At 45.0% G+C, this 144,179-nt stretch overlaps 5 protein-coding genes across 7 annotated transcripts in view; 2 read left to right on the top strand and 3 right to left on the bottom strand.

The window, feature by feature from the left end:
• Positions 1-5,185: 5,185 nt before the first annotated feature.
• june (JunE proto-oncogene, AP-1 transcription factor subunit) lies at positions 5,186-10,339 on the bottom strand. Its single transcript, XM_062484245.1, has 2 exons — positions 9,726-10,339; positions 5,186-9,393 (listed from the first exon to the last, which is right to left on the bottom strand). Exon 2 carries the CDS (start codon positions 9,260-9,262, stop codon positions 8,216-8,218), a length of 1,047 nt encoding a protein of 348 aa, XP_062340229.1. The 5' UTR covers positions 9,263-9,393; positions 9,726-10,339; the 3' UTR covers positions 5,186-8,215.
• Positions 10,340-48,531: 38,192 nt separating this feature from the next.
• Positions 48,532-52,631, bottom strand: rnf170 (ring finger protein 170). 2 transcript variants are annotated; one of them, XM_062484360.1, is made up of 7 exons: positions 52,370-52,631; positions 51,743-51,906; positions 51,533-51,608; positions 50,991-51,099; positions 50,597-50,670; positions 50,317-50,448; positions 48,532-49,909 (listed from the first exon to the last, which is right to left on the bottom strand). In XM_062484360.1, exons 2-7 carry the CDS (start codon positions 51,880-51,882, stop codon positions 49,640-49,642), a joined length of 801 nt encoding a protein of 266 aa, XP_062340344.1. In that variant the 5' UTR covers positions 51,883-51,906; positions 52,370-52,631; the 3' UTR covers positions 48,532-49,639. The 2 variants fall into 2 exon arrangements, with proteins under 2 accessions (XP_062340344.1, XP_062340342.1); XM_062484358.1 differs by having other exon boundaries at positions 52,349-52,631.
• Positions 52,632-53,054: 423 nt separating this feature from the next.
• On the top strand, positions 53,055-72,444 carry hook3 (hook microtubule-tethering protein 3). 2 transcript variants are annotated; one of them, XM_062483906.1, is made up of 24 exons: positions 53,055-53,438; positions 58,394-58,479; positions 58,695-58,767; positions 58,888-58,938; positions 59,063-59,195; positions 59,390-59,457; positions 59,598-59,660; positions 59,818-59,901; positions 60,174-60,236; positions 61,526-61,689; positions 62,820-62,960; positions 63,424-63,625; positions 63,720-63,830; positions 64,199-64,283; positions 64,568-64,637; positions 65,897-66,037; positions 66,347-66,434; positions 67,767-67,801; positions 67,920-68,002; positions 68,087-68,187; positions 68,305-68,409; positions 68,618-68,689; positions 69,006-69,142; positions 70,613-72,444. In XM_062483906.1, the coding sequence occupies exons 1-24, from the start codon at positions 53,382-53,384 to the stop codon at positions 70,626-70,628; spliced, it is 2,229 nt and encodes a 742-aa protein (XP_062339890.1). In that variant the 5' UTR covers positions 53,055-53,381; the 3' UTR covers positions 70,629-72,444. The 2 variants fall into 2 exon arrangements, with proteins under 2 accessions (XP_062339890.1, XP_062339891.1); XM_062483907.1 differs by lacking the exon at positions 60,174-60,236 and having other exon boundaries at positions 53,056-53,438.
• A 5,127-nt stretch (positions 72,445-77,571) lies between these two features.
• trabd2a (TraB domain containing 2A) lies at positions 77,572-111,877 on the bottom strand. The gene is made up of 7 exons (XM_062484540.1): positions 111,080-111,877; positions 109,916-110,476; positions 98,176-98,322; positions 97,813-97,987; positions 83,895-83,985; positions 80,879-81,148; positions 77,572-78,348 (listed from the first exon to the last, which is right to left on the bottom strand). Exons 1-7 carry the CDS (start codon positions 111,182-111,184, stop codon positions 78,153-78,155), a joined length of 1,545 nt encoding a protein of 514 aa, XP_062340524.1. The 5' UTR covers positions 111,185-111,877; the 3' UTR covers positions 77,572-78,152.
• Positions 111,878-141,740: 29,863 nt separating this feature from the next.
• Positions 141,741-144,179, top strand: part of dcc (DCC netrin 1 receptor) — a 132,568-nt gene continuing 130,129 nt past the window's right edge. Inside the window, exon 1 of the mRNA XM_062484829.1 lies at positions 141,741-142,114. Coding sequence (XP_062340813.1) covers positions 142,027-142,114 — 88 coding nt within the window. The 5' untranslated portion in view covers positions 141,741-142,026. The remainder of the gene's footprint in view (positions 142,115-144,179) is intronic.

Consider the following 144,179-nt stretch of genomic DNA (forward strand, 5'->3'; position numbering starts at 1 on the left):
TACTGATAGCTGATGGCATTTCTCCCTGCTTATTATGTACACTGTGTGATTGTTGACCATGTGCCCTTCCCACACAACTGCTGCTAAGTATGCAGCTGTTGTGAGCAACCAGTGATCCAAGTTGATGCTTCGCAAAGGCTGTTTATCCATCCATTGGATGGATCCTAGTAGGTGGTGACAGTATGACAGCAGGAAATTACTAATTGTGGTTGTACAAAATGACCTAGTTTGGATAACTATCAAGCAGACTCCACCTGATAAAATGGTAAACACAGTACAGTAGCATGAGAACTTGTTGAGAAAGCACACTGGGTTTTCTGGGTCTGTGGTACAATGCTGACAGCTTTATTATCCTTAAGGAGGGGTATGCTAGACTGATAATCATTGTTTTTTTTATCTACCATGGGATTTACCTTGGGAGTTAGGTTTGTAATTGTTGGATACAAGTTGTAATTATGGTGGTAGATGTTTGTTGAAGGATTGTTGAAGCACTTACAAGGTTATAATTTGCAGACCTGACCAGTGTTGACCAGTGCATTTTTCATCCTAAAGACCATGTTTGTGAATTACATATAGTTGCTAGTCTTTGTGATAAATCACAACAAATGTCTCATAAAAACTGGTGCAATGTCCATACCAGTTTAAATGGTCAATTTGTCAGTCATTTGGGTATGAACATTACAAGCCAATGCTGTACTCCTGATTATTTTATTTTTTTAAAGTGCCTGAAAACATCCATTGCATTTACTGCAGCTTACATGTGGTGCTTTTACAGCGAAACCGTCTGTTAATGTATAATTAAAAGAGACATGTGGTGGCAGGACCAAAGTAAATTAGGTCATTAACAACACTCCCTTCACGAGGGAATATAGAGGTGTGCTTTGGCTGGTTCTCCTGAAGCTGCATGGAGGAGATATTTCTCCCCCCCATCCCCCAGCAGGGGACATCGAGGCATGAGAACGTGTGGCTCCAGTCTGTGATCAGTCATTTGCTCACAGGCTGGACTGAGACCATGAGCTCAGAAGAGCCCTGGCCAAGGGAAGCTGATGTCATAGCAGCTGATAACAGCTTTCAGATGTGTTTTTGCCTGCTGTGGCCAGCGCAAGGACGACTTATTCCATTACACATTGCAGAGGCATTGGCGGAGCAAGCTGCCTTCTCGCCAAATAATCTCCCAGTGATGTCACAATTGATGTGTGGGTGTAGGGGGACGTGCTGGAACAACACAGGGGCCGAGCCAAGAAGTCATTTGAATGGTTGTAGTGTTGAAAACCACAACAGAGAATAGTCAATAGTAATGTAAACACAAAAAGTCAAAGACAATGTCTGAATGTTTTCATGACTTGAGTATTACAGGATTTAGTTAAAAAAAAGTCCTCCTGGTTACTTAATATATTGACGTCAAATTTCAGGACAATGGCCATGAATTGTTGGTGTTTTGGAGTTAATTGTTGAAGTTGTACCAGAAAGTCACCCAAGCCCAGAGCTCAGTGTAGTGCTCTATCATGTCAAGGTTCCCCTTGGAAACCGGGAAAATATTTGGCTGAACTTTTTACAGGCCTAAGCTAGCATTGAAACCAGCTTGCCCATCATTAAAAGAAAACTGACGCTCCTGTGACACAGCTGGTCCAGTCCTAATTTAATTACTTCTGTTAAAACAAATAAGAATCGTCACTGAACTCGTGAAGACAGCGAAGTCTCTCCAAACTTTATATAATTTAGGTTTAAACCTTAAACATACAGTTTGAGGCTGCTATTTCTTTAGTAATGTGTTTAGATTGAATCGGACCAAGACCTCATTACTAGAACAATGGATGGACAGTATTTTTATGAAGTTTCCTTGACTTTTTAACAAAGCTATTTATTTGCCTTTATTTAATGATGTATTGTCCCTGTAAAAACATTCATACTTTACTCTCTTTGCTACATATTCATTCTACAGTTCATCTTTGAGTTCTAAGTGTATCAGACCAATTTCTAGTGGTAGACGAAGAGGTGCTTGGGATAATGGGATTATTACATCAGTGATAAGATAGACTTTACTCATGTTATTAAGTAAGTAATTAAGTAGTTCACCTTCTATGTTGTTTCAATGAAATTAAACAAATGGCATTTCTTATTCCATCAGTTAGCATGTTAGCTGCATGACATAGGCTATTTCTAAGGTTTATGGTTATAGCCTGGCTCTTTCCATTTCAGAACAGCTTACATGAACCATGCATGAAGCTATCGCTTTCAAAATCAATAAAGAAACTAAAGTGCAAAGAGCTGAACTCTACTTTACAGCTCATTTTCACCATATGAAAATCATTTATTCACAATTACAAAGGTTTTGAGGTTTAAGTGTCAAGGGGTCCCTAGAGAAAATACCGACGTATCTTTTACTATCCCGTTTCCCCTCCAGCGACCCCTGACCTCACGTCATGTTCTGATGCTGTGAAATATTGAACATTGAATGCCGTATATGAAACCATGTATTTATGAATAACATCAAGCCAGGATAAGATGCAGCCTTTAAGATGAACAATGTTGCTTTTCATTGTAGTCTGTAAAAAGAAATATACAAATTGACCATCATCTTTACTATTAGTGCCTTCTCAAGGACATTACATTAAAAAATATGACTGGCAAAACGTAGCCATTCTCTTTCCAGTGCTTTCACCCTCTATTTATTTAAGAGAAGACATGCTTGCATGTGTCTCTATGTAACAGCTATGGAAACCTAACAAGGTGTCAAGTAAAATGTGTAATAATTGGCAGTGACATCCACAGTTTGACATTGTGAATGATCACTGTCTGAACAAACTCATCATGTCAGCTACTTCTGAGCTCCCAGAATGCATTGCTCTGTTCACATTAGATCATGAGTCTCTATGGCTCTGTCCCAAAGTGAATGTGTGGGGGAACTGTTCTGGGTTTTCTGTGACTCGCAATGCCACTACTATTTCAGCACCCGGGGCAAAGTGGGTGGAACGTAAAGTAGGGTGTCAGTATACAGAGTTCTTAAAGCTGCACATGGCACAACTGTTGGAAAGGAATATACACGAGCCATAGTTCAAGATACTTTTAGTTACAAGTGTCAAATCTCCTAGGAGAGCACAATTATTATGCAAAATGACAAACAATGCAACTTGCAAAACGTATCTCAGATTTCAGTATATTTGTGCACATCATTATGCACACAAAACAAATCAACTATTGTTTAAATGATTTTGTTACCAGTTGTTCCAATTACCAATAATACCAATTATTAATGCGTGTTATTCTCTCGTGGATCATGTGGGTTAAAAAGATTGTTGGTGCTCCACCTATAGAGTTACTATTAAATGTGTGCTGCAACCTTTAAAGCACACTCTATCCCGCCCAAAGCAAACACACATTATTGATCTATTTCTCTCTCTCTCTCTCTCTCTCTCTCTCTCTCTCTCTCTCTCTCTCTCTCTCTCTCTCTCTCTCTCTCTCTCTCTCTCTCTCTCTCCCCCAATCTCTCTTTCTCTTGCTTTCCTTTTCAAGGGAGCATAATAACAAGTCACTGTAAAAACCAAGGAAAACCCAACGTGTCACACTTCCTGTATAGCCTAAAGAAAAGGTGCCCCCTATTTTACTGATTAATTATGAAGCGATACCACTGCAGATGACTCATGGTTAAGAGGGGGAATGTGATGCAAGGCTAAATGAATTACCATGCTAATGTGAACCTGGGTTTAAGAATACTTAACTAATACTGGGTAAATAACAGCAGTTTCTAAAGGCCTGTGTGGTAAAAAAAAAAAAGAAGTAGTACACTGATTTTGTACTGTCTCCATTTCCCCAGTCCTGGGCGGAAAAGACAAGATGGAGGGCCATCTTCGACCAGCAAATCCAGTCTTCCATGACTGTGTGGGAAGTGAATGTGGGTGGAGGCAGGGAATTACTCACAGCCTCATAAGGGCGAGCCACTACACTTCTGAGAAGTAGACTAGAGCAGATCACCCCAAGCAGGCAATGTAGACAACCACCCCCCCCCCCCCCCCAACACATCCACAGATACTAAACTCTATCCATACACAGCTGGTTATGTGCAAGAAAATACAAGCAAACAATGATCATTCTGAGGATTATGATCTGCTCATATGATCTGATCTAATATTCTACTGTTCAACAGTAGAATATTAGACAGGTGTATCGGTTTCATTTACACTGACAGACAAGGGCATTTTTCGAAATGTCTTGTTATTCTACTTCTTCAAAGACAGCTTGGTTTGAGTCATTGTATGCATACTGTACTCTCTCACACAGTGGATTTCTCCTTGGTACCCCTGTCTAGGGATAGAAACAATAGATAGTGATGTTTTGTTTCAGAATGACCCAAGGCCATTCCATGTGTTTTACTAGAAACCAGGGGCCGTTTTATAGGAAACCCTTTCAGACACGGCTGCAGGCTGTAGAGGGCAGTGTGGAGCATAGTGAAATGGGGACATCAAATGTTTTATTTCAGCATAACAAAATACCCATATTACATAAGAATAGCCAAATGTATATTATGAAAGGTTAGCCTTGCCTTAAAGTGGCATTCGTCTGGTGTAAAACAGGTGGTTTGGAACAACACTTGATATGAAGAAGCCTGGCCTCTTGAGAATTGTAAGCCTTCATGAAGCCCTTAGAACAAAACAGTGTCCACACCAGTCTCCTGTTAGGAGACTGGTGTGGGGTGAGACTGGCTTTCTCTATTATTTATCTCTCTACTGTAAAGGGATAAGATGTTTGGCATGCATGCTACCATGCATCACCCTGGTGCAAAAGCAGTTTCAGTTCCCCCTTATACGTGTTTTCTTTACCAGTAAGGAGCTCTGATAAAACATACAGTATGAGACGTCTTTGAATGTTACATACTCCTGGCTCTTGTTACAGTTACAGATGACATCAAGGATGGCTTTGTGCAGTTTACCTTTGTGCAATTATTTTTGCCTGTACACTTCTCACATAACAACTTCAAACTATACACTAACACCCTCCACATGTAATGGGGATTCACAGATGACCTCACCCTCATTCCAAGAAGACGACATGCTAATCTGCTAATCTTAGTAATTGTATTACTCTAATGTTTAACAAAATTAAGATAACAGCAAATACATCAGTTGGTTAACTTTGCGTTATAATGCAGACCTCTTTAATAGATTTTAAGATGTCACTGAAACCCCTTGATGACACAAGTTAAAACATGTTTTCAGAAACCTTTTATTTTAGATTAAAAAAACATTCAAGGAAACGATGAACACTTACAGCATATTGTAAACCCGAACAATCAGTGAAAACAGTTATATAAACCAAGGCAAGTCGCCCTGTTGGTCATTTTCTTCCGCGCACACACTATGTGGCTGTGTTCTTACAGAAGCAGATATGAAATCGTTGATTGGATGAAATTTGACAAGAGCTATGCAGGTTATCCTGGAGACCTCACCATTAACAACTCATTAATAGGTAATGAATGGATATTCACAGAACTGTAAATATGTCAATTCTTCAACATGCCCCCATCTACTGCAGAGAGGGTGCTTCAAGTCCAATGACATACACACTACTATACCTATATACCTAGTCTATAGGTATCAATAACTATCCTTTATCTTTGGCATGATCTACAGGGCTGAATGTTTAGAGATTAAGGGGACCTCTCACATGTTGGAAAGAATACAAGTTAAAGGGGTTACATTTTCAAACAGGCTCTGTGTGCCAAGCCCACTATAAAATGTTCAACTGATGCCAACAGTGGCTCAAAGACAGTGCTTGTTTGCTAGACATTCCTTCAAAACCATGTAAAAACACTTCAAGATTAGGTATTGAAATGAATGCAGTCTTAGAGGCAAACGCCAATGTTTCCAGAAGGAGAGTGCAGTTTGTCGGGAATCAAAGAGTCATACACTGTTTTTCAATTTAGATGTAACTTTGTGGTAGATTTTTTTATATCTGACATTGAAATGGGAGAAAGAAATAGCCTTAAACTCTCAAATACAATTTCACTGAAACTGACACAAATAACTTTATCCATCAAAGAGTAGTGTCGCCAAGTAAACACACTTTTGCACAAAAAGATAACGAACAGCTCCTCATCATCGACCGTAATAAATAAACTGGAAATATAGAAATAACATGAACAAGTTATTTTCGCCTATTCAAATTCATCCTTGTACTTACGAACTTTGAATACATTTTATACAAAAATATAATTAGTGACATCAAAAGCCTTATTCAAGTTCAAAAATAAATATTTCATTGACACTCCAAAACAACTATTTGACAGCTTTGAATGTCTGTCTGTTGTCCTTTTTTATTTGTTCCCAAATTGATGTGAATAAAGTTGTACATACAGTATACCGCCATTTAGACACTGTCTTTTTAGTAAAATAAATTCAGTGCACCAAAAATGTAATATAACTTACAGTATAGATTTGATGAATGTTTAAGCATCAATTAACACAATAGGTATATTTCAATGGTCTTGTTTGGTCAACGTTATCACACTTCTTGTCAAGGTAAGTAAACTAAAAGTATAGCAAATAATGGGTGGACAGTCATATTCTATTTGCTTGCACTATTTAGGAATAAAAAAAGAAAAAGATAAAGTATCAAATAGTTTTCAGAAACATTACACTGTACACAGTCCATGTCAAAACCACAGATAAATATTAGACATGATTTAATGTTATTACTTATGTGCAATATCATATTTCCCAAAAGTGTCAACAAGACACTAAAAACATCCTGTGCATTTTCATTACACAGGCAACATAAATATCAAAGAAATATTTTGCATAAATAAATTGCTCCAGAAATTTAGTAAGACTAATTCCTCTTTTACTGATCAAAAGCCCTTAACGTCTTCAGTCTAGCTTTACTGAGCTGCGTCCCTTTTGTTATACCAAAGGTCCTTAAATTCAGCAACTTAAACACCAATTTCTCTCAAAGTATCTTTCTGACACAGTGTTGTCCAAGGTTAACACAGTATCATTGCTTAAGATTAACACATGGCATATGTTCTTGATCCGTCAAAACTGATCCTCCAAGTACTAGATGCAAATACAGTGCAAAAGGTCTTTGCTTTGAATGAAAGATAATTTTAACAATGCACTGGCTTTAAATAACATCCAATAGTAATCTATTACTATCATGTATGATATTGTACAAAGGTATGGTCTCTTTAAACTAGTCTATCACCAGGAACTGCAGTCTCACATTAACACAGTCATTTAGTACACATTTAGAGTTGAAATACTCTTTAAGCTTTATCATCAAAAAGTAGATTTTCTTTTACCCCATACACACATTGTACAATACTAAACAAACATAATTATGCTATCATTGACACAAGATGATTCAAACAAATGGGAAAACTACACTGTTATCACACACCAAATTACAACCAATATCGTTGTTAATCAACATTGGGTTATTTCAACAAATCTTTTGAAAATCCAAAGAAATTCCATTTGCCGTAACTTTGATGCACGTGTATACACAGTATACTTCACGTAAAACTGTGCATCCTTTGCTCGGTTTGGTACAGCCGATAATAAAGATAAGGTAATCTCATACTCCACTGACCAAAAAAAAAGGAATCGCGGACAGCAGTTCAAAGGTCACCCCAGATGCAACATCCATCGTCTGCTGAACTATATGCAATATCTTCAATGAAAGGGTGATCAAAAAAAGAGGCTCCCCATTCTACGATGAAGCATACATCGCAGATTCATCCTAAATGTTTAATACCCTTGTAGTATTGGTGTCTTTGACTTCCTGTAAAACAGGAAGCAGCCCAAGTCCCACTCCTTTTGCCCTGCGCTCATTCGTTCTACCTGATTCGGTACTACGGAGGGCGCATTCTTGTTTTCCCCTTTCCCCGTTTACCACTTCTTACCACGTTTCCCTTTTGATTTACCTTCTGGATGAGCATGAATATAGCTGTGTTGGGTGAAATCCCATTTTTAAAAGCACACTGTAGCAGAAATAGGTGTCAAGTGAAGGTGGGTGTGTATAGTCAAACGCAACTATTTTACTGTGTTGCGAGAATTTCTACCAGAGACGAGACACGACGGTGGGGTAGTCCCCATCTCTACCTAGGCATATTTCGCTTACTATCCGAACGCTCGTTCCCCACACCGTGGTTCCTTTGCAAACACGGACTCAGAGCAGATCAGATTTTGTAAAAAAAAAAAACAGTTGTCACCAGAGTTGCTCAGCAGCTGGTGCTGTCCCCTCTCTTGGCCATAGTGGCTGAGCTCACTGTAATCTGGCAACCATTGGTGACATGATTCATAACTTTCTGTTTGAGCTGTGCCACCTGCTCGCGCAGGATGCCGGCGGTGGAAGCCAGGTCGGAGTTCTGGGTCTTCAGCACCTTGACTTTCTCCTCCAGTCGCGAGATCCTCTCCAGCTTCCTCTTACGGCACTTGGAGGCGGCGATGCGGTTCCGTAGCTTCTTCCTCTCGGCTTTGATCCGCTCCTGGGTCTCCAGGTCGATGGGGGAGAGGGAGGGTGGTGAGCTGGTGGGGTCCCCCGGAGGGTGGGGTACCTCTGGGACAGTCTGGGGGGCATCCAGACCCCTATTGTGAGGATGGGCACCCTGCCCCAGTCCACTGTGCCCAGAGCCATGGCCTGCAGTGGGATAGGGCATCTGGCTCCCAGGGTACGATGAGGACACTGTGATCTGACCAGGGTTGTAGCTGCCCAAGTTTGTATAGATGGGCATCTCTCCGCTCGACATGATGTTTCTCTGGTAAGGAGACTGGATGGAGGAGGAAGGCGACATGGGTCCTCCAACAAGCTGGTTCTGTTTATGGAGGTCAGCCAGGGCCTTGACAAATCCATCAGCAAAGCCCTCCTGTTCGTTGGTCGCCTGGTTCCTGTACATGAAAGGGTTGGTGCTGGAGTTGGGCACCGGGCTGGTTGTTACCAGACCCTGGTTAGACTGTATGATCAGGTGCTCAAGGTCAGGTGACGCCAGCTTCAGTAGGTTCATATCTGTCGAGGGCATTAGCGAGTTGTTTGTGTTACTGTTAATCCCAAGATTATTGGGATTGATATTGCCATTGCTACCATGCTGGCCATGTAAGAGTTTTAGACCAGAGGGGGGCCCGACGACACCTGAGAAATGATGTGCCGCCATGTTTTTCTTACTCAGCATCTTGTGTCCCTGGTAGCGTTCATACTCTGGAATATGTCCAAAGTTTTGAACACTTTGAGTGTCATCGTGATAAAAAGGGGTTTCCATTTTACCCGTCATTGAAACAGTAAAACTGAATCTTCATAATCTGATTATCAGGTGTAAGTCTCTTGTACGTTTCCCACAGAGACGTCAACTTTAAGGCCGTTGAGAGTTTTTGCGGGGCGATGTTCCTTTTTGATATTTATCACCTGTTTAAACGATAAACAAAAACAAACTTATTATATAATTGATAAATACGTGGTATTGTCGTTAGCTCGTTGGTCAGAGCAACAAGCTGTTGTTAGATAGGCTTCTGAATTTTAAAGTAGCTTACCAACACATCCAGCTTGGTACTTGGAGGAGGAAACAACTTATTCCATAATACAAAGTCAATAACATAAAACGCGCTGATAGGTCTACAAATGATCTTAATGTTTGGACTCCGTTAAACGGTGTAAGCTATCCGTATCTCAGAAATATTAATTGTATTTTATTTTAACCTAAGCCTATTTAATTCCATTCATAATGAAAAACAACTTACAAATAGCGAAGAGTCTTATGATCCGTGGATGACAGGAAAGCCCAGCAAGTCAATGACAAGTTTACATTAACCTACTAACGTTTGAGAAATAATCTTCCCATGAAAAAATCCAATGACTCAACGGTCCCCGGTGAGTCGGATTAGTCAGACCGCCGAATTGTGACATAAAATACCATCCATCGTAGACACGTTACCCACGCAGGCTGGAAGCCGGTCGACTGTCTTCCTCTGTCCACAGATGATTTCGCTACGATATCCGCGTGTCCAAATACAAATTCTGTTTACAGACGTCAATGGAAAATTAAAGTAATCCAGCTGATTCTGTGTGATATTTCACTGTCTTTAAATATAAAACTGACATGACAGTAATGCTAAGAAATACTCTCGTCCTTGCCTCTGGTTGCGTTTCCTCATACACTGAGCTCAATTCGCTAGCTGCTGTCAGTTCCACTGTGGGACTTTCTGTTTGGCCGATTACTAATAGGCTACCATACGCCCTTTCTCTACAGTTCCTGAAACTGCTCTGCATAGATGTCACACATTTACTGACGCCTCCTCCGCTCCGTTCAAAGGTTTCCTTTTATTGGTCATTTTGACGGCGCGTTTTTAACAATATATAATGTGATTTTAATGAGTAATAGCCTACAAATGTAGCCTATAGGTTAGAACTTCTATGAATATGAAGTGCTCCAAATGCGCTATACGCGAAACGTCTGAAGTCTTGGCTACTGTAAGGTTTTCCTGTTCTTGCATCGACAAGTAGGCCTTTTGAAATATGTAGATCCAATACAAAATCCATAAATATTTTGAAGCTCAAAAAATGTGCATGCGAAGACAAATGAAGCCTTGCCAACCCATTTTTCGTTTGAGAAAAATAGGCGCAGGTGCTTTCCACACATTGCTATAATTCCCGTTACGCTCTCACTTACCACAAATCTTGATATATCCAACCTAAGGTATAATCTTTGAATATGCTTTATTTCTCATTGAGAATGACTGGATTGACTGCATGGAAAGGACTCTCCGCCCTCAATCAGGAAGGGGCAGTGTTTTCGGCAGCTGCCAGGAAGAGCCTATTATAATGTGCTGTGGATGGTTGAGGACAGTGTCAATGCCGAGTGCCATGGCACATTCCCTATACTCACGGCTGCAGAGCTGGCCGGGGGAGGCCAGGCTTGTTGTTCTAGTCCATATTAGTTGGAGAGTCTGAAGGTGATTCGCTCTAGGTTGTTATTCAACCCCGAGGTGAGAAGCATTTTTAATGATCATTATAGTCTCCTTCAAGGTCAATCAAAGATGACAAAAGAGTTGTCATGCACTACTTATTATTTACTGCTGTTGCTACTTAGACATACTATTATTGCAGCTCACCTGCAATAATAGTATGTCTAAGTAGCAACATAATAGACCCCACAAAGATGGGGTCTATTATATCGAACAGAAGTGCAAGAGTCAGGGGGTTTCAGCAATGTTGGCCCTGAAATACATAACAAAAATATGTATGCTTGCTACTGTATTTTTGGTATGTTTACATTTAATCAGTTCCAATTAAACATAATTTGACAGCACCCAAAACAAGAATGAAAGAAGAGAAATGGAAGCAAGCTACTTAGACAAACGAAATGTGATCCTTTATGAATAGTCTATGATATGATTACTGGGTTTGTGTGTATATTGTGTATATGATCAAATTGGACATAACTTTCATATAGAATGCCAGTCCATGTTCTATATTAATTCACACAACTTCAAGAAGCAAGAAATACACTGCCCAGTTGTCACTTCTAAACGTCAAGAGCTAAAAAAAAAAAGCTCAATAATAATGTACAGAAAACCCCAGCTGTTTTCTCCAAACAGCCAGAGTTCTGTTTATTTACCAGTAGGCTGGCAACAAATATTTGTGGAATAAATTACTATATTCGGGACAAGGGCTTTGAACAGCTCATGAGGTAGTGTCTGAGAATGTAGAATAAACATTTATTTGCGAAGCTATTTGAGGGTAGCCAGGATTCTAGCCTGTAACTCATAGCAGAGCAAAGGCCCCGCCTGATTACAGTGAGTAGGCGCTCTCTCTGTCTCTCTAGCTCTGTCTCTTTCTTACTCTCTGTCTCTTTGTCTGTCTCTGTCTCTCTCTTTGTGTCTCTGTCTCTCTCTCCTACTCTCTCCCTCTCTCCCTCACTCTCTGTCTCTTTCTGTCTCTCTCTCTCTTCCTACTCTTGTAGATATTTTTTTATAACATATGTGCTTATGTGAATCACAATCAGTAGATCAGCTATTACTATCTAATCTTATGTCTTATTATCCATTCATATATACGTGTTCCTACGGTAACCTACTTTGTTCTGATGACAGTCACAGTTCTATGATGTAGTGTCCTGCCTGCCTATAATAACAAACACCTATTGGCTGTATATTATCTTTATTTTTCTGTATTCACTATAAACACCGTCCTCTGGCCTTCATGCCCCAGAGCGACTTTGCTAGTACCGCTGTGTATCAACTGATCATTTTATGTTGAAGTGTTTGTTAAACTCTTTCTCCAATCTTTAGATACAGATTTATAAATACTTCATGAACCCAGAACTCAACTGAACTCAGTCATTCGGTTAATGAAGAGATGGACAGAACACTTTCTTCATCACTCTCTCCCTCCCTCTCTCTGTCTCTCTCTCTCTCTCTCTCTCTCTCTCTCTCTCTCTCTCTCTCTCTCTCTCACACACACACACACGCACACACACACACACATATTCTCTCTCTCTCTCTTTGTCTCTCTGTCTCTCACTCTACTGCTCTTTCTTAATCTCTCTCTTTCTCTCTCTCTCTCTCTCTCTCTCTCTCTCTCTCTCTCTCTCTCTCTCTCTCTCTCTCTCTCTCTCTCTCTCTCTCACACACACTCACTCACTTTACTCACTCTCTCTCAATCTCTCTCTTTGCATGTGACTAATATGAGCAGTGCATAGTATTACAGCAATGCTAGTTACAACTCAGATGCTTGACTGTTACAACACAGCACAATCAAGACAACTGACCTGACCTGAAATGTCTGCATATGTTTGTTTCTGACTAATGTGGATTTCTCTCCTTTAGTTACGTAAACTGTTTGATTTAAGGGAATTCCAGAATGTGAGAAAGTAAACAGAACCCCGGTCAGTCTTGTTTAAAGACAACATGCCCAACAGCCCAGTGACTTCACACAACTGCCTTGGACTAACCAACAATCCTTCTGGAACTAAATTAGCTAAATGAATCCAAGATTTGTTATTTTTAGATGCAATTAGTGTTTAAGTGACTGTTCTTTATATCAACCCTGTATTTACATAAGTAAATCAATGGAATTCTATGAAGCAAATGATGGAGCTAATTGATTCATTGGGAAAATGGTGGGGTAGTGGATTCAGTTATTTAACATGTTTTATTGTGTATTATCCATAACTCATTCACAACAGATCCCTTAGAGTGAATGGGAGATCTACAAAGTCAAATTTGAGCTTTAAAAGTCCCTATTTGAAAGAGAAACATGGATCCTGGGCTTGAGCCCAAACAGGATTTACTCAGCCTCGAAAAAACACAACCTTCAATGAGGTATTTCAACAAACCAATAATCTATCTAATTGGGCAGGTATAATGAAAACCAGAGGTCCCTGTGCCCTGAGGACCAGAGTTGCTCAACATGGCTTAATTTATTGTGGAACTCAACAACAGCCTGCCATCATGACATAAGGCACACTTCACATTTTCTTCTGCCAGTTGGTTTATTTCCATCAACTGTCCCTAGGCAACCATTGATAATAAAATGCAGAAAACCTTGCAATGGACAGGACAGAGAAATAAGTCAGTCAGAGTGTTGGTTGACATTCTTTTAGTTTTAGCTGATATTTGTTTTGCCAATCTGCACAATAACTTGATGTGAAGTGATGATAAGATTGAGTATTTAGCCTGGTCACGGTTTTATGGATTTACTGCTTCAAGCTACACACGCACTCACGCTCTCACGCGCACATACGCACACACAAACACACACACACACACACAAACACACACACACCTAACAGCTGACAACATGAAACCCAATGGCCATCATGTTACATTAATGCAATCCATAAAACCAAACGTAATTGTCAAACTTTTGTGGGTGCACATGTTATGAGTCACCTCACGAAAAAGGTTTGGGATTTAAGTTGTATTTGTGACGGTTAATTCATTTTGACAGTTGGAAATGTTAAATCCTTGAGGGCTTAGCACTCAGTCATGGCTAAGTAGGTTAAATAAAATGGAAGCTGCTGTGATCAATTTCAGACAGATATCTCCATGTTGTGTTAACTGTTATTTCAACAGCCATTTAATGACCAGACTAACAGTTAGGTTTCTTTGGAATCAATGACATGAGGTAGGCAAACATTCAAAGTCAAATCAAACGTGTCAGTATAGTGAATTGTCAAAAGTCAAATCATGAATAAAGTTTTCATAAGAAAGCCATGACACAATAAAAATAGTAACTATACTTCATAAGTGTTCCCGAGAGACATGATTCACCTCAGGTTTCACAGGGGCCAAACGTAGAAGGAATATTTACATATCAGAGCCAGTTTCCAGATGTCAATAACTCAAGTCTGGGGACTGAAAGAAATCCCATTAATGAAAGTATGCATTTGACACACCAAAAAATTCTGAAAATCAAGAACTCCAAAACTTTGTCCTTTAAACAGAGCAATATTGTTGTTTTCTGCCTTGTTAAATGTGAAACAAAGCATGAAGTAATCAAATGTGATTTGCAGCATCTGAATTCTGGGCATTACTGGAAAGGCGCGGGGGTGCTCATGCAGCCATAAAGTAATTGCATACTGAACTGAAGTTAATCTAAAAATAGGCATGTATATTTCTTAAAATTTAGTAGTAAAAGGTCATGGTTTCCTTTTCATGCTTTTATACTTAAGTAGCTGACCCAAATTATAATACTCTCCACAGAAGAGTAAATGGGGAGAATTCATCAAATGAGATTGTTTCCCCACATCTGTGTTATGCTTCTTTCGAGTGACAGATGAAGAGAACCCTGCGTCATCATGACAAAGACGCGTGGACGCTAAGATCCTTCTGACTTGAAATGTTTTTATTCATCAGAATGTTTTCCAACAGCGACGATTACATTGAAACAAAGACTTGGGTGTTTTTGTTTTGACTAAGGAAGGGGTTAGAGAATAAATATGTGTTTATTCCTAGAGGCTAAGAGAATGAGCAGGCCACCACATCCAGAAGCCTGAGGTGAATGTCGACTGCTGGGAACCAATTGCTTAGTCAACATTTAAAATGCAATTTTTAAAATGACACATCGGCATAAACATCTTGGGGGACGGTGGGGGGGGGGCAAGGGGACATCAATCAAATGAGCCAAGTGACCAGTAATATTATACTGTGGAGAAGATTTATAATTATCAGCACAAGCGTTTACATCCAGACCCTGAGCTACAGTCTTTACAGACTCAGAGTGGAAGGAGACACAACGAGATTTTGGAGCAAGCAGACCATTTACTGTAAAACCCCAACTGATGCATCATCTTACTGGGTCATAAGGATCTTCTGGGTAGTGGAGTTGTATTCAGTTGTAAAAAGCCATATGATAGAGCCTGATGACGTGTCATTTCTCACATTTAGCTCAAACCTACAGCCAACATAGTGTGTGCTTAAAGAGTCTGTGGTGAACGTCTAATGTGATTACCCTGAAATTCCTGCCACCCACGTCACAGCGAGCAAGAGAGAGAGAGAAGAGAGAGAGAGAGAGAGAGAGAGAGAGAGAGAGAGAGAGAGAGAGAGAGAGAGAGAGAGAGAGAGAGAGAGAGAGAGAGAGAGAGAGAGAGAGAGAAAGAACAAAGAGCAAGAGAGAGGGAGAGATAAAAGAGCGAGAGGGAAAGAGCAAAGAGAGAAAAAGACAGAAAAATTGTCCATATCTTGAGGTACTTAACGCACTGACGCACTAGCGTCAGTGCTGGGGGCCTGCTTGAGAAGCAGAACCAGTTGGCAGTCAGCTTTACTATGCAGATCCCTGAAAACGTTGCTTTCAGTAGAGTCATGTCTGAGACTGGTGTACTCCATGGGGTTAGAATGCGATCTGTGGGGATGACTTTCATCACGTGACACTGGCCAGAGAGGTCTGCCACTGTGTCAAATGAAAGGGGATCACTTGTATGCCGGTGGCTTAACCTGTCACTAGCTGCTGTTGCTGATGCCACCTTGGTGGCACAGACAGCATGCCAGACAGAGACGAAACACTCATCGTGAACTCACTGTCACTGTGTCACCCAGTGACTCCCGTGCGTAGGCGTTTCATGACCTGAACCATGACATCATGCAATCTGTGACACGTTCGTCTTTTACCGCCTGTCCTTTACAATGACAGCGTTAAATCCGATTATAACTTTTTGCAAGCAGGACGTAAAAATGTATGAGCAATGGGTGATTTACTGGATTAATGATATGCTGTAGTAGCAATGTCAGTGTGGACGAATACTCAGTGATGATTGTGTCTGAGGCAAGTTGCAAATGGTCCACACTGCCACGCGAAGCACCTTTAAATACCCGATGTTTGTTTCTGAAGGTAGCCGCTACACTCCACATGACAATGCGTTTCCATGACAGCCTCGAACGTACCTCGTGGAGTTTGATTTGTTACATTTACATTTAGCAGACGCTCTTATCCAGAGCGACTTACAGTAAGTACAGGGACAGTCCCCCCGAGGCAAGTAGGGTGAAGTGCCTTGCCCAAGGACACAACGTCATGTGCACCGGACGGGAATCGAACTGGCAACCTTCAGATTACTAGCCCGATGCTCTATCCGCTCAGCCACCTGACTCATTTGTTTCAGCTTGTACGTTGTGAAAAGAAGCCGTTTGTGAATGACCGTTCCACTGTTGACATACATGGCATATAATTTACTTGTCAGACATTGCATGAGGTTACATGCAGTCACTCACTCACTGGGGATGTATTTATATAACTGAGGGTTTATGCTTTGAATGTCAAATATATATGTACAGTTGACTGTACTTACCTGTGTTCACAAGGGCCCTGAAAGCCCTGGATGACACGATGACACGTGTCTCACCTCCACACTAGCTAATGTCTGCTGGCAAGACCAACATAGGAACATGTTTCTACTTAGAAGCGTTGAGGGCTTGTTTGAACGTTTGTGGTTGCTGTCAAATCGTTCTTCTCATTCTCATTCATGAACCACTTTGATGTTGAGGGCCAAAAATGTGTAAAATGAATTTGCTTTTCGATTCAAATTTCTTTTCGCAATCAGCTTCAGTTTAGATGCTCTGCAAGTTTGCCTTCTCGGCAGATTGTGAATATCAAGCCTAAAACTTCAAACAGTTCTAAAGTACAAAATAATGAAATGTGTATGATAGTGATTATAGGACCCGAATTTACAGTAGGACCTAAACTATGTATTGAATCTCAATGACCAATGTCTATCACACACACACACTTAGACACACATACACACACACACATACTAAGACACACATACACACACATAGTACCCACTCCATCGACCCATTCTGAATCATTTAGAGACAAAACAAAATACATATTTTGAGCCAAAGTGGTGTGGAGCAGGTTGTTAGAGTCGGACACATGGCCTGGCCACCTGTGGGCAGGCTTCCCTCAGACACTCTCCTGCTCTGTCAGAATACAGGAGGCCGTGCTGTGGTAGAGACTCACGGACGTCACAGAGGAAGACTTCAGTCAGGTGGTAGCGTCCAGATGAAATGAACACCATTTTGTTATGTTCGGAGGGTAACGAAAGGGACGAGGCTAGCAGGTTGACTCAGAAGTTTAAGGTTTAGCGGCCCTTGACTAAGACGTCTGCGTGGGAGACAGCGCTGGTTGCACTTCCTTCTGATTTGAGGAACAAACAGTAGGCGTGTGGGGCCATGCAAGCTATGCTACGCTTTCGTTTGAAATAGTTGACAACGTCACAAACATATTCTATATAATGTGAGTTGTAGTGAGTAGTATTATTGCTTGATTTTGTGGGGTTTAAGCAGGAAGAAAAAAGAGTCTGTCTTGTCCTTCAAACTTGTCTGGTTTGACCATGGGAAATGGTGAATATTGTGGACATTTCGTAGACAGGTTTAATTAATTTGGCATGAATGCGTACTTTAGGGCAGGCCAATCGTGATTACACAACCTTTTCTATGAAATTGAGTTTGGTTGGAGAAGACAAAAATGCATTTCCTTTGCTTCCGTCTACAACCTGAATGTCTCTGAACGGGATCTGGTCAGAAAGGAGCTTGTCATCCCTGCAAGTCTAAATATCAGAATCCTAACGCTATAATTGTGTCTCCCCTGGCTCAGCTCGGAGAAGGGGAGAAGTAGCTTTAAAACCAGCTCACCGTGGATACTTACTGGGACTTCACAATAAGGAGGCTGGACAACCCAGCTGTTGTCCATGTGTGATTACCCTGCCCTGTACCAATGCTTGCTCCCTATGTCAGTCCTTGTTGGTCGTTATTGAAGGTCATGTGAGTATTCCTGTTGTGTTCCTGTTCTGCCAAGTAAAGTCCTTGCTGTTATCCTCCTGCCTCTTTGTACTTTTTTGGGTCCACCCCCTGCACTCATCCGTGACAGTAGGTAGTTGCTAGAAGGGGGTTTTAAGCCACTAGGTTTATTCCGTCTGCATTTTCTGGAAGCAGACATGTTGGATATCACGTAAGCTTGTCTGGTCACATGAGGTCATATCTTTTCTTACTCATGATTCAGCGTTGGTTAGACACTCAATGTTGACTTAGTACTGGAAATGTGTTTAACATTGAAACAGTTACTTTTAAGGGATCTATTTAGTTAGTTATTTATTTACACTCCACAAAACCATAATTTTGGTCTATATTCTGTATAGGAACATACAGTATTTAACACATTTACTGCATTCAACGTCTTAACTTTGTTCACTGAAAAGTTAGTGTTTAAATGTGGCTCCAAAATGCACATGGACTGGAAATCCATCCAGTCCACTCCTCCAAAGGCACCTCAGTGATGCCCTCCCCTCCTCGCCCCCACTCCAGGCCAGTAAATAGGAGGCAGATGAGCCCTAAGCCCAAGCTGCTAAGAGGTGATGCAGGGGAGGGAACAGTCCAACGCTCTGGGACCCCCCCACCCCACCCTTCCTCCCAGGAAGCGCAGGGGCAGCCTCTTGCTGGGGTGTGACTCGTGCTTTTAACCGGGCTCGATGAGCTCACCAGGCAACCCGCCCACCCGGGGGCTAGGGAGCCGGGCAGTGACGGGGGCCTGGGCTGCACCCTGTGGGACACAGCGGTGACATACGAGCCCCCTTTCAACTGGAGCAAAAGACGTCATCGGAAACGCCTCGGATGGGGTCACGCAGCACCTATCTGTATCTGTAACCTGGGAACGATTATTGTTCACCTCCAAGCCATCCTCTTCGTAGTGTTTGATCACTGGGGGATTGCCGGCCATCGAGTGGAGGAAAGAAGGTTTCAAGGACACCCGAAAGGGCCGGAGGCTTGTAGTGACGTCATCTTGTCTGAATTCAAATACTCTGTTTTCTATTTCCAGTGGGCCACATGCATTGTGTTCGGCAGCAGTGTCGAGTATCCAAACATCAAAGGTGAACATGACCTGTCAGTTACGTGTGCGCAGCATCTCCCCTGGATTTACCCAGTGCGGTTTTTAAAAAGCGACCACCGGAATCACTTCTCGGTGTTCAGATTCACAGAACACATCCACTGTTTGGTGTAATCAGCTAAACAGTTTTTTAAACCTCAGCTCCACACCCTGGCTGATAACTCATTAAGGCGAGTGGAATCGTTCGACGGCATAGGGCTGCTCTAGCCACTCTGACAGACAGGTCCAATTTGGTGGAGAGCACTGGAGTCATTAGAAGTTGTCATGCGGTAACTGCACAACGATTCATTTTTGTTTTCATCGCTTAGCAACGCTCCGTGTGTGTGTGTGTGCGTGAGTGGCTGTAATCCTTTTTTCCCCTGCCTCTGGTTTTATGCAGCCCTGGCGTACAATGAACGCTTCACTTTAATGGGCACCCTGCTTCACGTGTATCCTTTTAATTACCCTTATCCTTGCATCCATGTTCCTGTGGTAGGAGAGGAAAGCAGCTAGGATTAATGTTATTGAAATCTTATTAATGTGGCGTCCATGATGCCTATGAAATGCAGGATGGATTCCGTGTCGGCGACAGAGTGGAAGGAGAAGGGGGCTGAGCCGCACATCCTCGCCGCAATTTCCAGGACAACCGTCCTTAAACTCCTTCAGCCTCCCTCGTGTAATTGAGCGTACAGCAAGACGCTCACAGGGGGAGGATGGAGCTAATGAGGTCTTACATCGATGTTCAATTTAGACGACAAATGAACTCAGCCGTCTAATTTGCATAACAGGCCACTGACAGCTCAATAGTATCTGGTGCTGATCTGCTCTTCTTCATCTGACAGACCCGAGGGGGCCCGTGGGGGCTTTTCTCCCCTGTGAATATCGACGTTAGTGCATGTCCAACAGATAGATGTCTATGTTGCTGTCCCTCTCCAGTGTTGTTGCAGAGCCTGCAGACTGTAGTAAACGCAAGTCGGTGGGATTGGGGAGAGAGAGCCTCTGGCCTCCTTGTGGGAGGGAAAAAAAAGGTTCTTCCCAGAAATGCAAAGTATTCTCTAAATCGTGCACTGCCTTGTAGCAAAGTGACTTTTTATCGGCGGTTCTTGCAGGCGACTGCTTGGTGAATTCATCCGATTGATAACACACAGGTTGGTGGAGGTCTTGTCACTCGTGGTGGCTGTCATTAGGTAGGTGGCCCCTGGTGAAGTCTTCTGCTGGGGGTGACTGTAGCGTGTGCAGAGGGGGGTGAGTAAGAGTGTGTCAGACCCCCCCCCCCCCAGGCCTAGGGCCACATGGGCAGTTGTTTGGGGCCAGCTCACAAACACAGCAGTGTGGTCACCTCCATGTGAGACACACTTGCGCCACAAGGCTGAACGAGATTAGCCCAAAAATACGTTGGTTTTTTTCCATGTTTTCCTCCTCGGTCAAGTTTCCCTCGACATGAGCGATCGACTCATGGTCGATCTGAATGGCTACAATGATTTATCAAATACCCCAGGTTTCATCAAAAGATAGCAAGAGAAAGAGAGGAATGGGGAAAGAGGCGAGTGAGAGTGAGAGAGAGCCCTGATTCATGCCTTATGGTCTGGCTTGGTGGAAGACAAGCGTGGCAGTTGTGCAGTGGCTCCGGCGTGAATCACCAGCCACGAGTGAGTTCTCACACAAGCCAGGACACATGAGGCAGCGGCAAACCCACATCAAGCAGAGAAAAGGTAGAGCGAGCCGAGCGGGGTTCCTACGCTGAATCGTCTCGTTCTTCGGCACCTTTAACTATGGAAGGCCACCCCTGCACACCCACGCAAACGGACCCAAACAGGCACATACTCACACACACAAAGACCCACACAAAGACACACACACATAATGGAATGATGCAGATGGTTTCCACCCCACTTCTGACACCTGCTGATTCACCAGCAGCACACTCACCTTAGTCATTTAGTACAAATAAACACGACGCACTGTGTGAGAGAGGGTGTGTGCGAGTCCTGATTCCTTCTTCTCTCTGGTCTCTCTCTCTTTCTTTCGCCTGTTCCCTTTCTTTCTATTTGGGTTGTCTGCAAGTCCGCTCAGTCAGGGCAGGTGTGGGTTCAGGTCTGACAGGTAAAACACTTTTATCATTATCCATCATGGTTTATATTGACTCAAGCTGATTAGGTGAGGTTTTACTTCATATTGTGTGCCTACTGTTCACCGGAAAAGAGTTTCTTTTACAGTTGAAATATTAGGATTATATTTTAATTAGATGTTAGATTGTGTGCTGGTTTCCAGATTGTCTGTCCCAATTGAGTGATATGTGATTTATTTATATATTTACATATTTTGTTGGTTTGGTGTGATGTGTCACTAGCTTTGATAAGTTTTGTATAGATATTGGCATGTTGAGGTCAGGCACAGTTATACATTGAGATGTGAGTGCTTGCATTAATTTTGAGGATGTTTCTATGATTCTATGGTTTCTACTCCCAAAATTTTTTATTGCAAGTAAAATATAACATTTACAACATTTGCATGGACGACAAACTATGAGTACCTGAATCTGCTATACAGTCTACAACTTTGAGTTTCTGAAGGGAATTTGAAATGCATCAAATGGGTCTGTGGAAAAAAAATGATTTAGTCAGGGAAATGTCACAAGGACATGAAGGGTCTCGAGGCAGTTTTTGAACACACCTTCAATATTCAACCCCACGGTGATGTGTGCATCCCAGTGTGCCTTCTGGCACTGGCAGCAGACCCTGCCTAATATCCCATGTAATTTCAAATGTGGAATGAGGAATTTTTAAGTAAGCCCCACAGGTTGCTTAGCTGACAAAATCCATTTAAGCGTTCAGTAATAAGCATACGTTTTGGCATTCAGCGAACTGAAACAACATCGACACAAAGTGGACCAGACTGGAGTTCATGTGACGTTAGGAGAAGCTTTCAGAGGCGTCCTTTATACATTCACCTATGTGTGCCTGTGTGTGTGTGTGTGTGTGCCACAGACGTATTTCAATGCAAAATCAAAGGATTCTAAAAATTCACATCTCCAAAAAGACTGTGCATAAAATGTCGACATACTTTATCGGGAGGCATGCACTGAAATTACATCACAGTGTAGTGTGCAATCATCTAATCTCCTGTGATTTAAATAGAATCTCAAATTATGACATTTCTATAATACTAGAATTTTAAATAAGTAGGGTACACATTTTTGGGGTTGTGTGGCTAATTGTCAAACCAGGTTGTCAGATAATCAACACATGTTAGTTGTAAACCACCCTAAACGTTTTCTAAGTGAGTGTTGTCTGACTCAGTTAAAAGGGAAAATACACATTGGTTGTTGTGGAACATGATGATCTGTTAATAGCTTTTTCATATGATTTGATCATACTGATTCAACCCTGGAATCAGTCATCATGAGACGGCATGAAAGGATAAGGTCCTGAATACTGTCTTTCTCTAAGTACATGAATCAATTGTAATCCACTTTGATGCATTTGTTTCTGATGCTGATGAGGCAAGCCTGGAGCTTGCGATTGTGTTCATGCTACACGTATCACAGGAATTTCAGCTTTGTGGTTCATTCTGGGTTTCTCTAGGCTTTCTTCTCTTTATTTCCCTCTCTCTTTCTCTCTCTCTATTTCTGTCTCTCTCGGTCTACTTTGTGAACATGCAGATAGCGAGACACACACACAAAGAATTGGCCAAATGTGCGCGCATGCACGCACACACCCCAAACACACGAGCGCAGGGAAGTTTTCAGCTGTGTTTTTGTTTTGCCTCGCGCTTCCATGGCGATGTCCTTCTGAGAAGGGCAAGTCCTGTGAATGCTGTGCTTGGCACAGCTTAACACTATTGGGCTTTTTATAAGAAACGAAACATAACCATGGACATCTCCTTCACTGAAAACAGACCCTCTTTTCTGCTTTCACCCCGGCACTGTTGTCACATGCATGAGGGACATTCCGTCTTTATGTCTTTTCGTTCCAGTCTTGGAGCTGGTCCTCAGCTGCCTGGCTGAAGTGCACAGCCATCTGACCATGGGAGGGTGTAGCGGTGTTGCTCAGAGGGGAGATACTGGAGGTTGATTATTGGCATTGGTGGAGGTTTGTGATGACTCAGGTACTCCTCCCCCAGAGAGAGTGACTCACCGCGTATCGCGAAGTGATATTTGCTCATTAGAAAGTGTTCTGTATGTACTCTCTCTGATGAACCTGAGAAAGAACCAACTAGAATGTCACAACACCGGGTGCGAGGTGCCATCTTGTTTTTTTTTCAATCGCACACACCTTAAAGGTTACAACATGGGTGTGCTTGGAGCTGGAACTGGACCAGAGCATGTAGCTACCCTCAATTTGATTTCCTACCTTAAATCACAGAATCCCTGAAGAGGATAGGATCCTTTGTTGTCCATGTTTGTGAAGAAGTATGCGGTTGTTCATACACAGTCTTGTTGAAGGTAGATACTGTGGAAAAATACAAGTCAAGTGATAAGTTTGTATGTGTGTCTTCAAAAACCAAAGCAGCCTTGCTGCTCTTGTGAATAGCTAATATACACTTATATTGTAACTCATACCTTACGTAGAGAGCACATATGTTAAAGGTACAATAGGTGAGATTTTTTCAGTGAAAAAAATGTTTTTATCCCCTGTAAACATGTTGTGCAAGCTAATGAGGCCCATCTGAGAGTTGTTTACTGTTGTTTAGAGTTGTCTAAGTATTGGCAACACAAACAGCTCAGTGCCAGTGGAATATCAATTTCAGATGAGCTGTCCGTTACTTCCCAACCAATAGGGTTCCAGCAAAGCTGTTTCAGCCAACCCCTGTCAGCAAAGCTGTTTCAGCCAACACCTGTTAGAGAGGCAGGTCTCCTTGCTTAGGTTGTGTTGTGTAACCACTGTCAATCAAACTCAAGCTGGAGGAAAGGGATGCAGTTCAGTCAAGGGTTGTTTTTTTTTCTCAAATTAGAATGTATTTTAAGATATTATCTATTGCAGCTTTAAACACATCTATTATTTGTCTATGTATACTTTACGTGGCGAGGGTGATATTTTATATCTAGGACATAGTATGGGCCTCTAAAGGTTCTTTGCATTAAAAACAAGTGGTAAGATGCATTAGCCTCATACTGACCCTTCCTTCACACCAATGTTCTGCTCTCTGTGCAGTGGCCTACAGTCAGATAGCCTGGGCTAGCAGTAATTGAACTTTTAATGACTTGTTTACCATAAAAAATATCTTGCCTTAGTTAAGCATGCCTTGAGGGGGTTTGTGGCGGTTTAACGGTTCATCAAAACAAGCAAAACACTTCCAAGAGTGGGTGTGTACTGAACAGTGATGTGTGTGTGTGTGTGTGTGTGTGTGTGTGTGCACGTGTATCCATGTGCTTGCTTCTTTGTGAGAGCCGAGAAAGGAAATTGTAGGGTGTGCTTGCTTGCGTCGGTTGCACAGGGGTCCGTTTTTGAATGACATTTTTACAACTGATATTTCTGTATATTTTATATAAAAATGCATACTTATTATTTATAAAGATTACATAGATTTAAAAGCTTTTTTTTTTGCTGCTCATTTACAACTGAAAATACGAGTGAAGTGTAGAATGAAATAGATGTCTTCTCATTTCCCCTGCAAGAGGCAGCCTCATCGTTGAATCAAAACGAATACATTTGGCAGAGTGGTGTAAAAATTGACCTAATCTCTATGACTTAAACGTCCTTTTAAGTTTTTCCCTTCTCGTGATATTTTAAGGAATTTAGTCTACTCATATTGCATTCATTCATGAATAAAGAACCCCCTTTGAAGATTATTCTACGACGTTACCGGCAGTAGAAGATGGAATCGCGATTCAAACAGTACCATCTGCTAACTGAAAATATGCCACCAAAAACGTAAATAAGCTTGACATTTATCTAGTGGAAAATCGCTTTCATAAAAAGCTCAGTGGTAGCGATCATTGTCAGTAACAACGCCAAGTGCGATATAGCCCTGTGTGGAGAAGCTGCCCCGGTACTACGGTACAGTACTAGACTACTCCTGTGTTCGTTCGTCTTGGTAGCGATTGCGTTGGTTGAATTGGATTTAACGTTCCGTTGTACGGTTTAGGCTGAAATTAATTATTTTCATGAACAGATTGACAAAGTTTAGGCTGTGGCAATGAAGTTAATAAAGAACCCCCTTTGAAGATTATTCTACGACGTTACCCGGCAGTAGAAGATAGAATCGCGATTCAAACAGTACCATCTGCTAACTGAAAATATTCCCCCAAAACGTAAATAAGCTTGACATTTATTTAGTGGAAAATCGCTCATTTATAAAAAGCTCACTGGTAGCGATCATTGTCAGTAACAACGCAAAATGCGATATAGCCCTGTGTGGAGAAGCTGCCCCGGTAAATTGTACTACTACGGTACAGTACTAGACTACTGCTGTGTTCGTCTTGGTACTGTAGCGATTGCGTTGGTTGAATTGGATTTAACGTTCCGTTGTACGGTTTAAGCTGAAATTAATTATTTTCATGAACAGATTGACAACGTTTAGGCTGTGGCAATGAAGTTCAGGTTAGTAGTTAGATAGACTTTTGATTTAAGTAAGGGGAGTGCCGAACATGTTCTGTCGCCGTTTGACTTCCTAAACAGCTGTGTAAGTTAGATGTTTTTGTCGTCTGTCTCGCGTAAGCTACAGCGTTGCAGTGAGCTACACTGGTTTGAAACCACAGGTAATGGTAATTTCACCAACAAATCGTTTACTAATGTCAGAATAAATCCTACAACGAAAATGTATATGTGAGGAATGTTTATTTTAACGATTGAAAACAGATAACGCTACATCATAGACCACTGTAGTATGTGTTGCCCGGGCAACACAGGCTAATGTCATGATGCTAATACTTCAGTGAAATAGTAGACTACTGTTTCCGAAAGTAGATGTACTTCCTTAATAATATCAGCTTATACTGTACATTACACATCACAATTGTGTGTCATATCACAAAGTAAAATTAGTAAATAGTTATCACCCTGGCCTCTTTGCTTGTGGCGTTTCTGCAGCTGCCTTGCAGTAAAGCTATAGTTAGCCTAGCTATCCCCCAAGTTAACAGATGCGAAACGAATGTTCTGCTACAGGTAGTCACGCGTGTTTTCGTGACGTTAGTGACGTAGTGACGTTAGTAACGTCAGTGACTGTGGCTAGCAAATTAGCCACGTTAGCTTCACTTTTTGCCACAAAAACTTAACTTCAGCCTAAACCATGCAACAGAACGTAAATTACAATAGAAGCAACTCAATCGCTACCAAGACGAAACTTTTGACACCTACGTTGTCTATGTAGGCCAAATATTGACTGAGTTTTAGGGGGGCAAAAAGAAATAAAAATAATAATAATAATATATGTGAGAGAACAAAGGTTGTGCTCTCGCAGAAGGCTTGAGCACACCCAATAATATATATGTGAGAGAACAAAGGTTGTGCCCTTGCCGAAGGCAAAGCACACCCAATTACACCCAATCATCTGCTTTAGTCTTTTGCACTGCTACACATGACCATAAACAATTTCCCACACTTATAGTTATGAGTTCTCTGCCGAACACGGTAAAGTCAACTCTCCTGGTTTAAATAGGGAAGTATAAAACCCGTTTGACAGGATGTATCTGAAAGCTTCTCTTAGCCGTTGATCATACACGGGCTCAGAGCCAATGGGGAGCTGATCACGCAACTGATTCCGCCAATTCTTTCATCCCTCCCATTCCTTGTCAAGATGTATGTATTAACATCATCAGGCCACAACCTGCTTGAGGCAACATTTAAGATAGCAATTACATTTTAAGGAAATCGTCAGAACCTTTTTGTGGGCCTTTTTAATTTATAGCAGAAGCCATTCACCGTGTCATTATAAGAGAGAAACCTTCTCTGATGGCTCCAATATGACAACTCACTTAATTGGTTGCATAACAGGTTAGATTAGGGGGCAACGTTTCAGATTCCCCTTTTGGAGCACACAGTATGCACTCTCAGGTTATCAGCTTCTATTCTACAGTGTAAAATCATCTGTTTTTATTTGGGACAAAAGTTCCCTTCTTTAGACATTGTGCCCCAACTGTTAGTTCTCTTGTGGAATTGACTACCAAGTGAACTCGCTTTGTATTCCATTGTGTTTCATCTCAGACTCCCTCCATTAACCTCCACAGAACAGCTGAAAGTGTTTTGGCCCACGGTTACCTTGAATATATCAAGCTGGAAAATATTACACATAACTCACACGCCAACGTTGCATTTAGCTATATGGATAAACTAATTGTATTGTTTCCTTGTGGCTCAGTTGAATTCACATGCAAACCTTATGAAGTGACAAAAACGCAAAATACCATCGACGTCTTCCGTCGGATAAATCTTCAATGGCAAAAAGCCACGACGTAGAGTTGCTCTGAACTTTGGGAATGACAGAGGGAGGGGAAAAAGTGCTTCAACAACCAAATAATCAAATGCCCTGAGACAGCCAGCCACTGAGAAAGCCAGCCTGTCTCTTCAGTGTGTCCAAGAGTCTTCCCTCCTGATCGGTCTGGTCACATCAGGTCAAGGCTCGACATTATGACCTGACATGTCTTCTCCGAGCACCAAGCCCTCAGGTGAATGCTTATGAATACCTAATGCACTGGTAAATGTATGCCTACCCCCCCCCCCCCCCCCCCAAAAAAAGGACCAAAACGAACATTTATGAGGGTTTTGTAGATTTGCGGTTATATTTTTTTTATTTGAGGCTATTTATGTTGATCCGAAAAATAGTATTGGATTGATGTTGTTACATTTTATTAGGTGCATTATGTTGGAAGGTATTTTTCCGAAATTACAGCAGGTTCCAACTGTGGTTGACAGAGGGGTTTCTAAAGAAAGAGAAGAACAAAGTAAATGGATCAGTAGACTTTCCAAGGGAGCCCTTAAGCATGTTCTTAAATCCCAGACAATTCAATATTGGAGGCTCCACTCCAAAACTGGAACAGAAACGGCGGTACACGGTCTAGCAAATCAAGGCACTCCAAAGTTGCTGCTTAAGCTTCTTGTTCCAGAATCCAAATCTCTTGCCAGTGCTGTGCCCACAGGAGAAAAAAAAATAAGGTGGAATGGATTTCATTTGGAGGGCGTTGGATCAAAGTAACAAAACACAAAGTATTTTCCTCTCTGAATTCCCTCTGGTAAAAAGCTGAACAAACAGTAGTGACTAGATGGATAAATGAAGATGGAGGCACATCTATAAATATACATCTGTCTTCGTGATTACAGTTTCAATCCAGGATTTAATCCTCTCCTTCAAATCTTCTCGATTCAAGGATTATTCTCTCAAAGGCTATTTTAGACTCTCTGGAAGCACGATAATAGCAGTGGATGTGTTCCTTCATTAATTTATGGATTCATTTATTAAAGTATTAACTATGTTCAGTGACAACAACTCATGTTTACAGGTAAACTTACAATCAGATGAGTTTAATCGAAACCTGCTGTACATTTCATCCTCACAGATAGACTAGGAATGGTTGGAGATACAGTTTTAATACAGATTAGTCACAAGATTAGTCACAAGAGAATGCAGTGTACTTTGCTCATTCACATACACAGACACAGATGCACACAGAGAGAAACACCTACATTGAAAAAGATTTTCTGGCAATTCTGACCAAATTCATTAACATTTCACAGATATACACCGGCATGTAATACATTTCTAACTGTAAAATGTGTCTGGCCTGACACATTTAACAGATTACAAGAATTCAAAACAGGAATTTCATGATAATAATTGTACAATAATCATAATCCACAAGAATTGACATTTTAGGTAAAGCATGTAACATGATTTCCCCCAAAACGTTTGTTCTTTGCATAAAAAATGTATTTTACACATTATTATAAATCTGTATTCAAATCTTTCTGTGTCCATCTTTGTCCTTTTCTCTCTTTTTATCTTTCCTCCTCTATCTTTCTGTCTCTCAAACCCCTCTTCCTTTTTCTATCTTTCTCTGTCTCTTAGTTTGGTCCTAGTTGTCCTCTGGTTCTGATCCTGAAATGCAGGAACTATGAGTGGTGGTTTGGTTCTGAAAAGACAAACCTATTTCTTCCTCGTCTCCTGATGCCAGCTTTATTTTCAGCTTTCAGTTGGGACATTTGAATAAGCCTCACGCACACAAATCCAAAACGAGAATATTTTGATAAGCATGGATAGGATTAATTATAGAAAAATAAACCCCATTGCTAATGTCGAGTGTTAAAACCATTGCTAATGTAACTGACAGAGGCGTAATTCTGAGACCTATCCCTAGTAGAAAATAAAAACACTTCATGCTGACTTCAGTAGAGATGATTAAGGATTCCTCCCCAGGCTTTTCTCTTGGTCCCACTAAGGATGCCATCACAACTTCAAACTTTGTCTCAAGCTTTGGAAAAAATCTTTCTTATGAAACCCAATAGCACATCTTTGGTATTCCTATCATACAGTAGATGACTTGTATTCCCTATGGGATTACTACAGGCTGGTGTTACATCTGTTTGTTCGTCAATCAGAGAGTCTCTAACAAATGTAAAGATTTAAAAGAAACACAAAAGATTCAAAACAACTTGTATGTCCCTCCCTGCTCCACACAATCTCTGCTCTCATTATAATGGGGACCATAAACATGGACTATTCCACAATAGCTCCACCCTCAGTGTGGATAACTAGCATGTCATACCAAGGTGTGAGAGATAGGGCAATTCTTTTGCCATGTAATGTCAACCACAATTTAAAGATCCAGGTGTGACGGTTGCTAACATCATGTGAGCTGTCACTCAGTGTCGGGATTGGTGAGGGTGCAGTGCTGTGAACAGGATGCTGATTGGTCCAGAGTGCCGGCCGGGCTGCGGGCGTCCAACGTAGAGCCAGGGGAGACTGGAGCTGTCTGTCCGAGTTGCTGTGCGCTGCTCTGGAGAGCACAAATATGCAATCAACACTGCTGCCCTTGAACACAATGCTCGGAACACAACAGCATGTTCTCCATACAGGCTTTTGTGCAAAGGTGTATTGAGAGGGTCAATATGAAAGATAGCGTGCTGAACCTGGACTTTTGTGGAGCTGTGCTTGATGCCATTCTTGTTTCAAAATGTTTATTTGCAAAAATGCAAAATGTATTTGCAGAAGGAGCCATTTAACAAACTGATTTCAAAACATTAAATCAGGGATTTAATTTAAACACTCGATATTATTGCTCCATAATTTTAGCTAGTATTCACGTTATTTTATTGTCTTCGCCAGTTGCAAAAGATTATCAATAGAACATAGACTGGAACCTGGCCAAAATGTTTAACATCTTTGCAGTGATGGATTCAACAGAGCTCCAAATTCTTTGCATTCAAATACAATTCTGTATTTGGAGTTATTTGTATTGTCCAAAACCAATGCATAAGCTAAATATGATTTGACATGAAAGTGCTTTTTGACAGTGAAGGACTTTTCCCCCCGGCTGATGCGGAACCTCTTAAATGGTCATCATATGCCACCATATGCAACAAATTAGATGAGAATGATGGACAAGCAGTCATTGTTTTTCAGCACTGGATGGAAATTGATCTAATTCTTGGAGTAAAAAAATGGTGGGAATGCTATTACAGAAATGCATTGCTTGTTATTGACCTTTACTTCTGTAAACGGACTTAACTGAATTGATCCAAATGCAAATAAAAGGTTTCATTTGTTACTTTAGTATTGTTACAAAGTCTTTAATTACCGTATTACGAGATGTTATAATAAAGAAATACTCGTTTTGACAGATATCTAGCTGTTTTGTGGGCATTCAGCTGTGTATAACAAATGTCATCGTTGGAATGTTGTGAAGGCACACACCATACAAACAAAGACTCACTGTTCCAATACAGAGAGAGAGAGAGAGAGAGAGGGAGAGGGAGAGGGAGAGAGAGAGAGAGAGAGAGAGAGAGAGAGGGAGAGGGAGAGGGAGAGAGAGAGAGAGAGAGAGGGAATGACTTCACTCTGAGGGACCACGCCTGGACGGCAACACAAAGTTGTCTTGCTCCTTTTTTTGGGGGGGTCATTCCCCCCAAAACTTTTTCTTCCGTCTGTTTATCCTATTTCCTTACTTATTTCAGGACATCATGTGTATCTGTCCGTCTGCGAGGATGTTATATAATGTGCATATTTGCAGTCATTTGAAATGATGCTTTGATTCTCTCCCTCCCCGTGTGCCTGCATCAGGGGCTTGACAGGTGCAGGCAGACTATGTCAGACTATGTCAGACTATGTCAGAGCCCATTTGCCTGTGATGTGGTGACTTGTTTACGGAGAGCGAGCTCAGGGCTCGCCAGGGCTCCGCTTCTCCACAGAAGAGAGCATTCACCCTGGACCAATCAAAGGAGTTTCTTCCCACACACAAAGACAGGGGTCAATAAGTCGTGCATTTATATTTACCACAATTTTGGAGCACTGAGGGATACTGATGATTTATTTACCTGAACTTTTCCAAAAATTACTTACTTTTAGTTTAATGAAAATAGGTAGGTTTAAACATATATATATACTGATGTGCAAAAAAGGATAACATTCACAATGAAATCATTATAGTCACTCCATTACGTATCTACTAAGCATCTATCTATGTATCCATGTCCTGTATCTATCTTTGCATCCACCTATCTATTTATCCATCTATCTTATTATCTATCTATTAGCATGGCTATATTCCACCCTCATTTCTATTCGCCCCTCTAGTGCTGTGTAAAGCCTGCACTGATTCTATGCATGTTCTTCATTCAAATGGGTATCCCTTGAGTCCTGCCCCAAGGCAGCCTGGGAGGAGGACTCCTAGGGAGGATCTCTCTACACCAGGCGCCCCTCATGGAGCTGCTGTCAGGCTCTGTGGTGGGCAGTGGGAGCTTCACATCAAACATCCCAGTTGAATCTTTCGCTCCCAGACGTCAACATGTCTGCGCCGCGTCAATCTGTTTGGGAAGACTTCGGCGAAAACCTCGAAGTTTGACGGAACGGCACCTTGACTTTGGAAACTGCCCACTTCATCGACGTGTTTTTTCTAATTGGCCGTGGTGGTTCTGTAAGGTGGGGGCGACGGGGGGATTGATAATTACGCACTTTGTGTTGGTGACTGACTGGGTGACATGAAAACACAGCTGATGCCACCTACAGCACAGAGAGCTAACACTCCGCAACCTCTCCAACGATGAGAAAGTGTCTCTGCATGGCGACATGAGGTGTGAAGAAAAGTTCGGAGTCTTCTTCCATGAGCGTAGTGCACACTTGGTTGCATGGTGAAGGGAAACTTTCACTTCCTGGTGAGTACCATACTGAGGCCTTGTAGAGGAGGACAGGAGGGGTAAACTGGAGTGACTCGGGCATTCTGGTTCCTGAAGAAAGAAGAAGCAATATTTCTTGTAGATATTTCGAGGGTCTACAACCAAGAAAGTGAGTTCTTCTTATTCTTGCTAGGTTTTTCCAATCCTTGTCGTTGTTAACGAGCACCTCATGCTTCTCAGTTCCCATAAGGTCCCTGGAAGGACCTGACGGCGCTCTCATTATGTCTTGGTCCCTCGTATTAGCAACGGGATCTGCCCTGAGCCATACAGAAACCCAGTGTACATAGGGTGACCCCAATGTGTCGTTGATATATGTCTATTTTAGATCTGCTTACTGTAACACGCTCCACAACTTCAAATTCACGTTCAGAAAATCCTGAACATTGACGTGTCTGTTTTCATTTGTGTTTCTTGCCCGGACGTCTCTTACTCCAACAGCAGTGGAAGACAACATATTATCCAACCAGGTGTAATGGGACAGTGTAGAGAATGGTGTGTTGTGATTAGAGGAGATTCAAATTAGATAAAAATGGTGATATGGTACCATCTTGTCTTTTGTGCCACAAATCCAAAAAAGATCACCACCCGACACCATCTCCTAAGTACGTCAACTTGTCTTAGCAGATGTCACTGTTGCCCGGGAGACCAGTGTCACATCAGTACTAGTTGAATCAGTGATAAATATTGCTCATCGCGCCATTCCTCCTGAAGGGATGTGCGTTTCTATAATTACATCTCTGAACTTTTTGCTGATCAACTTTAGGGGTCATGGCATTTGCCATTCAGAGTTTATAGTTTCCTGATTTGTGGTAATTGCTGACTCATGTTGGAATATTGGATGTATTTAGTGGGATCATAATAGTTGCTTATCAATTATTTCAAGCGAAAATGAAAATATAAACCATTGTTTTTACCTGACTGTGTCTATTTAGTCTTATTTACACACTACAGCAGAATAGTATGCTGTTTGTTATGTTTTAAATGTAATTCAGTTTAATAAGATGAATATCTCTGCTGACCCGGATGAAACCTGCCTTAATTTCTGGAGCCTTCCATTCAAATTTCAGCTAAGCATATTGCCCACAGCTGTTTTTCCTTTTGATGTTTGATAGAGGATGTATTACCGTGTATATAAATATCCAATGATAAACAGGAGACAACATACATAGAGTTGTTTCCATAATCATTATCTCTCGTCCGGTTATCTAACATAAAAGGAAATATTTCAATATATTGTATTCAGGACTCCAGATATGAAAGAATTATCCTTTGATGTTTCCGATTTTTACAAAGATATCCAAACCTACAAAATATCTATCTAGTCTGACTTCGCTTTTTAAAAAGGCGAATACAAAGAACACGACGACATTGCAGTGAGTCATTTAATGTGATACACCTGTTCAGTGCAAATGTTTTTTTAACTTCCAATTGTTCATCCATTCATCCACCCATTCACACGTGAATCCATTCATTTATCCATTCATCCATCCATTCATCCAAGCCCTTCTCCATCCTTGGAGGGGTAGCCACCGTGCTAGTTACCACTACATATTTCCTCAGCCAGCAAGCCAGCCTGCCTGCCTGCCTGCTTGCCTGCCTGCCAGAGCTCCAATCCCTGGTCTCCGGACCAGAGACCCTGGTGACTGCAGCACCATGGACAGCAGCTCATCAGTTGGCACAGCCTCCCACTCCCAGCGGATTGCTAAAGGACTGTTCTCCGTGGCTCGGCACAGCATTGCGAGGCACTTAGATATAAATATAACCTTTGAAACTGGCCATGGATACTTCGCGAGGATCTTCACTGATCAACTGAAAACAGTGGTGAAGTGAAACCAGATCAATCTACTGCTGAGCTCAAAAACATTATTTTGCCACAGATTACTGGTACGGAATCAAAACAAAGTTTGCAAAGTTCTTCTCACACTGGTGTCAAATGTTGCTTGGTGTGATTGGTGCATCATGCCCATAGGAGACTGATAACAATGACAGACCCGCGCTCCCATTCTCTCTACCACAACACAGTTAATACTCAAGACCTTTAAATGATCTTATTATGAGCTTACAGTTGCCTACAGTGACGCAAACCATGCTCGGCTAATCCCCATTATGGTTATCAAGTGGAGATGGCCATCTGCAGTCACCTCTGGAGTGTCTGCCCTTGAGGACCTAAATGAGTTCACATGACGACGTTCACGTCTGATATACCTCATTCCGTGTCATCGTCACCGCTCGCCACGTTCCGATAGTAAGGTTCCCACAAAAGACACCAGAGAGTCCAGCGTTAGATGCTTGCGGATGTGACTGTCAGTCAGCGGGAGAAGCCGAAACACTTGGCGACAGCTGTAGGGTATGGATGTGAAGATGAAAGGTTGCATTTCATGACCGATGGAATTTAATCAGCTTTGTGAACCAGAGACTGGACTGCGTGCGTGTGCGGTGGCTGTGGCCTGCATTGCTTCCAATTTGACCCGAATGAATAACTAAGGACAGCGTGTGGCGGTCTGGGTGTTTTTCGAACCACCTCTCGAGCTGCAGTGTCCACAGGGGCAGCCCCTGACCCCTCACACACGTACCGTGGGATCAAGGTCTCTGGGGACCTCCAAGACTAACCAGTTGTTTCTGACTAATCAGAAACAAACACAGAAGTTGTTATGACTCAATCCTGCCAACCTCAGACAGAACAGAAGCCCACTGATTCCACAGTCTCTCCCACGGCGTGCCTGAGCTTGATAATGTATCCGAATACAAATGTTATTTCTGATGTACTGTCTCTGTTTTGACATATTCTTTCTTCCTCCAGAAATGTCTTATTGATGGACAGGTCTCTGGCACAGTGGAGCAATGTACAGGGAGAAAGAACACGGGTTAACATCCATTCAGCAACTGCTCAAACTCAGGCCACATGCTCCTCCTCCACTTGCTATCACAAAAAGCTTTTTCTTTGTGGGTAATTACCTTCTTAATAGAGAACGGGATTTTTCCATGCCTCATGTGAGGTTAAAGATCGTGTTGAATCTCTGGCTGCATATTTAGCTTTACCCTCCTCCAGGCGTGGCTATTGCCGGCGTGTGTCAGGATCATTAGGAAAGAAGAGAGCAGATCAGAGAGAGGTTCACTGGCTGCTTCTGGCTGGCTGCTTCTGGCTGGCTGCTGGGTGCCCTCTGTCTGTTTGGGCAGGCCTCCAGCTGTGGAGCAGAGCCGGGGCGGCTGTTTAAAAGAGGGATGCGAGATGCTTCAGGACATGCCTGAAATTACATTAAGTTCACGTTGCCCAGGCCCCTGGCTGTCCTCGCTGGCCCCATTAGAAAAATAAAGGCACTTCTCAAGATTGAACTACTAGCTCTGACAATGGGGGAGGCGAGAATGTGTGTGTGGGGGGGGGGGCTCACTCCAAATGTGAAGTTTGATGTCTCGACGAATCACGGTGAATGGAGACGCAGGTGTGGCCCTCGGTTGCCCCGGCCGCCCTTTTCGCACGTTAAAAAGGCTTTCTCTTTTAGTCACATCGGGAGTCTGAAAGATCATCTTTTCCCCAATGTCGGCGTTGTTGTTGTTGTGCTTGCGAACGTCAGCTCCGAAAAGGAAGTGTGCTTCTCAAAATGGATCGAGATGGGATGTTCTCGAATGAAGAGGAGGACAAATCAAATGGAAACGTTTCTTTTTGAGGTATTTCAAAGGGAACACAAAGCTAAAACACAAACCAGAATGCGCTCTTGAGCCTTTGTAATACATGCACGTGGGACACACAATGGGAAATAACTAGTTCTCCCACAGCCACACCTGAAATGTAGATGTATGAAACGACTGTGTCAACTGATAGTTGGAAGTGTCCGTCTGTTGACAATAAATGAATAAAGAAGACAATAAAGAACTCAGCAAACCTGATCTCGCCCCTGAAACAGTTCACAAGTTCGCGAGGATGGGCAGTGCAGGGTTCACCTCTGGCAGCTCCTGCTATGTTGTGCATATCTCGCAGTGGTTAAAACAATGAAAAATTGGATATTTCATCCCTCATGTCACCGTGTCAGTAATGTTATTCTAGAACAGAGGAGAACTAGGCCAGCTGTATGCACACTGGACTGTGTCTAATCCCTCTAAAACTGAGACAGGGAATCATTGAGGTGTGGAGGAGCACAGTGGAATTATAACTGAACACATAGTGTAAATGTGTCCACTACAACAAAGAAATAATCATTCTACACAAATATAGATATTCAACCTCTGGCAAAAATGGGTTGCACACACTTCAGTACATTTCCATATCTTGTTCTGTATTCATGCAGATATATGCTCCTGGAGTCAGCCCAGTCATGCATGTGGAAAGTGTGGGTGTCTAGGAGTTGATTGTCTGCGCTCTTTTTGATGGGAGAGAATGCATTCCACCAATGACGAACCAACCAGCCGTACCTAGCTACTGTTTGTGCATGCAGGGTTCGACTTGTGTCAAACGTGTGTGTTGAACTGACCCAAAGCCCTGTCATCCATACCATGGCAACATCTTTTTGGTTTTTCTTCCAATGTTTGGCTGAACCAAGCTTTGACGTAGGATCAATTTGAAAGGCAAAGAATCAATGGGAAAAGAATCTTTACTTCACCAACAGAAATGATCAAACATACAATATGCATAAAAGCCAAAATTGCCTGTCCTCTCTGTTATTTTGATCTTGGTCTACCAGCCAGCACAACAGTTTAGATTATAACATAACCTCGTCCTCTTGCTCTTGCTAATTGAATAAAAATGTCCCCTGGTACCATTTTTTCCAATCACAGTTTTGCAGTAATGTACCCTTTGGCATAGAACTAAAACAGGGCAGGGCTTGAAATCTGAAGCGAAAGGTTAATGCAAATAAGCATGGCTGCGAGGCTGATGAGGCTGCTCCTCATGCAGAGCACAGAGGAGACCTGGCACAGAGAGCTGGCCGCCAGGCTGCTTCCAGGCCTGAAAGGTGTAAGTGCGAGGAGGTGACCTTGGTAAAACACGGACGGATGCCTTCAGAACACACCAGCCTGTTCATCCGCCACCATTTACATTTTTAGTCATTAAGCAGACACTCTTATCCAGAGTGACTTACAGTAAGTACAGGGACATTCCCCCCCGAGGCGAGTAGGGTGAAATGCCTTGCCCACGGACACAACGTCATTTGACACAGCCGGAATCGAACCAACAACCTTCTGATTAATAGCCCGACTCCCTAACCGCTCAGCCATCTGACCCCCTATACATTAGCATAACATACCTTTTGTTCACATGAACCCGTTTTTTAAATTTTTTCTGGTGAAGACAAACGTATACCTGTGGAGTGCTCTCCTCCTTCCGGAACCTTCAGAGGGTGTCTGAGCTTTTTGGGATGTCACATGACATGATCCCTCTGTCGAGATTAAGGAGCCTTGACTGACGAGAGATTCATGTTGGATCCCAGCATCCGTTTGTAACAACACTACCAAAACGTGAATGTCATTGCTGGCCCAGGGGAAGCTGTGAGCTTGCGACCCAGATCACAAATGCTATCTTGCTTTTTTTCAGTCAGTCACATGAGCAAACCACCTGAGAGGGTCTACAGGAAGACATTATGTTGTAAAATACTCATTACTTTGGTGAAAATGGCATGGCACACTATTTCCTTCATCCTGAAATAAAAATGTTCCAAGCACATTAAAACCCTTGTGTTATCTTCTGTCATTCTGACCCATCAGTCATTGTGACCCACCGTCGTATTGCGACAACTTTACCGCATACAAAAACAAAGTGAAGCATTTTCTTTCAACCGTTGGGCTGTCTCAGACCCCCCACATTGCAAAGGTTAAAAGAAAATGATTTGTATTTGTTTTTGTATTGGGTAAAATTGGGTAAACACAACGATGGTTCGTTATGAACCTTTGGGTCATGTGACCCGAAGGCAGCACAAGGGTTAAGCTGTTAACAGTTGGACAATTGAAGTTATGTGTAACATTAAAAAGCTTGACTTTGAATATGCTGTTGTAGCGGGGTTTGCTCGTTTAAAGATAGAAATACTTAATTTATCATAAAGTCTCGGGGCACCACCCTAATATTGGTTTAGGACATTAGGGAATCCTATGTTTAATATGTAATAATCAGTCTCATCTTTAGGAATGAATTCGTTCTAAGTGTAGAGCCAATCGTAACATCAGTGAACACGCACATCAAAATATCTTTACAATGAATTTATTCATGTAAGGTAAACAGATCTTATGAACAAGTTGGATTATGGGTTTGATATGAGAGATTGGTTTCAATGAACAGAATGAAATGGTCTAACTTAAAGAAAGACAGAAATTGTACAGTCAATGATTACATCCTTACAAATCATAAACAGAGCTCACGCCAATGCCATGTCGAGGAGGAAAGAGCGTTAGCTATAGTTACGTTTGATCAGGGGTTGATCAATGATGTTGAGGGCGGTTTGCGCCAAAGGTCCATTTGAAGAATCTGAAGTCACAGCGCGGCTGCGCTGGGTCATGTGAGGGTCATGTGTCTGCGGGATCTCAGTGAAGTCGCATTTGGAATTGCGTTTTTGGTTCTTCTGTTGAAACGTCCAGATAGTGACGCGTTCACTATGAAGTTGAATCTCAGGAGAAGCTTGGCGACGTCCTTTGGAACGCCAATCCTGATGGCGTTCATGCCATGGTCGGTTTCGCTGGAGTCAGAGATTGATGGTCATCTTAGGGCTTTATACAGTTCGAGAGAGGACCCGTCTGGGGTCAGATGTGGATTGGGGGAAGCTGGGTTCTCAACTCCCCCCTCCTTCCTTCACACCTACCAAAGGTGTGATCTGATCTCTGGCTGGTTCATTCGATGGTTCAAATATTGTTCTGGACATCTTGGTACAGTTACAAAATATAGTTGAATGATTGTTTTATTATGATAGCTTCGTGTAGATACCAAGAATGACGTGGTTATTTCAGTGAACACAACATTAAAACAAAGTAACAAACATAACACAAATATCCCTCTCATAATTCTCCACCTTGTACTCTTGTGGTAAAGGTGAAGTCTCAAGAACTTTCCTCAAAAGTTCTGATCAAGGTATGTTCTTTGTTCAAATCGCCGCCGAAACGGATAGCAAATGGTCGCTGGAGACGTGTTGTCTAAATCAGGCCCATTGAAGCTTGCAAGCTAGCAGGAGGGCTGATTAGGTAGATTGGGGAGGTCCCCCCCCCATTCTATGGTTCCTTTGCATTGGCGTTTGGTGGGTAATCAGCATACTGAGGGTGTCACAAGGGCTGATTAGGTTTGTCTGATGTGATTGAATCACTCTTCAGGTGTGGCAAGATGTTGGCTCCGTGTGGTCTTGTGGACCTCACTACACTGTGTATACTGTACATGTTGTATTAATACAGATAGACACTGTAGATGGATGGATAGATGGATAGATGGATAGATAGATATTTAGATGGTTAACAGCTTCAGGATGTAGAGTGCTCATTTAAACTATTTCTGTCCCCATAGTAGCTTACAAGAGTTCAAATTGTACTTGAGAGCCAAGAGCTGAGCTTGACGCATACATAGAAATTATTTTGAGGGGTAGTTCCCTTGGAAACAGAGTGACGTACTTGTGCAGATGCCGATACATATGCAATGCAATTAAACAGGATGCAATGTGGTTTTGGTTTACTCGTTAAACTCGTGAGCAAGAACACGAAGGATTCTCAAAGATTTTCTTTCTGGCATGAGAGAGTCACAAGCAGGTTGAGGATCACACAGTGCCAACCGAACCAGGCCTTATCCAATCAGGCGTCGGTTTGGCTCATTATAGTCGAACCATAGGGAGCCTTCTCCACGGTGAAGTCCATTCAGGGAGAGCTCAATCAGCTCTCAGCTGCAGTGTCAAAGCTTCCCTGTCAAATTTCAGGGTAATTTCATTTTGTAAATTGAAGTCTTTCTATTCCCAAGGACTTATTCATTGTGAAGGCAGGTGGATGATTTAACATGGGAGGGGTTCTCCTGCGTTTGTTTGTCCCAGATAAGCATCTGGTCCAGGGTGCTACAACACTCATTAGACAAATTGTCAAAGTGGTGATTGGAGTGGAGCACTATGGTGTGTTCAGCACCGGTCATCCCACTGGTGACTCAGTGCCTGTCCTGCCCACCCAGGGTGAGTCAGGCTCCCACTCTCTGCCTGGGCTCGTCCAATCATGGCGAGGCTGCCCGGGAGCCTGCGTTGATGGAGGAGAGCGGAGCTGCCCTCACGCTGACACACAACCTGAAAAGGAGGGAGGAGGGAGGGTGGACAAGGAGGAAAGGGAGAGGAGGAGGGAAGAAGGAGGGAGGGAGGGAGGGAGGGAGGGATGGAGGGAGGGAGGGAGGGAGGGAGGGAGGGAGGGGGGAGGGAGGGAGGGAGGGAGGGAAAAGGAGGTGGGAGGGAGCTGGAGTAAAGCAAAAACTGGTCAATTGGATATATATGATGCATATATATATATAGAATACATAGGATAGGATATAGAAAACAGAGTAAGTTTAGTTTGGAAAAGCATGGAATTCTGTTTGGAATGGCGTGGAATTCTGATTAAACCCTGTTCATGTTTATGTTATAATAATGTTAACCTTAATGTATCCCATTTCTTTCCCATCAGGTTTTGTTCTTATACATGAAGATGTAAGACACGGCCAAGATGTGTAGACCAGTCCAAAGTCAGTTTTAATGGGTGACGGCGGTTCAAAGACTGTCTGTCGGCGAAAACACCACTGCCATACTACACACATCCAATTCACCAACATGGAACAGGAGGCTCTATTTAATTAGTGTTCAAAAGTGTAACTGTCACAAACATCGGACATGCTAAGGAAGGGCATTCCCTACTTCACAAGTGACTTTTCTTGGTGCTGTCTCCATCATCCCAGCCACCACCTTTGGGTCTGTCTTTACGGACGTGAGTGGTAAATATGATGTCACTCTCTCTGCCAATAATGTCAGGATGATAAGTCAGGATTTGGGGGCCAGAGAGCTGAACTATATCACCAGAGATGAAGTGTTCTTTTAGCTCAGTGAATATTTTCTGCCCATAAAATGACCAAATTATTTTCGGAGACGTGACTGAACCACGTCGTACCTTTCTGATGACAATAAACGGAATTGTTTTTTTGTTTTCGGCTAGTCGTAACATTTGGGTCTTTGCCTCACAGAGCTTCCCCCTTCATTTCGCGTGGCACAGTGAAGGGGTGTTTTCCGGAAACATTTAAATGAGGCCCCTCTCCTATCTGCAACATCTGCCGAGCCTTTGATCAGGCTCTGCACCACCTTACAGGTCATCTCCTGCTTGCAAGGGACCATAAGAAGCTTGAAACCCTGCGGTGAGTAAAGCGGCCTAAATAGAGATAGAACCTTCTTGAGTATGTGTCACAGTCACCAAAAAAGCCCTCCTTACTGGTGGTGCTGGAGTTAAAACCGTTGATCTCAGATTTGCGTGCGCTTCATTTAGCTGTTTGAGGAGGAGGCTAGGTTTCCAGTCAATAAGCAATTGACCTTCCAACCACTGTATGAACATATTTCATCACAATGAAAATCATTGTTGTGGATAATGAATTATTATGCAAAATTTAACTCGGTGAGGGAGGCACTGGGAGGAAGGTGGGGGGAGGGGAAGGGCGGAGGAGGCAACTCCAGTCAGAGTTTGGAGAGTGGATGGCGCCTGTGCAAACATTGGAATGGCTGTCCCCGACGGACGCTTGCTGACCACTCAACTCACTGGAGTAGTGATGTACTCGTGCAGAGTATTGTGGAACTTGCTGTACAGCTAAACAGATCGGCGATGCTTCCCTGTGCCCTTGGATTATTTCTAGAGATAGCGCTGTCGTGTTCCAAAGCATGTCCTTGAGTAGAGTCCTCACAACGCAAACTGCAAGCTCGCAAATGGTGCTTGACAATAAATAAGCCCACACTACACAGTAGTTCCCTAGCAAGACACAGTATGCTGTGATTTATACAGTCAAATATATATGTACTTATAAAGGGATGAGCCCTTCATATTTCTCTGCAGGGCTCTGAGGAATGCATGTCATTTGCAAGCAGAAATGATCCCCCTTGTTTATTTTACCAATTAGCCCAGCTAAAAGTTGAGTGATTTGCCACATGGGATGGATGAGAGAACAGAACGAGATGTTAAGTTGCGAAACAAGTGGAGATGATAACCACCTGCGGTGGGTCTGTTCTGCCTCCTTGTTCTGCTACTTTAGTCACTATTCAAATGCCTTCCACTTCAACACGAGCAGGGAGAAAGAAGGGAAAATGCAGCACTGTGAGAAGAACACAAATAATCTTTGGTACTTTGGCACCGACTGTAATAAGTGAACCATGTCATCTACGGGCTAACAAAGCCAAGACAACATAATCCCCTTTTGCACGACACTTCAAGAAAGTATTCAGGACGCGGGGGGGGGGGGGGGGGGGGGAGAACTGAGAGGCATGAATCTGATCCATCTTTCACCGGGAGATCTGTCTCAGTGCCTGGGTATGAATCATATGTGGGCAGCCCTCACCGCTCATTCCGTATGTTGAATAACTCAAGTGTTTTCGGGCCCAGAAGGGAGGTATGGCTCAGCTGTCGTTTGTGTGTGTGTGTGTGTGTACGTGCGTATGTGTGCGTGCGTGTGTGTGAGAGAGAGAGAGAGAGAGAGAACAAGCGAGAAAGAGAAAGAGAGAGAGCAAGAAAGGGAGCGTGAAGGACAGAGAGAAATGGGACAAGAGTGGCGCACAGCGAGTTGAACGCTAACACACTGAAACGACCTGAAGCGGTCGGCCGAGGGTCGGGCCCGGAAGATGGGAGGAACAGTGAGTCAGGTGGCTGAGCGGTTAGGGAGTCGGGCTAGTAATCCGAAGGTGACCGGTTCAATTCCCGGCCGTGCCAAATGACGTTGTGTCCTTGGGCAAGGCACTTCACCCTACTCGCCTCGGGGGGGAATGTCCCTGTACTTACTGTATGTCGCTCTGGATAAGAGCGTCTGCTAAATCCATCTATCCATCATCTTCCGCTTATCCGGGGGTCGGGTCGCGGGGGCAGCAACCTAAGCAGGGAGGCCCAGACTTCCCTATCCCCGGCCACTTCCACCAGCTCGTCCTGGGGGACCCCGAGGCGTTCCCAGGCCAGCCGAGAGACATAGTCCCTCCAGCGTGTCCTGGGTCTTCCCCGGGGCCTCTTCCCAGCGTCTGCTAAATGACTAAACGTAACGGAGAAGACGCTCTGCTCCTTCCGAGCAGGGGGTTTGAAATCGGAAGCAGACACAAATCCAGAGGAGAGACCACCACTCAGCATGCAGAGTGATTGAGAGGCAGAGAGGTGTCAGAAACTCGCGGGCACAGAACCCGGAAAAAAAAAAAGAAAATGGACAGGTTGATGAAACCGGGGCGGCACAACAATTGCAGCGGGCAAAGCATTTAGACACGCGTTGGCTCTCTGAATGAAATGATACAAATGCAAGTAAATCCATATCATACTGCTGATCTCTTGACAAATCTTATGGCGCCGTTTTATTTCTGATGAAGTACATGCATGACAACAGTCCGAGCCTGATCATGTTGCATTCATGCATGCATATTCCCCTGTCGGGTTTCAAGAAAATCGTCTTGTTTACAAAATCAAACCCATTGACCCAGGTGACCTGCATGCTCAGTCTCCACATGTTAACTTTTAACTGCTTGAGTAGAGGAGCTTGAGTCTAAATAGTTGAGGGAGGTTTTTCTGCTTTATTAGGACATTTCTTCGTGGCCAGTAAGCCTGCGGAGGCCACCAACTATGCCAAAGCATGCTTCAGCTACACGGAGCAAGAAAGAGAGAGTGAGCGAGAAGGAGGGGAGACAGAGAGGGTTAGACAGAGGGAGGGAGACAGAGACCTGGAGCTATGCTGACACATAGCTCATCCAGCAGTGAGGCAGCATGTCTTCACTGGCTCTAAAGCCTTGGGGTGAGGCCTCCACTAAGCCAGGCAAGTTGAAGGGTTAGGCCTCAGAATCGTTGGCCTCTCCCTCCCCCTTCACTCCTCCAGCTCCAGGCACAACTTGAGGGAGTCAAGAGAAGAACTGCCATGAAAATGCCCAAATCATGCCTGTTTGGTGGAAGTAACCTCTCTATCTTGGGGGGCTCAAGAGGCCTTTTTTTTTTTGTTTTCATTGGAAATGTGTTGAGCTAATCATCCTCTCCTTATGAGCTAGTTAAAACCATATGTCTTTGATCTGTCTTCACTCTCTATTTGTTTGGGATAGGATCTTGGTGGACAAAAGGGTTTCTACGGAGATGAGGTCAGACTTGACTGTAATCAATTAAAACACATCACTAAGAGTGTGTTACAAGATTATATCTGGTGACATACAGGGTTGGTCAAGTCGCCCTTTTCATTTGTTCTCAGTCTGAATTCTATAGAAAGGAGCTTATTGTTTTACATTGAAAAGTACGATTTCTTTTGGGATGAGGGTGGAAAGTGTGGCCACGTAAATGCTAGGTGATAATCAAATTAAAATGTGTTATTCCAGCCTTCAGTGTGGTTATTCCATCTGTATGGTAATGTTAGACCTTTAGAGGGCAAAATACTACAAATATTAGAACCTCCCTATAGTAAAGGACTCAAGACAATTATGGAAGAATAAAGAGGTTTTCTAGAATGGAATGTGTGTTTCCTCTGGAGGAAAATGACTTCATTGAATGTTAATTCAATTTACAAAATTGTATATTTAGAATATTCCTTATAGCGTATGACATTAACAAAAGAGGGGTGAGCTTGAAGATGAGTAAGGCGGAGGATAAATGTTTTTGTCATATGTCAGAAGAACAAGTTCGGGGAATGAGTGGGATTAGTGAGGAAGGGCCTTGCATGTCAGTTCGACATTAAAGAGAAAAAGTTGAAAACAGTAAGAATGAAACAGGAAATGCAGACAATAATGCAGAAATATCATAGTTCCAGATCTGGTTTACACATCCTCATACTTTGTGTCCAATGGGGCTGAAGGGGCCCTGAGTAGTCCTAACTTCCTCATCTTGATCAGTCCATGAAATATACCTGTCGCTGCAGTCACGGTCAAAAGCAATTTCAATTTAATATCACATGTTGATATGTCGTGGAATCCCTCTCTTAATCAAATACGAGACCGCGATGTCCTCTCTTTGTGCACTTGTGTGCACGTTCAGCACAGAGGAGCAGCGTCCCTGACTCTGACGCTGGAAAAACACTGGGGACCGACCCCGGTGCCAGAGTGTTCCAGAGTGTTCCACAGTGTGGGCAGTCGTGGTCGGGTGAATTAACCACCTTTGGCTCTCGAAGAGAAAGCTGAGGGAGCCTTCTGGATGCTTTGCTCTCACGCCGTAGGTTGGATCCAGACCCACGCCCTGGCCCAGATGGACGGCGGGGCGTGAGAACAGCCTGTCCAAAGAAAGCCAACCCCCTCTTTTTGGGTGTACCCTTTTTTTTATTCACAGAGTGCCAACCGTGTCTGGAGAGTGTGATTCCATCCCTTCGAATGACAACATGGATTTACAGGCGGCCGTTGACAGCGTCGTACAGTCGATCCCACAGGTCGTTGATCTCCGTGCGACTCTGGACGGAGAGGCGGGCGACCGTGGATTTGATTTGACCTTTAAAGTATATCACCATAGCAGGTTAGAGGGGGCTGGTGTTTGCCTCAGATATGCCTCACTGTCTGTCTCCTCCTACACACCATCCAACCAGAGCCGAGGTTGAATGCGATGTAGATGTATGCTACTGAGCCGGGAGTCCGGATCGTGGAGAACTGTGGGTTGCCAGGCAGGCTTGCCGTATCGTGAACTCACTGGTACAATGGGAGAAAGCACAGACATCGGCGGAGCTCTGATGGAAGCAGTCTGACCTCACTAAATCTGCCTCTCTCTCCCTCCCTCTCTCTCCCTCTCCCTCTCTCTCCCTTTCTCTCCCTTTCTCTCCCTTTCTCTCTCTCTCTCTCTCTCTCTCTCTCCCTCTCTCTCCCTTTCTCTCTCCCTTTCTCTCTCTCTCTCTCTCTCCCTCTCTCTCTCATCTGAAGTCTCCAGTCAGAGTTCATCTGTTAACCACTTGTCCCAGGGCATCCATAGAGCCCAGTAAAAAGGGCTGGTCTGACAGGCCCCAACTGAAAGACAACGTCTGTGCTTGCTTGTTTGTGTGTGTGTGTGTGTCTTCCCCCAGTCCGGCTGAGGCAAACAGTGACATACTCTACTCCCTCACACACCAGTATCTACCCCACAGTATGGATCTTTTCTGTTTATCGCAAAACGCCAAGATGAACAAGTCACTTTGCATTTAGAATAAACATGTTGGCAAGGGCCCATAACCTTGAGGGGAAGTGAGAGATCTGAAACAACATGAGGGGCTCGGATTTGACCGTACACTCCGAACATGTATGTCAAGGCCTTGCAGCCGAGACCACTGACATTTAAGCTTGTAAACGCCACTTATCCGATTGAGTTGATATGATTGAAATAGACTTCACGTGATTAGGGGACTAGCAGGAACATGACGGACAAGGCAGGACAGGACAAATGCGGCGCAGGCAAGTGTGACGACACGCAAACAATATCAAAAGCTCTGAAGATTGAATGTACTAAGGAACGAGACACCTGATTGGAGATTTTTTCACAATGCATGTATGAGTACGGCTATGACTGATCCATCTCGTGAAGGCCTCACGTAGGAAGATGCCAATTACTGCTCTCTTTGACGTCGTAAGGCACATGTTTGGACCGGAGTCGTTTTCACTGACATGCTGTTGCCGGGTGACTAACTCCCCTTGCCTTCTGATGCAGGGCAAAGCTATGCAAGTTATGTGTCACATACTCATCACTGTAACACACAATATTGTTATTTTTTTACGTTGATGTGCCTTGTGTTTTCTGCTTGTAGCAAAACCGGTATATACAAAATACACATACTAATTGAATACTTCTCGCGAGATCATAGACTGATGCCACTTGTAATATTTCTGTTAGGGGACAGGGTCACAGGGAAAATAAAGAGGTCGACAAACTGGCAGTACATACCACAAAACCTGATGTGTAAAACTTATCTTACTCATCATTACACAAGACACATATGGCAAGTATTGGTCTGTAGTGCCACCTGGTGGTCATGGTATGGGAAGTGTTGCAGTACGGCATTCACGAGAGTCATTGTACTTATATTCACAGACACAAAACAAGAAAATAAAACGTAGCAATTATTAAGAAGCTTTACTGAACACTTTCTGAGTTTACCCAGATGGGAAAAAACGTTCTCGGGATTTCAATTGAATTTGGATATCAGAAGGAACTGCAATAGAATAAGTGAAAATACTGTTTAGGCTGCTTAAATCTTAATGGTTTCATTCACAAGAAATACCTACCATCCTAAAGCAACACTACTGCTTCAACCCTTGTGTTATCTTCGGGTCATGCTGATCAGCATGACCCATCAAGTTGTCGCAATACGACGGTGGGTCACAATGCATTGTGACCCACCGTCGTATTGCGACAACTTTACCGCATACAAAAACAAAGTGAAGCATTTTCTTTTAACCGTCGGGCTGTATCAGACCCCCCACATTGCGAAGGTTAAAATAAAATTATTTTCATTTTGGTTTTGTATTAGGTAAACACAACGATAGTTCGTTATGAACCTTTGGGTCATGTGACCCGAAGGCAGCACAAGGGTTAATGACATAAGACGATAGGAGCTAATCTGACACGCCCTTGAAAAGATAGACAGGTGTGTAGGGTTGAGCCATGATATACAACACTCCCTTCAGATGGGCTCATGTCGATGTGTGGGACTGCGTGGAGCCTACACTAGCATGATCCTTATAAGCAAATCCTCTCCTTATCACGTCACATTCCATAACAATGCTGTAGGAAAAGAAAAAGAACCAATACCGAATTGTATGTAATATCTTCACCTTTACTGTACTTACAATATTCCAGTGATTATTCACAGATTGCATGTTATTACATGTCTTTATATTTTAGAGACAAGGACATCTTTCCTGGAATTTGTCTTCTTTTTTTGTCAGAAGCCCATGTCTGTGCCACATTCTTAATAGGCGAGAGAGAAAAAAACGATTTGGCCCTGTTCCCAAATCACTCATTGTGAATGTAGAACTGTGAGTTGTGGGAAATGGTGAAACCAAAATTGTTGCAATACAAGCCTGCTCACCAGACAACATATTCAACTCAATGCCACATTGCTTGCAGCTTTTAAATGGCTCCTCTGACGGAAGTTCATAGAGGGTTAGGGTGCTGGGCTTGATTTATGATGGACAAGAAGTCTGATCACCTCTGCCATGACATTAACACAAACCATATGCCTGAGGTTTGGACGTTGAATCTGAAAAAATATCAAGCAGAGAGAAAGCTAAAGAGGGAAGAAGTAAGAACGGGAAGCAAAAGTTAAGGCATCTAAGTAGTTTGGGTCTCACAGAGGCCCAAAACAAACATAACTAGCAATTTCATTGAGGAAATTGTTGTATGGGTGCACAGTTCCGTAAGATCAAGAGATATTTGTTATTTGACAAATGTCTTCCTTTTCCTTGTTTAACTACTCAGTAATCAATCCCACAATCGTCAAGAACACATATCAAATGAGATCCTTTAGAACTGACTGGTATTCCTATGAGAGGGATTGTGGTAAGTGCCCTGCTTACAGACTGGTATGTGCAGTCCATTCAGTCCAGTGGTATTGAAGGTACATTTCAGACAAAACAAAGACAATCCGATAACTTACTTCCCTTCTGTACAGACTCCAGTTTCTTCACTTATTACAGGCTATAACTTGACACACTTTAATTAGTATTCTGAACCCATATGAGATCACTCCAGCCAGTGCCATGATAGTAGGCAGCAGGGTAGGATTGAGGCCCAGGTAGTGCTAAAGTCACAGTGTTTTTGCCCATATTCTGAGACTTGGAGCCTTGGTAGTCCTTGATGATCCTTGACCTGATATGAGTTGAGGGGGGAGGGGAGGGGGGAGGGGGGCGTCTCCTCTGGTGTCAGCCGACGAGTCTCTGAGTCACCACCTCCCGGTACATGATCGAGATGTAGATAAAGAGCAGGAGAATGACAAAGAAGTCGTCCATGAAGCCCAGCAGACCAAACAGAGCCTCGGGGATGAAATCCAGCGGAGAGACGAGGTACGTCAGCGCGCCGACCAGACACAGCAGGATACGGATGCGGAACATCCAGAAGAGGCCGCCCATGGAGAACATCTCCCGGAAGGCGTGGCGAAGCAGTGTGGGCACATCCCTTAGACGCTCCATAATCTGAGGGCAAAAACGATACGAGTATCACGACACCCAGGTCTTGGAGGTCAATTAAAACACAACACAAGCTGTTATGTCTCATGGTGAACAAGATGAAGTAGAAGCCCCGTAATCCTTGTGTGTTAAAAAAAAGAATAAATAAAAAGGAAACAAAAAGGAAAAAAAACGAACTGCAGCAGAGATCAAGACTGAGCGTGTAGCCTTGAACATTGGCACTTATTTGCTTTTCCCAATGTATGCTTCATGTTTTGGCTACTCGCCACGTTTTGGGGCTATCCCGTCGTTATGATCGGTGACCTATGCACTTTTGTAAAGCTCTCTCTCTCGGAGGTCGGTCGCTTTGGATGAAAGCGTCTGCTAAATGAATAAAAGTAAATGTCATGTAAACACGGAGCCTGGAGACTCACGGATCTGGGCTGTCCGGAGAACCTGCGGTTATAGTCGTTGACGTCCTGCATGATAAGGGTGGGCTCTGCCTCCCCATCCTGGACCTGCTGGGGGGAGGCTTGCTCATTGAAGAGAGGGAAAACCAACGTCACCTGTGGAAAGGAGTGTGACCTTAAGTGAAATGAAACCCACGGTGGCTAAGCGGGAACCAAGCCAATTACGTCAGACCAATATAGCAAAATTGATCCAAGTATGTAGGGGAGAGTCGTATATATATATATAGCGTATTTGGAGCCTTACTATTTGTCTGCAGATGGGACAATGAATCGCCCCCAGCCAAGTCCCATACCTCCAGTATGCAATTATACATGCACCTAAATAAACAACACAACATTGAAATTGACAAGGGCTTTCAGTACTGGGAGTCAGATGGCTGAGCGGTGAGGGAGTCGGGCTAGTAATCTGAAGGTTGCCAGTTCGATTCCCGGCCGTGTCAATTGACGTTGTGTCCTTGGGCAAGGCACTTCACCCTAGTTGCTTCGGGGGGAATGTCCCTGTACTTACTGTAAGTCGCTCTGGATAAGAGCGTCTGCTAAATGACTAAAAATGTAAAATGTAAAAAGTACGTATTTCAATGCCACACACAGTCAATTTGTGCACGTTTTTTTGCATTTAGTCTTCAATAAGAACTTACCACAGAAGAGGTGACCACAGTTGGTTTCTACAGGCAACACGGCCTGTTGTAAACACACTGGACAGGACATATCAGTGTAGTACTGAGGCCTGGGTTCTGGGGGTGATTCCTGTTGGAGGAAGAAACTATTCAGACCACAATACCAGGCAGAAGCTAGTCTAGCCCTGTAAGACCCCTCGTTGTAAAATGTCAATGTCACTTTTGGCTCTCAATGCTTTTTTTTTTAAGACCACATTTATCCAATGGCATTGCAATGAATGACACTAAGACCCATAGGCTATGTAAATGTTAAATCTTAAAAAATATTATTTGCAAATGTGTTTTTTGTAGAGCTAAAAGTGATGTTGTAATTTTAAACCGGGTCTTACAGAGCTAGAGTACATTGGGAGCTACTAACACACAACTGTTGAGGTTAAACTCTGGTTAAACTGGTTCCAAATAATGTACAACTGACAAACTCATTCATTGGCAAAAGCAATGGACTCATGAGTTGGTTTTGAATCAGTCATTCAATCAAATGGTACATCTGGCACATACACTACCTGCTCGGATTGGAGCTGCTGGCGAACGGCGCGCACATGCTCCTGGTTCTCTGGGTGGATGTTCTGTTGCTCATTTCTATTAAGACAGACGGCCAATTAGATATTTATTCTATCACACTATTGAGATATAACTTTTTGCCTATGCTCAGATGTGACCAGTGTAACAGACAGTTAAGGTTACATGAATATGAAGTGAAACTTGTGTATTACCTGCAAAGCAGTGTCAGAAGACCACACAAAAACGTAACACTTAGAACGACCACAAAGAGCACAGGGTTGCTGACGCCTTCGATGAGTGAACCTTCATCTTGTAAAAGGTAGTTCCCGTCCCCGCACTCGTTTTCATCCATTACACTTACTCATATCCTACAACACTGCATACATTAAAGAATTGGGATAACATAGGGTCATACGTGTCCAATAGAATCTTTAGGAGGTTGCCTCTGCGTCATTCTATATTAATGTGAGAGCTACAATTAGATTAGATGCAAGAACCTTTTCAATCGAGACATTGTCAAGCCATAGCCAGTGTTGGTTAGGCTGATTTGCTAATTAGCGTTGCCTATGATTGCATTGCACCTTGGATTACAACGCATGGGCTTAAAGCTGTGTTAGTTATCTAGTACTAAAAACCCATTCTGATTCTACTGACAAATCAGTCAGTTATCTGGCTAGGGGAAAGTCCCCCAAATACTGCCAGCTAGCTAGCTAGCTAGCACAACTAACGTCGCTGTACTATGATATATCGCTTTACAAACTAACAAGTAGATTGCGAGTACAAACACCGAAGACAAGTGTAACAAGCTAGCTATGTACATTTCAAGCTGAAAGTCTCACCCTCACGACTGCGAAATTGAAATTAGTGCCACACTTCCGCATTCTCAAAGTGGTCCTACTTCAGACTTTTGTTACGTCATCCGATTGAGTCCACTTTATTGCTTGTAGCAATGTTACTATGCAAACACTGTATAACTAATACATTTGATCACTTATCTGCTGGTGATTATAACGGTTAATGATTATAAAATTGTTCTCTATTAATTTGGAATTATATAGATCCCTCAGGCTCGAGCTGCCTTTCTGGTCCTGCGGGATGGCAACCAGGAGTGTTGCCAGGTTTGATAAAACTTTAAGAGGGATGAATGTTTTGGACAACATGTTTTAGTCCATGAAAGTCATTGGACTAAATACATGTAATGGACTTAATACAATAGAAGGTCTTGAATGTATTATTGGTCTCAAGCCAAGTCTAAATAAAAAATATACTATACCAGGGGGAAACTAAATAAACTAAAATATGTCCTCATAGAATTAGCTCTTATAGGTGACATTTCAATTGGTCCTGGTTGATCCCAGTATAAAAGTATGAGTGGTTAATATCTCCCCTAACCTACCCCCGAAACTCCATACACACACTATAACCACGCCCCCGGCTATTCCTGTCGAGAAATTCGAGTGTGAAATTCGGTCTCGGGGTGTAGATACCTTTATAGGGGGATTGTATACACGAAACCTGGCAACCCTTCTGGAAAAACTGGGGTTAGAAGGGAGACAGACCGGTGGCTTTTTGTGTCTCCACGTCTCCGTTTTGTGGAAACAGCTATACGACGCTGTCATTGATTTAGATATATTTATATGTTTAAAACCGTGATTGGACCGCATCTGTCCAGTCAGACACTGATTAGCCGGCGTAATTCTTCATTTTGGTGCCTGGCAAACGCGTTGATCAGACATCGAGGCAGACGTCTTGTTGTTGGATTCTGAACCATTTCTACCGTATTGGGCTAGCTAGCTAGCTGTCCATCTTCGGATAAAGAGCTAGGTATTAGCGTTGATTTGTAACATTACGATGACTACTTTGGAGTCAGTGGACCGAGTTGAATTGTGCGAGAGCCTCCTGACATGGGTATGTATGGCATATTCACTGATACGCTTTTACTTAAGGCGTTTAGCTTGGTTGCTAACGCGAACAGACTAGACGTTAGCAGCAGTTCATGTGCATCGAATATGAATCGATTAGCGCAGCCTTACTGTGTAGCATCAATATGACTCATAATCCTTTTGTCTGTGTTTGATATCCAACCAGTCATACTCACAACTAACGTCACATCTAAAGAATGTTCAAGTCATTATTACTAGTCATGTCTGAGTTGGGAATGGGGCACCCATGTATGTTGACCTTTCAGGTTCTCTTTCTCTTTAAATCCGTCTTAAATGTGTTCTGTGCAGGACATTGTCCATTCACAGTTGTCCACAGAGCTGTCATAGCGTCACAGGTTCAGTGACTAACCTGAGATTTCATCAACTTTTTATGTTTTTGATGAGATTGTGAAAACGGAATGAGGTTTGGAATTAGCTCCTCTCCAACACATTTATCAAATGTACCTGACAGCTATTGCTACCTGGGATTGGGTGCTTGAAAGTTAATAGGATGACAGTGCTTCTTCCTGTGTGTCAGTTGTGTTGACTCTACAGATATAGACGGTTTGCCTACGCAATCTAACTCTACACAGGACCTAAAACAGGACCTAGGTCCTACTCTCTAACTGCACTTATTTCATAAAATCTCAAATGTGTATATTTTAATATAACATCAAGTACAGTCATCTCACTCCATGAGCCAGCGATGCAGTCTCTTATATCAACACGGCCTTGGTCATGTTTAGCTGGAAGGTTGATTGTTCCCTTTCCCATCTGTTTCCTCACATTCTGACGAGTAGGCAGGCCTATGTGGGTGTGGATTTCCTTTTTCTCCGTCACGATGAACAATGTTGGAAAACTGGAAAACTCTTGTGTGTGTCTCATCGGGGCAGAGAAGTTAGGGAATTAGATTCAACCAATTTCGCATTGAGCCAAGGCTATTTGTTGATGAAGAAACCAAGCTTGAATTGATTATATGTACAACATTCCATACACATTGTGAAATGTTATTGCTTCTAATGCATTTCATTCTTCAGCATAAGAGTCCTAGGCAAGGGTCACAAGAGCTTGCCGAATTAAAACCGCCTCAGAATGATTACGGGATTAATTAGGATTTTGATCAGAGTAGCTTGTATTATTACAGAGGGCTGTTGGACCTTGAACCATAGCATATTTATCATTGTACTGCGTCCCAGATCCCCACACTGTTTCCCAAAATAAGCACTTGTTAACATCCTTGCCAGGACACAATGGGCGTTGAGTTGGTGGAATTCAGCACAGCACACCGTTTGGGATCAAGCATGTGATTCGACATCCAGGCAAGCTGAAACGGCTGAAGAATTGTGACGCTGGAATCAAGCAGCTTCCGGCGTTCCAGCTTTTGTTTTGACGCCGAGGCGAGTTTGCTGAGTTGCCGGGTGTTTGGTCTGCTCAGGTGTCCCTGGCTTCTCTCTGCCAGGACACAGATCACAGTGTCACGGGGTAGGGTTTCCCAACCAGCTGATCAGCGCTAAACTTAAAGCCCCATCATAGCAACAAGTCTAGGTGAACAGGGCACGCTGCCCTTCCCTCTGATGTCGACAGTGTCAACAGTGTCGTTTTGTGCTGAAACACAATAGGCTAGTCAGATTGAGCTTCGGTCATGAAGCCTAATGATGTATCATGTCATACCTTAAACAATAAGAGAGGCATTGAGGTGCTGAAGTTTAGCACGTTCTGTGGATTTCTGTCTTTATTATGTTATAGAGACAGAAACTGTTCAGCTTTGTTGCTTAATAAGCTGAAGATGATTCCTTCATTTATGGCCAACAACACACGCATGCGTGCCGCACACGCACACACACCCCCACACACACACACTCTTGCCCCATCAAAAAGGAACTACATGTTTAATTGGTGTACTGCTGCCCTGTATGGGAGGTTGTGGAAAGGATAGGCCTGTATCTCACACTACCGGCCTTAACGATTATCTGTTCACGATTAGGCCTGGGCTTAGCACAACTCATAAGCAGATCTTCATACTGATGATTCATGCATTAATCGATTTAGTTTTCTTCCAGGAATCCCAAAAGCCAACCGGTTTTCTTCCTGTAAAACTTTAGTCAAACCAACAGTGTGAGGGCAGTTTGGAAGAAAACGCATAATTTTGTATCTAACCCACAGAGCGATTGGTTTCCGCTGTAGCATACTGTGGGTTAGACTGAACCTGTTCTCTGCAACGTTTCAGCATGCTAAGCATAGCTGAGCAAATCCCCCCCAAAAAAACAAATTTCCCTCAGTTTTGTGTTGTCAATGCGCGTCATATCACGAAACGACATCGATCGCAGACAACGCAGGAACAAAACGACAACAGTGCGTCGATTGTTTCCGCATCTTGTGAAGGAAGAGAATGCCTGTGCTCCACTGAGGAAAACAGGAGGCGACTTGGCCTATATTTACTAGATGCCTTCCCACCATCTTGTAACCGCCGTGAAATGGAGCGGACGGAAAAATCACCAAATGGGTGGATGAAAGGCAGGGAGGACAGATCGTCCCCGCAACGTCAGAGTCTCGGGGGATGACTGCCCGCTTCCGGGGGCGTACGAGCGGCATCGTGCCTTAAAAGCAAGCCCCCCCCCGGTCAGTCACGGATGCCCGCAGCTTCAATAGCGTTGTCCATGGGCCCCTGTCTGTGGGAAACTGCACATCTGGGGAAGTAGTCTGGGATAATGTAATAACCCCCTGTCGGTAATAACAATGTATTTGATTAGCAGATACTTTACTCGAAAGCGATGCACAGGAGGGGGGGATTCGAACCGACGACCTCTTGATCTGCAGCGAAAGGCTCGGACCTGCCACTGAGCTCTACCTATCTCTCGCTGTCGATGTAGTGGCTGTTTTGGACAGTCTTATTAGGTCTACTTAAGTAAAGACTCTGTTATGGTCTTGGGTTCTACCTCTTAAGACAAACACGTGAGTTGGCAGACTAGCTAGGGCGACAGCATGATGGACCGCGTGCTGCCTGACATGCCAGTAAAGGGCTGCGTGTTGTAATATGAGCCACAAACTAAGAGATGACCCAACCGGGTTCCAGACCATCCGGAACATTCTGACATTGTCCCTTCGGCCATGTCAGGAGCTGTAAACTGGGAACATCTGCGAGTGTGTGCGCGCGTGCTGTTGTTTTGAGTTGTCTTGTTACCCACTCAGCAGCACTGTATCCAACAAAGCTTTCTCTCACTTCACTCTGTTCTGAACACTTGGCTGGAAGTAAGCCCAAGTGTGTGTGTGTGTGTGTGAATGTACAGCATACCCCACACCCTCTCCCTTCTAACCGTGGTTACGTAACGGTCTGTATTGTTTTGGTCCAACCTCTTTTGGCTCCGGGCCCATGCTGGGGGCTGAATGGCTGGCTTGCCAGTTATGTGGCATAGCTGTCAGATCGGGGACGGAATATTTCTGGCTGTGCAGCAGTTGAACAGCTGTGGGGGGAATGGAATGTCCCGGCGAGTCTGAGGTAGACCGTTCAGACTGAAAGAAGCAGATCTGTTAGGCTACCTTTCTCTGTCACCCGTGGTCTTCGCTGTCTGTTTTGGGTACGCCGCCGGCATTATCCTTCACCAATATGTGTTTCATGCCACTTCAACATGTTTATTTTTATTTTGATGTACTCTAAACAACCTTTAGAATTGCCTTTTAGTCCTTGACAAAGTGCTGGTTAAAGAGGCCCATGGTCTGTGTGTTGTCGACACGCACGGAACTCTCATGTGACCTGGACTGAAGGTGCCTCACAGGCATTTGGTTTTCACAGTGCTGTTCTTCTAAAAACAAAGCCCATTTGGTTGGCCCAATGCTCCATATGGTCCTGGTCTATGCTGGAAGATGTGCAGCTGGTTCCAGAGAGTGCCGTTCTACAGGAAAGCCGTAGAAGGCTAGAGTCCCATCCTGATTGGTCTTCCACAGCTGTACACCTGACAGACATGCATCTAATGAGGCCCTAGATAGGATAATAAATGACATCACGCAGTTTACCGGATTATCCCGACCCGAGGAAATGGAGTTATCTGACCTGAGATTGGCCTGAATAAGCCTACTATAGGTCTAGGGTTCTGAACGTGGCCGTCGCAGAACAACACCCTGCTGTGGCAGTTTGCTGTTCATAAACAAGAAAACGGATCCGTAACCCGAATTTGGTTGTGTGTATGTCTTGTCTTTATGGAAAGCCTCACTTTTGGCCTTTCGGTAAAGTTGTTATTGTGTGTGTGTGTGTCTGTAAGATCCTTCTCATGCAGGCCATATCAGGTCCCCCTATTTGCAGTGTTCACTCAAGGTAGAGGGCGGGGGAGGTTTCTGAGGCCTACAAACACACCTGCAGCCAGACTTGACTGACGTCACGCGCTGCACCTCTGTCACACACGTCAAGCATTCCTCGGGGACCTTCAGTTCACACATGCCACTGAAATGTTTTGCGTCAGAACTCGTCAGACCAGCCTACTGCTTCAGGGAGCGGACGGGGTGCTACCCAAACACAGAGAACGGATAGAGAGAGAGAGGTAGATGGACAGATATAGGTGGAGGAAGGGAGAGGAGAAGGAGCATTGTTAGGGCCTATACATGGGCAGCTGTGGTTTTCATAGCCCAGAACAGGTTGGAAGCTGCAACCATGGTGTGATGCCTTTTCCAGGGACAATATGGGGGGGAGGTTAAACGGAGGGCATGGTGACATCTAGTTGGACAGCAGAAGCCGCTGGACTTCTGCCAAACACTGTCTTTCACTGAGCATAGCTTGCAAACTATTTGGGTTAAAGTACCAGTGGAAGAAGCTTCCAGACTCTTCAGCTGAAAAAAAATGTCATTGCAACTTTGGCTATGTTCACTGTTCGAAGGTCCTTTGGCAAAAGGACATTGTGGGAATGGATGTTGCGATCCTAAATCCCGTTTTCATCGCCTTCTCCTCTCCAGGTCCAGACGTTTGGCGTGGAGGCACCATGCAAGACAGTGGATGACCTCACCAGTGGCGTCGTCATGGCCCAAGCCCTACAGAAAATGTGAGTCTCCAACCACAAGTCCCTACGGGCAGAGTTCAGTCCGATGCCTTTTTCAAAATATCCCGCGAGCCTCTTTCAGTAGCAATTCCTCTTTTATTGCCTTTCATATGCCGTATGAAAAACTGGACCACGAAGTAAGGCCTTCCTGTCCAATGTGTGGTGTTGTGTTGTCATTCCTCACCCCCCCCCCCCCCCAACCCTAACTCTCGTTTCAGAGACCTGGTGTACTTCAGTGACAGCTGGATCGGTAGGATCAAGCCTGATGTCGGGGATAACTGGAGGTTGAAGGTTTGGGACCCTGTTCTTCACTGTTAACGCTCAAGGTTTTCTAGCGGGATGTTTGGGAAAACCTTGACTAGGTCTAACCCTCAAATTTCCCCCCTTTTTTTTTTTTACCACACCATTCAGATCAGCAATTTGAAGAAGATACTGAAAGGCATCTTAGACTACAACCAAGAGGTAAAAGAGGATTATTTACAATCTCAGAATCTCAATGGGGCTCCTGGTTTCCCCTCATCTTTTGAGAGTTTGGGAGTGTGTGTGTGTGTGTGTGTTTGAGCTAACGGCAGCCTTCCTCACGCAGATCCTGGGCCAGCAGATCAATGACTTCACCCTGCCCGACGTCAATCTGATTGGCGAGCACAGCGACGCCGCTGAGCTGGGCCGGATGCTGCAGCTCATCCTCGGCTGTGCCGTCAATTGCGAACAGAAACAAGGTAACGTAGTCCACGTTGTCCGTTTCTAGCAGTCTATAAAATAGCCAGCAGCCACCAGACAAATGCTGGTCAAATATGCAAAAGGATGGGCGATTTGGCTTCACTTGTTTCTACTGAGGGGCTCTTGTGAATAGATTTGAAAATGAAGTGAATTGAATTCATGGAATGCCATAATGACCTCTCTGCCCTTGCAGAATACATCCAGACCATAATGATGATGGAGGAATCGGTGCAGCACGTCGTCATGACAGCCATTCAAGAGGTAGACTGCGAACCCCCGAATCCCAAAGTGTTTATATTTTTCTATAGTTCAAATTGGAAGTGCGGAACGTGTTCTGGAAGAGGGTAACCGCGAAACGTTTGTCTGTCTAATGCTAACCATCCCAATTTCTTTTCCCTTAGCTGATGAGCAAAGAGACTCCAGTTATAGGAGGGAACGACTCCTACGTTGAACTGGACAGACAGGTAAGACGTCCCCTGCCGCCCCCTCCTCCCCTCCCTTCACAGAGAGCCGTCTCTCTCGGATACACCCCAGATCCCCACCTCTCAGAGTTACCACGGCTGTTCGAGTCTGGCTCTGCCTTTTTTTTTTCCCCCATCTTGTTTCATCTTGTGTTCCCAGCTCAAAAAGACCGCGGAGGAGCTCAGCGACGCTCTCTCCACCAAGGAGGAGATAGCCCAGCGATGCCACGAGCTGGACATGCAGGTAGGCGTCGTGTGGTCCTCCTTCGTCTCAGTCCCCCCCGAACCGAACCCAGGCCGAAGACGTCACCGTTATTTCCTGACAATATATTAATATTTAGTTTCGTATCGTATTTTGAGTTGTCTTGTACTCAGCCTACGTGGCTTTCACAGAAGTTAACAAGCTACAAACCGTAGTCCGCATTTGTTTGTTTTCCTGTCCATTTTGATCATTGACTTCTTTTTCCCCTCCCCGGGACGAGACTGAAACCCCACACTCTTTGCCTTGCTTTGAAGGCGTGCCATGTTCAAGAGGAGCGAGATAGGCTGAGGTTAGAGTATGTTGAACTAGAGGAAAGGGTAAATGGACCTTTTAATTTTCTTTTCTCTCAGTCCATTGGTGTTTGCTGTGTGAAAGCCCTGGGTTGTTTCTTTTGAGTCTGCTTAACAGCATCTTCTGTCGAATCCAGGCCTCCTTTCACTTTGGCGTGCGTGTGTGTGTGCGTGTGCGCATAAGCTACCCTGTCTACCTTAGTGCTGCGTGTCACAACCACACCCCAGACTAATGCCAACCCTCTACCCACCCCCATGTTAACCATCCAGTGTGTGTCCCATGGCAACAGCAGGCAGGCAGTGCTTGACTCTGGGCCCCTGGGCTGCAGCAAGCGAGGCAACCGCCTCTAAGGAGAAGAGCTGTGTAGAAACATCATGGAGCCAGACTCATGACTCGGCACAATAATCCTGTAGTCTGCTTTGGAGTGGAAGACTATAGGGGATGTTTGTGTTTCATGGGTTCATGACACAGAAGGCCTCCCTGGGTCTTCCATTCTAGAAAGGACCACAGGAAAGCTGGTCTTATCTTCTAAACCTCCCTGGGGGTGCTGAGGCTCTGTCGACTCTTTATCCCAAAAAAACAGAGCCTGTTGAAGTATGAGAAACACTCATTTAAGTGTGGGGAGAAACACTAATTTAAGTGTGGGGAGAAACACTTAAGTGTGGGGAGAAACACTCATTTAAGTATGGGGGGAAAAAACGCCTTGCGGTTTTGCTGCGAATCGCACGCCGCGCCGCCTTTTCACCGCGATAAAAGCCCCACACCTCAGTCAGATATTTGCCAACATGACTGTTTCTCAACTCAAAACACAGTTTCTGCTTCGCTTTTGTGTGGAGTTTGGTCTTACCCCTTCTTGTTGAAAAGGCCACGTAAACCGCATGTAGCCCTGTTGGCACTGTAAGGGTTTGTTGGTTTGCCTTTTTCCGTGTGCTTGCCATTTTCCCCGAATGAAATCAATTCAAACCTTTTGTATAAGATGTCTTGGGAGCAAAGTGATGTGTGCCGTGAAGGAAATCATACTGTTTGGCCCAGTTAAATATTGAAACTGTGTTCAACTAGCTTAAAGTCAATGACATAATAACGACAAAGAAGGCATTCTTGTCATCAACAGTAAGCTCCAAAACGACATGGATAGTAGCATTTTCGGAAAGTAACTTTGGCCCCATTTCTTATCTCCTCTCTCCTTGGGGAGTTGCATGACCACATTCACATCCGAGGGCCCCGTAGCAGAGTACCCGGGGCCCCCCCAAGATTCCAGTGTCTCCTAGTTCGTTCCTCATTCCCCCTCCTCTCCCCGCCCTCCCCCACGCCCCAGGTGGCAGCCCTGCAGGAGGAGAAAGGCAGCCTGCTGGCGGAGAACCAGATCCTCATGGAGCGGCTCAACCAGTCCGACTCCATCGAGGACCTGAACAGCCCCGCCGGCCGCCGGCACCTGCAGCTGCAGACCCAGCTGGAGCAACTCCAGGAGGAGACCTTCAGGTGAGCGTGGAGGGGCGTCGGGGGGGGGGGGGGGGACCGTGGCGGACCCTTACCCAGCCAGGGTGGACCCTGGATGGGCAAGGGACAAGGGGAGGAGAGGGGTATGGAGCAGGAAGGGGAGGCGAAGCAAGGATTTGTGTGTGTGTTTGTTTGTTGGGACCCCGGGGAGGTGATAATTGGATGGACAGTGAGAAACTAACAAGGATTCCCCCCATTAGGCCACAGAGGGCTTGGACCTGCAACTCACTACGCCGTGAAAAACAACAGGCTTTCTGTACAGGGGCCAAAAACCAGTCACCCCCCCCCCGCTCCCACAGATTGATTACCTCGCCGTGTTGTCCACGCTTGGCCTCTTCTGCTTAGGGACCTGTCTTCAGGTCACATGCGGTCCCAGAGTGTTTAGATACAGATACAGCCATCTCTGGGAGGCTGCCACGGGCACTCGAGTCGCGGCAAAAGAGCGAGCGCCACAACTCACGGTGGAGGGTCTAATCGTTAGAAAGCTATCGATTTCCTCTCCCTGCCGCCGGGCTCACTAAAGGCCTGAATGCTCCACAGATTAAAGGGCTATAAAAACAACCCCGACAGGCCTTTTAATTGCGGCTTGGACGGAGGCCCGGCCAGCTACTGACCAGGCTCCCCTTCTAACCTCACCCCCCAACTGCAGGCTCTCTGTCTCAGAGCTGTCTCTGTCGGGCTGGGAATACCAGCCTCTGCACTCCACCCTGGCCCTCACCCCCACAGCCTTGCTCCCCCACTCCAAGTAAAGCATGGGGCCTGCTGGTAGGGTCTAGGGCCGGATCACCCACTGGTTCTCCTCTGACCCTTTGGGACACAGTCGTATGATCACGGTCGCCAGGCACCGGTATTGGTCACTCACCAGGGGCAAGGTTGTGTGTGTGTGTGTTCCCTGAGTAGCCAATCCCTGCACCACTTCCTGGAATCCCCCTCCCCTCCACAGATCCCCTTTGGAAGGACTCTGTCTCTGGGGCAGTTTAGTGTCTCAGTCGTTGCCGTGGCGCGCACGGGGGCTAACGTGTGCGTCTCTTGGCTAACGTGTGCGTCTCTTGGCTAACGTGTGCGTCTCTTGGCTAACGTGTGCGTCTCTTGGCTGGGGCCGGGTGGGAAAGGTTGGAGGCGGCGAAGGACGACTTCCGCATCCGCTGCGAGGAGCTGGAGAAGGAGCTGACGGAGCTGAGGGGTCAGAACGAGGAGCTGACCGCCCTGGCCGACGAAGCCCAGGCCCTCAAGGACGAGATGGACGTCCTCAGGTCAGACTCGCTTCCCTACGCTCTCTCGCTCTCTCTCTCTCACATGTTTCTCTCTCTCTCTCACATATTTATCTCTCTCACATATGTATCTCTCTCTCTCTCTCTCTCTCTCTCTCTCTCTCTCTCTCTCTCTCTCTCTCTCTCTCTCTCTCTCTCTCTCTCTCTCTCTCTCTCTCTCTCTCTCTCTCTCTCTCTCTCTCTCTCTCTCTCTCTCTCTCTCTCTCTCTCTCTCTCTCTCTCTCTCTCTCTCTCTCTCTCTCTCTCTCTCTCTCTCTCTCTCTCTCTCTCTCTCTCTCTCTCTCTCTTTCATATCTATCTCTCTCTCTCTCATATCTCTCTCTTTCATATCTATCCCTCTCTCTCTCTCTCTCTGTTTGTTTATCTAATTTTCCGGCTTCTCACTGACGAATCGAACTACAGTTGCCCTACCTAAGGTGCGTGTGTGTGTGCGCGTGTTCCACAGACACTCGTCCGACAAGGTGTCCAAGCTGGAGGGCATGGTGGACTCGTACAAGAAGAAGCTGGAGGATCTGGGCGACCTGAGGCGGCAGGTGAAGCTGCTGGAGGAGAAGAACACGGTGTACATGCAGAACACGGTCAGCCTGGAGGAAGAGGTGCGCAAGGCCGGCGCGGTGCGTAGCCAGCTGGAGACCTACAAGAGACAGGTACGCGCCAACGCGCACCCACCTGTTATACAGGCTAATGTGGCATCGTTTTGTTTTTTGTTTTTTGACGTACCCAGGCTTTTTTCTCCAAAAGGTGGTCGAGCTCCAGAACAAACTGTCTGAGGAATCCAAAAAAGCGGACAAGATGGAGTTTGAGTACAAACGGCTCAAGGAGAAGGTGGACTCGCTCCAGAAAGAAAAAGACGTACGTGCCAAAAGGGGTTCTTTTGTGATTTGATATACCCTTTAGGGTTAGAAACAGAAATAAAAAAGGGAGGATTTCTCCTCTGCTCTGCTACTTCCTGGTGTTGGGTAGTAGAAGTTGTACAAAAGCAGTAATCGGTCTTGAAGAGTCCTGTGCTGAGGAGGATTGAGGCAAATTGTTGTTTACGTGGATGCGACTGTGTTTGGAGCACTCTTTTTTTTAGGCCTCTGTCACAACAGAACTTGTTTTTCCACAGAATTACCCACAAATTGGAAACATTCTACTTGGCTGTGACCACATGAAAAAGTGTGTTAGTCCTCTATCTCACCCCCTTCCATCCATCCTTCCTCTCTCCCTCTCTCCTGTAGCGTATGAGGACGGAGAGAGACTCCCTGAAGGAGACTATCGAGGAACTGCGTTGTGTCCAGGCTCAGGAAGGACAGCTTACCTCAGGTGAGACTCCTCTCTTGTCTACCCTTGAAGGCAATTTTTTCCCTCATTTTGGGCGGCTAAGCTACACCACAAGAACACAAAACCAGTCATACCCTCCTGTGAACCAGTTCACCAAGGTTGCTGGTTATTTAAGGCACAAAAAAAAAACGACCTCAGGTTGTTTTTGTTCTAGCTGCCTCCTGCTGGCCTAGCGTCTCCGGGGGAGTTGTTTGAACGCGTGCCTCCGGCCTGTGTCGGTAACCAGTGTTTACCTCTAACTACAACCCCCTGTTTTTTCCCTCCAGGCCTGGTTCCACTTGGAAGTAACGAGGGCTCTGATTCGCTGGCGTCAGAGATCGTCACTCCGGAGATTAGGTAGGACCTCTTAACCCCCCGTCCAGTTCCCCCAGACATTCCACAGCCCCCAGAGAGCTCCTGCTTTCGTGCCGGTGAAAGTCATGCCTATTTGTGGATAAAGACGAGCACAGCTCAGTGGAGGAGCATTCGACTGCAGATAAAAACATTGCGGGGTCAAATCCCCAACACATTTTCACATTGTGATTGTTTTTCCCTTCCCACAATTCCCCACAGCGTGTTCGCTTTGTGGTCCGCCCGGAGCGGCCCGCGTTTGACGGCTGGTTGTTGTGTTCTCGCCTGCTGGCGTTCCCGTGGTTCATTCAAGCTCCCTTCTCATGCGTGTTATCACCGTGGCTGGATGTTTGCAAGAGATGAGCTTTGTTTCCTCTTTAAAGACTGATAAGACATCTTAGCCTCCTCAGCCCTCAACACTCCCCCTCCCCGACACACACACACACTCCGGAGAAGGGCTTTTGTGATGTGTTTATGAAGTGTTCTTCTCAGGGGGACGACGATTGCATCAGCAGCGAGACCAGTTCAAAGCCGCTCGCCCCCGTACGCTCGGCCAATTAGGCTCCTTCTCCCCGGCTCCCTTCTTGCCTCAGCCTGAGGGTTTTTTGGGCTTCTGTCCCGGTCGCATACCTCGCAGGCTCTTTCCTGCTGTGGGCCGAGCGGTGCTCCGGCTGTGGAGTCGTAACGTTACGTAACGCCCAGACTCCAGATGCTGGAGTTGCATCAGCCGGCCCGCCGCTCCAGTGGCTTTCCAAGATCGAGTTTGGTGGCTAGCGTAGCTTAGCTTAGCCTTGTCTGGAAACACTTAGAAGAGCCTCGGGCTCGCCTACAGCTGGTGAGCCTCGCCCTGTACTGACTGTACTAAACACCTCCTTATAACGGCTCCTCTTAGAAGCTGCCAAACAACTTCCTCTCCTGTGAACTGGGCGCTGTAGTTTGCTCCTAAAATGGCTTTATGTAGTGCCGTTTTCGAGCTACCTGGTGGGAGAATGCCTTTCAAAACAATGTTAAAGAGAAACACGTTTTTACCATGGGGCTTAAACAGTTCAAAACTTGATGTGAACCCGTGACTTTGAACTTCTGACCTCGGGTCATAGCCGTCACGGTAGAGCGCTATCACCAAGGCGGCTACAAGCTAGCTGGGTCGGACAGGATTAGCCAAGGTCCCCGACCAGCCCAGACGGAAGCTAACAGAGACTTAACATCCGCCAACGAGCAAGCTTTGAAGCTAGCATGCTAACGGCCCTCCTCTGTGTTGCCCCAAGGGAGAGACTCATCCGCCTGCAGCACGAAAACAAGATGCTGAAGCTCGCCCAGGAGGGCTCGGACAACGAGAAGATCGCCCTGCTGCAGAGCCTTCTGGAGGACGCCAACAGCAGGAAGAACGAGCTGGAGACGGAGAACAGGTGTGTGCTGGACGCGAGCGCCGGACACTTGCACGCCGCACACCGGACACCGGAGCTGCGCTACATAGGCTGCACACGTCACACGACATCCTAGATCCAAGCGCCACGCGCTTCCATCGACACGCTCGAAAAAGGAGCGCTACACGCCGTATACATGCGGTCGTACTAGGCCGCCCACTTCACACTCCCGGGCGCCGGGGTTCGACCATCCCCCACACTCCGCACACATCACGCTAGGCAGTGGGCTAGGGCTTAACATACCTCGCCGAGCTGTGTGACCATGTGACCGAGCCCCTGCGTGTGTTTCAGGCTGGTGAACCAGAGGCTGATGGAGGGCCAGAGCCAGGTGGAGGAGCTGCAGAAGTCCCTCCAGGAACAAGGCTCCAAAGCGGACGACGTGAGTACTGGACCTGGGGGGGGGGGTAACCACCAGGCTCCCTGTCTGTAGTACCACCGTTGACCACCGTGTGGAGTCTCCTCTAGACTGGGTTGTAGGGTAGTTTTATCTTGAAACCTCCTCCGGATGAGTGTTTTGACCTCTTCCGGATGAGTATTCGAGCCAGAAATCCTGTAGTTTGTGTTTGGCCCTCCCATCTCCCTCCCATCATACATTGATGACCACCGAATGAATGGCTTCTTGTTGTGACGTACTAACCCATTCTAACGCTGTCATGTTGTGGCGGTGTGTGTTTTTGTCTTTTTTTTTCTTTCTTTCTTCGTGTTGTTGTTCTTGTGTGTGGTGTCATTTCTGTTTTTAGCTCTGGAGAGGCTGTGCTAGTTCTGCCTGGCCTGTATGGTGGTTACAGGCCATGTGCATAGACATCTCCTGATTGGACAGGGCCTCTCGCGACGACGACCTCAGCAGGAGGGGTGTGTCTGCGCGTGTGTGTCCAAGAGGAAGTGTGTGTGTGTGTGTGTGATCATGCTACAGGAGTGCCTCTCATCTCCTGCCCCATGTCTCTTGTCCTAATGCATGACACAACTCTCCGAATCATCGCTGCTTGACTCTGTGTTAGCTGTGGGTTCCTGGTTGTGTTTGTTCATTAAACCCCTTCTTGTTTTCTTTTTAAATTCTGCCTCCCCTCTCAGACTATCGTAAGTATGGCTTGGTGATCCACTCATGGCTTACTTCATTACTGTTCCCCCCCCCAAGTACCTCTTAAAATGAAATCGTACCTTTTGGGACCCGTTTCCAGCTGATGGTTGTCCTCTTAATTAGTGGCGAATCATTGCTACGAATCGAACATAACGTTTGGTATTGGTGGTGTGGATTCTTGGTGTGTGAAATCTTGCCGGTCGCAGATTATTCTTTCAAAGATTATTCTTCCATTCTATTAAAAAGTGAAATGATCTGGAAATTCGATGAACGAGGGGATTTTTTCATTTTTTGTTCATGTACAGCACGCGACTGAATCATTACAGAATTATTAAACCTCTGGAATGTTTTCCCATGACATTCCGTTATTCAACTGTATATATTTATTCAGAATCACATGGGCTGCATTTGAAACATTCTTTGCTCAGTGATGCCCCCTATTGGATCGTTGAGGAAAGCATGAATATTACAGTTGAAATACTGCTAGTCTAAATTATGTAAGGGGTGTAAGGGGTGTAAGGTGTGGTGATGATGTCTATTCTCCAGCCAACAGAACTGTAGCAAACCTATACTAACAACTGTCACAGCAATCTCTTTTCTAAAAACATTGCTTTTTGCTCTCTTTTTCCCCAGTCGATCATTCTGAAGAAGAACTATGAAGAGCACATGTAAGTCACCTATTCAGATAAGACTCCCAACGTCGCTTCTGCGACGTGTTTCCGTTTCGAAGTTCGCACCCGAACCGATAAATAAAATCGCCTTTTGGTTTTGTTTTTTCCCGCCAAGGGGGAAACTGAGGGAGGCGAAAGACGAACTGCAGAAGAAGACGGCTTACATCGACGACCTGGAGCCCAAGTACACCTCCAGCTGTGAGTCGCCCCTGCGTCTCCCGTCGGTCCTCCCTGTCTTCGCTCGCCCACACTGACCTCTGGCTCTCTTTCCCCCCCCCTCAGCTCAACGGGTGGACGAATTGGAAGAGGCGCTCAAAAAGAAAGACGAGGACATGAAGCTGATGGAGGAGCGCTACAAGAAGTATCTAGAGAAGGCCAAGAGCGTACGTGTCGAACATGCCCGGGGCTAGTCTTTCGTCGAACCACCTGTGTTCTTCGACGCACCACGTGATTTTTTTTTTGTGTGGGCTCTGTGGGCTAACGTGACGTGGTTCTTGCAGGTCATCCGGACCCTGGATCCCAAACAGAACCAGGGCTCGGCCCCTGAGGTCCAGGCCTTGAAGAACCAGCTGCAGGAGAGGGAGAGGATGCTGCACTCTCTGGAGGTACTGTGCGGAGAAAACCCCGCCTTCCACGACAGGCGGACATGGGAGTTTAACCCCTCGGATGTCTGTCAAGTCCGTTTTTGTGAATGTGAAAGTCTCCCCGCCCGCATGTCTGACGGCTGCTCGTCTCCGTGGTGACATGTGAAGGTTAAGGGTCCCGATGGCGGTGATCGTCATATTCAAGGGCTATTCTGCTGTCTTCTCACAGAAAGAGTTTGACAAGACCAAGACCCAGCGAGACCAGGAGGAGAAGCTGATCGTCTCCGCCTGGTACAACATGGTAAGTGGCCTCCCCCTCGCTCCGGTTGGGTTCAAGGGTTTCATTGGGTCTGCCCACCAGAGGGCGCTGTACACAAACCGTGGCTCTCAACAGAATCGGAAAACCAGACTAAAATAAGTTATTGAGAAGACTACAAAGAAGAAAGCCTTTTTATAAGATGAGATATGCATATTCGGTATTAAGATACCACATTTGTTTGAGAACGCTGTCTCTTTATTTTCGCTTGGGTTTAACACCTTTTGTTTTTTTAATGACAACATACCATAGGGTACAACTTGTCACACGCTGACTGCTGTGCGTGTATGTGCGTGTGCAGGGTATGGCCATCCAGAAGAAGGCAGCAGAGGACCGGCTGGCCAGCACAGGCTCCGGACAGTCCTTCCTGGCCCGCCAGAGGCAGGCCACCAGCACCCGGCGCACCTACCCAGGACACGTCCAGCCTGCCACAGCCAGGTAGACAGGGCAGGGCCCACCCCCCCTGCCCCCGACCCTTAACCTCCATCCCCCGTCGCCCTCCAACCTTCCGGCCAGGCACGGCGTCGACGACCTCGCGGTAACGCAGTTCCGACACAAGGGTGTCCGAGACAGCCAGCTGCTGCTGCTCCTCTCCTGCCTGCCGCTCAAACTTTGCTACCTTGACTTTCCACGCACATTTGTCCGTTTTATTTATATCGGTAAATTATTTTTAATTCACCACTTTTATTCGATTTTTATCAAGCAGCCCCTGCAATTGCCTTTTTTTTTGGTTTCTTTTTTTTTTTTTTTTTTTGGGGGGGGGGGATTTTCCTCAAGGATGTAGCCCACTTAGATATGCAGTTCCCCAAAAAGTAGATGGCAGAGTTTTGTTCGTTTTTTTTCTTGTCTTTTTTTTTCCCATCCATTGTTTATACAAACTGAGGTTATTTTCATATCTTGATCTGCCCGAGTTTTCCGGAGTGATTTCGAGTTACAGAGTGCTCTGTGTGGTCGGTGCTGTGTGGATCCAGTTTGTCAAGTGTTGAGACAGGTTTGGCCTTGTAGGGGATCTTTAAGGGACGGGGACTTTTTACCAGTGTAAGAAAAGAAAAAAAATATTGATCTACTATATATATTTCTAACCTTCTCCTCTGCCTCCTAACATCAGCGAGTGGTCCTGAGAACGCCTAGTATGTCAGTGTGCTGTCTGTCTGTTCTAGAACGTGTATTATTTAGACTAGTCTAAACATATCTATGCAGTTGCTTTGGGCCAGACTGTGGTGCATAATGGCCACAATACCGTTTTTTTAAATCACCAACTGTTTTGAGTATAGCTTGGTCATCGTATGGTTAACAGTGAGGATCGAGTCACTTGATTAGCATCGGGTGGGTTTGTCATAACGATGTTGATCAGGAAGGCTTGAATGAACCACTGGTGCTTTTGGTGGGTGGGCAATAGATGAGTCCTCTGATTGGACGGGCCTCCTCAGAGTAGCAATCAAGATGTACAGATGGAGGGTTCACCTGTGGCCTAGTGCATGGGTCGTAATGCTGACGACATAATTGTCAAACTATCTGAACACGTACAGGCAGGGTCTATCAGGGTATGTTGAAAGGAGGTATAAGTGACTTTACATACAAATAATCTTAAACGGTTTTCCTTCTTGTGTCCTAGTGAGTGTACATATGCACTTTGTGCAATTTTTTTATAATTACACAAACCCGTCGACCAAACCTGCTTCATTTCGACAACATTCTCCCGTGTTTGTCATTTGAAATGGTCCAATAAGACCTGTGGTGGAGTCACAGTGTGAATCCTACCGTACCCCGCTCAGCTGTAACCAGAGCCAGGCCAACCGGGCCACTGACAGAGGAGGGTCACTCCTGTCATTCTAGAACAACGATTCCCCCCCCCCCCTCCTCTGTTCTCATGTCTCTCTCTCTTCCTCTCTCCGCTCATTTCCACAGCGACCTGATTGCATGACCGCTGCTGACCGGGTAGACCGCTGCATGATCCGCCATTTGCATGACTTTGCGTTGAGCTCAGCCCTGCAGATAACCCACCATCGACATCAACACTAACTTGTAGCAAGGCCCAGGCTGAGCTTACCCCTAACATGCCCCCTCCCCCACCCCAGGAGGAGGTGAGCCCCCTTCCCACGACGCCTGACAGCCCTCCCTTACACCCCCCTCCCCCCCACCCTTGCTCCTCTCACGGACTTGCTTGCTTGTGCTTCTAAACCTCCGCAAACGCCTCAATTGCTTGGTTCCAGACACAGCGTCAACCGGTGAGTGGAGGGGGGATAATATGGAGCCAGTGTTACTCCATGTCTTGAAAGACTTTGGCAACGATCGAATGACGAGCAATACAGGCCGATATGTACACCCAGTCAGAGTGTTGAGTCCAAAGTTTAAATTGTCTCAATGCTCTGCTGGGCATGACATGAGAACCTTCTGTGTCCTGTGCTTACAGAGGGAAAACAGGAACTAAAGTAACAGTTTTTTTTTTTCTTTCATTTTATTCCTAATCACATTGTATAGAGTTCACCTGATCACTTTATTTTATTTGATGAAATTGTGTCTCTGAAGACTGTTTTATGCTTCTTGTGTGTCCTTATTTTATAAACCCTGCTGAACAAATTTGGTCTAACAAAATGTGGTCTCATAATGACAAGGTTAGCAGGGGAAGAGGAGGATGGCTGCCTTGTAGCCAGGCCTTCAAATACTAGCTTTATATTCACTTTTTATTTACACATGCAGTATTGATTTTATTAAATGTATTATTAATTTAACTTTCATGGTACTGAACCAGACTGGATAGCCTGTCTCTTACCTGTCTAAAATATGTTGCTTGATTGATAAATTCCTCCAGAACCTTTTTTTTTTTTTTTTTTTCTGCAAAGAGCTCAGAGCTTACAGGGTAAGATGATGTTCACATATTTGGCTGGTGTCACCAACAGCATGTTGACATGGACTCCTCCCCCCTCCATGTTTATGATGAACATGTTCAAAGTGCTTTTACCTCAAGTGTTAGTCTAAAGGAAATGCAGAGATAGGAGGGTGTCAGGGGACAAGTGGTGTGAAATCACTGCGCCCCCATGCTGCTTCTTGTTAATTTCCACACCATAACAAGATATGTGTCCATATTATGCAACTGATGAACTTGTGTGTGACTCTTACTTGTGTGTGTGTGTGAAAGACTGGTCATCTTCAGCCATGTGGTGATGCATAGGACACGACATAGGACGAGACGGGGAAATCTGTTCAGATATCCTGGCCTGTCTAGGTCATTTGTAACGTCTCGAAAACAAAAGAGCTTGCTTCGAAAACCACTCGCCATTAAACCTGAGGATGGAGCCGTCGATAGAGATGGAGGCAACCTGGTCTTTTCATTACCGTCCATACAAGGGGGTCGGCTCTCAACTGTCTGTCGCCACAGAAGACAAACGTGCATTTGAGTGACACGACGAGCAACGGAGGCTGTTAGTTTTGGTTTCATCAGCAGGTTTCATGGTTGCTGTATTTTTTATTCATAGGAATACTTATTTTACATTAACGGAGTAGCAAATAACCTTTCCATTTGCCAAGTTTTATATTGCTTGTATACAATATGTACATACTGTATGTGAGAAACAGTTTAGGAAGTTTATGTTCATTTGAAAGACAAAAAATAAGAATAATTTGACCTTCATGGATTTCATAGTATCTGTCCATTTGAAACTTGTTGATAAAATGTGCTTCCTACACTGCAAAAATGTACAGTTGGTAATCAAGTTGTAAATAAAGCTTGTATAAAACTGTTGGTTTCTTAGTGCGTGTGTCCTGTCAGATATTCACAAAAGCCCAGGTAATAGAATATCAAATAAACTGCTGTAAATAAAATCAATAAACATCTGTTAAACTTTTTAAAAGTATATTTTACATTTGACCATTCCATAACTCTGGTTGTCGGGTCAGCCATTCTCTATAAAACATTTCATCTGCAGTACATTTTCTTTGCCGTACTCGATGAGTATTCATGGGAGGAAATGTTCCTCGTTTTGAGATTCAAATTCTTCGATGGATCTTCATCGGGCTCCCATCTTGACAACGGCCTGACCTTGCAGTCCCACACCACGGACGGAGGTTTCTCATTACAACCATAACATGGTGTCCCCCTGTTCTGACTCCGCGCTCTGGGAGACTCCCAGGCATGGTTGGCCTGGGAGTGGAGAGGAATGCCTTGGCCCTGCTTGCTCTCCGCGGGCCCCTGCCTGCCTGGGAAATGGAACTGGGGACTGGCTGGCTGGAGCCTAGAGGTAGTCAACACAAGCATCCCTCTGTAACATTGTCCTGGGAGTAGAAATGCTCTCTAACCTTCACCCCTGGGAACCGACATTCTCTTATATTACATGACAAGAGCTAGGATCCCACCCTAAAAGGATACTACATCAAAATATAAACATGCCCCTCTTGCTTCACTGTGGACGTTGCTGATCTGTGGGGAATTTGGGTTGTTAAAACAAGCAGGATGATGAAGAAATACTGTCAGTGCAATGTAGTTCTACTCAAATGGCCCTAGATATTGAAAATATATATATGTTGTAAGATTTGAAAGGAACTGTCACCCTAACTGAAATGAGGGATGTAATTGTCAGATGAAAAAATCTGAAGAAAAAATACAGTAGGCCTACAACAGTACAACATACATTATGACATTATCAATTTACATTTCAAACAGGCCTGGGCTGAAAGCAACCATTGATCCCAACATCTGTGGTAGTTTTCTGGCTGAGTTAGTGTTGCGTGGTCTAGAAGAGAGCAGAGCAGTTCTCTGACCCAGGAATTTACACTTTTCCTGAAATGAGCCTTGATTCGCCATTTTTACAATATCATTTTTGGCAAGGGTTTAATAAAACACAGGTGAGAGGTGCAACACGTAAACTCAAACCTCATGCTTCTACTGTTTACACAGTAAGACTACGGGGCTCTAGATTGTGTTGACCCCGTGAACAGAGGTTTTGACAGCCAACTCTATAAGGGGTCACAAGCTAAAAACGCTAACGTTTTTACACGGGGCCCCTCATTCCTGTGTAGGACCACAGTCAAAACTCAGCATCGTGTTCGTTTAGGTGAAACAACCAGAGCTTTAGCGTATGTGAAGACATCGCTGACAGCCTGAAATTCCCCTACTGAAAAGCCCGGGGTTATTATGTATCCATTTCAACATGTAGAAATCTATAGCTACTTGTTACTTGTGAGCTAGCCTACTTGTCACTTGTAGCAAACATTATTTTAACTCCAAAATGTGAACTATATTTATATAGCCTAACTACTGCATGCATGTGTTTCCACCATTTTCCCAATCTGTGTATTTTGTTCTTTTTTTTCTTACGCCACGGGTCTGAGTTTCTCGTTATGTCTATGAACAGTATTTGAGATCTCATTAGTTCCAAGTCAAACCACAAGACAGAGACTGACGCAAAAAACAAAACTACTCCAAGTGAGAAGATGCTTTTGAATTATTCGGACAGGGCAAGTCAAAGTGAGTCATGCAGTGCACTGTTTGAACAGCTGCGTTGTTTCTCATAGGCTACAACCCGCCTCGGTGGAAAGGATTTCGTGAATAATGTACTTGTATAAAATAAATTAAGTCACCAAGGCCAAAGAGGAGGACAGGTCATGCCCCCGGCGGCCTTGGAGAGTGGGAAGTAGACAGACCTCGGAAAAGCCGCAACGCAGCATCAATGGATTACTGTCTATTTATTTGTTTAGTAGCCTATATAGGCTACTTCCTAGGACAGGGCCAAAATTAAATTAAACTAAATTGGTCCGGAGCCTAACACTGCCGCTGTCATGCCAAAAATGTCTGACACATCACCTGGCATGAAATTTACGATATGTTTTTATCACAATTGCCAAACTCTTTAGGCAGATAACGTGTTTCTGCTGGTCAGGTTTACCAATACTGATATTTTACAGGCTACAACAAAGCTGTAAGGAAAACAATATTTGTACAGTGCTCTGTCCTATTTTTTCCATTACTAGAGTTCATGACTATATAATGAAGCCATATCTTTCCTCCAGGGAATTCCGGAGATCTATTTTGGACAAGACAGGAAATATATTCTGGTTAGAACGGAGCCATAGAATCTATTGGGCTGATGAACATGTATGGAAACAAGAGTCAAGATCAACATGATCAACTTCATCTCAAACGTCCCTTGGTGTGGAACAAATCAGTGGAGGTTGCTGGGCTGTAGATGTTAGAGTTAATATCTTTGCTTGCTCTGTTAAGACAAAGGGCGACTGTTTTTATTTGATGATATTAAGCGATTTGATGTGAGCGAGTGTAGGTCTTCAAACAATTTAATCATATATGATTAGTTTGGAGTTTTCTTCGACAATTTGACATTTAGTCATTTAGCGGACGCTCTTATCTTCATCTTAGTTCATCCGGTTACCCTTAATTCTTGCCAAATTTACACATCTCAAATGAGTCGGATAATTAGCAGTAGTACGATTTGCTCAAGAACCAGTGGTCCAGACCAATCTCCTCATTTTGGCTCTACGCTGTGGAAATCTCACTTAGTTTGGACATCGCACTTACCATTACCAGGGCAAAGAGACACCATTAAAATGCAGACCATACCTAATTTCAGTGCCAGGAACAGTTCTTTTTAATCTGAATGAAATGGTGGGTAAAAGAATCCATTGTTCAGTATGACTGACCATCTGCAAGTTGACTGATTCATGTCCCTGGCAAACTCTTTCCTGGAAGTCTTGTTTCATGTGGTTGTTTTTTGGGATGACACAGCCATGAGGAATTTCTGTGAACAGTCCTGTAGTGAAACACACTCCCACACACAAGCAAACTATTCACCTCTGAACATCACTGTGGTCTTGTATTGCACCATATTATACCCGTTTTCTATCTACCCATATCATGTCTCATCTTTGCAGCCTGATTCACAGTTCCTGTTTGGCGATAAGAGAACAGACATTTTTTTCAAACAGCCATGTCGTGTCAAAAAATCAGTCAAGTTTAAGAAAACAAACACAACCAAGGTTTACATCGTGTTGAGAGTAACCCAGTCACTTGACATTCCCCACTGCTGTGCCGGCCTCCCGCTCTCCAGCAGAGCCTCTCAACCCCTTCCACCCGAGCCTCCTTTGAAGAGAAAAGCTCCACTTCAGCCATCTCCCTTGGCTCCTCTGGTCCCAAGTCCACGGAGGTTGACTTTGGCTCCGCACAGCTTCATCAGCAGTTGGAATGCCTGACTTGGCTGCCCACATCAAGAGGCTCTCACGGAGCACGAGGTTAAGTGGGAGCATCCTTTCCTTAGAGGAGGACAGGGGGAAACGATGGAATGCTTCTTGGGAGCCACGTTTTGAAATCCCTCTCCTCTCCCTTCTCCTCTTATTCACATCATGAGTTGATGTTTGTTGATGTGGGGATCGAGGTGTTGTTCCAGCAAATTATTCGGAACATGCAGATTTGTTCTTTGACCTATGCATCAATTGGGTACCTATGATCGAACAACACACCTAAATGTAACTGAAGGATGAAGGGAGATGGCTTTGAGGGTCATGCTATAGAAGTATGCTGTGAAACTGTGTTTTACTCTTTTGAACTAATTTGGTAATTAGCATTTTGAATACCTTTTGAAAAACTACGATAGAGGGAACATTCAATGTTTGTTCTATCTAAAGATCAGATGCTCTTTGATAACCTACTTTTATGTGGAAATGATCACATTCATTGTCAACCTTCAAAAAATGTCATACTACTATCACGTTTTAGTTCCAAAACACCTTAAACGCTTGACAAATTTTTACGCATGCAATGCACAAGAGCAGACCAACCAACAATAATCGAAAACAAATTAACTGTCCTAATGAACGGTAAAGCTAAACTACACTTCCATGTAGCCCTTTGACCCACTGCCCCCTCTACAAATCATGCGGAACCCTTCTGGACATTAAAGAGGGGTCAGTCGCAGGTGTGTAATACCACCCCCCCCCCCCCGACCCAACCCAGCCCCCAGCACCCCCCCCCCCCCCCCCCCTTCCTGTAGAGCGTTGGCCCTGCTTCATCCTGCCTTTGAAGCCACGGCAGCGTTGGTGGCAGCTGCTGCTGCTGCACGGGAGAGAAAACATGACCCGTCCTTCTGGTGGAGGAACATCTAGGCTGAGGCTATGGGGGAGGGGGATGGAGGGAGGTGGGGGGGGGGGAGTTAGGGCTAGAACATGGACCAAGAAGCAGCAGACCCATAAACAAAGCTGTTCTTCCAGTTCAGGGCAGACTATTGACATATTGACCTTCAAATAGGTAAGGGACCCTCAGGAAGACACATGGTTTTACCATAGAAATGCTAGTAGAGTAAAAGTACTCCTAGTCAGAGTTTTAGCATATGGTAACATTTGTTCCATGGAGAGACTAGGGCCACACACAAAAACAACACTGCTGTTTTATTGCATTGAACTAAGTAACGGTGAGAACAAACAGGCCGTAAATGTATCAGCACACAATAATCTAGTATTGTCAAGGGCATGTGTTTTGACTGCTGGTAAACGGGTCATAAATCGGAGTTTCCTGGTGTCACTGCTTGTAGTCCTGCGTGATAAATCATTATCGGCCTTTGTATATTTTCACAGCTTCCACTGCAGGCCATCAGATGAACAAAACTAATGAACTTCACCCAATACACACTGAATACGCTCCAGCCCGACGGCTACTAGGGTGTGCGAACATATCAGCGTCTTCAAACCTGACCCTTGCACCAGGGTATTAACTAGATAAATATATTTTTTTTTTCAACAATATAAGCAAAATATTACAATCTCATGCCACAAAAGAGGAGAGAGCTATACAATGATGAAACTAATGTGACTACGTTGTATGACCAGGGTTTAAAGGAGGTACAGGGGAGACAGCCACGTGGATGAACAGTTACAAGAGAGACATTTATTTAGATGATCTACAACTATATTGTAAAATAAATTAAACACATAATTTCTATGTAAAACATAAAACAATTTTCTCACAGCACAAACAACCCCAAAAAGCCATAGTTAACAATGGTACAATCATGTTTCTACCCCCACACAAATACAATTCCAATCTAGGGGAAACCATTATGGGTTATGGTAGTTAGTATCTGACATAGTTCAAAAATATACTGTAATACTATTTATAAACAACAAACAATTGACATTCAACCATTAATTTTCATATTTCTAAAATGCATCTATAATATGTAGATACAGTATATACAATTTCCCCACAGTATTATGCGATACAAAACCGATTCTTCTAAAAGTGAAGAATAAATAAAGGGTGGACGAGATTTTTTCGTTTTGTAAAGGTAAGAGCTGATTGGGTTCCTAACATTAAAAAAAATACAAAAAAGGATAAACAAACAAAAAACTATCCAACGTAGAGGTTAGACCGAAGGATTTTGCTGGTGTTACAATCGGATCAGGTGACCGTTCCATCCAGTTTACGAGCAGCCTTTGTGCTCCCGCTCTACTCCAGCAGAGTCCACGCGTGAAGGAACAGCGCTAGCAGCAGGTTGAGGGACGACCACGACGAGGTGGGAGACGAGCCTGATGACGGCCTCCCGTGATTGGCTCTCCCGTGATGGACTCTCTCTGGGGGCTTAACGGTGATGTAGCCATTGATGATGCGCACCAGCGGGGGAGGTGGTGATTGGACCGTGGTGCTGGAACACAGGGAAGGATGCTACGGGTTAGAATCATTCCCAGCAGGAGCTCTGATCGTAACACGCACGACTCTGTGATCGATTAGCATGTCTAGTCCCTTGCCTTACAGAAAAGGTCCGGTCCTATGATGAGACATGAATCAGTTTTGTTGTACTTTCCACAGTTCCAGTAAAAGCAGCCAATTTAATTCTCTAAATGGTGCCAAGAAACTCCAGATCATGTTAGTGTCCACTTCTGAAAATCCTGATTGATCGCACAAAAGTGCTTCAGCATGTTAATTCAACGTTGATAGATTGTAAAGTGAAACATCTTGGAACCAACATTCAGGTCATCCCGCTGTGAAATCCTTCAGTGCCGCCCAAACCACAAGTCACGACGGCCATGATTAAAGACAAAAAGAACACAATGGAAATCAGAACGCACCAGAAGAAACAGGGACGACTCCAAGAAAGCCACAACCAATTCACTCGAGTTTTACAAGAGATGCAAGCGATCCGTGGGGAGGCTTGCTCAGGTGCCGACGTGGGGCCAGCTGGCTGCAGTGTGCCAGACCTAGGACTGGGATGGTAGTGCTCCTGGAGGGCAGTGGGCCATAGCCTATCCAGCTAGCCCACTGAGCCTGGCTATTAAATCGTTTCTGCCGGCCTGTTTGAAGCCAGGCTGCAGGGTTGCTGCTGTTGTGACTGGGTCCCAGCCAGTCAAAACAAACACTGGGTCCTATATAGGACCATTGCCTGAGAGAGAGAGACCTTACCCCTGCTACCTCTCCCAGAAGCAAATAAAATGAAATAAGGACCAGACACTAGAATGTTCTTAATAAGACCATGTTCGGTTGAAGTGGTTGTTTAACAGGTGGGATTAGTGGTAAGCTGAGGAATAATCATGGTGGTGAACATTTTAGGCACATGTGCCCAGAGTTGAAACCTACTATTGCGTTTTTAATAAGACTTAAATGCAAATCTTTTCATCCTATGGCATATGCTTGTGGTTAATAATATTTACATGTCATTGATTGGCCTTGGCTACAGTACTTGGATTTAGCCCTGGATTTGTGCTTATTTTAGAAATGTTACGTTCATTTTTTATTGCCTTGAGTTCTGGAACTTTAAGCGGGTTTATTTTAGTTTAACCTGCGTTACAAAGACCTGCCATTGAAATCTGGAGCGTGGAGCGTAATCAAGTCTGACGCTTCAGCATGAGGCCACGCATCAAAAAGACCAGAGAAATGCTGCTTTGTTCTTCAACCGCTCTAACAAAAAAAAAAGATGACTTGAAAAAATAATTGCTCAAATGTTCCTCAGTGAAAATCTGGAGTATGAATAAACGTGACCCCGTTTTCAGACACAACATCCACATTTGGAAAGTTTTTCATTTTTTTTCTTGAAGGGAAAACGTGCCCTTCAATCATGTTCCTCTCATTTGGCTCTTGCGAGCTGAGGAACCGCTGAAATCTCCCGTGTATATTGGGACCAGCCACAGTAAACAGGCTTTTTTCTCTCCATAAAGAACAAATAAATAAAGTCTGGAGTAGCAGACTCTGACAGACCCTGGACTGACACGCAGGAGGCCGAAACGGAGTCCAAATAAATTCTTCCAGTGTTTGAAATCGTAAATGACATTCACATCCTACATCTGTGTCAACAGTTTCGGAAACAAACAGGGATTGACGCTGCAAGTCAGTTTCCACCACCTCGCAACAACTTGACTAGACGCAACAATCACAAAATACACGTTTCTTGTTCCAATTCAAACAAGTACATGTGTTATTTTGACAACTGGTTTAATCTCCCCCTCAATATTGTTCAAACGTGTCAACAGGAGGTACAGGTACATCAAAAGAAGGACACAGACTCAAACAGTTAAGCAAGATGTATACGGTTACTCTTTACGGTTATACTTAGAACCGATACAAAAACATTTTGGGGCCACAAAGGGCCAATAGCCTAAGGCTTGGACCGATCGGATGCATGTTTTCCAAGTGAGCGGATACTGCAGACCCGGATCCACCAGCCCAGCGGCAGGACCAGTCTAGACAGATTCCTACCCTGACACGCAGAGCAGGTAGGAGGGCTAGGCGTCGCATAAGGAGCTGGTGATCTGATACGATGGCTGGTTTAGCCTGCAGGCCTGAGAGGGGGAAGTGTCAGTTAGATCCTGTAGACGGGTTTGTGTGTGTGGGGGGGGGGGGGAGGGGCGGCTACTGTCCAGACCTGAGCTGGCAACTGATACCCGAGAGATTTGCCACTTCAACAACCAGGACCAACATTTGAAGGCCGCAATGCCGGCGGGTTCTGCGCCGACCTAGGAGGCCGGCGGTCCTCCGGCAGCCGGTCTCACCTCTCCTCGATGCGGACCCAGAGGTCGTTAAACGGCAGCCGGTCTCACCTCTCCTCGATGCGGACCCAGAGGTCGTTAAACGGCAGCCGGTCTCACCTCTCCTCGATGCGGACCCAGAGGTCGTTAAACGGCAGCCGGTCTCACCTCTCCTCGATGCGGACCCAGAGGTCGTTAAACGGCAGCCGGTCTCACCTCTCCTCGATGCGGACCCAGAGGTCGTTGAACTGCCGGTGCCTCTGCTTCTTCTGCTTGTTCCGTCGCTTCTTCTTCAGCTTGCGCTCCACTTTCTCCAGCAGGTCCAGGCTGTCTGGCAGCAGCATGTGGGGCAGCGAGCCGTCCTCCAGGGGGCGCTGCTGGTCCTCGTGGAGCTCGTGGAGGAAGGGCTCCAGGTGTGGGGGCTCGTCCAGGTCCTGACCCAGGGAAAGGCCCGTCTGCTCCGGGTAAAACTTGGACGCTCTCCCGCTGAGAGGAAACGAAGAAAGGGCACAAGATCAGCGTGAAACAAGGAAAAGGACAGGCTAAGTTTATTCCCAAACCTTATGATGAGTGTGATGGCTATGGCAGGTGAGTTTTGCATCTGTTCAATTGCGACATAGGATTAGGAATAATCCAGTTGAGATAAGGAATAATCCAGTTGAGATATCTAAACTGTGTTGATTTGAATACCCCTTCCCTCCTACTCCTAAGATTTAAGAGACATCTGCTTTTGATGAATCATTGGCCATCCCTGATGAGTTCATTCACACACACATACGTGTGGCTTCCAATGATGTTTAAAACATTACAGGAATCCATTACAGCTGGACTGGTGCACATAAAGTGGGAAGCCAAACCCCTTTATCCACTCGGTTGTGCATATTTATGACGGAATGTTCCGATCACCAGGCTTCCTGTGTCTCCTCCAATCTCGGCTCCAATTTATTGAAGAAATATGTGTGTGTGTGTGTGTGTGTGCTGTTTGCGGAATATGAAGAGGGAAAAATAGACCGATCAGACGGAATCAAACAGAGTGCATGGTTCCGTTCAGTGCATGCATGTGCGTGCCTATGTGTGAGAAAGAGACCAGCTGACTTCAGGCCTGGGTTCAGGAGGACATATCTGAGATTCTCCCAGATAACACAGGGATTATTTTTCCTGGGTGAAACCTATCTTCACCATCTTGCTCTCTTCTCCCGGGACTAGCCTCTGGGCTCCTGTCTGCCTGCCTGCCTGTCTCTGTCTCTGTCTGCCTGTCTGTCTTCCTGTCTGTAGTGGGGGGGGGGGGGGGGGGGGAATGCAGTGTTAGACAGGAGCAGCCATGACATGGGTCTGATCATGCAGGTGGAGAGAGACAAGGCCAACCAGATCACACACTGATTGGCACACCGAGATAGCCACCCACAGTCACAAAAGGGCTGAGGCTTGCACTATCTAGCACCGCTGCTATGGATAGACATCTCCGTCAGATGGAAGGGAGCTGACAGGTTGATAACCTACAGGGCCAACGAAAAGATGCGACAACCTGATTCCTGACGGGGAAAGGCCTGTATTCCCCCTACACAACAAGACAAAACATCTTTTTCTTTTTTTTACACACACATTCGAGTGTCTTCCAAGTCCATGCCTCTGAACAACCGCGTTCGCCCCCCAAAAGTTTGGACGCGGAGGCGTCCAAACGCCTCCGCGAGGAGGCGTTTGGACGCGGCGACGTGAAGAGAGGCCGCTCGCCGCGATGAATTGTTTTCGGGTGAGGGAACGGGGGGGGGGGGGGCGGGAGAGCTGTGGCCTTCGTTGGGGTGTCCAGGAGGCGACGCTCGCGAGAGGACGACGCCCTGCCTGACGACGTCAGCACGGTTGCTGCAGCCCTGACCTCGCCATAGCAACACCACCACCCTGACAAGGGGGGCTATTTATGTTCCTTTTCAAATGGCCCAACATCCACATCAAAAATGCGACTCATTACCTGATTAGCGGATTACGAGCCAGTCCCAGCGAGAAACGTGCAATGGCTGCCTAATGTCCCTCAAGTCAACATCGAGGGGGGGGATGTGTAAAGCTAATACTGATTTAACAAAGAGGTGAAGACGCACGCATCTTCAGGAGGAAGCAGCGGATCTTCCTGCAGAGGAGCACGAAAAGGTTTCTCGCTGGTGAGTTCTGCAATTGTTCGAAGATAACACATTTTTCACAACAGCCCGAGCGGAACTCGACATCTGTTTTAGGTCTCTGGGTGAAATTACACCAAGCAGGAGTGTGCTTACTTGGAAAATGATTTCCATTTGAAATTCGGTCAAAAACAAATAAATACCACAAAGGCCTGGGGCAACGGGTACATGGCGAAAAGGCAGACGGCCGTGTAACCATACACCAATTTAAGTGATAAAATATGGTGTGCCAATTTTACAGAGCCCGGTTTTTCGAAGAAATCATAATAAGAAACAAATCTGAGGCAGAACAAGATACCCTCTTCTTTTTTGGGACCAAAGGTAGGCCGGTATTCACCACAGGAACCTTGTAAAGGTGGGGTGAGACCTTATGCGGAGCAAACCCGTTTCAAACCCCAGTAGTATAGATGTTTATGGTTTAGATGTTCTCAAGCGGTTAAGTTATACAATTTCCCTTCAAACCATGGTAACCTTTAAGTGGTCCACACTGGATTCCAGTAAAGACCAGATCGTTACTGCTAACCGGTGACAAAAAGAGGGATACTACTTAACTGGCTTTGTGGTCTCGACTTGTTTATCGCTTCAACGTTGTGTTCCGAAGCCCAGGCCAAGGGTCTGTGGAGCAGTGCTTCAGTTCCTACACCCCTAACAAGCTTGAGGCTGACAGAAGCCAAGGTCTTCCTCCCTGTCGTTCAGAAGCCACGTCCTCTGGCCTTAAGGCCATTACTGGTACATGTACATTTTCCTCAAATCAATTAGTTAATTACTTTTCTTTTTTCCAATCAATCCACCGTCCATAGGATCCACCATTCTTGAAGCTTACCTGTGTGTGTGTGTGTGTGTGTGTGTGTGTGTGCGTGCGTGCATGCTTACAACAACTGTTTGTTCAAAGTGATCACTTTCAGGTGTCGGCAGACGCTAAGAGAGAAGTTGAGATAAGGAGCGGTGGGTGGGTGGGTGGGTGAGGGGGGTGGGTGGGTGGGTGAGGGGACGGGGGTTAAGGGAGGAGAAGAGGTGTGTTCAGGGGGAGGGGGGGGGCGGGACAGCTCTGGGTGTATTATTACCTGTTAATGGTCTGCCCAGCGGGAGTGTGCTCCACTTCGTATCCTTGACTCCTCAGCACATCAATCACCGTGTTGTTGCCCAGGAAGTGACCTGCAATAGAAACAGTTCTCCTTTCAGCCACGGGATCCCGGCGACGACAACCGCTCGTCACACACTGGAGGGACCGAGCGCTTTGCTGCACGCTGTTACGCCGGCCCTCCCTCACTCCCTCCCCACCTGGACCCCACTGAGCGGCGTATGTGACGGACAGACGCCAGGACCCTGGGTCCTAGTCCACAAGAAGCTCTGGCTGCATTCATATCATGCTTCTAAAACACACACACACACACACACAGGCCTCCATCCACTTAACAATTGGAGGACAGGATGAATACCAGTGCAAGAATAGTTTGGCGTATTTTATATTTTATATATATATTAAATTTTTTAGCATTCTCACTCTATATTGACCGTTCAGTATGACAGGCAAGGCAGGGGAGAGAGAGAAGGGAAGCAGGACATGCAGCAGGGCCGGATTCGAACCCAGGACGCTGCTGTAGGGACCCAGCCCTCGTGGCGTGCGCTCTACCTGGTGAGCCACCGGGGGCACCCCCTTCTGCATTCTCTTCCCTTGTTAATAATTGGTGCGGGATCGACGCTGTGTTTACAGGAGTGTTTAATGAAGACCAGCGGCTGAACAGGAGGGGAGGGAGGGGGGGAGGGAGGGAGGGGGGGAGGGGGGGGTTGCCCTCTGACCTGGACGGAAAGACCTCCACCTCCTCTCCTTTCTCCTCCACCCCTCCTAACAACCCCTCTCTCATCTCCATCCCTTCCCTTTCTCCCTTCCACTCTCTGTCTCTGTCTCCTCCTCCTCCTCTCCTCTCGGGCTCCTCCACTCCAAAACCCAACTAGGTGTAGTGAGGCATTGAGGCTTCAGGTTGCCTGCATGTCAAGAGGTCTCCATTCTCCTCCTCACACTCACAATGGGAGTTGGGGGGTGGGGGTGGAGGTGGAGGGTGTGTGTGTGTGTGTGGGGGGGGGGTTCATTGTGTTCAACTGCTCAGCCATGCACCATAGAAATGGGTAAACAAAGGCCCCGGGTCCTAATCTAGCCCTAATGGAGGGCCGTAACCATCAAGGCACCTTTCTGTAGGGCCGGCCAAGCTACGCTGCCCCTCACACAGGCAGGGGGAGCCCCAGGGAGCCCCAGGGATGAGGACTACAGGTGGGCCTCAACTGAGAAGTGCGGTCTTGTTATTAGTTGAAACAAAAAGAAAACCATGCTTTATTTTTTATATAAGGACAGAAGAAGAAGAAAATGGCTGCAACAAGGCTGTGGTGAAAGAAAGATTTCATGCTGGGTGTGTCTGGAATTATTATTTATTTATTATTTTCGGAAGATTGAATGGGAGAATGTTTAAGTTGATGGTATTTGCTGTGTTTGTGTGTTCCTTGGAAACGATGCTAAAAAGTACACAACGAAGAGCACTCTGGCGTTTCCATGGGGACCCATCATTACTGAACTCCTTAACTACCACCGGTCACTAATAAGCTACAAATTAGGCAATGAATAACTACCAATGACTCAACAGTGACTTGTACAGAAATGACAGTACCTTGACTTAAGGTCAGAAAATCAGTATTTGCACTTGAACAATCCGTACCATATTTCTGATACAACAATGTTGGAGGGCAATACAATGTGCTTCTTCAGCAAGCGCAAAGCGTAGACACAAGTGGAAAAACAACACAGCGAAACACACTAAACCCCACGGAATGTGCCACCCTAGAAACAGATGTACCCTTCTGGTCTAACCCTCTGTGTTGCATCGCTGGTTGGTGGTGGGGTGGTATTGGGTGGGTGGGGCGAGGTTGGGAGGGGGGGGGGGGTTGGGGGGGGGCAAAGAGTGGGAGGGAGACGGCAAGAGGGAGAAGGGGGGGGAAGAGGTGGCGGGCCTGCCCGTGCTTGGAAACACAGCTCAACGTGATTTATGAGGGGGGAGGGGGGGGGTCACTTCACGGGGGGATTACGGTGGGACAAATGGAGAGGCCACCGCGACACAGGGACACTGAGGGGGAGACTTCAAAGGGAAGCCCCCCCGTGCGGACGGACTGAGTGCCACCAATAGTCCCTCAGGCTGGACCTCGCGCGTTAAGCCGTCGATCTGGAGCTGCGCTCCGGGACTGGGGCTACGCGCTGACGGGACTTATACGGGGAGTAGGCGAGGCTGGCTGCGACGGCCAGAAGACATGGAACGTACCGTAACATTCCGATAGTGAGTGTGTGTGTGTGAAGGACTAAACAGTGCTGGGACTTTGGACCCGGCCGACATATCGCAGACCGTGCGGTGTGACAAAGCCAGAAGAGCGGCCGAAGGCTGGTTCAGAAGATGGATAATTGCAAACTTATATGAAAACATGAAACTCGAGTCGTTAAAAGGTGATTAACCACTGAAATAACAGTTTACTTAGAGGGCTGGCTACATTGACTCAAATGAGCCCGTTCGCGTGTTGATGTTAATGTGGGACTCGGTGCCCGAGCACTTCACATGTACATAAGGGTTTCCCCATTTGAGGCATAACCAAAACCCCTGAGATGGCAGCACAGGTCGGAAACAAATTGGATCCCACAGAGGTGATCCGAGCACTCTCTCAGCAGCATCCCTTCCAATAATAGCTTAGGCCTAATCACGCTCAAATGTTTCAAATCGATTCCTGTCCCATCACGAGGGAATGAAATGCTCAAACAAAAACAGGCATTTCTGATTACAGATGATTGACGTCTTGGCCCGAGAAAGAAAGTGAGAGAGAGAGGGGGATGGAAAGTGAGAGAGAGAGAAAGTGAGAGAGAGAGAAAGTGAGAGAGAGAGAGAGAGAGAGAGAGAGAGAGAGAGAGAGAGAGAGAGAGAGAGAGAGAGAGAGAGAGAGAGAGAGAGAGAGAGAGAGAGAGAGAGAGAGAGAGAGAGAGAGAGAGAGAGAGAGAGAGAAGAGAGAGAAGAAACCGAAAATTATGCTTCAACTGTAACACTTTTCCTGCAATTACTCTGTCTTTGCATTGTAGCCTTTGGCAGCCAAAAGGACCTCCAGCTCCAGATCCATCAGGTGATTCCTGACAACCACTCCCTGCTCACAGTGGGCCTTTGAACCCCACCTGGCATGCGAGCAGAAAGAAAACCCTTCTTCCAAATCAACTGACCACGGGACTAGACCTGGTCTAGAAATGCCAAGCTAGGCCTTTAGAACGTCTGACAAGTCGTCTCTCTGAAAACAAATAGCGACGGGCGAAAGCTCATATCGCAAGACGACACGATACTTCCCTGGGTGTGCCATTTACTCCGAGGCCGGCTAATCTACTGTTGCAAATGTACGGCTACTGTGATACGTTTTGTTTCGTGTTTTGCGCTGGCTCGCAACGGTTTGTCCCAGAGCGCTACTGGCTTCTGCGAGGGTTCAGATAAAGCAGGCAGCAGGCAACTTGTTAGAACACGAGTCTGTCTGTGACGTTCGGTCTGTCAGCCGGTGGCCTTAGCTCTCAGTCTGACAGAGGGGTGCCTCGAAGACTTCCTGCGGTTGAGAGTGCACACACAGAGCCATCCTCATCATTACTCATACTGGTCATCCTTTGACCGCCTAGTCAGTCAAAAGGGGAGGGAGGGGTGGAGCTATGGAGAGGGGGGGTGGGGGGTGGGAAGGCAAAGTGCGATCAAATGCTCGTGCTCGAAAAACAAAAGGATCAGAAAGACCAGCGTGAGGACGCAGTTGCAGGAGTCCATCTGAGGTCTCTCTCGCGCACCCACGGAGAGGCATGCGTCGAGGCCAGGAGAGACTGACTTGACACCGCGGGGAATATCGACTGTGCTGAATAGTCTTATTGACACCGAGCATGCTTCCTGAGAGGCCTGTTGATGGGCCAAAGTCAACCCCCAACATTCATTGTGGTCACTTCAGGTGGCATACCAAGGCCGCAAAACTCCGCCCCGAGCAAACCTGATGGTGTAGATAAGACCAGTGGCTGGGCTGAAAGCTTCCTTTCAACACTTCCACTACAAGATTCGTTTTTTTTCAACTTTAAAGTGACGCGGAATGTACCCATTTCTGTCAGTCTAATGGCCCAATGTCCATTGTCAGTAGTTAAATACTAACAAACCGATCTCTCTCAGTGAAACATTTTGGCTATAAAAGCAGACAGTGCTTCCAATCTTTCTCCGGTAATTAGAACATATGGCAAGCCTTTAAATATAGTTTCTTTCCATACATTGCAATATTTACATTACAACTTGTAACCGGGGCTGAGCGGCAGTTACCAAAACATTACGCATGCTAAGTAAATAAACGTCCAGAACACCATTCAGTGCCATGGAGGCCCATTCTGCTGTTTATGTCCACATCTCTCTCGTAGGCTGCATTCCTGACAGCCAGAAAGCACTGCAGTCTGCTAGAGGCAGAGAGCACTGCAGTCTGTTGGGGGCAGAGGCAGAGAGCACTGCAGTCTGCTAGAGGCAGAGAGCACTGCAGTCTGCTAGAGGCAGAGAGCACTGCAGTCTGCTGGGGGCAGAGGCAGAGAGCACTGCAGTCTGTTGGGGGCAGAGGCAGAGAGCACTGCAGTCTGCTAGAGGCAGAGAGCACTGCAGTCTGCTGGGGGCAGAGGCAGAGAGCACTGCAGTCTGCTGGGGGCAGAGGCAGAGAGCACTGCAGTCTGCTGGGGGCAGAGGCAGAGAGCATTGCAGTCTGCTGGGGGCAGAGGCAGAAAGCACTGCAGTCTGCTAGAGGCAGAGGCAGAGAGCTCTGCAGTCTGTTGGAGGCAGAGGCGAGAGGGGAAGGAGAAGCGCTGACATGTACAGTAGAGTACATTCGTATCCCTCACAGCAGCCAGGATGACTAGAGCTGTTAAATAACTAGGACCTACTAAAACAGACTGCCAATACGCCCTCCTCTCGTACATGATTACCAAGTGTTACAGTTCTAGAGACCGTAACGACTTCTATTTGACAGGACTTGATGCGATGGTGAAATGTTCTAAAAACCTGCATGCTCTTTTAAGGTAGCTGTAAGGTCGCCTTGATGAGAACCACGCAGGGCTAGTCCACTGAGATATGTCCTGTTTGAGGGGGGAGGGAAGGGAGGGGGGCTAACACTAGGTAAACATGTCAACAAGGACCTGGAGTCCCCCCCCTTCCCCCCTCTCCTTCTCCAGCCAAAACAACTGAGTAAACAGCTTTAATAGGGCTTCCAGAGACGCCTGCCCTGCCCTGGACAGCCTGTTCAGACCTGGAGCCTGAAACCTGGAGCAGGGAACTGGGAGCAGAACGGACCGAGCCTGCGCGTGTCATCTCCCAGTCCAGCGAGGCAGAACGTCCATTCACGCCCCTTTTTAAACACCATCTACTTAGCACAGGCGAAACATGGGCGAGCGGTTTGTCTGAACGGGCCGGGCCCGTGTCCTCTGACCCGTCTGGGTGGATGAGGAAGTGGTAAATTCCGACGTGTGCTCCGTTTCTGATCATTAAACGTGACTTTGCGCTAATGGATTGAGAAAAAGGCGAGTGGAATGGAAACAAGACAATCCGTAAGGCTGCTACGAAAAGTACATTATGCAAAACAGGACCCGCATGAAGAAGAAGAAGTAAAAACGGTTTAATTGGAAAATAACGGCTTTGCACCGTTCCAGCACAAGCGAAGCCAGTGAGTACTGAACTATGTAACTACTGCCTTCAACAGTCACAAGCCAGTTGCTATGACACAGAAATACAGAAAATAACATTCATTTACTGCCATAATTGCCCCCCCCCCCTGACCTTTCAAAACGGCCAATATTCTAATAATGCAGACTGTCATTCTAAACATGACAGTCACTGAAATAGTCCAGTTTCTCTGCTGCTGCGGATTGGCTGCAAAGTCAATGTACTAAATCAGAATTTATACAGGCACCAAATCTTCGGCCTTGGGTACCTTGGCTTAATGTATTCATGTAGATCCTATATTAAACCTCGTATATAAGTAAAAGTAGCGATTCGAGCCAAACGAAACCTTGACATGTTGTTTCAGTATTCTACCATGCACTCATTAATAACTTTGCTCCTTTCTGAAGATGAAGTCATCCAATTCCCTTCAAAACGATACATTTCTTGAGTCAATGAGCATTTAAGCAGCTGTACTTTTCCGACAAGCCCCTGGCATCGCAGGACCGGCCGGTTCAGGATTTCAAGACTAGAACACAGTTGGAAAATCTGCGGTCGAAGTGGCTTGGTGTTTAGTATCCTCCATTATGATCTCCAACCTCAGGTACGTATTCAGCAGCTGTGGACACACTCTTTACTGGACCAGAAAGGAACAGCTGAGATACCAGGTAAGATACCAGGTGAGATGCCAGAGAACAAACATGGCTCTATGGAAGTGAAAGACACGGCGACGTACGTAGAACTGAAGCACCACTGAGGCAACAAGCCCGGGCGACAGCTTTCTTTCACCCAGGAGAGAGATGCTATCTCAGCCTTACTTGAACACTTTTGGGGTTCTCTCGGGCATAGAGAGGGTGGGCACTCAGGTATGTTCCAGTTCCTCAAAGTGAACTAATCGCCTCTGCTAGTGGAAGAGCGAGAGGGAGAGCCGGGCACAGTAGATAATGGAGGGAGAAAGCGAGGGCGAGATTGAAATCAAGGTGGATGAGGAGAGACGTGACAAACAAACAATGGAGGAATTTTGATTCCAGAGATGCCAGTGTGATAACCAGAGACCGGGAAGGGAAGCCGCGTATGGGATCGGGTTAGAACTTAAACACTTCACTATGACCACATAGACTTTAGCTTGACATGCTGCCCATGTAAAGTCTGCATTTTTGGTGGATACTGACATGAAATCCTACATAATTAGCTTCACTGGGCCAGCATACAATCAGAGGATGATAGACAGGATAACCACACAACTGTCACAGTCAAAATAAAATCAACAATGTCCACCCAGTGAAAAATAAAGGCCTGGCAGCCAAGTCATTTTGCGTCGAGCAGATTTCCAACCTAAATAGGACGTATGGGGTTTGTGTAATGTGATGTGGAAACACATTTATTTTCGGCATTTTCTCAATAGCTTCTTGCACCAACAAGAACATTTCAAAACCCTCACATAAAATAGCCGACATGACTACAGTCATACGATAGACGGGTCTCTTTTGGCAAAAAAGGATCAAGACTGAACAGGAATGGCTACATCCGGCTTGGATGTAACTTAGACATCAGAAGGAGTTTTAAGGTGGGCATGTGCAGCTGTGCTCGACAGCTACACATATTCTTCTTTGGATTCCCGCTATGAACCATAAAACCCAGGACGTACAGATGAGAAGGGTGTGAAGCCGTTTCTTAAATAAACCAGCTCGAAAAGTGTGTGGTGGCACAGGCTCTTTGGAGCCAGCAAAGGGATTACATATCTCTGGCTCGTTTGTTCATGCCTGAGCCTTGCCAACGAAAGCAAGGGAAATTATGAGAGTTGAACGCCAACAAGCCCCTTTACTATGGGCAATGAAAGACAGATCAAAGTTAGAAATTCCATAAAAGTGAGACGTATCGAAAAATAAACGGCATCTCCAAGTCCAAATCTTTTGCCATGGATTGTCTTTTTTTATTTTTTTTATAAATTTGTTATCATCTCTGGGACTAAACACATTCTAGATCAAGAAAGAGCAAACCAGGCATTAATAGGGATTTCAGATGATTTGAGAGAAATCCATGTTTGTAGAGCCTTGCGGATTGTCTTCTAGAAGTGGGGTGTGAGTCAATCTGAAGACCCAACACAGCCTGCAGGCCTGTTCCATCTCAGCTGTTCAACTCATCTACCGTTTCCATCTTTCCCATTCCTTCCAGCTAACCCTCTCCGGAAGGACACAACGGCATGTTTCCCAGTAACCCTGTAAACAATGCAGTAATATAACAAAACAAGACCAGCAGTCCATCTTGGCTCACTAAATACCTATCTGATGTTGTTTTCCATGACCAGAAATCATGTTTTTCTGATTACAGTTTTTCTGTGGACTTGCATTTCTAGAAATGAAAGACATGTTAAAGCTCGTGATTTCTTTTGTAAGCATTCAATCATGTCCCCATATCCAACGCCAGTAGCACACAAACAGTGCTCAGACCATAATTTGACACTAGTAGAATATGACGTGTAGTCTGACATACAAAAAAAGGGTTGAGTGTCACTTAACATTTAAACAAAAGAGAGAGGCTGTCCAGGCCTTTGTCAGGACTGGACAGCTGGGCCTGACAAGCCTGGGTGCATGCATGCAGCACCTATACTAGACGATGGCCTGGATGCAACATTTATATAGCTATATTTAAATGGGTGCATTGGTCATGTACTTCCTCAGTGACAACTGTATGCACTACATGCATAGTTGCAACATCATTCCAGTTCAGGAGGACACTCCCCTCCCCCCCCCCCGGCACCACCACCACCACCCCAATCCCAACCCCCCCCCCCCACAAAAGTAGCTTTTTCAATAACGTGGAAGTCACAAATCATTGGAGTTGTGTTTTCTTATGGCTCTCCCCTCCAGGCACAATTTTGTATGTTTGTAGTCGAAAATGAAAAGGACAGGCTCTCATAACAAGACCTGCCTGGACCACCAATTGCAGAACAAGACCCACAGATATGTAATTTTCTTTCCTTTCATAGTAGGGAGGGCATTTGTGTGCCAAGTAGAAAGTTTGGCCGAGGGCAAAAACATCAAGCTTTCTTCCAGGTGCATCAGGCAACCAGGCAGTGGGTTGCAGGGTCAGGGAGCAGAGTTCAGGGAAGTTCAACTCTTTCAATAAATCAGAGGGGCTGTTGTGACAAGTTCTGAGTGATACTCGAACATCTGAACCACGCAGCAGCCAGAAGCTGAAGCTGCCCTATCAGCCGGAGGAACACAGCAGGAAACGTGACACAAATGGAATCTAATTTTTGCTCAGAACACTAAACCCTTGATAAGTTTGCCTTGACTGAGTTGTCTTCGTGCAGCTTTGGAATGTAACATTTTGCATTTATCCTTCATCTTCAACAATGGATCTTGTATTAAATAAACAATGGAAATGTGATTACATGAGTAAAGACAAATGTGCATTTACAGTATGTACTCAATTTACTCCTAACTGTTCCAATAAAAGGAAATACCAGTTTTCCTTTCTATCTTTATTTAAAAAATATCCTTATTGTGCTTTTCATATTACATCTATAAATCCCAATAAACATAGATAATTGTATTGGATCACAATCTGTGCAATTTTTATATACGTAATTTAGGTTAATATACTAGTCATTTTCTGATTCTTCACATTGGGACATCCCTACTTTAAATATTGGAGACAGACTAGACTAAATGTTATACGTCACCGGTGGGGTGTGGGGTACCATTACTGTAGCAAAGAGCCGTGTCTGCAAAGTGTCAACTGTGTGAAGTCTCCTTTTTACTGCTATGTTTGACATCTGTATACTCATGTCAACACCAATAGCTGTAAAACACCAGTTTATGAGACAGAGGAAACAAGAAAATGTTGAACAGATATGAAAGGAGACAACTGGCCCATATCCGCAGAAGAGAGAGACTTGGTAATGGAGTGAGTATTTCACTGCTAAGGTATGAAGCAAGCCGCACACTGACAAGCATAGATGATTTGTAAATAACGGCTTAAACCCTCCAACAGCTAAGATAACCCAGACATTCACTTAGCCTGTCTTACCCTGCTGAGGTACCAAAGACAAATCTAATTGTCTGTGAAAAGAGTAAAACATTTCAAAGTACGGTAAACACTGAGGCGGTCAACCACGGTTGTAATTACTTACCCGCAAATATTTAAATTTGTGGTTGAACTAAAGAGCATGCGATATGCTGAGCAGCTGTAGAATGAATAGGCTCACAGGAACTGTACTTGCCTGCAAATATTGAGAGCTCGGCCCTCAACAATATATAAACATATCATTTTATCAAAGACGGAGGGCCAGGGTATGGCAGAAATTATAAGCAACATGGGTACAGATTGTATAGCTGGATTGGGTTACAGTGCTCAAACCCAAAGCAATAATCGTTTCCATATGCTTCTTCAAAATGTACAGTGCTCCGACCATTATCAGTTACCGTGAGTGATGGCATGAGTATTCCAGTCAAAGGGATGAAAACGGGACGAATTTGAGGATGTAATTAGCTCAGTTATACGGTCATTACCATTCCTCTAATGAAAAACAACATACAGTGGCAAGTGTACAGAAAGAACATGGATATTCTGGACTTCTAATTACATTGGGCTATAACGCAAACCGTTTGTGTTTTTCTTTGGTGTCCAAATCATTAGTCACGTGATCCTGATTAAACAAATAAAACATCTTTACATTCACAGAGGGCGCCGTGAATTTGTACCAGTGTACAAGAACATTTAACAAACCGAGAGCAGAATGGATGCAGAAGAAAACATGTCCTTACATCCATCCAGTTGAAATGCTATGGCAAGGCCTCAAAAGAGCTGTCCATGCAGGTCTGCCAGTAAACTGTTCGGTATACGGGACTGAGACAAAACAGCTCCAGTCCGATGCACAGGACTGACCAACAGTTTCAAATCATTGAGTTCAAGTCAATGCTGCCAAAGCGATTGTCGCCAGTTCCTTTTTCTTCTTCTTTTTTTTTACAGATACAGTAATTAACTAATTAGTATTCATTTTTATTTCACTAAATATATATTTAATTTTTTTTGTTGTTGTTGCGTTTAACCAAATTAGATTCATAGTATATAATACCATGTACCATTTATCTAGGACCATGTTAAAGAGTTTTGGCCACTGGGCCTTCAACAGTTATGCTTCCAAACAAAGTTCCAAGCTCCTCCGTCTCAAAAAAGTCAGTGTTTCACATGGAGCACTTGGAACAACATCGATACGGCAAATCCATAACCAGCGGGGCAGCTAAGTAAGACACGAACAGATCTCAGACAGATATCCTGTGATTAAAGCAGTTTGTGTTACAGTCACAACGAGTATCAATCTTTTGACCTCATTACTTCTCCATCTGCCAGCCAGCGTGGAGCCTGTGGCTGGTGATGGACTCTGGCGGCCCGCCACGTGTTAGCAGTGTGTCTGGACTAGGGTCAGTCGACTGGTGGCCCCCACAGAGTCCTCAACAGTCCCAACAGTCCCCGGTGACCGCCGTTCTGCGCCCCCCCCCCCCCCCCCCCCCCCACCACGGAAATAACATTCTTCAAATACCGAATGCATGCGGGAGAGACCGAGTTATGAAAGGAAGCAAGAGTGTGAGAATGTGGGAGTTTGTATGATGTATGAATGTGTGTGTGTGTGCGGGGGGGGTGGGGGTGGGGGGGGGGGGGGTGTTGGAGAGACACACAGAAAAAGAAAAATCTGAAAAGGGGGTCAAAATTATAGTTTGGGTTTGGCTCAGTCCATCTGACAACCAGCAGGCTTTGTAACACTGAACGACTTCCAAGATGCAAAGCTCCAAACTCAAGCAACATTGCAGCACATTTCTCACACCACTGGCAGAGATAAACCTAAGCCAGTTTCCATATTATTCACTCTGGCATGAGCACCCCAGCCCACCTCGTCTGCTCAGCTTTAATGGCTCTTTACTGTGAACACCACAGTATAAACAAGAGAGCTTCAGATTCCATTACACCAAATCACTGACAAGGTCATTTGAATGATTTCCTCATTCTACAAAGAACCGAATAAAAAAGAAAAAGGCTATTTCACCGACACCGACTTTCACTGTCTATTCACCCACCAACTCAAACATAAAAGTGCCTACAATGTCATGTCACTGTTTTCTACATCTCGTTATTGGACGAAAGTCACCTTAAAGATCTAAAGAAATACCAACATGCCTCTCTGAGCTATTACAATGTAATTTCCCTACACATCTAGTTTCAGATGTTGGTGAACTTCTGTCCCGACCCTGACACACATGCTCCAACCTGCCTTTCCATCACTCCCGAGTTCAGGACACGACCGGTGGGACAGTGCGAGGACATGAGATAGGGGCCCCCTGATAAGGCCGGCTTCACAGCTGATGTTACAGAGCAGCCAGGGGGGGCCCTCGGATGAAGGGCTCCATTGTGGACGGGGGCCCCGTCTCTCACCTTTCACCCCTCTGGGGAATAATTAAGGACACGTCCCCCCCCCCCCCCCCCCCCGTCGCTGCGGTCTGTAGCCAAGCCCTCTTGATAGGGAGCAACCTGGCCTTCCACGTCTGAGGGTGATGCTCCTGGGCGAACGGGCGGATCGGTTTCACTCACCTTATTGGACGAGGCCCCCTTGTTAAATACCCACAGGGACGAGTCATGAAATGTAGGCCCTGTTAGACTTGCAAAAGCCAGGAGTCCGGCAGACCTATTAGGCGGTCTCTGCTTTCACTCCCAGACTTCCTGAAGCCTGGGAGCTCACCAGACTGTGAAGACCCTCTGCTAGCATTTAGAGCTGCCACTGTCCACAGAGGAGCGGACCACTCTCTCAACCCTGGGGTTGGACTGATGAAGAGGATAAACAGCTCAAATGTTCCCGGTCAACATCAGTGTTTCAATAATGGCGTTACTGCTAACAGGCAAGTCAGTACAGGCTTTAGTCCAGCAACCACAGCTTTATCTCTGACGGAGGCCAATACTTGTCTCAACTCCAATCTACACTATTCAGACTATTCAGATTGCATCAACCGTTGCATCAGTGTAGTGCTCCGTAAGGTGTCAGCCGAAGACAAAAGTGTGTTTGCTTCGCTTAGATACACAGCTGCCCAAATCTCGGTGGTTCTTATCAACTACTCCCACTGCTTTGCTTGAAATCCCTTATCAGACGCCCAAGAAACGAGGCAGTGCCGAGTGACCGAAAGAATGCCAACATCTAATCCCACATAAACACTCCTGGTTAATATTATCCACGAATCAAACATGCCCTGTTGCCGACTGTGAATGTTTCCTATCGCAGTCTTGAATCAAGACCACTTTTCACTGGGAGACTCCTGCTCCGATATTTAAAACCACACAAATAGGCAGTTAAAAAAGGTAAATACATTTAATCAGACTTCCCTTCATTTGAACCATCTGTCTGCAGAAACAGCCTATGGGAGGTGAACGATGGCCTGGTCCGACAGCGGCTAGCCCAAGGACTGGGTACCATCTCTCTTCAAGGCTGAACGACTTCATAGTTCTCACAGGGGGCACAAAGGCCCGGCGTACTCTTGTAAACCTGCGTTTGGCTGTGAAACGAGGCCGGCACTTTGGCCGTCATTAACTGGAAAGGTGACGCAGTCGCCTCAGAGGGCTTCGATTTCACACCGAAGGGAAGCACAACTTTAAAGTCCAACGCGCTTTTATACGCAGCTGTAACATACGTGATTACAGATGGGGCTGGCGGGAGGAGGGAGGGAGGCCTGGGTAGTAGCATGGCAAAGGGTTCTTGCTCTAGAAAGAGACTTGGCAGGAGAAGTGGGCCTGACTCAGTCGGCCATAGAGCTCCATTTCCATGAACTCTCTAAAAGTTCACGGAGATGTACTCCAACTCCTTCAACATTCTCCGCTTCCAATTTGGGGGTAAATGAAGCCGACGTGGCAACCCTCCTCCTCGCCAATAAAATTGGATAGCACCGCCATACAGACTGCAGAAAAGCCCAGTCAGAGAGGACGACAATGCTGATTAGCGGCCTTCCCATTTGCAAGAGTTGAACTCCCATCTACTTCACTCTAAATGGCCTGAACTAAGCCCTTTCCATCCCGGACGAGTGGCGTTTCTCACAAAGAAAATAATTGAAGTCATTTGTTCTAAGTAGCTATAATCAGATTTTCGACTTATTTCATCGAATGAATGACCTAGGTCTCGTCAGCATCCAGATGACCTCTGACTGAACTGAACCGGCTTCATGACTTAATCCGTTCGTGTAAGAACCAAGGAGTAAACGACAGAAGGGAGACCGACCTGCGCCGAAGGCAAAGAAGAAGCTCTTGTCTGGGTGCTCCTCCAGGAGGGCGCGCACTCTCTTGCCCATCCTCTCGTTACGCTTGTAGATGAGCTCCTGCCTGAAGTAGCTGTCGATCTCCTGGGCGGTGATCTGCTCGCTGGGGGGCAAGGTGACGTTGTTGAAGTTGGGCACCTGGAAAGGATCGAGAAAACAAGTTCTGTCAGTCCAGGAAGGCAGCCATTGCTTCAACTCGGGAGTCCTCAAAATTCGGTTTGTTGAAAAGGCCATTCCAAATGATCTGCAATCAGTGGTACTTAACATATGATCTGAAATTGGTCTTGAATGTATTTACAGTCGTAGCTCCAAAAGCTGAAACCCACCTGGGAGCTGTCGTGGTTGAAGATGATGGAGTTCAGGTCTCCACAGTTGTAGTGCTTGATGAGGTCTTCTGTGGTGTAGGGGACCTGCAGGCTGCCTGCCCGAAGAGACTCTTGCTGCAGAAGGGTCTGGTTCAGGGCAAATATCACCTAGTAGAGAACACAACCATTCGAAATGTTAGACATACAGTCTTCAGTCTTGGCTACTAATGTTCGGTGAGCCACTGGAGTTGGTTAAATGTAACTGGTTTAGTGACCATCCCTTTTACATAACATAATGACGGAAGAGAATCATAACTCCACTAACAGGAATGGACACTTCCCAGTATGGGATCATATAAGGAAAGCAGACTACTTTTCTTGGCGTTATAAGTTTGCTGGCTCAATACGCCAGCTCATTCATCAACCAAATGGACTTAATTGGTGAGTAGTTAGTCTTCAGGCCTTGGACCTGTCTAAGCTCCACGATACAAATTTGTGTTCAAGAAATGCATTCGTCAAAGACATGAATGTCTCCCCGACGCACTAGAACAAATATGGTCATTTGTTGCAGTAAGGCCTTGTGGATTTGGGATATGCATCACTTTCCACTGCAGGCTGTTCCAGGGTCTAACTAGCTGTATCTGAAGTCTCACGGCATTATGTTTCTTTGTCATACCGTACAATTCAAATAAAAACAATGTACACAACAAATGTACACAAATCATCATATTCTGCACTGCATGAAAAATGTTTCTCTGTTCCTCTCACTCTACATTTATATATAAACACACACATTCACACTTCTTTTTTTTGGTCCTCCAAAGAGTAAAGTAAATGCTAAACATCAGGTGAACAGCACAGTAAACATGCATGAACCGTAGTTTCTAATGAGGCTCGCGTTGGGAATCCTTAACATAATGAAGGTTTGCAGCGTTTCTCCAGCAGATTATCTTTCGTTTCCCCTGCTGAACAGCCTACTATTGTCCCACCATGAAATTCTCCAGTGTTTCCTGAGCGGCCAGGGCTATGCCTGCTGCCTCAGATCACCAGCGCACATGAGCACCCCCGAAGCTCTTCATCGACCCTCAATTGATCCTTTAGATGGCTCTCCCCTCACCAAAATAACAAGTTGATTTGTTTCTCGACAGGCAAGGGTCCATCAAGGAGCCCCCCTGTGCTGAGGCTCAGCTATGTGCGAGCGTGGATAAGCCCGGATCCACGTGAAATTTATATTTATATGCACACCCGTACACCGACCGGGTCTCCTTTTTATGTGTTGTTTTCTACAGTGCTCAGATGACACTTTTTCCTTTGGCGGTCATTGTTGAAGCGGTGGTATAGGAGAAGAGGGCAGAGCTCAGCAGATGCCTTCTTGTCATGAACAAAGGGCCCCCCGCCATCCTCTCCACTCCCCATACTTTCATCAGCCTCCGATCAAAGCGCCACTCTGCATATGAAAAGGGGCCGGCTTTATGCTGCTCAAATTAGCCTATCGCCACCCCGCCAGCCTCGGAACTCCTCAACAAAAACTCTCACATCTGTTTTCTCCGAACCTCATCTTCAGGGGCTTTTCTCAGCCCTTAGCTCAGAGCGCCTTTCAGCCCCTTAAATTATGGTTGCGAGGCAGGGAGGGGGGTGGGAGTGAGGGGGGGGGGGGGGGGTACGGATCACTCATACAGAAAAAAAAAAAGGAAAAGGAGGAGGGTTTGAGAGAGAAGAAGGAGAGCTGAACGAATTACATTTCTTCCTGTGATCCCCTCTCTGTTGTGGTATTGCTGTGGGTCAGTGGGTGCGTTTTCCCACTCAGTCCTTTCCATTCATGGCCGGCAAACTGTTTCATTTTCAATCGCGGTGTGCACACCTCAAACCACAGCTGGCTCATCACAAAGCCTTGCAACCAATACAAGTCAATAACTGAACTTTGTTATGGACAAGCTACAAGTTGGGATGAAGTGGACATTTTCAGAGAAGAATTGCTTTGCAAAAACAAGCAGCACCTGAACAATTTTCAGTCATCTAAAAGCAAGACAATATAGGAGAAAGGTAAAAACAGTAGATCTCAAAAAACTATTGTCAACCCTTTCATTACGGACTTTCAGCTTTAGCCTGTCTATGCTCTCTAATGACTGCAGAGATCAGGTAGAATCAGCCAATCAACTTGTGTCTAACAGGCATAATAGCCAAATAGACTAACCACCTGATGACATGGCACTTAATTACAATTACGCCAGCTATGCTGAAGCTTTTTCAGACTCATTTACACACTCCAGTCTAAGGGGTGGTCCCAGTATTTTAGGGAAGCTAAGGGCTGACAAGCCTCTAACAATTTTTCCAGCAGCCAAACAGCTGAATAGTCTTGGCAGAATTCCAAGGATGAATGATGTTTTTCTCTGCTTCTTTTTTGTGACTGTCGGGCCTTAATGACGTTATCAAAGAAACCCAAGACTTTGTGGCTAGGCTGTACACGGTTGCCTTTTTCTATCAAGAGTTGCAAATAAGAGAGACTAGTTGCTGTTATTCAATAAAAACGGAATTGAATTATTTTCGAAAGCGACATTTTGTGGTTGATTAAGTCAGGTTGCAGGTTAGCTCTTACACTGGAATCAAAGAGGCCCTGGAATCGGAGGATTCCTGCTTGTGGTTGCCGACAACATCGCTCTCACTCAAGTCAGTGCAAGGTAGAAGAGGTTGACCACATCGTGTAGTGGTTGGCCCTCCTCAACCTCTAATGACTGCAGCCTTTTCCTCTGGAATCCCAAACATGGTTTTTCACCTCATTTACATCACTTCTCTTTACTTTCTTCAAAATCAATTAAGAACAAAAATAAATGACATTTTAGGCTACACCTTCTCCACAAAAACTTTTGGCTTTGACCTCAAATATATTAAAAGGCCATGACACCATTTCACAACTGTCACAGGTAGGGTAAGGGGTAGTGGAATAGCTTCCAGCAAGTCCACAATTCAGGACCACATTGCAAAGCTAAAACAGCCCCATAGCCCTGCCAGTCAAAGCGAACAAACTTGCGAGTGAACTTTCTCCCTGTCAGTTAGCTCAACAAGCCCCCCCAATCTCCCTCAAATAAATCCCTCGGCACACACACACACACGGAGAGCTTTCCCTTTCAGGCTGAGAACGCTTGTCACCGGGTTCCTCGAGGCTCGTCGGGCAGGAGAGGACGCCTCGGCAGTGTCGAGGTAAAGCAGAACGAGGTGTGTGCTGTAGAATTCCTGCCAGTTCACGTTATCTCAGCCCGTCGTCTGCACTGCCTCTCCATCCTTCCTTTGATCCTCGAGACCCCTCCACTAGACGGGTCTTGAGATTTGACCCCTGCATTCCTATGGGGTCTAATGACTGCAGAGAGCCAGGGCTCGTCATTATGGATTACTGGAGACGTTTGAGCTCCCACCTAAGCATGCCTTTGAAGATTCTTTATACATTTTTCCATTTATGAAAAAAAAAAAGTCTTAAAGGGAACTTCATTCTGGACCCAATCGGTGATGCAGATACAACAGACCGTTCCACCAACCAACTCATTCGATACACCCTCCGATGTTTGGGCCAACTCAGCGGCTGTAGAACTGGGTCTCCTCTCAGAAGTGGCTTTGTCAATTGAGTCCTGAAATCCAAGTTCTATAAATACATCCGAGTATGCACGCGTGAAGAAAACGCAAAAGATGGAGAATTGACCAATGTAAACAAATTCAGAGCGGGAGACTGACCTGTTTATGTGTACGGGAGTGGTGGTCTGGCTTTCTGTCATGGTAATGTGGGAGTGAAAATAAACCTGCCCTAGACTACTGCCTGGGGATGGGCACAGCTCACACCGTACATCCACACAGGCTGTATGTACTGGAACTGTGGGGCTGTATGGATGGCGATCGGGGGAAGCTGGGGGTCCAGTAATAATGAGAATGCGTGGAGGGTAAGGTTAGGTAATGTGTGGTGGTGCGGTTACGGGTGGGGCCAAAATGTAAGATGGGACGGGAGGTTGGGGGTGGGGCTAAGGTAACCTAGTGTGAGACAGCAAGATTCACCAGATCACGACCACACGAGAATCTCGTCAAGCTATTAGTTTGTGCCCGAACCGCAGTTGTTCAGACCAATCAGCATCCTATGAGGAGCTACCGTTAGAGTACCAGCGTGACTGAAGGTAGCCCGTGATAGACAGGATGCTTCATCCAATCCAATCACCTGCCAAAGTATTTTTTCGAAAGTGCCAGCTCTCCTCCAGTTTCCAAGGACGACTTCCCAGATGGTTATGTGTAACAAACCATATGACGAGTCAGGTTAGGACCGAGGTGGCGGTGAGGAGGGGGAGACACTGAGGTGGAGGTGGTGTTCCCGGGACCCTTCCAATAAGCTGGGGAGCAGCTCAGACAAGGCCGCCCGCGGGGCCAGGTGTGATCCGCGTTCCTCGGCTCCTCGATATCCCAGCCGCCACTTTCAAACGGAGCGAAGCTCCGGCTTCCTCTGAGCCTTCGAGGGGCGTGGCTGATATTACATCAAGCCCACCGGCCCCTGGTGCACACGCTAAGCAAAAACATTCTTGAGGAGGAGGGGGGGGGGGGGTTGGGGGGCAAGTTTACCTTGGTGCACGGCCGCAGCCAAATATTTGGGCTGTCAAAGTGAATCACCCTCAAAACAAGAGAAGGAGGGGTAGGGGTCCTGCAGTGGCGAGAATGACAGCTTCACTGAGCAACCCCCCGGTCCCCCCTTCCCCGTCGTCCCCCTTCCAATCACAAGTACAGGGCAGTGGGCCACCTCCCCCGCAGCGACGCCTATCAACACCCGCCCCCCCCCCCCCCCCCGACAGAGAAGGGACAGCAGGAGAGAGGCAGAGGGGTGTGGGTCACAGGGCTCCTCTGTTCACATGCCCCGCACACGCCTTTCAAAACACTCGAAAAGTGGAGCTCCTCAATTCAACAGTCCATTGAGGGGAAAAACATGAGAGGCACAGAAAGTAGGAGAAAAAAAAAAGAAAAACCTCCACAGCGGAACCAAAATACGCATCAATCTTATGCTGGATGTTGACGGAACTTGCGTTCGTCTTAGGGACAGCGTGTGTTGAGGCCAACACCAGCAGCAGGGCCACTCTCGTCTCTGGTGTCCGTGTGGACGAGTTGTCAGGATGGCCACGCAAAAACAGGGAGGTCCTTATTGAAGAACTATCTTCTTTTCCGTTCCGAGATCTTTGTTTTAGATAAATTCATCAATGAACCAAATCTCACTTAAGTGCTCTCTTTTAGAGAAGACCATCTGTAGATGGCAATGTTTTTTGGGGTGATGGTTTGACCTTTGCAAAGTCTAAAAGTCACTAATGCACTTCCTAGCTGAACCGCATGTGTATAGAAGGTCAGATAAACATGTTCTTGCTTGATTAATGCTGTCACATCTTACAGAGTTCTGCAATACTGGGTTTTAACTTTTGGCCATGTCCAGTTCCTAGGATCAAACTAGTGATGGGAGAACAGCTTCACGGGGGATGAAAACCGCACATTCACTATGTTACCCACAATCCTCCAAAGCCTGCCCTAACTCAGCTTGAAACGTACTGGCAAAGGGTTCCTTAATGAACCTAAACTGTGGACGGGCCCAACTGGAAAAATGTGTCCATCTCACGGAAAATAGCAGCATGCAGATCCTGTACGTCCAAAACCTCAGAGATGAATTTGCCAAAGGGATCGAGTCTGTGGTTTCTGAGAAAACTGCAAAGAGTGGCTAACAGAGACACTGTTAGCATGGCCTTCCTCGCCAACCCACAACCACAGGCTTCTGAACATAATTCAAAATATGAAAAATATTCATCTCCTTATGTTCTGGAGTTCGCTTTGCATTCATTTTCATGGAATAGTGAGATGGACTACTTGACTTGAATACAATATAAGGCAGGACTGGGTATAAAAACCCCGAATTGTTCAGAGACAGAGTTCAAAAACATGCTAAGTAAAATGGACTTTTATTCAGTGCTTTATTCCCCTGACAAGGAGAAGGTTTTAGTTAATACAAGTGGTCAGGGGCACAGCTGCAGCTGTAGGTCTGCTCACAGAATGAGAGTGAGGGGCTTTTAGAGAGCGAGAGAGTGAGTGAGAGAGAGGGAGGGAGATGGAGAGGGGAGGGAGATGGAGAGGGGGGGGAGAGAGAGAGAGAGAGAGAGAGAGAGAGAGAGAGAGAGAGAGAGAGAGAGAGAGAGAGAGAGAGAGAGAGAGAGAGAGAGAGAGAGAGAGAGAGAGAGAGAGAGAGAGAGAGAGAGAGAGAGAGGAGAGAGAGAGAGAGGCAATTAACTTTGGTCAGACAGGAACAGTGGGCTTCTTGTCAGGCATCCGCAGCTTTTATGATGTCAGCTACCAAATCCAGACAAAGACACACCATCCCCAAAGACAAACACTCTTTGGGTTTAAATGACCCTGAAAACGCAGGGCCGTTTCATCTGAAGAGTGTGGAATTCTCTCAGAGCAGGGACAAAAAGTAAACAATACATGGGGCTTTGGGGGCTGGTTGGGGGTTGGGGCGTGCCCTTTCACTCTCCCCTGCCCCAATGTGGATCTGAATGCGGGAGACAGATGTAGAAGTTGGGCCATACTCCATTCCAACACTGTAAACATGATTCCCGGGTTGCTACAAAGAACAAAGTCCTGGATCATCTCTATTTTTTAAACGGAGTGCTACTTTGGACGAACAGCGCAGGGTTTGGAAACGTCGCCGCCTCCGTTTAGAATTCACAGCTGCGTCGGACTTCATCTGTCAAGTAGTGAGCACAGCTCCCTGTGTGTTCGTATACAGTCATAAACGGATGGTGGCACAGTTTATTCATGTCGTAAACCCGGGAGATTATTCTCAAATGAGCATGGTTCGCATCACCACAGAACGTTTCCACAGAGGAAATGTTCAACTATTGTTGTCACTCAGAAGACAGGCCAGCAAGAAAAGCCTCTAATGAAAGGGTTCATCTTTCTCAATACCGACTAGGATTACAGTTCCCGCACAATCCCACTGAAGTCAAGTATCTACCTGAAATAATGTTCAGAAACGCACTGGAAGTATGTCCGTCCACAGCTGCAAGTGCGACTGTTGACATAACCCCTCATATCACCGATGTGTTCCATGTCTGGCAAACACCAGCCTTTGGAAGTCAATCAATTTAACAGGGATTATCTGTTAGCGCAATAAAATGGCAACACACATATCGAGTGTGCCAGCACACATAACACACATACGCATGTGTTCAAAGATGAACGGTGATTTTGTTCTTTTGAGTCAAAGCAACAGACCATCACATTTCCAATTATCCAAAACCATAGCTCTCTGTCAAAATGGTACGCTATCATCTGTTCATTTGTCAAACGGAAGTATGTTCCATTCAGATCCAAATCCTTAGCGCAAGCATGAAAATCTATCCTTCATACCTTTTTAACTGTCATTTTAACACAAGGAGTCCCAAGGTACGACATGCTTCTACGCCAGACTGTCGGATAGTGAGTGCTTTTCTGTATTTACAAACGTCGCCTGGGTGGAAGAGGAGAAGATGAATTCCGTCGGCGTTTTCCACAGATCCTCTCACCGTGGATATAGGTGTGTTCAACATGGGGAGTCAGGTGGCTGAGCGGTTAGGGAATCGGCCTAGTAATCAGAAGGTTGCCGGATCGATTCACGGCCATGCCAAATGACGTTGTGTCCTTGGGCAAGACACTTCACCCTACTTGCTTCGGGGGGAATGTCCCTGTACTTACTGTAAGTCGCTCTGGATAAGAGCGTCTGCTAAATGACGAAATGAATAAATGAATGTAAATGAACATGCATTAGACAGTCCAGATATTTGCCTGCCAGGTGGCAAGGGCTATAATTGGTCCTGAATGTCTCGGATACATCTGGCCACACTCTCAGGTGGAATTAGTTTCTGAGAAAAGTTGACGAACACGGAAAACTGACATGTAGATTCTCGGGGGTTGACGTCTCTAGTTACGGATTTAACATTCGGTATCATTTCCTTTCAGATTCTTTGAGTAGGTTTACCGGATGGTTTAGGCACGATCTAATTCATATAGCAAACGGCTTAACAGTATACGAGTCAGAGCGATGGTCCTCCGATTCAAACAATAGAAATGGAACGTTTTCTACTGGTCTTGATTGTTTTAATTGTCACGGTTACTTATGTGTTAATCCATTCACAATTTATGTGTATCTGCCAATGACGACTCAATACTCCTGTACTTGCTGCTAGCTATTACATATGCTAATGGTGATTGACTGTAGGTTGGTGCTAATGAAGGCCTGGGGCAACTGTTCTATTCTCCCAGCAACACAGCCCCGGGACAATACCTTGAATGACAGGGCTTAAAGAAATTGAAATTGAGTGTTAATTACTTACATGTTCCTACACTAGGAGGGCTTAGGATGACAGCAATAGCCCTCAGTATGAGAGTAGGGTTTCGACTTTCACTAAATTATGAAACCTTGGAATACTACACGGAAAACGATTTGATGTGTATTAGACTGTTGAAACAAACTGAGATAGCAATAGGCCTATCTGTAATTACATCTGGACTTGTATTTGGTGCTGGCTTTTTATTATGCTTCTTTGAGTTACTGCACTTTATTCTGGCAGTAATCATACTTGTGATCATGAACTAACAATATTTAGGTGAACTTCTGTCACACATTGCAGCACCCAAAAAAATGCTACTCTTGATGTGAGGGATGGCAGATTTGATCAAAGTGTAACTTTTTTCTCATGTCAAATTCATTCTAGCTACTACTCACATGACATAACGTCACCGCTTTTGGTGATTTAATGATTACATTTTAAAAACGAATTTGTCTAAACCTTTAGAGATGTCCAAAAGTAGCTAAATTCAGACCTTCTGGAGCTTGTGGCAGGCTCAGGGAAAGATCTAAAACATCACTGGTGCCCTGACATGTAGTGCATTTCCGCTAACTACAAACAGCCAAGCTTGTTCAATCCCCTATCCTTGTGTTTACTACGTCTGACTCTAAGCACTGGTCTCTCAAGTAGGCCCTCTGCCAGGTTCCCTGGCCTCCGCACGTTTTCATGACCTGGTGTTAAAACAGAGACAAGCTATTAAATCCCCATTTGAGCTACACAAGCTTGTGTTACACAACCCAGAAAAGCCTACGGCACTATTCGAGAGCAGCCCATATAACACACATTTTCAAGGTTCAGCCTTGTACCCAGTGACGGAAAAAAACGGCTTTGGCAACTGGGGAACTATTATCAGCTTCCATGTATGCTCCTATTCCAAGTTACGGAGGTAGAAATCAACCCAGAATGCTATGCAACCCACTGCTGTAAATGGGAGAACATTTGAGATGTAAATAGGCCGCAGCTTCATCCTTGGTGTACCCTGACATCCATCTGGACAGAAAACACCTGCGGAATGTGTGACATATAATATCTGGCTGTTTGGTCAACACAACTAAGGAAACCAGGCACCTCCATGTGAAATGTATTCAATTCTGAAGGGGAGCTGTGAAGACATGCTCTTCAGTTCGTAAGGCAATACTGCAGATGTGAATATCAGTACGGTACGATGGGACCGTGTCACTCATCACTCTCCTCTAAGAGTGATACATGGTTCGTTTTTTTAAATGTACAATCATGAACTAGTTTTAAAATGCACACTGCCTGTGACCATCAGTTCAATTTCTTTCGAAAGCACATCAAACTTCATCCCAAAAAGTACAACCTGTATTACAAACAGAAGAGGAGCGCAAACTACCAAGAAAAAAAAAGAATCCTTTCACCATTTAGGAAAATATTCTGGAATCTTCCTAATCAGGAGGGGGATGGCATGTTCATCTTTGTTCCATTCTGAGTTGAAACATCGCTCATTAAGATCTAATCTGATTACCAAGTGGTTCAGACAGATTTTCCGCTGTGGGCAAACTCAACAAATCAATGGCAGCTTGCCCAAATAGTGCCCAGCAGGGAAAATAAGGAAATCTATTGTATTCACAAAGCAGTGGAACTTGCATAACTATTACACTTAATTTAACAACAAGTATGCATATAAATAGGTAATACAGTGGTCCTTTCTGAATGACATAGGAAAGAACATTGGTAAGGAGGAGATAATCTGTTTTTTCATGCGTGTTCCCTGTATCAGGTATTACTTTATTCTTCTGATGCTGTAAAATAATCAAAAGTTCTCTTGATTAATTCCAAAAGTGCAGCATGTTAAAATTGGTTTTGTGCTACTGCAATCAAATTATTCTACAATCGACAATGGAAGTGCCCTTGCTGTGGATAGCGAATATCACAATGAAGCTAAAATCACTGGTGCTATAAAAAGTTGCACACTTGGTTCCATGTAGGCTAATGCAAAGGTATGGTTGGTTTTTGGTCTTTAATAAATAACTTTCTCAGAACTGAACTCCCTACAGGTAGAGAGAGGCCACAAAATTCTAATTTTCCAAGCACATTTAGACATACTTTTTCATCAAATCAAAATGTATTTGTAAAGCCCTTTTTACAAGCAATGTCACAGAGGGCTTCACATACGCCCATAGAACTGCCCCTGCCCCTGTCATCACAAAGGTCTGTTTTGATCATGTGTGGCAAGGGCATTCATTTAAAAATGTTATACAATTCATAATAGGACAAGAAAAGATAATTAGAAATATAGGTCAGTAAGTTTCCCCCTTCATCTAATATTATGTAAAATATGGAGAGGAGTGTGACAAAAACAGCAAAGTAATAAGTGACGAAGGAGAGGACAAGTCTATGAAACCCATGTCCAGTTTGTTCTTGAACGGCACTGTCTTACCTCGCCTGCCTTCGACTCCCTCACAGATGTACACTGAGACGAGCACTCATCATTTCTCCATGGACCATTACTCCCAGTGACGGGGAGAGAGAAACCATCACTTTCAATAGCAGGCTATTTTGCTGAAGTGTGGAATGTCTATTCAGTTCCAGAGTAGACAGACTGAAAGGACAGTTCTTCATAAGTCCATTGTTGTCTAAAACCAGATCACTTAGCGTAATGTGCCAGCAGGGCTTACTCTTCAGAAGTTCTGAACACGGTGTTAAAGACCAGTCATGCTTACTTAACAGGCAAGAGCAAACGTGGAAATTAAATGACCTTCGTTGTCAGTAAAAGAGTTGGTTTTGCACTGAGAGGAGATCTTTCACCTCATCATGGTCCACAAAGTAGGCCAGCTGCCACTGAAAATGTCCTATTTCTACTGGCTCTATTAATCCTTTAAAAGTGAAAAACAAATGGCCGTAACATTGTGCATTGGAGTTTATGGACTTCAACTGCGAAGACATGATTTAAAATAACATTGCTTTGGCTTCTGGGTGTTAAGTAAAATTGCCATGTGTAATCCCCTTAGTTCCGAATGAGTATTAGCAGAAATTCCACAATACTCAACATGATTTCATAGCAACTGTGTGCTTTGAAGGACACACATAATTGCAGGGGTCAAATTGGCTGACACACACCCTTGGTTAAACAAGTTTTTTTCATTTTTTTCTGTTGAATTCAGACGAAAACCATTAAGTTGAACTTTTTTCTTAATAACGGAAGACACTTGCACAGCAGACTATTTGTTCAGCTGATCTTAGACCACACCTACCTGAGTGTGGTGAAAGAACCATGGAGCCCTTTCTTTACAGTCAACCATTCTTGGTCTCGAAAAAAAACCCGTCAGATTTCCCCCCCTAAGAAGCTTTTTTAAAGGCTAAACTCGAAACGCTTGTAAAAAATAAATAAATAAAAATCGAACTTCACAACTCACCTGAGAGAAGTTAAGTCCGTTCAGAGGATGGCATTGTTCCTCCACCTTCTCCACGGCGCCCGTCCTCTTCCTCATCCGCTCCGCCTCTTGCGCCAGGTACAGGTCTAGAACGGGCACGCCACGCGTCTTGATGTCTGCCTCAGTGAGCGAGTTCACCATCAGCATCACCCACACCGGCCTCTTTCTCTCCCAGTTCCCAGCAATGGCGTTGAACAGGTAGTCTGCGTAAAGGCCCTTCCCTCGCTGGTCAGGGGTCATCCATGACGGCATCATGAGCTTCACATACTCCAGGTGCCTCTTGAGCCGCCGGTAGATGTCCCTGGGCAGCACATCCTGCAGGTTCTCCCCTTGAGGAAGTAGCTGACAGCTGGTTAATGCTGAGATTGTGTATGGGTCTGTCAGGTCCAACTCAAAGTACACAATGCTGCTCTGCTGGAAGGCTTGTTTGGAGTTCTCCGGGATGAAGTCCCAGACTCTTGTGTAGGGAACGTGAATGGTGCCATAGAAGTAGGATGGAGGGTCCCTTTTTATAGTCCATAGGAAGGAGTTTAAATCACTTTGCTGCAAATGAAACAATATAAGTGCAATTGTTTTCAAGTCTGTAGACAAGGTGGGTGATATAATTCCATGCATATTTGTGAGAAATAAAAAGCAGGGTATTATATAATATGCATTGTGTAATTCATCTTATTGATCTTATTGATTCATCTCAAGTCTATGAATATTATACAAGGTAAAGGTAGTCTGTCTTTGACCAAAACACCACACTTCTATTCAGGCAGCTGTTGAGCCAATTAATTCCAGCGCTTAAAAATAATTTAAGATCGCTTAAGATCATTTCTTATTAATAGGGCACTTAAAGATAGGAGACATTGGAGGCAATACACATCTAAATTGCGCGATCTACAGTTTGTGACCAAATTAAAACTTGTTTAGGGAAAAAAACTCATTTGTATGATTGATGGGTGAAAGTAACCTAATAATTATTACGCACAATAAAATACATGTTTAAATGTAGGCGAGATAACAGTGGTTCCTTTACATATTCAATTTTAAATGTATGCAGTAGCCTATCTGTCAAGTATGAATGGTATTTTTTAAATTTTGGGGGGGGTATCTAATACCTTATTAAGTGAATAATGCATACTTACTACAAATACTTACTTTTCTATTTAGCTCACAGATAGAGGATTCCTTGAGGCTCCATTGGTCAGCTTTCACCAGCAATAATAGGAACGCTTGAATTAATGCGCCCCAAGTGACCAGCATCGTAGCAAAAACGTTCACGGTATTTTCACAACGTGTTGCAGGGTACTCAAATCCAAATCCACGGGGACTACGTTATTTGCCTAATTTCCATTCAATGAAATTACTTAAAACACAGCGGCATGTACCCGCCATACTAGTGGACAAAGTCATGTTGGTGCGACGCTGCGTTTAACTTGAAAATGCTGTTTCGCTTGGGTGAATGTGCTGAAAGTTTACTTCGGTAAGAATATAGCAATGTCACATACTCGTCCTTCTGTTGACACTGGACATTTCCCCCTTACAACGTGCTTTCATGACACGTGAGAAGGCACTACATCAACATAAATCCGAATGTTTGAAACTTGTAGAAGATTGTAGATCTTTCAAAAGTTGTAGATGCCCGTGCGGGCAACAGGTTATTCGTGCGTCCTCAGAAATGCAGCGGAGAGGTGATCGTGTTTGACTATATTCCCTCTCTTGTCCGCAAATGGAAATATTACCATCGCTGATCGAAATGTAAAATAGGATGCATTATCTTCATAAAAAGTAGACCTTGCTCCAAAGATGTCAAAAAACATGTACCAACAATTCCAGATGACGTTTTCTCACCAAGTCCTTTCCGTTTTAACAACTCCGGTAGTAGTTCAGAACTCTCTCACGATGTTGTTTGAGTGCGTGAGCATCTCTGTCAGACAAGCATGGCCACAACCTACATTGGCCCCCTCCACCCCCTCCCCCTGCGCACTCTCACACTGTGCAATAATCTGATTAAGGATCTGCATATCGTCCCCCGTGGATCATAGCGGGTGGAGAACACATTTAGGCTATTTCAACGGGTAGATTTTCCAGAATTAAGTGTTTTTGAGAATATGCGAAATTGAACAGAATCATCAAGCTTGATCGCGTGTATTACGGAGCCATTGGCACTTAGAGGACTACCCAGTGGAAGCATTTGTAATTTTTGTCTGATTTTAGAGAAAATATAAAAAGGTCATTGTTTCAAGCATGTTAATGTAAGGAACAACTATATGGTTAAAGTAAACTAACACATTGTTGTTAACATTTTCCGAGGGAAGGTTGAAATTGGATTGTGCCATGGTAGTACAAACTAGCCTATAGTCTACTCAAAATTACCAAGACAATCGAGGCCTATTGTAGTAGATACGTTTCTACCTTAGAGGGTAACGTTCACAGGAGACACCTAAAACAAGTTAATGCATACTCAGACGTCTGTGCAAATAAATTGAGTTGTTTAAATAGTCTGACGGTAAATAAATCGTACACGTCTAAATCAATGGCCCTGATACCCCTTATCAATAGATACGAGGAATTAGAATGGTCAGAAGGAATTATGTTAAGATTGTAGTAGATTTTTAAACAATCCTGATAAACGTGTAATTTGAATAGATTACTTGAGGTTGATCTAAATGAACCCATCCACATGAAAATTGCCATGAGCTCGCATTAATACACATAACCTCAGCAGTTTTTTTTTGTTGCTACAACACTCCACCACAGCCTACAATTTAAAAGGATCTTTAAAGGATTTAGTTTGGTACAGTAAACTGCAAAAATCCTAAGTGTTTTATCTCCCAGTTTTCTATAGGAGCACCATCTAGTGGTCGCAAACCCTCCATTAATGTCAATGCATAGCTTGAACAATGTACCTACTTTACTAAATAAAAGTATCTCCCACTACGTGATAGTTGGGATCCATTTTTGAATAGTAAACTAGTTTGCTGGCGGAATTATTGTACCATTGAAACTGTGAATGTAAAACGTATCATGTAATCACTTTTTGTTCTGTTGTAATGTGAGAAATATTTTAGTTTTTTGTCATTGTTCCTTGGACAAACGCTGGAGAGATTTGTCAAATTATGTGAACATGAAACTGTCATTCCGATATTAGACATCAGGAACAGTAGAGTGATTTTTCCATATGTTCCACATAATACAGTGAAAAAACAAACTTGTTACCAAACTAATAATACAGAAAATACTATACTACAACCTGGTGTAATCCCACATATTCTACATAGAACAAAAAATCCCCAAAGTTTAAGTGCACCTACTTCTCATGCTGTCATGTGTTTTTCCAACATTAATGTTCTGTGATAAGAGGCTCTTATAAGTGGATGTGTGGTCTGGCATGCCAGCAACAAGGCTGTTTTTCCATCTGGGTACACTGATCTTAGGAGAAACAAACAGAAAACCAGAGTGAATTCATTTGTTTGTTAGACAGATGCAGTGATGTAGGATAATTTCCAAACAACATAACAAGGTAATAGTAAAAATGTAAGACAGACTTGGAAAGAAAGGGAGGTTTTTTGTAATGTCTGTCAAGCAGAATTATTTATATTTGATTTGAACATGTTTACACTAGAATGGGAAGAATGATATTAAAAAGTAAAGCTGAAATGTAATTTAGAAACGTGTTTTGGTTTTTCAATGTAGTTTGTAGAACAAATCAGATAGTAAAATGGGGATGGATCACTCGAGTCTGTGTGTGTGTGTGTGTGTGTGTGTGTGTGTGTTTGTTTGCGTCAATTGCATGATCAATAAAGGTTTCTTCTTTTTTTTCAAGTACAGTAAATACATTTTCTGCTAATTATCTGGAGGATAGTGTGTTGATCAAGGTAACCATGGAATCCATAAACTACAAATCCCCCCCAGAGACATTTTATATTGTATTAATCAAAGTCTTTTCAATCTTTTGACAAAACTGTCTGCAACTAGCATAACTTTAAAGATTGAAGACATTGGGAGGAACTGTGAGAAATGTCAGTGAACAAGATGCAATTGAGATATAGCAGTTCAAGTTTCCTGCTGACAGATTTTAAAGGTATTAAAAGAGACAGAGTGAGAAAAAAAAATGGGTGAGTCTGGGTTTAAACAGAAATAGAGCACTTGTGTACTTTGAGCTGGTGTCAGTGCATGACCTCCTGGGGTGTTCTCAGTCTGGGCATGTGAGATGACCAATCACAGCCTCTCAGCACATGAAGGGTCCTAATTACTTTTCCCTGGCTCCGTGTGTAAACGAGAACCAGTGTTTGCTAAGGATACCGCACTGTCCCCGACTGCTCTGTTTCTGATTAAAACATCTTATTTAGGATCCCAAGCTGAGTTATAGAAGTGAGGATGTTAGGGTTCTTTTTAGGAGGACTGTTTTATGAGTTATGCGTCACTGCTGCGTTTGTAGATGCAAACTGAGACAAAAAAACACAGACACACACACACATACACTCCAATACTGTTTGCTCAAACTGGCAATGAGGTTGCCTGATTGGTCATCTGTCAAACCTAAAATATCTTATGACATGACCATAAGGAAACCATTGCATTTTTAGTGTCTTACAGTCTAGTTTTTACCTCCTAGACTGATGTCTTGAAATGGTACGATGAAAGTTGAACCAGTATTGTAATTCCTTCATTCCTTTATTCCCAGGACTGACAGAAATCCCAGGTAAAAAATAGACCTAAAACTCTATAAAACATAAGCAAATAGAGAAATCTAAGTCGCATAAAAACATTTAAATTGGGGTAAGATTTCAAATTGTCATGAGCCAGATGGGGCAAACTAAATCTGTTGGAATTGGAAACAGATGTCTTGCATATATAGCTGTTTCCTTAAAGTATAAATATATGTATATAAAAGCATATAAATGGCATTTAACATCAAAAGAGATTGATCTAATTTCTATGTCTTTAATGCAAACATTCAAGTAGAGCATCATTTCACATACATTCTACTAATACATACTGAAGTCATTATTTAATCTTGTTTATTCCTCCTCTTTCAACAATGACAGTATCATACACATGCTAATAAAGCAAATACTGGGATCGCTGTACACAATTGTATTAAATCTTATCATCAGATTATCTTATCATCATAAAACCTCTTTTTGTTTTTGTCGAACAGCAATTGCTTGTTTTTTTTGTGGTCATTTCCATGGCGGATTTATTTGAACTGGACGGTTGTGTCATTGAGCATATTATGAGACTAGTCTTTCACCTGCTAGTTAATCTCTTTGTTTGTATTAACATGTTGACCCTGACCAGAGAGCAGGGCCGCTGAGAGGGTTTGATGAAAATACACACAGCCATTACTTACGGCAGAACCAACAAACAAACTGAATAATGTCATGATAATGACTATGATGAAAACCTGCTATATGAGTATATTTGATTAAGGGCAGGAGTAATGTGATAATGTTAGGTCACATGCAGAATTTCTTGTTTTGGGAAGCTAATTGTACCATCCATTTAGTGTAATAACTAATATCCTTTAGCTGTAGAAATATTGCATAAGTTATGACTTAACAATAAGGGGATGTGAGAAGTCTGGGTGTCATTGTGTCTTGGTTAAGTGCAGTTTGCCCATCATCCAACAGAGGGAGACACTTTCCCTCAGAAACAAGATCTCTCTGAGCTCAGTATCAGGATTTCTTTTGATAGTGCTTCGTAAAACCCAGATGTAGGTATGCACCTGTTGGAGGAAGACATTCGACAGTAATGTTTCATACTAGGCAGGAATTGTATTCCAATCATGCTATTCTCAGATGACTTATGTTCCTTTGTGACGCACAACTCTTATCCAGCACAACTCTTATCCAGCCATGTAGGCTTTTTTTTTTAATGAAGTTGAACAGAACCTGCTGAATTCCAATGCGATATTCCCCATTCGCCCCTCGCACCATTCCTTGTATTCAGCAGGAGTCCACTCGACCTGACCGTGCTGTCTGAGCATGAAAGCCGTCCAGTGGGAGATGACATGCATTAGTGAGACCACCATTAGCGAGACCACCCAACGCACCCAATGGTTTTCTTTGAGAACCACCCCCCCACCCCCCCCCCCCACCCCCCCACCCCCACCCCCCCCCCATGCATCCACAGCAGTTCCCTGAGAGCTCTGACAAGCCTGCCGAGCTGTCATTTCCCTCCCTCGGCCCCCCGATACTCTCCCTAACGTCTCCTTTCCTTACCCCCTCTATACTAACCCCATGGCATGTCCCACTGAGGGGCCCTGGCTGCCCGCCACAGGCCCCCAGCCACCCCCCCCCCCCCTCACCAGGCCCGGGCTGCTAAACAGCCGGAAAGGGGCTAATGGTTCTCATGATCCCCACTAGCAACATTTGTACAGGCACTGTCTGAATCCACAGCCTTGTGTTTAGACCCTGTAGGGGAGCAAAATGGCCACCCATGCATGAGGTAGAACAAAGTCATCTGTATTTTGTATTTCCGTTGCTCACTTTTGATCAATGGGGAGAAGCATTTTACATGGAGCATTGAGGTTGACCTGACCTGATCTCTCCGTAAGATCTTTGAACCATGGGTGTGTAATTGTTTTAGCTTGGGGGATTTAATGGACGCTGTTGGCTATAACCCACTGGACCTGTGCTCATCAACAGACTACGAGGTCACCTACTGTTATGCATAATTCTGTAACTTATCAAGATCGATAAATATATTGGGCACCAATTTCAAAACAGTAGTTTTACTTTAGTACCAAGGGCTAAAACATGGGTGTCCAACCTTTCAGAGACAAACAGATGTGGTTTGTGGCAACATGGTAAACGGAACTATGAGAAACGCTGTTTTCATCAAGTGACCAAGCGGAGAAACGGGTTTTCAGCACCTTCAAAAGAGGATCATGCCATTTCTGTGTATGTAATCCTTACATGTTTAAACAAATATTTCTGCTTGGCTGGAGACTGAGGTGTTCTCAGGTCTAACTCCCTGTGATTGTCAGGTTATAAACAAATGAACCATTTTGCAGCTGGCGCAGTGCCCATAGGGTGTCAGTCATGTTGAAGCAGGTCAATGGATCTTATTCAGCAGAACCATCTTTATTGACAAATGGAAATGTGTACAATGAGTTTGAACCCTAAGTCATGGCATATGGTTAGAGTATTTGACTGTAGCTGTTTCACAATCCTCTACCGCAAAATTTGTCCAAGATTCCCAAATGTGTCTTTTTAAGGGGAATTTAAACGCAAGCTTTGAGTATCTGCAAACTTTAGTTCTCTATTGAACTCCCAGAGGTTTACATTTACATTTAGTCATTTAACAGACGCTCTTATCCAGAGTGGCTTACAGTAAGTACAGGGACATTCCCCCTGAGGCAAGTAGGGTGAAGTGCCTTGCCCAAGGACACAACGTCATTGGCACAGCCAGGAATCGAACCGGTAACCTTCAGATTACTAGCCCGACTCCCTAACCGCTCAGCCACCTGATTTCCCAGGTTTAAATGGTAAATTACCAAATTTACCATTTAAAATTACAATTACATTACATGGTAAAAATGACATTTTTCAGTACATTATCAGTTCAAATTGCAGTAGCAAATTTCTCATAATAGCTATGCTATATTGCAGGAGGAAAGGTATAACCCAAACTTGATGGCTCCAGAACACAGCAGACAACTATACAAGATCGCTTAACACCATTTTTCACAAACAACTGACGACAAACATGGCGAACCAATTATGTTGTGTCATGGTATGATGAATTGATACCTCATAGAATATGATAATGGGAAATAGTTCTTGTTTTTAATTAGAATTAGAATATCAATAATGTGGCAAACAAAAGCCAATCTCAAGATTTGAGTCTGATACCAGTCATTTTCTATAGCATGAAATAAGTTGGCATGGTTATATGGTTTACACCATGTTCATTCTGTCTCATTACAATCAATATGTTATTGGATTAACAATCCACCAGTAAACCTGTGTTTTCCAATATTAACAAGCAAATAGTAAACATGTTGTGCACCAGGGATGTCATTTCCCCCTTGGGTCGGTTCAGACAACAATTTAAATGTGAAAAAACAAAACATTATTACTTTAATGTTTATATAGTCAAAGTCAAAAGGTGTGTCCCGCCTATTAACGCCCCATCAACAACATAAATGGAACCATTTACAGAACCCTATGTAACAGCATCAATTATAACAAGGTTTTATAAATATGGGTTATATGAATAAAATATGTATGAAACTGTTATACTAGATAATTATTTGCAATCTAATGTAAGGTGGCAATTACTTTGGACTATGTGAAGTTACAGCAACAAACCTCATGTACAATATACTGCAGGTTAATCAAGAACTATCACTGTGGCTAAATGTACTAAGCCATTTTCACAGTGATACTTCTTGATTGCCCCGATAATCAGGAAATGATGGCCTTCACGTGAAAAGTTCACGTGTCCTCTTACAACATCCTCATTCTGTTTCCTCTCTTTCCGTGAACTGAAAAAGAAAAACGCAACGTATTTGTCTGATGAGGAAGATCGGAGCAGAAGGAACAAGCGATCTCCATCCCTGTTCTCCATCCCTGACCAGTTTGCCGACAGAAGCCTCTGCTCAGGCTTTGAGAAGAGAAAAAACGATGCATCCGTTTGTCTGCCAAAAATTCGACCCACATTAGCATTCTGCTGCATCTCCTCCTGGTTCTCCTGTCAGAACCCTCTCCCAGGCCTCACCTCCCTCAACCCCAGCTCTCTCTTTTGCTACTCAGTCAGCCCTCCTCCATGACTCCCCTCTGCATCTTCCACCATGGCTGCACCAGAGTCACACAAGGACTCCGAGGACCAGAGTGTCTTTGTCAGCGTGTCGGACGGACGGTGAAAGGATCGGAAACGTGAACGGCAAACGGCACAACATCGGCAGCATACGTGTCTATCCCTTATACCGTGAAAATGAGGCCACTTGGAAGTTGAGGAACGGTCCCTCTGTCTTGACCGCAAGTTCTGCCCCTTCTTCTTTCCCACAGGCCTGTGGCTGTTGAGAGCCCGCCTACTTCGATGAGGCGCAGTCTCCGTGGGGAGGCGTGCCGCCTCGCTCCTGTCGTACCGCGGCGGTTCACTGTGTTAGCTGGCATCTGCATCTGCTGGCATCTGCATTTCAAATGGCATGTTGCGTTCTGGGCCTTTTTCCTTCCCCGTGTTCTTTTCTGCACTATTACCCCCTCACCATTGTACCGGAAGCCCTGTGACAGCTCAGGCCTTGAATCCCCACAGGCGTGGTGCCACGTTAGGTATTTTCGCTGTTTCCATTGCTATGCAGCATACCGAGTGTACCATGCACTGCGCCATGTTCCGCGGCCTGCCTCGCAGTGAATGAGGAGCACATTTTCTGTCATTAATGGTAGCTCTGCCACAGGTTGCCACACAGGTATCTCATACAGGTTGGTATAGGCAATGCCTGCTGTATAAATGTGATGCTCCGGTGTTAGTTTGGTCTTTCTGCTTTCTGCCATGACATCTTGAGGCGTGAGGAAATCTTGCACCCAGAAGCCTGCTTCCCGCTTCTCATCTTTGAAGGATTTCATCCACACACACTGACCAGTAACGCTTACAGTCTCTACTTCAGTGGGACTGGAATTTGTTGGAAAATTGTGTTCTCTCTGTCTCCCTCTACAGGTCATTCTCTGCTCTGCATGGTGGCCCAGCTGGGCAAAAACTCCTAGAACTGATCCTTCTCTCCTTCAGAAAGTAATGGCTTGGCTGTGGATCTGTAACTGGTATCAGCCTTCTATGTCCCTCCAGAAATATTGTGTTCGATCTCACATGTGAGGTTATGGAGTGCTGACATATTTCATCCATTTGCTGTACTGGCTGTGGAGGTCAGGTGCACCAGGAATTCCAATAGTCTTTCCTTAGTTTTTCAGCTCCTGCCTCCAGCCAAGTCTGAAGCTGTGTTTCAATACAGATAGTTCTTTAAATGCCTTTATCTTTGTGTTTGACATTTGTATTCCATCGTCTGCCTAAGCTATCTGGCTTTTGCGCTCAACTCAACACACTTCCTTTACCTGAACACTTTTACAATAACTGTGAGTGACATGATGGTAAATAATAATATCGAGACTGGCATACCTGGACCAAATCATTTCTGCGAGGCATTCGTAATGGGGTTTAATGCCGTCGTTTGTTGCCTAGGCAACAGAGCTGGAGTGCACATGCCAGGAGTGCGATGGCCGCCACGCCTCAGTGGTTGATTACTTCAAGACTCTTCCACGGTGAATCCCTCAGGTTGAAGTAGAGTAGAATTAAACAGAATAGACTACGATAGTGTGTTCTATGTTATCTCTTCACGTGAAGCGTTTTTTTTTTATTCAGGAAAAACGATTGCTGGAGTTTCAAGACCTGGTGTTCCAGAGTGTTCCAGCAGTTATAATGCAGGGCTCTGCCGGTGAAGTGCAGTCAGCACTAGGTGGCATGCCAAGATAGGAGGCCCCTCCTTACAATTGTAAGATATTTTCATTCGGCAGACAGGGTTTTTGGGTCAAACAAAAAAGTCTTGGAGTGGAATATCTTTCAGAATCACGGCAACGTGATGCTTTATTCAGCAATGCAGCAGTTCAGAAAGGAAGACAGAAAAAGCTGGAGACTCCATAATCCTATTTCCAAATATTGCCCCATGAGCTTTCCATAGTTTGTTCCCTTTTTCCGTGATGCGTCACGTGTACAAGCACCCTATCTCTCTAATGGACGCTCGACCCCCTCACTATGTTCCCTTTTCTCCTCAAACCCCAGTTCACCCCTTCGACTACGAGAACAAGCCCTCCTCTCCGGCTTCTGTTCGGAGGATTCTTCTTCTGTTTTCAGGTTACTCGTTCTAAACTCTGGCAACACGCCCGATTCTCCCCACTATTCTGTGCCACAGGAATGTGTTGTTTCCAACTTGTGACGCCTTGCTCTGAGACGAGTCATCAACATGATACAGCTGGACAGATCTCAGCTGGACAGATAGTGCAGCCCAGACCTCGGTCTTCTTCACTATTACTGGACATCCCCACATATTAGCCTATATGACCTATATTAAATACATTTTTACGCTACAACACAATCCTCCACAGAGAGGTCCCACGAAACACTTTACACAAAGAAAGATAAAGGGTACAGTTCAATTTGACACGATATCTTGATACAGGACTGGATGCCTGACGGTGAAACAACCACACGGTAAAGCCTGTGTTACACGATAACCACGATAACCACGATAACCACGACAACCATGATAACCCATGTCTCCAGTGCAGGTGTGGATATCCTCCCAGACATCTACAGATGATGTCCGAGGCTGTTCATGTGGTCTTCCACTCATTTGATAGAACAGCACCCAGGCCATTTTCAGCCCAACCAATGTTACATATGGAAATGCCCTATAAAATCATTCTATCACCCCTTTAAACACAGAATGTTCCTTGTCGTTAATGTTGTGGCGAAAATTGATTGACTTTATGTACTGTAGGCTAATATGTAGGCGTGTCCAGGTGTTGGGAAGAAGGCTGAGGTCTGGGTTTCATTATCTGTCTGTTTGTTGGTCGTCCTTAAACTGACCCAGAGAATGGCGTCCCAAATGAGAGATTCCTATGGAACACATTCCTATGGAACGACATCGTGGGGAAAAGAGGGGTATGACCAAAGTTTAGAAGGAGAAACCTCCAAACAGGAGCCAAGGAAAGGAGCTAGTTCTCCTTTTTTATCCCTTTGGGAGTAACCTTGTCTTCCAACGAAGGAGAAAAGGGAGCAGAGAGAGCAGGTCGAGCTGAGTTTAGAGAGATCTCGTGCACGGGACAATTCGCGGGAAGGGGAACGAACTGTGGAAAGATTGTGGGATAATCTTGGGAAATAGTCGTATGGAGGGAGGGGGAATTTCCACATGTTGACTATGAATATGTTGTATATATGAAAATGCTTCTTTTGTATTCCTGTATAAAATGTTGCTTTGCTGAATAAACCATCAAGCTACCTTGATTCTTAAAGATATTCCACTCCGAGTTTTCCCTTGACCCAAAAAACTACAGTAATACGGTTAAACTGTGCACTGCTGGAGTGTTCATTCTGATATGAGAGTATCTGTGTATATGAGAACATATGGGAGTGATGTAGGAAGTTCAACAGTGATAGATTGGGTAAAAGACATGATAGTCAGATCAGTGTAGTCAAAGGCACCCTAGCATCAATTATGTTTTCCTACTGTCTGAAAATGGGACTTACCATCTCTCAGAGTCATTTCACATTTGGGAAACTCTCTATACACGTGTAATCAGCTGTGCATACGCACTACACACCCACACACGTGCCGACAAGCACACATCAAACATAACCCACAATATGTCATGGGTCTAACCTTGCTTTGTTTTAATTGTCGCTGCTATGGAATAGTTATGGCTCGCTAGCACAAGCACAAACAACGCCGCCGGTTTGAATGTTTATGACAAAGGAGATCTATAAGGAATGTGTGATATGAATTGAGATTAAATATGTGAGAGGCATCACTCTACGTGTAATGATTCTTCTCACGATAATATTTTACTATCTGGCTTCAATTCATCACCTCACAATCTGCATCGGCAATTTCCCATCTCCAAAGTGTTCATACACAGGGGTCAGAGTGTATGTGCAGACGTACGCCTTCTCCTATCAAGTTTGCTTTTATATATCCCAACTTTTGCTTGGAAAGTGGCATACTGCTCTTTCAGATCCTGTTTTGTGCGTACGCCACGGTTATAATTGAGGCCCCAGACCTTTACTGGAAGCTGTCATCTTACTTCCAGGTCAGATCCACGATGCCGGAAATGTATGAGGTGAGAAAAGTAACAGAACTCTGAAAAGACACAAATTGAAAAGCCGTAATGTCGAAAGAAACAATTGGAAATGAGCAATTAGCGAATTGGTCTGAAAATGCCAGGCTAATGTGTCCCTTGTTTGGGGGTTGAAAAATGTGGTTACCCGCTTCATATTTCAAGTTACAAGCTTGCAAATATGTATTACAAGCTTGCACCTGTATTTTACAAGGCTTGGAAATAGTTCCTTTAGACATGGGTGTTCAAATGGTGTTTTTCGAGCTTTCAGAGTTCTGTCACTGTTCTCACCTCAGAAAAGAAGAGGGGTTACCAGTCATTTTTAGCAGACGCTCTTATCCGGTTATCGTGCACCTTTTATCTACCTAAATAAAGGGACTTTAAATCAACTCTTTATAATTCCATGTCCTCATTTTAATCAACAGAATTGGCCTCTTCAACATACTAGGTTAAGAAGTGTGTGAATATATATGCCATATGCAAAGACTGGATAAACCCATTGAAGCCTGGCGTTGATTATTGACATAATGTTTGAGCGATGAGTGTAATGGTGCAATATTGTCTACCTTCATTACGCTTCATTTTTTGTGAAAGGTTCAATTCATTCCAGCAGATTACCAAAGTTAATATTCATCACACACCTTTCAGACAAGTACATGTTTTGAGGCAAACACTGTTGCTTCGTGATTGAATTGAAGGGTCGCTTTGGGAACTGCCGGTATGATTAGCACAATCTGGAAATCAGGAAATGCATTAGACGCTCAGATACAAACGATCTTTGACATGCAGGGGAGAATGTCTCTGTGAGAGGGTTAGTGATCAGCTTTAATGGAGGGATGTGAACGCATCAGGGTCAGGAAGAAGGAGAAAGGTTCATGAGTCTTACAACCATGACACACGTACTCGCATGCCGGGAGACCAGGAAAGTGTCCGCCGGAGAAAATCTTTCTCAAGCCTCTTGGCCATCCTCCAATGGAAGCCAGTGCCAATGATCAACCACTATAACGGCAACAGGCGGCCAAGTCCACATGCTTATTCATGGCCTAGGCATGAGAGCAATGTGTTCTGCATGTTTACATTGATGTTCTTTTGTGGAGGAAACCCATGTGAGCACAGGATGAACATGCAAACTCCACACAGACAAGTCCAGAAGATGACCCCTCTGAGCATTGAACAGTGCACCAGGTGGGAGTCAAACCCATGACCTTCTTGTTGTAAGGGGACAGTGCAAGGCAGTGCTCTACCATGCAACTAAGCAATACTGGGGAAAAAAGACATTTGTCAAATGTCTATCGTTTTTTTTTTTTGCCCTTTTGAAATATGAGGTCTAGTCATTCATCAGCATTCAGAGGAATTTATGTGTGCGTGTTTATGCAATTTTGTTATGGGTTTCTCTGCATGTGTATGCATTCCGTTCTGGGAGCTGACACAATCGTGTGTGGAAAGGACTGGCTCTTTTGATTGAGTCGATTTCCACTTTTCCAACACCTTCATTTGGCAACCCTACAGCTCACAGCTGTACTTTTGTACTTGTTCTGGACTATGAAATATTGTAATGAACTCTTTATCCCTGAGTTGAGGCTTTAGAGCTGAAATCGTATGAAAACAGTGTCCAGCAGTAACCATCACGGCGCAGAGTCTGTTCCTTCTAGAATTTCAGAATGAATCGGGAGTTTTCCTTTACATACTGTACATTGGGTCCAGCAGAGTTGCCTCCTGTCACTTTGAAAATTTTTCAGACAGAACCTGTTCTGGTCACTTCGTCCTTAAAATGCACATAAATCTTTATCTTTTCAAGGTCCTTCCACAATCACCCTCGACCCCCCCCCACACACCCCCATCTACTTCTTTCTTTTTCTCCTCACTCCATAGCCCTTCTGGTTGCACCAGTCATGTGGTCGTTGGAGGGAGCCATGAATAAATCAGGAGATGCAAAGCAAACACAAGGTTGGCTGTAGGACACAGGAGGAACTGATTAAGGACATGTTATGTCGCCGCCCTCGGACGGTACCTGGCGTCAAGGGCGCCGGGTTAACGAATGGATATGACACTCTCAAGCATGGAACACACCTGTTCCCCCTCCCCTCCGACCCCAGGGAGACATGGAGCCCGGGCCTCTTCTCGCCCTGCTGTCTGTGCCCACTGAGGTCGATCCATCATAACCAGGTCGGCCCCCTGCAACCTAATCATGAGATTGCGGCTGTCCAACGCGCTCAGCCCCTTGGAGTACCTTTGATCTATGTGGATCCCCTCATTGTCCCCGTGTTGAGAATCCGTAGATTTCCAGTGTCTCAGATTGAGTTTCGGGAAATGACTTTTTTCTTTTGTCTGTCCTTTCCTGTCATCTCCATCTCTCTCGGCCCTCCTCCCCCTATACAACCTCCTTTATATAAGGACACTGTATCTGCTTAACATAACATAAGCCCAACGCTGGTCGTCCTATTGTCATACCGCTGATTGATTTCTGCCTCCAGGCATCGGGTCCGGGACATGTCTGAGTGGCGGGAGAACAGGTCCCTCTGCTCCTCTCGGTGGGTCGTGTCCCCCCCGTCCCCCCTCCGCCCAGTGACAGTCCTCGTCGCTGGGTTTGACGCTCAGAGCCTCTGACAGAGCCCCATTAGGGCGGAGGCTTGACCGCCGGCTGGCCCGCAGGAAGCCCCACAGAGCAAAGTGTGACAGGCCCACCTGCTGGGAGACGAGCCACGCAGCGACAGTCTGACACCTCTCTCTCTCTCTCTCTCTCTCTCTCTCTCTCTCTCTCTCTCTCTCTCTCTCTCTCTCTCTCTCTCTCTCTCTCTCTCTCTCTCTCTCTCTCTCTCTCCCCCTCTCCCTCTTTCTCTCTCTCTCCCTCTCTCTCTCTCTCTCCCTCCCTCTCTTTCTCTCTCTCTCTCTCTCTCTCTCTCTCTCTCTCTCTCTCTCTCTCTCTCTCTCTCTCTCTCTCTCACTCTCTCAGTCCTCGCTCTTTTCTCGACAGACAGTGGTGCCGGAGAACCCCCGGGCACCAAAGGCTTATCTTAATTGAAGTGTAGCGCGGCGACGACGCACGCGCAAGGGGGACGGATACACACACGTACACACGCACGCACTCTCTCGCCAGCACGAAAACATACGTCCAACGCACTAACTTTTCATCCGCTCGCGTACCTGCCCTTTCGGCGTACGCGGTACCGGTCTTATCTGTGTCTCTCGCTGCCGTCGCTGCCACCTTCACGAACAAGCAGGTCGCCCATGTGGATATACAGTACCAGTCACACTTTTGACTGGTACTGTATAGAGTGGCCGAATGTGCGACTGCTATGAGTTTGCATTTGCATAATCGTATAAGTGCTGTACTGAATGACCATTATAGAATATAGGCTTTTGTATTGCACGTAAATGTCTCCTTAATCTATTTCCTCTGCTCCTTAGCTCTTGTGAAGGTGAACCACTTTGGCTGTCTTTCATGTAAAGATCTCACAGAAGAAGAAAAAAGAAAGGCTCATTAGCATACACGACAACTACAAAGATGATTAAAAATAGCTTAGTGCTCTTCGGGAGAGGCCTTGCTGAGCTCACTCCGGAGCACTCTGCTAATCCTGTGAATGGGTGCAGAAGTTAGAAATGCAATTACGGAGTTATTCTGGCACAGGCCAAGAGGTCGTTCTTCTCAGGGCTCAATTTGAACGCCTGTCGGATTAATTTAGCGTGTGGTCTTTATTCCCAGAATGATTAGCATGAGAGGGGTGATTGTCAGTTTTTTTTTTGCGCATTTGTCGTTCGTTCATTTACTACCCTTCATTGTCTCTTCTACTATCTGTTTCTCTCCGTGTCTGTGTCTCCATGTCTCTCTCTCTCTCTCTCTCTCTCTCTCTCTCTCTCTCTCTCTCTCTCTGCCCTCTCCCTCTCCCTATCTCTCTCTCTCCCTCTCCCCATTTCTCTCTCTCTCTCTCTCTCTCTCTCTCTCTCTCTCTCTCTCTCTCTCTCTCTCTCTCTCTCTCTCTCTCTCTCTCTCTCTCTTTGGTGTCGTCCAAGTATGTTTCTCAACACTCAACCAATCCTCAATTGGAAATGTCCCGTTGCCCAATCTTCTTGCCTTTGTCCTCTTCAGCGTGTTTGTGCACATTAAGAAAAAATCTGTTTGTCGACATCTGGTGATAAACCAAGCATTCACGGGCACACTTTAATTTGATTGATGCACTTTAAGCTGTGAACGGGCCTGTTAGGAGATGATGGGTTGCATTCAGATCCTCCCACTTAGAGCCATTTCCTCCACTCAGCCCTGTGTCGCAGAGTGCCAGACACAGAGGTGTTGGCCGCCATTTTGAAACTCATTGGTCTGCATCATTCATGGACACGGAATCCCTCCCCCATCTGCTCAACCCACGACAAGATTCTTGGCTCAACCCCCCACCCTCTCTCATCCTCGTTCTGTACACACATCAACATCAGAGCCATTTTACTCTAAGTACAAGACATATTTGTAGTGTTGATCCAGCTTAGGAATTCACATGATGCGTTTCTGAGATTTTTCTCCCCTCTGCAATAGGTATCGGGCCAGCGTAATTTATGCAGACCTGTAGCCATGCTGGCTTATCATGCTCATTCACTCACAGCCGTCGAGTGCTCATCTGTCACAGTGAAGTGGTGGGCTAGGTGACTGTTGCTAATTAGATTATTTGCTCCTGCTGTTGTTTACGGTAAATGAAGGATATGAGCTGTGTGTGCTAAAGACGTATAATTTACAGGGATTATGCTGCCGCATCTACATATTTCGAGTTTGGAAACACTGCCAGTGAGATGAATTTGATATTACACACAGACGTGCCAACAGGCTGAATGCAGGTAGACGATGGGAACACTTCTCACTTGGCAGAGACGGCGACGTTTCGATGACAAAATTCCAAGAGACATCTGATTTTCATCCGTTTCCCCTGAAGCCGGTCATGCTCGACGGCTCTGTAACCGAGCCCTTCTGTCACATGGTAACCCGTACGGCGGGAAGGCGAGGAGTGAGCACATGTTCTACCCATGCTAAAGACGCGCACATGCATGTACGCACACGCAGACACGCGCGTGCATGCACGGACACGCACCCGTCAGCTAGCAAACGCCAAAATGCACTCACTTAGCCTCTGCCCTCCACACACCTCCACGCACGCCCACACCCTTCATAACCTCAAATGGATACATGTTTAAATGTATTCCTTTGCTGCAATCAACAATGCAGATTAGGATCACGCCATCGACGTGTGGGCGTGCGTATCAACATGAAGCACATTATCTACATTTACATTTACATTTACATTTATTCATTTAGCAGACGCTTTTATCCAAAGCGACTTCCAAGAGAGAGCTTTACAAAGTGCATAGGTCACTGATCATAACAACGAGATAGCCACAAAACATTGCGAGTAGCCAAAACATGAAGCACACATTGTGAACAACCAAAATAAGTGCCAAAGGGAAGAACCTCCGCATCGGAGGTTGCGCCTGGAGGAAAGGGTGGAAATCTGTCCTGTTCCGTATAGCTCGATCTCTATCTAACTAATAACACACAGCTTATATTGCTACAATACCATTGCAGGTATTGGGATCATTATTCATTCGAAAGCTGACACGAAGCTCTGGGTGGAAGCATACCGTTATCATTTCGAAATATCACAGAAAATGGAGGTTCACGTCAACAAACGGAATGGTCGCATTTCTGTTACTGTTTCGTGTGTCTAGCTCGCTGTCTCCTGTGTAATTAGACTCGAGTGAATTCCTTAATATCTGATGACATAGGGTGGTCTTGTGTACCCCCCTGGAGCCCTCTCACCCTCCCAGTAAGACATTCCTGACAGCCATCCCTAAAACACAGAAAGTCAAAGCTGTCATCTGCCAAGGACCTAATAGAAAAGAAACCCATAGTATACATAATTTACACCTTGCCCACACAGTAATTGTCTTCTCATAAATGGTACGACTGCTGCATTTCTGCATGGCTTCCCACATCCCCTACTTGATGGCTGGCTGCCCTTGGGAATGGGCCAGGCTTTAGATTGGATCCCCAGCTCACTGAGTCCCTGGAGGGAAGGCGGGGGGAGATGGGGGGTTGGGCTGAGGTTGGGCTGGCCTGATGCTGCTGCTTGTCTGGAGCTGGTTGCCCGCCCCCCCCCCTCCCCCCCCCCCCCCCAACACGTAGCCAGCCTGTGAGGGCTCTCCCCTCTGCCGCACACCGCTGCGTGTCACCGAATGCTCACCGTCGGCGATCGCCCGACGCTATCTGGCCAGATTCGCCGGCTGGCGTGTTGATATAGTGGGGAGATCAGGCAGCCGGCTTTGGGAGCCGGCTGATGTTGCTGCGGACTCATATCAGCAGGGGGTACGTGGGATCAAAACCACTGTCGCCATATTGGGACAATATCTCCGTGGAACCCCCTACAGTGACTATTATCTCCAGATTACACCATGTTAATCTATGTTTAATCTCTGCTCTTGCCATGGTTGGAAAATCTCGTCAGATTATGGTATATCATTGTGCATTATGCTAAAGATAATATCTTTGTTTACCGCTGGAAGCATGTCACAGCTTTGGCGGCAGATGACATCGAGTGAGGATTCCAGCCCATTGCGCTATTGATACAATGAGTTGTAGTTATTTTCATCTGGTTTGGTCCACTCCTTCTCGGTAGGGAGGCTGTTTTAGAAAGAAAAGAGGCTGCAAATGTATGCGTTTGCGTGTGTGTGTTTGTATGTGTCCCACCATGCTAATGAGAGGCCTGGCTGCATTGACTTCCAGCTCGTGGGAGTGTTGATGGCTGATTTATCACACCTGTCAGACCTGGGATGGCTGGCGGACTAGAGAAGAGTGTACTAATTGATTGTCCTCCTCTGCGTCTTTCACTGAAATTTGTTGCCAGGAATCTATCACAAACATATCTGGCACTCAGGACAGGGATGTGTGGATATCTGGGGATGCATGTCTCTTTATGAATAGTGGGGCAGGTTCCTCCGTGTGTGTGTGAGAGATTTTGTATGCATGTCTGCATGTGCATGTGTGTTGTGTACATATCTAAGTATATTTGTGTACAGCACATGTCTGTGTGTGTTTTTCGAACACGTACGTGTGCATACGTGCCTTCATTTGTGTGTGTGTGTGCGTGTGTTCTCGCGTCTTTGCACTCGCTGCTGCAGAGCAGAGGACGGTCCGGGATGAGAGACCCCCCACACAGCTCCTCTACGGCTCCTCCAAGCCCGACCTCAGAACCAGATGCGCGAATGAGAACTCCAGCACCATCTCTTATCAAATCAGACATTCTTATAGATGTTGTCGAGACCCAGCTGCAGACCAAGATCCAATGAAGAAAAAAGGTCCCTGGTATGAAATTCTTGAGTAGCTCCACTCGCTGTCTCTGTGGATGCAATGCGGGATGTTTATTTAGGCCCGGCTTGGGTATCTTTAAAGCAGCTTATTTGTCAAAATGGCTCCCTCCTCAGCTAAATATTTCATGACCTGATGATTTGATGCTTGCTGATGAAGGGGGGGGGGGGGACCTTCGTTCCATCAGGCAAGAACGCTCTCCTATCCATCACCACCGACACGCACAACAAGTCATTAAGAAAAGGGCTACACGTGGCTGTACATGCATCAGGCTTCTCTTTATACGCTGGGCTTGCAGCCTCTGTTCCAGCAGAGCCTCTGAACACAGTGTATCTGGTCGTGTTAGAGGAAGCTTCGTCGGGGCCACGTCAGCCGGCAAGTTCAGTTGGAGGACAGCGGACAGCGACTGACGAAAAGGCTCAGCGCGGACAGTCGTCCGTCCCTGTGACGAGACGCAACCTCATTTTCCCGAGCGTTCGGATATTACTGGAAGCCTGCGTGATTCCTGGTGCATGCTTATAAATGTCACCGAAAGAAACATGGCTCTTCCTTGTATTGACTAACAGCGTAATGAGTCCAGGGATTTCCTCCCAATTCTTTTCATCGATCTCCTCTACTGCAGGACGTGTTTCACGGCGAAGCAGCGTCCGTGCGCAAGACTGTGAGTTAGAGGGCCATCTCAATATTTAAATGAATAGAAAAAACGTTTCAAGACCAGATCGGTTTACGGTCTAATAAATCCATTGATTTCTGGAATACCAGAAGGTACTGTTTCAGGATTTTACCACAGAGACCAGTCAATAGCTGGTCTCACGTGTCATCAATTACACAAATGAAGGTAAACTCTCCCAGGGATTTGGCCAATACTGTAGACCTTTGGGGATCCAATCTATACTGATTTGATGACGACAGCTAGTAAAGTGTGCCTACATTATACCTGGGTCTCCGTATACAGTAGTACTATTATGCCTATTCACATTATCTCTGCTAGCCAGCATGTAGAATTGTAGAATGAGGCTGCAATGATTAGATTAGATATGGGCTGTGGAATGGTATAGAAGGTCTGCCTGCAAATGACGAAAGAATCAAAATCAACGTTGTAAATCAACCTCCATTGAGAAGACTTCTCGCCAAGAATATTGACAAAGTTGACAATTATGTTCTCTGAGTGTGAAATATGAAAGAAAAGGCCAGAGTCTGTGTCCACAGGGCTGCGAGGTGTGTGTTGATTGAGAAGTGTTGCTTCGGTCGTGGATCAATGGCATATCTCCTGCTTCCACGGTGACACGTCATGCATGGAAGATAGATTACCTTCGAAGAGCCTCCAAAATTGCAAGGTCAGCATATCGAATAACTATTGCAGTGGCGCAATGTCAGAGAGAAAATGTGTGTGTTCCAAAACGACCGAATAATTGTAAATTAGTCAAAACTAGTGCAGTGCGAGTACCATGTAGGCTGAGGTGACATTGCAGCGGCCGAGTTCAAAACAGACCCTTGGCCCTTTGCTGCCTGTCTTCCCCATGTCTCTCTCCCCCCTTTGCTGTCACACGTAACTCGTAAACCACCCAATACAGCATCGAAAATGCGTAAAAAAACATGTCATATGTTTTCATATGAATGATACAGTGGCGTGCAGCTAACATAGCAAGCGTGGACACTCCTGTTCCGACTCCTGTGCCTCCATACAGCGCCTATATGTCATAAGTCGTGAATTCACATGACTCCCACCTTTACGGTAACAATCAACACACAGGTTGCTAACGTCGTGTGTTAGACCCGCAAATGTAACAACACCCACCGTAGCAACCACTGCCAACAGTTCACGCCGGGTCAAGCAGTAGTGTGTTGCAAATTGAAAGCGACGACGGGGGGGGACGGGGGGACGGGGGGACGACGACAAATGGCATTCTTAGAGATTCTCTTCTCTGGAACAGACTTCCTGCTCCAATCAAGGGGGGCTGGCGCTGTCTTGGTGTTTCGAGCTACATCGGCAACCCTTTTTTTGCATAAATTCATCCTATCATAGGTCCGTAGACTGAGACACAACAATATTCATTGTTGTCATTCTACTATGGAATGAAAAAATAGTTTTGTGACCCAAAACATACTGCTACAAGACACTCTGACATGTCACCTTGGAGTCACTGGGGCCCTCTGCATGTAAATAAGACATGGAGTAGAGTAAGAGTAAGGGGAGTCAGGTGGCTGAGCGGTGAGGGTATTGGGCTAGTAATCTGAAGGTTTCCAGTTCGATTCCCGGCCGTGCAAAATGACGTTGTGTCCTTGGGCAAGGCACTTCACCCTACTTGCTTCGGGGGGACTGTCCCTGTACTTACTGTAAGTCACTCTGGATAAGAGTGTCTGCTAAATGACTAAATGTAAGGATGCACACTGAGATGATCAAGAAAATGGCTTCCAGTTTGACACCTTCCCCCCTGTAAGTTCTACCTTTTGGAGGTCTTCAGCCTCCTAATGAGAATCCTCATTAGCTTCTACAGTGTCCACCCTGCATCCCTCTCTCCTCTCGGCCATAGCATCAGCATGGGAATGAGGGGCAGCACAAACAACTGGTGTTCAGGTATAATGATGCAACCTCCGCATGTGAATGATGGACGCAGTGGAAGCTGGGGTATTAGCATGTCTCAAGGCTTCTGGGTCTCCGGGGCGACAACATTCAATACCGCACGCACGGCGGCTTGTCGATCAAATCGCGTCGTCGGTCGCCGAAATCCATTCACACGGTTACATTGAAACCAGAACGTAAACCGAAACCCGTGATTAGCTACTTAGCAGCGTGCGCCGGCGATTCAGACTACAAAGGGATTCATCTGTATTCACGCCGCGTCAAACGTGTTGCTCCATGTCTGCGTGGAGTGTTTTCCCGTGCATTGCTGCGTGCGTGTTTAACAGTGAGGCCGATTTGACTGGAGTGCGCCCTCAGCGGCACACTCCAGAGACGGGAGCGATGGAGTGTTTGGCTGCCCACTGGCAGAGATCCTTTACCGCACAGAGCAGCTGCACTTGTCAGACCTACTTTATCTCACACACACACACTCCCTCTTCAATATATGATGAGATGACATGGGGAGGGAGCTGGCACGGTCATAAAGTGCACTTCAATGTTTTATGATGTGAAATGGAGGTGATGAGTATCGGGTCCAAAGGGGGAGGGGGGGGGGTAGGATAATTGGGGCAAAAAAAGAGAGGGGGGGTGAGTGTTTTTTTGCCCCAATTTCAGTGGAAGATGGAATTCATGACACCCCTTGTACACAGGTGCAAACATACCCACACAATCACAGGCACGCAAAGAAGCGACGTGCTTCCATGATATACACAATCACAAACGTGCACACACACACACACGTTATGGTTATGTTTTTGTGTCTACGGTTGTGCAAGGATGTGTATTCCACTACTTAAGAGTCCTCGAGGCGCTTCAAAACAAAGTGTTGTCCTGATGAAATGCAAATCAGCATCAACATATTATGGAAACCTAAGAAAACATCACACTCAAAATCAACCTTTTTAAATATATATACAGTGTCAGAAAGCCCCCCCCCCCCCCCCCCAAAAGTAAATAATTAAATTATCTTTCAAGGCAGGAAGATGAATACCAAATATCAGGTATCCATGCCAACCCCACCACTGTCTAGCTCCATCCTAATAGTTGGTCATATTTTGTGACCAACTATTCATCTCCTGACTTTGGATACAGGTCAAACTTCAATCAATACATTTTGTGGGGAAAATGAAGCTGGATAATCATTTGTCTTCAACATGTAGCTCATGCAATCCTCGAAAGCACTCCATTATATCACCCCACAGACAAAGCCATGCATTCAGAGCTATAATGACTGTGAATGAGAGAATATGTCTTCATTGAAATTCTGCTGCAGCCTCATCATATAACACTTTTTTCCTTATCTCGTGATTTATTGCTTTCTATCTTTAGAGATGGTGTATTTCTATGTAGCCCGAGGTCATTTTTAGCTGAGCTCTGTTGGCACAACCTAATTCCTCCTGACAGTACCCCTAATCCACATTGATTCTAACAGTAGGATCCATGTCGGTATGCATTTAGGCTAGGTATATGTGTAATTACTCTGAAATAAGATGACACGGTTGACTCATTTCATTTGTATAAACTGTCTGCTCTCAAGAGTGTCTTCAGGAGATGGTTATTCGATAAGATGACAATATCACCCTTCATTTTTCTTATGATCTATCGTCAAATAATGGTAAAACAAGCCGTTTATTAACGACCTTCATTTGAAGACATAACCATCCCTGCTCTCCCAAGTTGGCCATTTATAACTCGGCACCATCAAATGACCAAATTCCATGACAAATTACAATAATATACTAGCACAATGTCAAAGTATGCACCATGTCCATCTTGGAAGGAGCACTGTTGTTCCTCCTCTCCGGTGAGCAGTTCCCCCATGGAGGACCTATCTGGCTGGGCACTGCAGCGAGGAGCAGGGGGCCACTGCAGGGAGCTCAGTATTCCACTCGAGTCCCAGCCGCCAGTGCTCATTGATTAGGTATTTACCTGCATGTTCTGATCGAACGCACCGCTGTGGATGGGCTGGCTGTGCGTGGCTGGGATGGCAAACAGCCTCCAAGCAGCTGGCCTGCCTGCCTGTTTGTCTGCCAGCTTGTTTGTCTGCCTGCTTGTTTGTCTGTCTGCCTGCCTCCGTGCCTGCTGTCGTACCCCTTGCCCCTACCTTTATTCAGCATGTTTGCAATTGTGGCTAACACCATCACAAATGAGGATAACTGTAGGCAGCAAGCCCAAGTCAGGAGCCTTAAACATGTTTGGTCATATTACCAGTAGCAGACCACTGTTGTGTACCAACATTTATGAAATAGCATTGTTGTTACAATGCCGTAATTGTAGCGTAAGTTCTTTGAATACACAACTAAACAACAGCCAATTCGTACGACGCCAGGAAGGATGTCTGTTGAGCAAGTAGACATTTTGATACGCTCCCTGTTAAGCACAGCAGCTACTGTGCAAGCAGAGTACCGACTTGGTACAGTACAGTGCTTGGTGAGAGTGAGAGGATAAATCCTCCTTGGACAGCTGCAGCCAAGGTGTGTTGTGATGGAGAGGTGGCTAATGGCTAGTTTTCTAGCTGCTGCTACGACCTGACCTGCGGGTCAAAGCAATAATGAAAGCGTCCGACCCTTTATCTCCCTGCTCTGCCCTTCAGACCTGGAACTCCCATCTCTGTGCTCTCCCACATTGCTGGTGTTGGTAGAGATGCTGTGGCAGACTGGAAAGGAAATGGTTTAAGCACGCTGAACTGACAAAAGCCTCGCGTCACCCTCAATCTCAGACCTGAGCCCAGACATGGGAAGATGTTGCTGTGTAGTCGAACCGGGAGAGCAAAGAAGCTCACTAAGGTCTTCACAGCCTGTTGAGGACAATCCTGTGTTAGCAGGAACAATCCCCTCCATAATATCCACTTTGAGAAAGGGGACATTTTATTCAGAACAAGCCCAAAGGAAGTGTGCCGTGCTTGTCAGGTCATTGTTCAACATTACCAACACTGCACCTGAACAAGACAAGGGGCGCAACTGGGGTGTGACAGCTTTTACTGTGCAGGGCGAACACAGGCAATTAAATTAGCACAACAAACCCATTAGCGTCCACGCTCTAAGACATTATTCTAAATTACAGCTCGAAAGTATGTATATTTTGTACAAATGTCCTCTGTGAAAGTGGTTACACTAGCATGTGTTCAAGGCTCACACCATGTTATTGCGTCTCCGGGGACAACCTGCTCCACTCCCAATCAGCTGGCTCACACGGCAAGTCTTCACAAGCACCTGCAGCATCAGGTGAGGCGAAAGCAGCCTATCAGGGAAGACGTGGAGCAGGTGGAGCGGTGCATCGTTACACACCTGGGACTCGTCAAGGCCTCCCCAGTGACAGTGACAGAACCCAATCTGAGACCAAACACCGTGTCCTCCTCACAGGTCTGGAAACCATTTTAAGATGCAAATCACAGTGCATGAGTTGTCAAACCTACAATTTCTTTTAAGTCCCGAGATGTAGGCAGCAGTCAACAAATAAACATTCCTGCTAGCAATCTTGTGCCAGTCAGCCACCTACGGTGTGTCTTTCTTGTCGTGTGGATTCACTTTGTAAGAAGGCAGGAAAAGTAACACTTATGCTGGGTACACACCACAGGATAATCGGGCCGATTTCCCCCTTCCGACATCCTAGGTAATGTCCCTTATCTTATCAGATTTTCCCTTGGTGTGAGGTGTGTTAAGAGTGACCGAACCTGCTCGGAAGAACGTCGGAGCCGCCCCGATCGCGAATCGTAAATATTCAACATTGAATATGTTCAATGAAATCCTGATGCGTGGGGGAGCAAAACGGTTAAGTGTAGGATTTTTTTGTCCTCAATGAGTCATGTTCATGGTCTCTCACATTTTTTAAATCTTAAAAGATACCAAAAATATTTTAGTGTGTACCCAGCATTACTGAAAGAATTGGTCAAGAATGATTTAACCTTTATAAGCATGTTACAAAATATGACCAACTATTAGGATGGAGCTAGACAGTGGTGGGGTTTGAATTGGGTGGATATAGGGGAATGGCATGGATACCTGGTATTTGGCATTCATCTCATTGCTACCCTATGTAGTGAACGGACCTAAGCTAGGTTGTCTTCCTGCATGCACGTGCACGCGCACTCACCCACAAGCCACTTCATCACACACACATGCACACTACGAGATCTGTCCCACGCAATCACGTCTGGGTTCGCGTGGCTGCCGCTGGTGTTTGCGCCCCGGTGCAGCCCAACAGCAGCGGGTCCTTAGTTGACGTGACGCATCATGGTCCGGGTTCCTATATCCCGGATGCCGTGCTTTGCGAGAACTGCCTGCTAATGCTCAAAGACTTAATACCGTCAGGGACAGCCTGGTGAGAGGATGCTACTGCAGAGGAGCCTGACGGGGTACCCCAGGGGTCGTGACCCCAGCACACCAGCACTTGGACATGAACGCTTGCGGACTTGGCTAGAACAACCAGAATGGAGACACTCGAAGGTCAAGAGGATGGACAGTAAACAGTTGGCCATGTTTGAGAGCACTTGGTGACTGGGCCATAAAGTCCTGCTATGCTTCCCTCCCCCTGTAGTGTCCCTGAGTGTGGGAGAGATGCCGAAGAGATGGGTTGCAGTCCAGGAGAATTGGTTGGGATTTGATCATGCGGTCACAAGGAGCATCGTTGACAGTTCCAACGGAACCAGCGCAGGTTACAAAGCTACCCTTCTTATAGACGAGCAGTCGCATCACTGTTTAGCTGCTGAGGGCTTTATCGTTTCGACGATTCATCCGAATCCGATATTTTACATTCCTACCACCGAGACCGAGAGTTGATCTGATAAAAAGGCACTCCCACTGTGTGGGCTTTACGGACACTTTTTCTTCCTTCTCCATGTCAGCCATACATCTCATCGCATCTCATCCCACATGATTGCAAGGTTCTCCTTGTTCTCTTCAAAGGTGGCAAGGTTCCTTAATCTGAGAGGATAGATAAAAGCAGTGGCATGACATGTGCACAACGCTTTGGTGTTTCTGTGTTTGATAACACGTAACACTCCTTTAGCGTGTCCTCTCCCTCTCCCTCTTTTTGGACACACGGATGCTCATTTGTCGTCGCTGCCTTTAATCTAGAAAGAGAGAGAAAGAGAGGAGGGGGCGACGAGAGGAATAGAGAGAAGGGGCCGGAGTGAGGGAATGAGCGAGAGGGAAAGAATTAGGGAGAGAGCATGGCACTTTTCCCCCAATCATCAGGAGAAACGAGAGACTGGATAAAAGAGAAGTGACAGCACAACAGCACAGAAGAGAAGCATACAATTCATCCGGAGAAAAGATTGAATCAAGGCCCAGGACAGTTATCTTCTGTGTATTTCTGTGAAACAGAAATGTGGATTACCTAAGGTTGTTGTTGTCCTTCTTTAGATTCTTAAGGCAATAACTTTTGCAGCCAATAAACTTTTCGGCTGTAGATGCCTGGAGACAACGGCTTTCTCTTAGTCTTAATAACTTAAATCATTCTAATTGGATAAGTGTTTTTCAATCCCCGTACCCGTGAACGCACATTTGATTTCTCCTCTTAAATTAATCGGAAACAAAATGAATCATTATTTAGCTGTCACTTGTGTCTCCAGGGGTAAAGAATTGAATGAACAAGCTGGAAGTTTGGAACAAGGCTATTCATTATTCTTTGCATCCACTCTGTTTTGCAGAAACCCTGAGATCAGAATCAACAGCATTTAGTGCACTTACTAGTACTGTTCATCAGGGGGGCCTCACAACAAGATTGGAAGACATGTTTTAAAGGAATGGAACCAGGACATTTAATTTTTATACAAAGCGCAAATGTAAGACTTATTCCTGTGCTTTTGGTTTGTTTCATTTCTGCATGTGCAAACAAAAGATACAGCACATATAATTTGGTTGAGATCAAATTAGATGAACAATTTAATTTAGTACATTGTGATTGCACGTGATATATTTTCTGAACAAATTAGCATGTTTCAGCCACTTTGATAATGACAAAAAAAACAAATTAATATAAGAAAACATGTCGGTTCATTTAATTACGTGTGACTAAAAACAGTACATATGTTATTCCTGTCAAAGTAACGTTGTTGTTCTAACAAGTTACAACATGAGCCAGTTTCAGTTCAGTTTAAACAAGGATTTCAAACGAAGGTCTCTTTCCTCAGTCTTCGACCCCATGGGAGTAGTGTTCCCTGTGGCCCCAGCGGTATTACAAACCCCTCCACAGGAGACTGGCCAGAAAGGCCCTAGGGTACCAAGGGATTGTCCAAGGGATCAGACGGAAAATTTGCAACCATTTCAACTCTTCATATGCTTGGTTGCTATACAGCTTTGTTCATCATGATTAAAATGATCTTGGATGGGTTGTGATTCCCTGCACTAAATTAACAGGTTCGGTAAACAACCGTATGAGGAGCAGGTTTAATTGTCAAAAGAGATGCAGCGGCTCTTCAGTGGCTCTTGAGCAGATTGTCATGAGCAGAGACGGTTCGGTCTAAAAGATGCTCTATCATGCTGATGACAGTCATCCCAATCACATTTAGCGGCGATAATACCCCTTGATCGGATTGAGTGTACGGATGGGGGGCAAAACGGGCCTGACTGATGGAAATGAAGTGTAATAACGATGCGTGTCGGGTCTGTCCTTGTGTGTTACGCTGCCTGTGACCCTGTGACAGCGAGGCCCTCTTCACACTCACATCAGGACCATTGCTTCTAATTATTCTGATTACCGAGATGTGAACTGACTGAGAGAATGGACTCAGCCGTGTTGATTAGAGACAGCCATTCAGTGTCTTGGAGCGTCGCCATGGCTACCTGAGTGGTCCAAAGGACTCCGGGGCCGAGTACCCTCTGGCTCTCCATAGCGCCAGCTGTCCGAGGGACAGGAGGCGGGGCAAATCACCGCCATTATAAAGTAAAATGGCATGGCGAGAGTCATTATTTGTGGCCGCAAGACACAGGTGCTCACAAAAGCAGTGGGGCAGATCTTTAAATCATCCCCCGTAGAGGGGGAGAAATAATCAAAGAGGGAAGGAGTACCAGGACTTGCGTGCGGCCTGGCTATTTTCAATAGCGAACCCTCCATTGTGTCGGACACAGACTTGGAGGTTTCATTTTCGTCACCTATTCAGTCTCAGCCCGTATTAATATCCGTTTCCGGATTAACAAAGTGTGCCACCTCGCAGTTAAACCTGCCCTTTCCGAATCATTAGAATTAGCTGGCAATGTTAATATTGTTAAGGCTCCTTCCTTTGAAAGTATTAGCCATGATTAAAATCCACCCAGAATGTATTGGGGGTGGTGTTGGTGGTGGGTTGCAAGGGGTGGGGGTGGGGGGTTGGTTGAAAACAGCTAGCATAGAGTAAGAACTGCAGAATGAGCTGGAGTGTTGAATGTCGGAGCACTGAGCAATAACCTTTGAACGCTGGCTTAGCTCTTCATTCAAAAGGAAAACAGAGCTGTGACAAGGTGGACAAAAGAGATGACAACCCTTCACCTGCCTGGTATTCTCTGGCAATCTCCTTTCTTTGTCCCCATGAATGGCTTTGAAATTCCATATCAACCCCAGCTCAGCCTGGGATTGAATTTTAACAGTCCTGCCACTGTACAGCCACCCGTTCGCAATACTAGTTCTTGTCTCTCATGTCCTACCTACTCATAGCCTACTTTACGTGTTATAATTTGTAACCGTATATGATTAGAATTTGTTTTGTAATTTCATATAGTGGAGTTACACATTCTATTTGTATTGGTGTAAAATGAAACATTTACAGAATAGGCCTACATTTACTTTTAATTACATTTAGTCATTTAGCAGACGCTCTTTTCCAGAGCGACTTACAGTAAGTACAGGGACATACTCCCGACGCAAGTACGGTGAAGTGCCTTGCCCAAGGACACAACGTAATTTTGCCGGGAATCAAACTGGCAACCTTCAGATTACTAGCCCGATTCCCTAACCGCTCAGCCACCTGACTCTTTATTTAACAGGATTGTACATTCATGGAATAAATGTCAAAAGACCCTGAAATAGCAAAGTACCTACATTCATTTAATGTAAATAATTTCATACACTGTGTCCCGAATCTCAACCAAACTGCATGTGACACAATTACACAATGGAGTTGTTCTGGTTGAACTAAATTGCTTCAAAAGCGTTTAAAACCGTCTGGTCTGGCCACCATCATGTCAGCAGAACAGGGACCACAGTGTCTATTCATTGACTTAATTCACAAAGCCAAGGGAAATGTATGTTATCATCTCTCTTGTAATTCATGATGTATTGAGCATATTCCATTGAGAATGGGCAAATACAAGATTGCTCTGGACAACACTGTACCTAATTCGCTGTTTAGTTCACAGTTAATTCAGAGTCTGATAATAACCAATTAGGTAATTCCCTCTTTCGGTTGTGCTATTATCTTGTCCCCTCATCTAACACACGCTGAGACCGATAAGAAAAGGAGGGGTGAGTGCTTGTGTGAATGAGCGGGCTGTGTTATTAATGTGTTGACTTAAGCATTTCGCGGGTGGCTTTAGTTCCCATAATTCTCCTTTTTCTGCACCGCTTTCATTTTAACAATAATAGAAGCTTGATTGAGACGGAGGGATGGTGTATGTGATTGACATGTCAGAGAAGTACAAAAATAAAACGTACAGCTTGTTCTTACGCCGACGCAAAAACATACAGTAGCATAAGCGTATCCGTTGGGTACAAGTTACAACTATTTAGTGATTTTATGGTGTGCACGAACATGCTGGCCGAGTGCAGCTATTCTCATCTGAACAGGGACTTTTGATGAATATTCAACGATCTCAATTTAGTAGGCATTTACTGTAGCTACAGTTCTCAATGTGGCCAGAGGTGGCAGGCAATATCAGTTATTCCACACAGCCCTGCGAATCCAGGAGTTTGCGGTTTGATTTAATAGGACCAATTGTTCAATCCGTTCCGTTGGAGTTTCTACCGGTCTTTAGCTCAAACCGCTTTAGATCAATGAATTCGCGTAGAATACCCAACTCCATGCTCACAGTGAGGCGCTGGACAGCTCCCGGTACCAGTGAGGCTGCATGCCCCCTCTCAAGTCATTCTGGGGATTCTAACCAAATTTCTTGGAACACCAAAAAGAGATGGAGGAGTGACGATTAGAGTTGTGGCTTCATTTCACTTGGAAAGTATCACAGAGTCTGCATTTTGTTCCTATTGCATTCAGTTTTTGGAAATCGGTTCCATTTGTTCGGCGCTCATGAATTGATCAGTGCGTGGTGTGTTGGACAAGTATTTTTTTTCTAATTGTGGACTGTCGCTTAAAATAACAGTGTGAAGCGCAATCATGGATGGTCCAATTGGATGTATTTGGCTGAAAAGACTATCTGTACTTGCTTGGTTGTGCTTTATTGCGGGAGATGCAACATCATATGGTAAGTCTGGAAATACTAAATTTAAGCTCGACCGTGTTGGTTTATTGCAATGCATGCTCATATAATAATGATATTGGATCAAATGCGAGGGTGACAGGGCTTTAAGAGTCCACTGATGAGGGGTCGTCTGGGTAGTAAAGTAGCTCCATAAATGCAGACATGTTACCCAAATTGTCTTACACATTAGGCTACTTAAGATGTGCTTTCTTATTCTTTCACGGAGTCTGGCCATCTACCGAGGATCATTTTTGGCAGAGATGTACCATAGTTCTGTTTTTGCAATCCATTACACACACAAACACACACACGCACACACACCCACACAAAAGACACGCACACACACACACACACACACACACACACACACACACACACACACACACACACACACACACACACACACACACACACACACACACACACAGACGCACAATCTCTCCTCATTAGACATTTGTTTTAGTCATTTTTTTAGTCATTTGACCTTTGAAATAATTGTCAGGTTGACTAGGCTACACAGGAGGCTACACATTGTATGCGTGGGAAGGGGTCACCTTGTTGAAGTAAATGTATTCAAAAAAATATTTACACTGTTTAATCAAGATAGTACACACACCCACCCACACAGAAAAACACAGTTAGACACACAGAAAATTGTGTGTATCCGTGTGTAGGTGAACGAAAGACACTATAGGTTTAGTGGACAGGTGGTGTGGGCTAGTCCTTTGCTTCAAACTATGAAGTAAATGTCCTAATGTTGAAACATTTGATGTTTGAGGTCTGTATCATTTGTACATTTGACATCTAGTTGAAGTGCTACTTTTTTGGACTGCACTCGAAGTGCTCCTTTCCACCCCTTGCTTCTCAGCTTGTTAGTGATGGGTCGTTCGCGAACGATCCGGCTCTAAGAGCCGGCTCTTGAAGGTGAACGTCGGGAGCTGGCTCGCATATCTGAAGAGCCGACTCTATTTTTAATAGATTAATACAGCCTATAAAAACTAAATGATTATGAAATAAGGAATTTTAATTGTATTTAAAATAATTGACTAATTCAAAGAACAACAAAAAAATACTTGTAGGCTTAAAGGCGCACACGATCATCCTCACATTCTGTTCCTGTCAATCCTGCATGAGGGAGGGCCGAGCCAACTCACACACAGTCAGAGAGTAGTCAAAACTCGGAGGAGAGCCATGACAAATCAATGCATTTTTAAAGATATGTGGTTACGGTCGAGTATGATTTCATTTAATAATTTAATTCAAATAGTTTTCACATCCATCATAGTCAAATTCATAGTTAAAACATGTATTTTTTAAAGAGCCGTTCGGGAGCCAAAAGAGCCGGCTCTTTTTGGTGAGCTGAGCCATACGAGCCGGCTCACGAAAAAGAGCCGGAATGCCCATCACTACAGCTTGTCTGTGTGATTCGCCCTCCAAAACGGCTGGTACACAGTTTATGTCAGGGTTCTACCACTAGAGGTGCACTGCCACTGGAAATCCTAAGCGCAGTCTCTTCACTGTGAACAGCACTGACTTGTAGTGACTCACTTGGCACATTGTGAGATCTTTGAGATAGTTAGAACCTCTCAGGGGGCTGTGTTTAATATGCTGCTCACAGCCAACCAATCAGGTTGGTCCAGCATGGTATCAATCCTTTGAATTGAATTTGCTTCATGAACGACCATTGAACACACGCCTTGCCCATTTGTATGGAATAAATCATCTTATTGGTTCTAAAATGCATTGTATAAAATCACACTTCCCTCCATGCACTTGCTTTGGACTACAGCACGCTAAGCATCGTTTGTCATCAGGATTCAGGAACTTGTTTTTATGCATTTCTTGTTTCTTCTGCACTGCCAGTCAGTCACCTGTATGATTATAACCATGTTCATAAACTAAGCTTAAACACCGTCATTGGAAACACATTAATGACAACTGAAATCATAACAATCAGATAGGCCATATGTCCATACATGGGGACTTTATTTGAATCTCACTGTAGTTAAGAGAAAATACTCCCGTTGAGTATGATCCAAAGATGATGTAGTGTAAGCTGGACTGGACT

This window comes from Osmerus eperlanus, chromosome 18 (genome assembly GCF_963692335.1).
Source record: "Osmerus eperlanus chromosome 18, fOsmEpe2.1, whole genome shotgun sequence".
NCBI classification, from domain to species: domain Eukaryota; kingdom Metazoa; phylum Chordata; class Actinopteri; order Osmeriformes; family Osmeridae; genus Osmerus; species Osmerus eperlanus.

Coding starts and splice junctions, on each gene's coding strand:
- june (XM_062484245.1), bottom strand. CDS start 9,262: ATGACGGGTAAAATGGAAACCCCTTTTTATCACGATGACACTCAAAGT.
- rnf170 (XM_062484360.1), bottom strand. CDS start 51,882: ATGGATGAAAACGAGTGCGGGGACGGGAACTACCTTTTACAAGATGAA. Junction 51,100..51,532: donor AGCAGCTCCAATCCGAGCAG/GTAGTGTATGTG, acceptor TTCCTCCAACAG/GAATCACCCCCAGAACCCAG. Junction 50,449..50,596: donor GTCCCATCTGCAGACAAATA/GTAAGGCTCCAA, acceptor TCCTTTCCACAG/GTGACGTTGGTTTTCCCTCT.
- hook3 (XM_062483906.1), top strand. CDS start 53,382: ATGACTACTTTGGAGTCAGTGGACCGAGTTGAATTGTGCGAGAGCCTC. Junction 59,196..59,389: donor CAATTGCGAACAGAAACAAG/GTAACGTAGTCC, acceptor CTGCCCTTGCAG/AATACATCCAGACCATAATG. Junction 67,802..67,919: donor AAGAACTATGAAGAGCACAT/GTAAGTCACCTA, acceptor TTTCCCGCCAAG/GGGGAAACTGAGGGAGGCGA.
- trabd2a (XM_062484540.1), bottom strand. CDS start 111,184: ATGCTGGTCACTTGGGGCGCATTAATTCAAGCGTTCCTATTATTGCTG. Junction 83,986..97,812: donor CTTCTTTGCCTTCGGCGCAG/GTCGGTCTCCCT, acceptor TTTCTATTGCAG/GTCACTTCCTGGGCAACAAC. Junction 78,349..80,878: donor TGGGTCCGCATCGAGGAGAG/GTGAGACCGGCT, acceptor CCTGTGTTCCAG/CACCACGGTCCAATCACCAC.